The 120,140-nt window shown below is 49.2% G+C and overlaps 4 protein-coding genes across 5 annotated transcripts; 1 reads left to right on the forward strand and 3 right to left on the reverse strand.

The window, feature by feature from the left end:
- Positions 1-14,648: 14,648 nt before the first annotated feature.
- On the reverse strand, positions 14,649-25,724 carry PLIN1 (perilipin 1). The gene is made up of 8 exons (XM_047086815.1): positions 25,677-25,724; positions 22,452-22,656; positions 20,653-20,735; positions 19,075-19,339; positions 18,574-18,746; positions 16,689-16,877; positions 16,011-16,256; positions 14,649-15,008 (listed from the first exon to the last, which is right to left on the reverse strand). The coding sequence occupies exons 1-8, from the start codon at positions 25,722-25,724 to the stop codon at positions 14,649-14,651; spliced, it is 1,569 nt and encodes a 522-aa protein (XP_046942771.1).
- A 4,648-nt stretch (positions 25,725-30,372) lies between these two features.
- On the reverse strand, positions 30,373-43,990 carry PEX11A (peroxisomal biogenesis factor 11 alpha). Its single transcript, XM_047086838.1, has 3 exons — positions 43,883-43,990; positions 33,592-33,707; positions 30,373-31,639 (listed from the first exon to the last, which is right to left on the reverse strand). The coding sequence occupies exons 1-3, from the start codon at positions 43,936-43,938 to the stop codon at positions 31,068-31,070; spliced, it is 744 nt and encodes a 247-aa protein (XP_046942794.1). The 5' UTR covers positions 43,939-43,990; the 3' UTR covers positions 30,373-31,067.
- An 8,190-nt stretch (positions 43,991-52,180) lies between these two features.
- On the forward strand, positions 52,181-95,479 carry WDR93 (WD repeat domain 93). 2 transcript variants are annotated; one of them, XM_047086522.1, is made up of 16 exons: positions 52,181-52,483; positions 53,090-53,282; positions 54,899-54,963; positions 61,939-62,017; positions 63,696-63,811; positions 65,424-65,462; positions 73,708-73,792; positions 78,205-78,376; positions 79,833-79,903; positions 80,454-80,540; positions 81,814-81,933; positions 83,547-83,760; positions 85,413-85,476; positions 86,299-86,455; positions 86,778-86,976; positions 95,383-95,479. In XM_047086522.1, the coding sequence occupies exons 1-16, from the start codon at positions 52,181-52,183 to the stop codon at positions 95,477-95,479; spliced, it is 2,061 nt and encodes a 686-aa protein (XP_046942478.1). The 2 variants fall into 2 exon arrangements, with proteins under 2 accessions (XP_046942478.1, XP_046942479.1); XM_047086523.1 differs by having other exon boundaries at positions 83,622-83,760.
- A 9,537-nt stretch (positions 95,480-105,016) lies between these two features.
- MESP1 (mesoderm posterior bHLH transcription factor 1) lies at positions 105,017-106,095 on the reverse strand. Its single transcript, XM_047086591.1, has 2 exons — positions 105,391-106,095; positions 105,017-105,091 (listed from the first exon to the last, which is right to left on the reverse strand). The coding sequence occupies exons 1-2, from the start codon at positions 106,093-106,095 to the stop codon at positions 105,017-105,019; spliced, it is 780 nt and encodes a 259-aa protein (XP_046942547.1).
- Positions 106,096-120,140: the final 14,045 nt, after the last annotated feature.

Here is a 120,140-nt window from a genome sequence, read left to right on the forward strand (position 1 = left end):
ACCACCACCACATCAGGGAGCCCCTTTCCCTAATACCCACCAGGGTCTCCATCACCTCCGCCCTTGTCACCTCACTCCCCCCTGCCCCGCCTTCTTCAAAAAAGCCAGATCCTTCGAGACCAAACTCCTACCACCAAACCTGCCAATTCCATCTCCTAAACATCTCTCAAGTGCACCTGCTTCTCCCCGTCTTATTGCCAAAGCCCCGCTCCCGGCCACTGACATCTCCACAGGATGGCTGTGACCAGCTTCCTCACTGTTCTGTCTCCAACGCAGCAACCAGGAGCATCTTTCAAAACTGCAAATGCAATCATGTTACCCCCCTGCTGACACTCTCCCAAGAGAGGCTCCCCACGGCCATCCAAACTTTAACAGCCCTGCCTTGTCTGCTCCCCTCCTGCACCCCACCCCGTGTTGCCCAAGGCTCCTCATTTCTCTGGTCTCGGACTGGCCCCCTCTCCCTCAGGGAGCCAGGGAAGCGCCTCTGCTCCGTGTCCGCACCGCGGCGCACACACGACGCCCGGTGACGCTCCCACCCGCCACTGGCCACTCTGTAGCAGAGGGAGCTGGGAGGCAGGGAGCCTGCGTCTCCCTTCCTGCTGGATCTCCACCGCCCAGCACAAGGTCGGACGCTTGGTAGCTGCCCAACAGTGATGATGAAACTGCATCCAAAAAACTCTCCCCGTCCCCGTTCTCTTCTTATCACGGTCCACACCGCCTCCTACCCACGGGCCCGCAGCACTTGGTTTGTCACTACTGAACTTCTCTGAGCACACGTAACGGTTCGTCCCTTCCCTCACTCAATCCTCCAGTGCCTTGCTGGGTGCCCGGCCCTGGGGATACAGCGGTAACTATCGCGCAATACAGTGGGCGCCTCGGCTCGCCCCGCACCCTGAGCTCTTCCAGCGCTCGGGACACAGAACTCCGCGCACCCAAGGCTCCGGGACAACTCCACGGGCGCGGTCTGGCGCGGGAGGAAGCGGGCACGCGACAGGAGCTCCCGGAGTTTGGAAAAGTGATTACAAATGCGGGCCCGACTCTCCCAGCGTCGGCGCTCGCCCCTGTCGGCCAGGCCCGGGATGCTGGCCTCAGGCCCCCGATTTAGGGAAGGGGGCGCTTCCGCCCGCTCAAGGAGGGGCCTCCAGGAGGCTGGTAGGCAAGGATCGGGGCTCCTCGTGCTCGGTCCTGTGCTCCCCAAGTGCCGGCTCCCGCTGCCACCCGGCCCAGGCCTGAGCAGGGAGGGGGCGAGCGCGCACCTCCCCCGCCCCCCTCCTCGACCTCCACCCCTCCCGGGCCCAAACCCACCTGCTCGGTGGGAGCACAGTCCCCCAGGGGTGCAGTCAGACTCCGAGCCTCCGCGCGGCGCGCTCCGATGCCGTCATCGGGACCCCCGCCCCCCAAAACATCCCGCCCCTCGCCCGCAGCTCCGCCCGCCTGGGAGCTCGGGGGCGGAGGCGCGAGCCGAACGGCGCCGTGGTGTCGGTCCGCAGACAGGGCGGGGTCAGGGCTGGAGGGGCGGGGATTGGGCGGGGCCTTGTCCGGGGGCGCGGCCGGGGTGTGGGGCGGCCAATCGGGTTGCCGGAACCGCGCTCTGATTCCAGCGCAGACTTGCCGAATTCTGGGGTCGCGGCGACCACCAAGGCGGGCCTGATTCTCCGAGCGGGAGAAGCCCGCCTGCTCATGGAGCGGGGCACCTAAATCTTACAATGCAAGTTGCAACAGGTGAGAAGACGAAAACTAACCAGGAGACTTTTTCGCTCCGCGAGGGGAGAGTGGATTTTCCAACTCTCGATTCTGAGTAACAGTGGACTAAAGATAAGCTACTATTTGTTCATTAATTGGTTCGTTCAGGTGCAGACCTGCTCTCCTCCCGCCATGGCTACCCCTCGATCCCAGCACTGCCGACGCCCCCTGAAAGCTCAGCAAATCTCTCCCTTCCCCATCCTCGGGAAGCCTCCGCCCCGCTTTTCTCCCTGATTTCACGACCCCTTCTCTAAAGCTGAGAAGGATCCATCCCCCTCCCCCATGAGATTCTGGAGATTGGGCTGGGGGCCCACTCCACCCTGTGTGAACGGGCCCTGGCTGCACCTTCTGCACTCACACTGGAAAGAATCGTTGCTGGGGCCCTTCTCTGCCAAGGCCCAGAGTGACCCAGACGGGGTGGATGGGTGAAGTCCCCAGAGAGCTACTACTCAGGCCTTCTAGCATGCCAGAGAGCAGCATGGAGCTGCCTCCGGGGGGAGCCTCACCCAGGACAGGCCCTGACAAGGCCTGGCCCCACAGTGCTGGCTTGTAAGCCCCCAGTTTATAATGAGCAGGGGAACCACTGGTCCACTGGTAGACCGCACTGGCACCCAGCCTCGGGTGCTGGATGGACAGCTGCCCCTGAAAGAGGCCACTGGGAGGTGAGGTTTGCTGTGGGGTTCTTAGCCAACCTCTCCAGTTAGGGAGGTTATGCCGAGTGAACAGCTCAAGGGAACCTTGCAGAGGTGTTATTCATCCTGCATCGACCTGGGCAGGTGCTACCCGAGGGACTGCCCCCAAACAGCATTTCCAGTGTGCCCCCCCACCATCCATCCCATCACTCAAGCCGTCCTTGTCTCCTCCTCTTCTCTTGTCCAGGACTGAGCCCCTCCTTCCCCTCCTCTGTAGCTTCCAGTCCAGGCAAAACCCTTTGTCCTCTACGCCCTGGCCACCCAAGCTGCCACTATCCCTCACCTGGACCCCTGCAGACCCTCCTCCCTGGTCTCCCTCCCGTCTCTGTAATACCTGCCAGTTAAAATTATATTAACAGGGGCACTTGGGTTAAGCATCTGACTTCAGCTCAGGTCATGATCTCACGGTTTGTGAGTTCGAGCCCCGCATGGGGCTCTGTGCTGACAGCTCGAAGCCTGGAGCCTGCGTCGGATTCTGTGCCTCCCTCTCTCTGCCCTTCCCCCTGCTCGTTCTCTGTCTCTCAAAAAATAAATAAATAAATAAATAAACATTAAAAAATTTTTTTAAATACACATTTTAAAAGTTTTTAAAAACTAGTAGAGTCCAAAATATGAAGGAGGCAGGTAAGAGCGGTCGATGTCTTGGAGGGTTCCCTTGCAACTCTTATTCTCTGTGTGTCTTAGTCCATTCAGGTTAATAGAACAAAATACCCCAAACTGGGCAGCTGATAAATGACAAACATTTATTTCTCAAGCCTTGGGGGCTGGGAAGTCCAGGATCATGGCATTGGAAGATTCAGTGTCAGATGAGGGCCCATTTCCTGGATGCCCCAGAGGGCCCACATCACATGGCAGAAGAGATTGAGTTAACTCTCTGAGGTGTATCCTATAAGGACATTGACCCCATTCACGAGGGCTCCACTTTCATGACCTGATCAGCTCCCAAAGGCCCCCCCATCAATACCATCACCTGGAGGGATAGGATTTCTTTTTCTAATTTTTTTTTTAACGTTTATTTATTTTTGAGACAGAGAGAGACAGAGCATGAACGGGGGAGGGTCAGAGAGAGGGAGACACAGAATCGGAAACAGGCTCCAGGCTCTGAGCCATCAGCACAGAGCCCGACACGGGGCTGGAACTCACGGACCATGAGATCGTGACCTGAGCCGAAGTCGGACGCTCAACCGACTGAGCCCCCCAGGCGCCCCGAGGGATAGGATTTCAACGTCTGAACTTGCGGGGGGACACGCACATGCAGACTATGGCCCTACGATATACAAGCACATACGTATCCATTACACACACACACACGTATGATACACGTATTATCGCTGGTGCACTTTACCTGCGACACTGAGGTCCTTGAAAGGAGTGTGCCTTATTTACCTCTGTGTCTCTTGTCCCTGGCCCAAGGCCTGGCACCGTCACTCCGTAGAGGTTTCTGGTAACAGTTATTGAAGAAAGGAAGGAAAACCTTTTCGCGTTAGCAGAAATATGGGTCACCGTGGCTCATGGTTTCCTGCTGTGGGCACAAAGTGACAGAGCGGTGCACGGGACATACCTGGAGAATAAAGGAGCATCCTCTTTGTGGCATCTTATGCTTTAGAAGTCGAGTCCCCCATCTGCATACCGGACGATCCCGTCCTCAGCTCGGAGTCCCTTCTTTGGTCATCTCCGTTTTCCACGCTCAGTCCTGACCTCCGCCCCCCAGAAAAAGAAACCCAGTAGAAACGTCTGCCTCCTCACCTCCAACAAAAAAGATGCTTCTTCAGTTCTAAGTTTCGCATTTTTCTCACATTTTAACATTTGTGACATCGAGTTACACCTTGTAGTCATTGCCAAGGGAAACCTGGCACCAGGAGAGGTGACAGGTGTCTATGTGCCACCTCAAGGAGAGAGTGTCTTCACCTCTGTGACCTCTGATGGATAGATTGCATTGACAGCACCATGCATGGTTGACTTTTAATTAAAATCTAGAAACATATTTGTCACTTTGAATGTTGTTAGAAAAATGGAACCCTGATGCAGCAGTGACATTTAATTTATTATGCCTACAGAAGATTGCCTGTCATAGACAGGCAGTGTAATTAAAGGCTGCAGAGAGGGGCAAGTCTCTTTGGGTAGATCTATATTAGGAAGCCCTCGACCTCAAGGAACACACACCACAACTTGAAGTGGCGTGAACAATAAGGCCGTTTCTTATCTCAGCTGAGAGACGGATGAGAGGGAGGAGGGCTCCGGGGCAGGCTGAGTCAGTGGCAACGTGACAAAGGACCTAGCTTGTCCATTTCTCTGGCCATCATCACCTTCGACCATAAAACACGCAGAGGAGGAAGAGAGCACTGTATCATGAGCAGGCTCTTCGCTCTTCGGATGAAGGGAGCTTTTCCCAGGAGCCCTAAGAGCAGGGTTCACACCTCATGTACCAAACAGCTTAGGGCTGCCCCCCTGGAAGTAACCACCGGCAAAGGGGCGGACTGATCATGATGGCTTAGAATGTGCACCTGAGTCTGCATGGTGTTGGGAAGTGTGATGGTTCCCATCATTTTATGTATTGGCTTGACCGGGCCGTGGGGTGCCCAGATATTTGGCAAAACATTATTCTAGATGTTTTTGTGAGGGTGTTTTTGAGTGAGAATGACATATAAATTGGTGAACTCTGAGTAAAGCAGATTGCCCTCCCCAATGTGGGTGGGCCTTGTCCAATCAAGTGAAGGCCCGAATAGAACCAAAAGCCTGACCCCGTCCCAAATAAGAGTTTTCCTGCCTGACTTTCCTTGCACTGAGGCTTTGGCTTTTATCCCACCTTCAGACTCAAACTGAATCCTGAGCCTGCCAGCTTCTGGACTGGTCTAGAACTACACTATCGGTTCTCCCGGTTCTCGGGCCTTCAGGCTTGCGCTTGAACAAACCATTGGCTCTCTTGGGTCCCAAGCTTGCTGACTCACCCTGTAGATCTTAGGACTCGCCAGCCTCCATGACTGTGTGAGTTAATTCCTTGTAATGAATCTCTCTCTCCGTGTATATACATTTCCTATTGGTATATACTTATATATACACCAACAGACCTGTTGGATCCGTTTCTTTGGAGAGCTCTAAAGACAGGATGTCAGGGGCGCCTGGGTGGCGCAGTCGGTTAAGCGTCCGACTTCAGCCAGGTCATGATCTCGCGGTCCGTGAGTTCGAGCCCCGCGTCAGGCTCTGGGCTGATGGCTCAGAGCCTGGAGCCTGTTTCCGATTCTGTGTCTCCCTCTCTCTCTGCCCCTCCCCCGTTCATGCTCTGTCTCTCTCTGTCCCAAAAATAAATAAACGTTGGAAAAAAAAATAAATAAAAACCAAACGATTCATTCAGACTCTGAATGTGAAGAAGCTGGAGACTAAACTTGGACCTTCATGCACATAAATGTAACAAAGATTGGTAACGATTGGCGAAGCCTCATGTTTCAGAGAAGGAGGTACGGGGTTATAATTATAAGAATAGTTATTAAGCTTAAAGAAGATAAAATTAAAATTTTTACAGTAAAAATTTGAGCGAATTTTGTGATGTTAGAGTTCACTGAAACTATCGATGTAAATTCATGACTTTGGAAAGATATACCTTCTTTCCAGCTCTTACTAGTGGATATGCAATGTTGTTTTTTGTTTTTTGTTTTTGTCTGTCGCCAATATGCACAAGGAACAATTGGATATTTGTGCCCCAGCGTCCAAACTTGGGCTCTGTCATGATTTCCTATTCAAAGTAGTTGATCCCACACGTTAGGTCAAGAACTGGGATCATTTTTTTGCGGGCGGAAAACTCAGATGATTTTAAAATGTCTGTTGTACGCCTGAAAGGAAAAAGGGTCCCAACTAATGGGGCCAAATTGTGGCAATCTGAGCATCCGAGCAAAGAATAATTGTAGTCACTTGAGACAAGTCAAGTCTGTGCAAATTTCTTTTGTGGAAACTGACAACCTGGCTCTGTTATTTAAATGGAAAAACAAAGAGCCAGAAGTTGTAAAGACATTCCTACAGAAGGACCAAGGGTGGGGTGGGGGTGCCTGCCCAGCCAGATATGAAAGCATACTTTAAACTACTGTATTTCAGACGATGTGTTCATCCCACAGGAATAGACAAACGGAACGTGTTTGGAAACTTGATCTGTGGCAGGGCTAGCAGGTGGATCAGTGAACGAAAGCCCAACGAGGCTATACGTGAGCCAGAACCTGGTCTCTTAGCCCTACCTGGATACAAGAAACAAGGAAACATCATTCAAGCTCAGGCGTCAGCAGGGCAGAAGCTCCCAGCTGACTTCCGAGGGGCACTCTTTTTTTTTTTTTTTTTTAAATTTTTTTTTTTCAACGTTTATTTATTTTTGGGACAGAGAGAGACAGAGCATGAACGGGGGAGGGGCAGAGAGAGAGGGAGACACAGAATCAGAAACAGGCTCCAGGCTCTGAGCCATCAGCCCAGAGCCCGACGCGGGGCTCGAACTCCCGGACCGCGAGATCGTGACCTGGCTGAAGTCGGACGCTTAACCGACTGCGCCACCCAGGCGCCCCTCCGAGGGGCACTCTTAACCTTCTCACAGTGTGCACTTCCATTGAGGAGAAACTAAAAATTCAAGAAATTAGGAAACATATACAGGACCATCAGTTATCCGTGTGGAGGAAAGAAAATTGGATTCCTACCTCAATCATACAGCAAAATTAATTAAATGTGAAAAGCAAAACTATGGAAATATTCAAAGGAAATACAGGGGAATATCTTCATGACTTCATTGTAGGGAAGAGTTTTTAACACATAACTCCAAATCACAAAACATAAAAGAAAAGAATTATAATGTTTATCCAGAAAATATGAAAAAAAAAACCCTCTAAAAACCAGTGAGAAAAATTACTAATAGAAGGTTGTTCTGGGATACCTGAGTGGCTTGGTCTGTTAAGCATCTGACTTCGGCTCAGGTAGTGAGCTCATGGCTCATGGGTTCGAGCCCCACATCAGGCTCTATTCTGACAGCTCAGAGCCTTGAGCCTGCTTGAGACTCTCTCTCTCCCTCTCTCCTTCTCTCTCTGCCCTTTCCCTGCTTGTTCTCTCTCTCTCTCTCAGAAATAAATAAATAAACCTAGGAAAAAAAGAAGGTTGTTCAATGTATGTCCATTTCAGCTTTTTTTTTAATTAAAAAAAAAGAAAATTGCTCAAAACTTTTGACAGATACTTCACAGAAGGGACACGTCACAAATACTCAATAAACATAATAAACGATGTTCAGTATCATTGCTAATCAGGGACTTAAATCCACAATGAGATGTTATTTTACACACTACAGATTTGTAAAAGTGGTAAGAAATAGACAATATCAAATGATCGTGAGAATGTTGAGTAAGAATAAATTACAGTTGACGTTTGAACAAGGTGGGGCTTAGGGGCACCGACCCCCTGCCCAGTCAGAAATCCATGTGTAAGTTTTGGGTCCCCAGAAACATAACTATTAACAGCCTACTATTAACCGGAAGACTTACTAATCACATAATCGGTCAGTTGACCCAAATTTCGGATGTCATATGTATTATGTACTGTATTCTTATAATAAAGCAAGCTAGAGAAAAGGTTATTAAAGAAGTCATAAGGAAGAGAAAGTACATTTACAGTACTGAACTGTACTTATCAAAAATAAATCTGTGCATACATGGACCCGTGAAGTTCAAGCCCGTGTAGTTCAAGGGTCAACGTACTTGTAGTGAGAATATAAATCAGAACAAACACGTTGGAGGAAAATTTGGCAATATCTAGCAAACACACGTACCTTATGGCTTAGCAGTCCCACTCAGTCATATTCTCTAAGAAACTCATAAGAATGTTCATTGCCAAAATTATGGAATAGTAGAAATATGGAGGGCCGTCTGGCTGACTCAGTCAGTGGAGCATGTGACTCCTGGATCTCAGAGTCATGAGTTCAAGCCCCATGTTGGGCAGGGAGCCTACTTAAAAAAAAAAGAATATGGAAATAAGCCAAATGACTGTTGACAGGAGAGTGGTGAGGCAGAGATTGCATACCCCAGACACCCCCACCCCCAGGGTCCAGTTTCCATCCTTTTAAGGCCTCTGATTTAAAAAAAAAAAAAAAATTTAATGTTTATTTTTGAGAGAGAGAGAGACAGAATGTGAGCATGGGAGGGGCAGAGAGAGAGGGAGACACAAAATCTGTGCCAGGCTCTGAGCTGTCAGCACAGGGCCCAACGCGGGGCTCAAACTCATGAGCTGTGAGATAGTGACCTAAGCTGAGGTCGGACACTTAACCGACTGAGCCACTCAGGTGCCCCTAAGGCCTCTGATTTTTAATTAGATGCATAGCCACTCTGAATAAAGACTCTGAATAAAGACTCAGCCTCCTTTCCATCTAGATGTGGCCGTGTGACTATGTTTTGTTCAGTTACTTATAAGCAGAAGTCATGTGTATAATTTCTCCATCCCCCTTGTTTCTTTTCTGTGGCTGGAAAATGGAGTTGATGGCTGGGGCAGAAGCGGCCTTCTTGGCCTGTGAGACGACTTGAGGAAAGAAAATCACTGACAGAAGAACAATAAGATAGAAAGGCCTGGATTCTGGCCACTGGGGAGTGCGGTCCAGCGCTGGACCGCTCATCTCTGGGCTTTTACACGAGAGAGAAATAAACTATCGTATTTAAACCACGGTGTGCTGGGTTGTACTATTGTTCAGCAAATATTTGCTCCTCTCCCTCTTCCCCTTCCCCACTGGTGTGGACTTGGCTATGTGACATGCTTCGGCCAATGGAATATGAGTAGATATGATGCAAGCAGAAGGCAGTGATTTGTGTTGGGAGAGCATGCCCCAGATAGCCCCTGACCCTTACTTACCCAAGCTCCCTGAAATAGCACACCTAGAACAGATTTGAACCCATGCACAGCCCAAAGCCAAGTGCAGATGATCCACAGGCTGAAGCAGAGCCACTAGGAGAGCCACAGGGATGAGCTGAACCACGGTTGACCTGTTGACCCACAAACATAAGAATAAATGCACGTTGTTGTAAGCCACACTATTTAGGATAGTTTATTGTGCAGTGTGTTATGGCAAAGGCTGACTAATACACGTTGTTATTTAGGGCTTTCTGTCTCTCAAAACTGAATCAATTCTGGGGCGCCTGGGTGGCTCAGTCGGTTAAGCGTCCAACTTTAGTTCAGGTCATGATCTCACGGTTTGTGGGTTCAAGCCCCGCGGCGGGCTCTGTGCCGACAGCTTGGAGCCTGGAGCTGCTTTGAATTCTGCGTCTCCCTCTCTCTCTGCCCCTCCCCCGTTCATGCCCTGTCTCTCTCTCTCTGTCTCAAAAATAAGTAAACATTTAAAAAAAATTTTTAAATAACTGAATCAATTCTAATACAAATGACTAAATTACGGTTTATTTAAATATACTTATTAAACATAAAAATGTACTTGTCTATTTAGGCTGCTATAACAAAACACCACAGAAAACAGCCTGGGTAGCTTATAAACAACGGAATTTATTTCTTATAGTTCTGGAGGCTTGGAAGTTCAAGGCCATAGCTCCAGCATGGTCACGTTTGGGTGATGGTCCTTTCCTTGGCTCAGAGCCGGGGTGTCTTACTGGGTCCTCACACGGCAGAAGAGGCAAGGTTGCTCTCTGGGGCCTCTTTTACAAAGACACTAATCCCATGAAGCCCTCATGACCCTATCACCTCCCAAAGGCCCCACCTCCTAATATTCTCATCTTTGGGGGGTAGGGTTTCAACGTATGAATTTGGCGGGAGGGATACAATCAGACCACAGCAATAGTTGTACAAGAAAAAAATTTCTGGGGCGCCTGGGTGGCTCAGCCGGTTAAGCGTCCGACTTCGGCTCAGGTCATGATCTCGCAGTTCGTGGGTTCGAGCCCCGCGTCGGGCTCTGTGCTGACGGCTCAGAGCCTGGAGCCTGCTTCGGATTCTGTGTCTCCTTCTCTCTCTGTTCCTCCCCTGTTCACGCTCTGTCTCTCTCTCTCTCTCTCTCTCAAAAATAAATAAAGATTTAAAATTTTTTTTTCAACGTTTTTATTTTATTTTTGGGACAGAGAGAGACAGAGCATGAACGGGGGAGGGGAAGAGAGAGAGGGAGACACAGAATCAGAAACAGGCTCCAGGCTCTGAGCCATCAGCCCAGAGCCTGACGTGGGGCTCGAACTCACGGACCGTGAGATCGTGACCTGGCTGAAGTCGGATGCTTAACCGACTGCGCCACCCAGGCGCCCCCCAAAAATAAATAAAGATTTAAAAAAAATGTTTAAAAAAATTTTCTAGTGAAAATGAGTGGTTCTCAGGAACTTCACTTTGAGCGGAAAAAAAAGCAAGTCTCAGAAGAATACGTGTAATTCCACTTAAAGGTCAAAGCATGCAAAACTAAATACTGTTGGAGTGAGATATATGCACAGGAAAGGAATCTATAAAGAAAAGCAAGGGTATAGTAAACACAAAATTCCAGATTGTGGTTCCTGGGGGCAGGCCAGGGCGGGAATAGAGATGCCGCAAAGGACGTTCTAAGGGTACCGCTCGCGTTCTGTCTCCTACATTGAGAGGTGGGCAGGGGAAGGGTCCACCCTGCGCTATGTGCAGCCTCAGCGCCCCCTTCACAGACGGGGGACCCCCTGGAGGTTGCTGTCTGTAATAAGATGCCAGTGACACATGCAGACGTTCCCACTGACTCAGGCTTTCTAGGAATTTTAAAAGAACCTGACATTTTGTCTGTAACCGACATTTGGATATTGAAAATAATTTGATGTATGCATTCTATAAGTTTTGATTAAGTACAAAGTGTTTAAATGTTTAGGAAAATGATGCTCAACGCAATGAGCATTAAAGCCCAAGTTGTAGTGCTATTGGTCTCCAGACACAGAAGTCCTTTGGATATTAAGATCCTAAATAATTATGGAAGATGAGGCGCCCGGGCTCATCCAGTTAAGCATCAGTTAAGCATCTCGGAGCCTGGAGCCTGCTTTGGACTGTGTCTTCCTCTCTCTCTGCCCCTCCCCTGCTTGCGTGGGTGCTCTCTCTCGCTCTCTCTCTCTCTCTCTCTCTCCCTCTCTCTGTCAAATATAAATAAAACATTAAAAGAAAAAAAAGCATCCGACTTCAGCTTAGGTCATGACCTCAGGGTTTGTGAGTTTGAGCCCCACATGGGGCTCTGTGCTGACAGCTCGGAGCCTGGAGCCTGCTTCGGATTCTGTGTCTCCCTCTCTCTCTGCCCCTCCCCTGCTCATGCTCTGTCTCTCTCTCAAGAATAAAAACATTAAAAAAAATTTTTTTTTAATTATGAAAGAAAGAAGTGGTAAATAACTGCATGGATAAATGTATTTTATGGTCTGTAATGGTCCTTTCTCCATCTCCAGATCGAGTTGGAGGTGCATTTCGTGAGCTGGAGAGAGGGGATAGGGGATAGGGCATTTCTCTGGAGAGGGGCCTTGGCATCCCAATGTGAAGTGGGGTGTTCTGAGGCCACGAGCTACTGAAGATGCGTGTGCAAGAGCCTTCGCATCCATGTGAACAAGGAGGCTCGCCAGAGTGATGTTTTTCAGAACAGCGAAAAGTCCCACACCAGCCGCTGAAGCACATTTCTTTCGTTTCGAGGAAATGTTTTGCTCTCATTTGTCTCCAAAAAGTGTTCAGGAACCCCGAGAGCCAGGCTCTGGGTGGTTTGCTACCCAATCAAGAGGTTTTTAATGATAAAAAGAGACTTTTACAACTTAAACTGTTTGTTTCCTGGGCTATCCTGCCCCATACACTGGCCCCAGCACCCTGAGGGGTGAGGGGTTGGCCTGGCCAGCAGCTGTGTTGACAGCTACTGCCTGGTCAGGGACCCAGCTCTTCTGGGTTGCTGAGAGGGCAATTTTTCTGCTACTTGGGGTATGGCCTCGAAGGAGGAGCCACAGGACTATGGAGGAGTGGACGGTCGGAGTGTGGTTTCTGAAGCTCCAGAAAGAAAGCAGCATGGGCAGGGGGGGGCCAGGACAGCTGGGGGTTCTCTCTACACATCCAGGCCTGAGGTCAGTGCTCCAGCAGCTGCCCCCAGGAGCCCTGCCAGGGCCAGGCGGGACTCTATCTTTCTAACCCCTGTCCTATCAGCCTATTTATTTATTAAAAAAATTTTAATGTTAATTTTATTTTATTTTTGAGAGACAGAGCATGAGCAGGAGAAGGGCAGAGAGAGTGGAAGACACAGAATCCGAAGCAGGTTCTATCAGCACAGAGCCTGACGCGGGGCTCAGATCCACGAACCGTGAGATCATGACCTGGGCCAGAGTGGGACACTTAACCAACTGAACCACCTAGGTGCCCCACATATCAGCTTATTTATAAGGGCCCCCCTTGCCAGATCACATTCCCTCCCCAGGGAACTGCTGGGGTGGTGTGGATTGCACAGGCGGGGTGGGTGCCAAGGCCAGCTCAGAGTCCTGGCCATGTCCACATGTGTATGTCACTGGCACTTCCATCCCCCACTCCGGGCATCCTCAGATTCCAGAACCATGGATCAAGGTCAACGACTCATTACACCAAAGCTCTGCCAGGACCCAGAGTCAGTTTCAGAAAGCTGGGCTCTCAGAGGTGCAACAGAGTGGGGGCCCGAGAGGGTGCTCACAGGCCTGAGGGGGACCTATGGGGAATGTATATATGGACATCCAAAAGGACTGACGGAGGGGCGTCGAGGTGGCTCAGTTGGTAAAGCGTCTGACTTTGATTTCGGCTCACGTCATGATCTCACAGTTCATGAGTTTGAGCCCTGCATTGGGCTTTGTGCTGACAGAGGAACCTGCTTGGGACTTTCTCTCACCCTCTCTCTCTGCCCCTCCCTTACGGGGGCACGTGCACACACACATACACACAGTTGCTCTCTCTCGCTCTCTCTCTCTCTCAAAATAAATAAATACATATTTAAAAGGACTGACAGCTGCAGATGACAATAACAAGACAAACTGAGTTTGGTTTGGAAGGTTACTTGGCATCATCTAACAATACTTAAAATGCACATACTCTTTTACCCAGCATGTCCTGGTTCCAGCTTATAAATTTCTCCTATAGATTATCTACACATCAGCATAAAGCATTTTGTATATAGACATTTATTGTAGCACTATTTGCAAGAGCAAAACAAAGGAAACAACCTAGAAGTCCATTATTAGGAAACTAGTGAAGTCAAAGATAGCACATCTATATCACGAAGCACTTACTGGATGGTCGTGAAAAAGAGCAAGGGGTATTTGTGATATGGATACAAAAAGATCTCTCAGATGTATTGTTACAGGATAACATCCCACAGCTGTGTGAACAAAGTGGGGAGTGTACAAAGTGGGCCTGCACACGCACAGCCTGTACCTGGAAGGATGCACAACAGACTGACAGCACAGGGCTTTTTGTGAAGGGGAAGTGAGGAAGACACACACCCTTTTGCAATATTTGAATTTTTAAATTGCACGTATGCATTCCCTAGATTTACCAAATACTGCCATTTTCAAAAATAGGGCTTGAAATGAACTGTGGTCACAGAGCCCATACACACAGTCTGTCTAGGTTAGACTTCAAGGAGGTGAAAGGTCATCGTTGTCGTCCCCCAGCACCAGGGCGCCAGTGGTCAAAAGGCGACGGATGGAAGGCTAGAAGGATGCAAACGGAAAGGTGGCTGTGAGCCAGAAGGTGGCGCTACAGAGCGCAGGCCGGGGCTCAGCCTGGGAAGAGTAGCGGGTCCTCGGAAATGCGAGGCTACTCTTTATAGAAACGTACAACAGCTTTCGCACCTAATGGTTGCTCCCTTCAAAGGAGTCTGCGGAGAGCCTGGATACTCAGGGGGAGTCTCTGAGCTCAGGGCTTAAACATGGGTCACAAACTCCCGCTTACTATCGGTCTACGGATGCTGGATCTACATTTTGGAAACAAACGTCATTTGGCAACAAATTTGGTTAAAGAAGTGAGACATCAAGTCAGACAATTAATCCTTTGGAAAAACGAAAAACAAAAGGCATACAAGCAAAGCAAGCTGCTGCTCCGGTGCTTCTTAAGAATAGGTTCTGACAGCTAAGCCCAAAAAGGTGCTGGGAAGATGATGCCGCGGGAATGGGGCCCACTTGGAAGAAGTCTGCGCTCACTCGGAAGTGCGGGCTTTGTCTCTTGGCTGGAGAGCCCGCGGGGGCCTCGCCGCCGTCGGGGCCGGGGGCCGGGCGGACGGACGCGCGGGGCTCAGCTCTTCTTGCGCAGTTGGCTGTACTGCGCGCGGCCCAGGATGGGCTCCATGACGCTGGGCCGGAAGAAGCTGTCGCTGACCCTGCGCGCGGGCTTCTCGCGGGCCACCGCCGGGAAGACCGGGCGCGGCGCGGCGGGCGCGTCCGCCCTGTCCTCCTGCCCGGGGCCGGGGGGCGCCCCGGGACTACGCGCGGGCCGCAGGCTGCCGCGGGGCTGCGGGGGGCGCGGCGCGGGCTCCGGGCCCGCGGGCGGCGCCCCAGACGCCCTGCGCTCCGCCTCCCGGCGCTCGGCCTCCGCAGGCGGGTTATCGATGTCCCGGAATTCACTCTCGGGCTCCATCAGCGACAGCCTGGGGAGCTGAAGGCAGTCGTGTTAGGGCCCCGGCCTGGCCGCTATCCCTGCGCCTCCCGCCCACCGCTTCTCTGGGACCCTCGCATCCACGCCTCCCAGGAGCGACCTTCGAGGGGGAGGGCACCGCCTGGAGTGTAGGACTGAGCCTTTAGTGCCCTGGGACACAGGCGGGGGTGGGGGGGCAGGGGAGATCAGTGATGTCTTGCCCTCTCTCTCCAGTGGTCTCCACAGGCCAGACCCTTATGCAAAGCAGGCATCCCCTCCTCCCAGTTTCTGGACACCTCGAGCCTCCCTCAAGGGTCCCTCGGTGGAAAGAGAGTGGCTTTCCCACCTTTCCTTGGGGTGGAGTTGTGCACTAAGCATGGCCCACACGTTGTCCCCACCGGGGTCAGGGTGCCCAGGCCTGGCCCTGTTTGGGGCCCAAGGTGAACAGGCTGGCTGCCGGGACCCCTGGCCTGCCTGTCAGAAGCGAGCGACTCAGCGACCCCTGCCCCCCAAGCCTTGCTAGCCCCGAGGGGCCCGGCGCCTGGCTGGCAGCCACGGAGCCCACACAACCTGTAACTTGCTCTGGGAAGGGGCCCCGGGGACGCCCAAGGGGACAGTATTGGTGTCTCTTGGTTTTTCCTGTTGCTGCTAGGTGCTAGGATTGGGATGGGCCGGCCACTGTGCCCTGGAACGTAGCCCAGCCCCCAGGGTGCCCTGGAAACCTCCCTCCAGCCCCTTCCCAGGAAGCAGCACACCCTCGCTTGCTGAGGTGAGGGCTGGGCCACCAGCAACCCCAGGCTGATGGTCGGAAGGGGGCATGTGGGGAAAGGTCTCAGGCCAGCGTCATGGGCTCTATACTCTTGGGGCTGGCGAGGGCCCCCAGTCAAGGCCGTAGTTTGTCAAAACGTTTCCGGGGCGCTGAGGATCCGGAGGACCGCCAGGGAGATTGGGGACGGGAAGGCCACCGCAGCCGAGTCAAAGCTGCTGTGTCCGTCCTTTCCAGGCCCCTGGGGCGGGACTCACCGGCACGTAGTGTACCACCGTGTCCACCACGTTGTCAGTGACACCCTTCAGGGCGTCCGACAGGGACATGGCCCTCCCCTTGGCGGAGGAGACAGCGGGGGCCCCGGGGAGGTGCAGCATCCTGGCTGCCGAGCCCAGCACAGTCGCGGGCGCCCACATCACGGCCGAGATGGTGCTCTGGAGGGCCTTCTGCATGGTGTGGGCCACGCTGCCCAGGAGGCCTTGTGGGCTGGGCAGGGCTGCTACCTGCGGGCCAGAGCTAGGTCAGCACCTCCTGCAGCGGCCCCCCCGGCCCTCCCCCTCCCCACCACCCCCAGAGCTAGAAGGGAAAGAACGGGGGACACCAAACTGAAACAGCCGTAGGCTCGCCTCTGCCACCAGCTGTGTGGCCTTGGGCAGGTCACTTCCCCTCTCTGAACCCGCTTCTTCGTTTGCAAAGTGAGTCTGGTAGTCTCCCCACCTGCTGTGCGGGTCAGCTGAGGGAGGGGCACAGAGGCTGTGTGCAGGTGAGGGGAGCGGTGCAGGAGGCAGGCACTGCGTCTCTGAGCCCCTGGGGGGGGGGTTGGGGTGGGAGGGGGGCAGAGACCCTGTTTCACCCTGTGCCTCTGCTTCTCGTCCCCTCACTGGGCCGCGGGACCCGGAGGCCTCCTGGTCCCACTCAGCTTCTCGCCCCCTTACCTCACTGAGCTTGTTCTCCTCGGTGTCGGACTCCTCCTCCTCCTCCGTCTCTCCCTCTGTGTCCGTGTGGTCCTCGTGGTCCTCCTCCTGGGCGGCCGTGAGCCCGTGCAGCCAGGGCGCCCGCGCCTCACTCTCCCGCCGGGACACCACCTGCATGGCCGCGGACGCGCCCCACTGGGCCAGACTGCTCTGAGGGACGGAAGGCCGCGGGCTGCTGGATTCAGGGGCAGACCCCCTCGCCCCCAGGGTCAGGCCCCAGCAGACTGTTCCTAAAACTTGTCATTGAGGGATAACTTCCGTACCTGGAGTGCGCACATCGTTCACGTGCAGCTCTGTGAGGTTTCCTGAGCACACGCCTGTGTAACTACCACAGATCAAGACACAGACCCCTTTCAACCCCCCGGTCTCCCTGTGCCACCCACGCAGGCGGGTGGGTGGCACAGGGGGACCACATTTTGACCTCTACCACCATGCCTTGGTTTTGCCCATTTTTGAACCTCATATAAATGGACTCATCCAATGTGTTTTCTTTCACGAATGGCTTTTTATTCAACATCATGTTGTGAGATTCGTCTGTGCTCTTGCGCGTTCAAAATAGCTCCTTCTCTTCCCTGTGATAAGTCCATGTACACATGCCATAATTTACACATTCTGCTGTTGATGGACGTTCTGTGCTGTTACCAGTTCTTGGCTGAGGATAAAGCCTGATAGGAACACTTCGATGTGTCTTTTGGGGGACATAAGCTCTCGCTGCTGGTGGGTCGAATCGATGGGTCTTAGGGGGTATGTGTGTTTAGCTTTAGCAGCTACTGCTTGGAGATCTTTAAAGAGTGAAAAAATCAACAGGGCCACAGTGTCCCATGGGCGGAAACAGACTTGGGCAGGTGGGCTAGTGTCCCCTTGAGGCACAGCTTGGCTCACTCTGGACCCTAGGGAGCTCCACAAACATTTATTATTCAACTCCAGGGGACACCGGTATGTCTTACGTGAACAGGGTGCCTGAGGTTGCACGGTACGGTAGGGTCTCCCGACTACACATAAGGCTGGCACACGGGTCCGTCTCAGCCCCCACTGGGAAATGACCCCCCAGTACAGGGGACAGAAGGGAACTACCAGTCCTGTATCCCTACTGGAGCCACAGAAGCTGGCGCACAGCACGTTCTCAGCAAACATTAGCTTGAATGGATGATCCAGGGCCGATGAGCTTTTAAAAGTGTCACCCAAATGATGGCTCAGAAATGGCTCTTTTGTTTGCTGACCTTTATGCTGTAATGTTGTTTGTGTTTCCTTTATTTTCCTCTATTTGGTCTTTGTTTCTTACGAAAAAATGCAGTCTATCTCTGCTAAAATACACAGAGGTGGAGGGGGGTATGGTGGGGAGATAGCCCTACGTGCACCTAGAAAAGGAGGCTTTGCCTTAGGGGCAAGTAGAATGCAAATGAGAAGCCTCTGGAAAGGAAATTTTGAAATCTGGGGCGGTCAGGGATGCAGCCTGGCCAGGGCTCTCTCCCCAACAGAAGGAGCTTGGGGCCTGGATTATTTACAGGGGACACTCCCTAGTGTCTGGATAGCAGCCGGGGGCCTCTGCTCCCTCATAGGCAGGAGGGCCCACGGCAGGAGGCCCCCTAGGAGGATGAATTTGGAGGGGGGGACTCAGAGGGACAGGGAGAGACACCCTAGCAAGGCAGGCTTGCCCTTGGTTCATGTCCTGTCCTTTCTTTCCCCTTGCAGCCAGAGGACCGGCCCTCAACCGCCTTAAGGCCTCTTGTCCTTAGACCAAAAGTCCCAGGCCAGGCTGGAGGAGGGAATGTTCTTAGGACCAGAGGTGGAGTCGGGTGGGAGGGACCCAGGCTGGGGGGTCAGCCAGATCAGGGCAGACACTCACCAGGGGCGCCACACCTGGGATCCACATGGCCAGGGCGTGGCCCTGCTTCAGCGCACGGGCTGTGGTCTGGAAGGTGTGTCGGGACAGGGTGTTGGCCAGGGCCCCAACCCTGCTCAGGAGGCTCGGCTTGCCTTTGGGAGGCTTCTGGGCCTGCTCGTGTCCTGCGGCAGGGGCTGGGTTGGATTTGGGGGTAAAAGAGAGGAAAGCTGATCAGAGACGGGCTAGGGAAGCTGGGCCTCTGACTAGGGTTGGAAAGCGGTCACCCTTGTGGAAAGCGGTGACCTTGTGACTCGGGTCACTCACTTGCCCCACTTACAAATGGGGAGAGGAGGCTATATTAGGATGACTCCATCTAAGTATCTCGCCGGACCTTCCCTGTTCCAGAGCAGTGGCTGGGTGAGTCCTGGCTGCCTGTTGCTAATTCCCAGGCAGCATGGGTAGGCGCCTCCCTTCCCGGGGGGGGGGGTGGGGAGGTCTGCCAGCCCCCCTGACGATAGATACCTGACTCTTCCTTGGCGGAAGGGAGGAGGTACTCTACCACCTTCTCGACGCCACCCAGGGCCAGGTCGGCCCCTCCGGAGGCCAGCCGGCCGGCTCGGGTGTTGGCAGCATACTCAACAGTGTCTTTGGCCACCCCCCAGGCGAGCTCGCAGCTGGCCAGCGCGGCCCCCAGGACCTTGTCCGAAGTGCTGGCAATGGGAACGCTGATGCTATTCCTGGCACTGCGAAGGCGGGTTGAGATGGTGTCCTTCAGCTCAGAGGCGATCTGTGGGAAAGGGGGGGGGGGTCAGGCCTGTGGGTCTGGTAGCCCTGAGCCCAGCTCCCAGGAAGGCCTCAATCAAAGGCCCAAGCGAGGGGCGCCTGACTGGCTTAGTCGATAGAGCGTCTGACTCTTGATGTCAAGCTTGTGAGTTCAATCCCCACGCTGGGCGTTGAGCTTACTTAGAAAATAAAGGCCCCGGGGACTGGCACCAATATCTGGGCCTCTTGATTACGCTGGGCTTTAAAGGGGAAGAGCTCCAGTTCTCCCTGTGCATGGATCTCCTGGCTGCTTCGCACCCTACTTCCGCCTGTCAAGATCCTCACCATCCTTCCCCCACAGAGGCCACCTCCTTGATGACACCCGTCTTGAGATTCTCATGTACACAAGGCACCTCCACTCCCAAACTCCTTTAATGCCTTCTCTGTTCTTCCCCCAGAACACCGCTCACATTCCCACCTGTGTTTATATTGACTCAGAGATGCGGCTGTTCACCCTACCAGTTCTGTACCGAAATAATTGATCTTTCTCTCCTATTAGCCTGGGAGCCCTTTTGGGACAAAGGTGCCCTTTATCCGGAAAGATGTGAAGAGCACAGGCCTCCGAGCCAAGCAGACCCGCTCTCACGTGGCCTCCACTTACGGCTGTGCGGCCAGGGAAAAGTCACTAGCTTTCTCACCTGTAAAATGGGGATCCCTGCCCTGTCCCAGAGGGCTGTCAAGAGCATTAAATGGGAGGGCTCCACAAATCGCATCACGGCCCCTGGCACAGGGTAGGGCTCAGGAAATAGTTGTGGGATGAGTAGATAGTTGGTCAGTGGGAGGGAGCTTATCCCCAAAGCCCTTACCTAGCAAAGGCCCAATGCACGTGTATCTAGGTAAAGTGACCTTTTCAGTCTCATGGTCCATAAAGGGCTGGATCTTGAGGACATGGGACTGCAGTCCCGGGATCTGATGAGTGTGGCCCAGGATGTTAGGAGACTATAGTTAGCAAGTGGCCCAGTGCGGGCCCACCAGGTGACGTGGGGCAGGGCAGGGGGGGTGGTGGGATCCGAAGCAGTGAGACCCGCCCCAAGCTCCTGTTTGAGTTTGCCCCTGGGCGGGGCCTGCTTTCCAGAAAGGCTGCCTTCATTTGGCACCACAGGGAGAGGAGGAAGCCTGCTGTGTGGACTTAGGAGCCGGCAACCACCCCCAAGCTGGAAGGGCGCCTACCACAGAAATGAAAGACTGACAGTCATGGATCGTCAGCCTGTGCCCTCTCCTCCTGAGGGGCGGGACAACTGAACACGGGGCACATTCCGGAAGAGGAAAGGGGCTCACCTTTTCAGGAGGGTACTGGAGGGCTGGGATCTTTTCCTCCAGGTGGTCCAGGCCTCGGCAGGCCAGCTCGTTGGCCGCTGTGACTGGAAGTGAAGGGCCATGGTGGGGTGAGCCGTGAGAACCTAGCAGTGGCCTCCGTGCCAGGGAAGGTGCCTCAGAGCCTTCAAAACCCCCAGCCCTGCTGCCTCCAGCGCATCTGGGAACCTGGGGCTCCCCTGCAGCCCCTCCAGTCCGCGGTAACTCCTGGAGGCCAGGCCCGTGTCTTCCCTCTGTGTAGGAACTCTGGAGTCAGGCAGGTCTACACTCAAAGCCCAGAGTCTGCACCTGCAAAGTGTGGCCTCGGGGGAGTCACAACCTGCCCGAGCCTCCGGTTCGTCATTCGTAAGACGTGGGTTAATGGACCCTACCTTGCAGGAGGAACTGGCAGAAACTCTGTGAATCACCAACAAATACTGGGCTCTCCCTCCCTGCCCTCCCTCCCCTCTCTGGGTGAACTCTGGGTGGGCACGAAGGAGGAGAGTGAAGTCGTGTGAGCAGGGGCAGTAGGGCCCTCCGGGGGCCTTGGTGGGAGTAGGGCGGGCACGGCTTAGTTCTGGAGGTGACCGACTCCTAGCCACGGCCAGCCCAGGCCCCAGACGGTCCTTGCCCTTCCTTCTGACCTCTAGGAGGAAGATGATCAGCAGCGGGAAGAGGGTCACAGGGAAGAGAAAGGAATTGTCCCCAGAGAGCAGGGCAAGTCCCAGGGGACGCAAATGCTTCTAGGAGATTACTGCCCAGGGGCTGCTGAAGACGTAGCCCTGCAGTCGTGACCGTGGAGACGGGTTCTATATTCTCTCACATAATCTTTCACATATGCTTTCTCCAGATAGGTGACATTTCTTCACAAAATTCTCAAGCAGCAGAGAACCCAGATGACTTGGCCATCTTCTGATTGGGTGAAATGAGACCCAGGGAAATTGTTTGAAGAGTTTGTAGGCAGGGAGGCTGCTGGCCCAGGGCAGAATCCTCAGACACCCATAATTCTCTAATCAGGATGGTGGAAGGTCCTAGACTTCTTGGTGCTGCTGGGATTTCCCTCAGCCCTGTCAAGAGCCCTGCTTTGGATGTTGTGATGAGCAGCGGGTGATGTATGGAATTAGTGAATCACTACATTGTACACCTGAAACTAACATAACACTGTATGTTAACCATGCTGGAATAAAAAGAGAGACAGAGAGAGCAAGAGAGAGAGAGAGAGAGAGAGGGCGCCTTGCTTTGGAGACTGTATTTACAAATAAGGCAGGACAATTTGAACAGGGGGGGTCTGATAGCAGGGGCCACATGGACTGTCACCGGCTGGTCCCATCAGCTCCTGGGCCCGGAGAGCTTCCTGTAACCCCGCTCCCGAGGCCCTGCCGGGCCAGCCCTAGCACCTAGGGACCCTGCCTATGTGTCAGACTCTACAAGTTCCTGCTGCCGCCAGATTTGGGGCCAAACTGGGTGTCTGGTCTACCACAGGCTTCACTCCCACCACTGCCCACACGGCTCTGCCCATTCCCTCCCCTGCCAACTCTCTGGCCTATCATGTGATCCCAGGAATATGCCAACTTGTGATAGACGAGACATGTAAGGACGAGAAGAGATGTATGTCCATATCTGTAGCTATATCTATGTCTGCATGATCTGTGTAATGGGATGTAGGTGGTTAGAAAGGCGGTCAGACAGACAAGAAGGTGCACAGACATATCGGCAGATGGACAAGCGAGCTATCGATCGGACAGACTGACGGATGGTGGCCTGCAAGGGCCACGAAGACTCACACTGGGTGGACAGCCTGCGGACCACGGGCTCCATGCTCCAGGCCGCCAGGCTGCTGGCGCCCTGCACACCCTTCTCGTAGGCATTGCACACAGAGGCCACCAGGGGGTAGGCTTCCTTGGTGCTGGTGTAGGTCTTCTGGAAGCACTCGCAAGTGCCGCTCACCACCGGCAGCTGCAGGACCCGTTGCAGGACGTTCTCCTGCTCCTGGAAGAAGAGAAGGCAACCGAGTTGTCCCTCTGCCCTCTCGTGCCTCTCGGGAAGGCAGCCCAGGGTCACGGCGCCCACCGGTGAGGCTAGCCGGGGTCCAAGCGACCCAGGAGGAACCCGGGCCAGAGGGGGAACACAAGAGCCAGGCTGCTCCGCTCTCCTGGCCACAATCCAGGTTCTGGAGAGCTGCTGGGACGTGGCCTCCCGGCCTCCGCATGCCAGTCCCCCCCTTGGGCACTCTCCCCCTGCCCTCCCATGCCCCTTTCTGTCGGGCAAAATGCCACTCCCTCAAGACACGGCCTGAGGCTCACTGGTTCTGTGAGGCTTCTGACCCTCTTCCATCACGTCAGAAGCTTCCACTCCCTCCTGGCTTGTCTCCACACGCATCACATGGTGCTGCGATCATGTGTGTACCTGTCTCTCTCCCGGCCAACCGTCCTCTTTGCATCTCCAGTGCCTAGCCTAAAACCTGCGCGGTAATGTTGGCTGAATAAATGAATCAGCCAGGGCTATGCCTAGAAGGGGTGAGTTTAGATCGGAATCACGGAAGTTCAGATCTCCGGGAGCTTCTGCAGCAAAAATGCCTCCTTCCCATAGCCTCTCTGGCAGACTTGTATCTAGATGTCTCCTTGGATGGGTCTTGCCCCTCCTACAGTGGCCGTGGCCCTTGTTGGACAGCCAGTGCTGAGCTACAATGTGCCTTCACCCACTGCTCCACCCTCTGTCCTCTGGAACAACACTGAACAAACCTATTTCATCATTCATGGGCTGACCCTTCACATATTTGAAGGCAATATATATGTCTGCCTTTAGTGGTCCCTCCTCTGTGCTCAATAGCTCCAGATCCTAACTTAGCTTACCACCCTGGTCTGCTGGTCCCCTCTGGACCTGCTACAGTTTAGTGCTGCTTTCCTTCAATATATGCACTCACACTTGGAAGACAGCATTCCAGATGTGGTCTGAGCACATGGGGTATAGTGAAACTGTCACTTCTTGTTATCGGGGAGCCATGTTCTTACTAATGTGTTTCACCTAAGCAGCAGTCACCTACACCGAATTAAACTGGAGGTCGCCTGGGACTCTCAGTGAACAAACACAGGTGTTTGAAAGAATGTGGACTCCAGTCATGCACAAGGGAACGTCTCCTCAGTGCCATTATACCCCAGGCACAGATCAGGGTGCTTTGGTGACAAGACCTCACTGAATTCTAACAGCGACGCTCTGAGGTCTAGCACTTTGCCTGCGAGGACACAAACACTCAGAGATATGAAGTGACTTACCCGAGATCACACAGCTAGTAAGTGGCAGAGTCAGGATTGCAACTGAGGCCTGAAATGGCCTGTGATTTGCTTCAAAATATCGCAAGGCGGAGGAGTGAGTGAGCGTGTGGATGAGGCCAGACCGGCCACGGGATTGATGAGTGGCCGTGGCAGCTAGTGAGGGGTATTCTCTGCTTCTGTCCGCTCGCAGGAATGCTCAGAAACCGCCACATAGGAAGTGAAAAGAGAAAGCTCCCCCGTCTGACTCAGGCGCGGGGGGCTCTCTCTGCAGTCGGGATGTGTCCCTGTTACAGGGTTCTGCTCTGGAGGAGAGGACCTGGCCTCTCTATTTGTAGGCTGAGGTAGAAGACCCATCAAGGAGACTCAGAACAGCAGGCCATGGCATTTTAGCTTTCATTTTGCAGGCGAGTTTGAAATTTGAACTAGACAAAGATTACGACTGCAAACGAGAATATTTTAATACTTGGACAGACTCTTCGGAGGTTGTTGTAGGCAGAGCCAAAGAGGGTTGATCCCGACCCTATGCACTTGTTCATTTTATGCCTCTGTATTCTAGGATTTATTTATTTATTTATTTATTTATTTATTTTACACCCATTCGTTTTGCAGAGAGAGAGAGAGAGAGACAGGACGTGAATGGGAAAGGGGCAGAGAGAGAGGGAGACACAGAAACTGAAGCAGGCTCCAGGCTCTGGGCTGTCAGCACAGAGCCCGACGCGGGGCTCGAACTCACGAACTAAGAGACCATGACCTGAGCTCAAGTCGGAAGCTTAATGACCTGAGCCACCCAAGTGCCCCTATATTCTGTGATTGGATATAAAATTTAACATGGTGATTCTTGGGGCGCCTGGGTGGCGCAGTCGGTTAAGCGTCTGACTTCAGCCAGGTCACGATCTCGTGGTCCGTGAGTTCGAGCCCCGCGTCGGGCTCTGGGCTGATGGCTCGGAGCCTGGAGCCTGTTTCCGATTCTGTGTCTCCCTCTCTCTCTGCCCCTCCCCCGTTCATGCTCTGTCTCTCTCTGTCCCAAAAATAAATAAACGTTGAAAAAAAAATAGTTATTAAAATTTAACATGGTGATTCTAAATGCAAAGGTTAGTTTAAATTAGGTCCCCTAATTGGGGACAAGATGGGCAGTATAGGGGTGCATAATTTGTAAGCTTCATTGACTCTTTGAACTGTGCCTAAATCGGAGAGGCCCTGCACGGAGGCATCAGGTACGCCTGAAGGTGTCAATCCGCTCCGAGTCGCAGAGAAAACCAGCCTAGACACACAACTCTGGAAACACCGTTCCTCGACCCCCTTCCCATACGCAGCAACAAGCTGTGCCGTGTGTAACTCGGAGAGGTGCCATTCGCACAGAACACACACAACGCCCCAGAGTTACAGAATACAGCGGCTCAGCGCCTCAAACGACACCCCACCTGGGTGGACAAAGCAGGGGCTTTTGCATCAGGGTTTAGAACTCAGTAAGTAGCTCCCTTCCCCCTCCTTTCTTTCCCTCTCAGCCAATATTTCTGTCCTTTCCTCCGAGGTGTTTAGTTTTCATTAGGCACTCCCCCGCCCCCTCCTCTAAGAGCCCACTGCAAAAGGCAGTGAGGGCGAGAATAATGAAGACATAATGGTCAATGAAAGGTGAGTATAATCGAGACAGATCTTGTCCTAAATCCCCTGAACCTGTCCTCCCTCCCCCACTCAGTGGTCCCCTCCTCCCTTCTCATAAAGGCCCAAGTTACTTACGGGGAGGTCTCCATCCGGCAAGGCTGGGCCCTTGTTGATGGCCGTCATAGCTCTTCAAGCTGCAAAGCAGAGTGCCAGGTCCATGAGAAAGCTCTCAGCTTGACACTTGCAGGGTCAGTCCCCTACCTCTCATGACCACTGGCGAGGCCCAGGCTGCCTAGGGGCTCCAGCTCCCTCAACAGAAGGCATCTGGTTGGAGGGTGAATGTCAAGGACTAGCGGCCCCTCCCTGGAGTCCCACTGGGAGGAGCTGCCCCACAGCCTACTTGTCAAGACTGATGTTTCTTACAAGGGTTCAGGGTAAGAAATGAGAAATAAGGGTAGCTTTACGAGGTAAGAGGTTTTAGATGAAGAGGCTCCCAGATGAAGATCCAAAAGAGACTGAAAGTGGGGCGCCTGGGTGGCGCAGTCGGTTAAGCGTCCGACTTCAGCCAGGTCACGATCTCGCGGTCCGGGGGTTCGAGCCCCGCCTTGGGCTCTGGGCTGACGGCTCAGAGCCTGGAGCCTGCCTCCGATTCTGTGTCTCCCTCTCTCTCTGCCCCTCCCCCGTTCATGCTCTGTCTCTCTCTGTCCCAAAAATAAATAAACGTTGAAGAAAAAAAAAAAAACAAAAACCAAAAGAGACTGAAAGAATAAGTTTCAGGTTTAGTCTTTTTTTTTTTGGTGAAAAAGTTCGGCTTTAATTCTGTTCTTTTTAAGCAAGCGTATCTGCCGGTCCTTCCCTGAATGCTCAACTAAGAAAGCAGTCACTCTTACAACCAGCTATTTCAGCTGCGTTCTGGAAAAGCTAGGGCGCCAGGACATCTATCCTACACTCTTGGTCATTCACCTTGAGTAATCTCTCCCTCAGTGGTTTCCCTGCAGGCCTCTTCATCTTCAGTAAAATTCTCAGGACACCCTTACCCTCAGCTTCTTTCCTTTAACTCTCGGAAACAAAGCAGGTAAGGCAGATGTTCCTGGGCCCCTGCACTCACGCTAGCAGATGCTGCCTCGATCCCACAGAGCCCAGGCTTCTGAGTGTCTCCGCAGAAGAAACCCTTCCAGCTGCTCCAGAGAAGCCTTGGGCAATGCTACTAACACCTCCCAGCCGGAGGAGGGCAGAGAGGAAGAGAACGTTGGGTCAGCCGGTTGTCATGGTTATTTGAGCCAGGGCCCCCTGAACGTACCCTAACTTCTGTAAGGAGATACGGCCAACTAGGAGGTGGACTGCAGAGCTGATGGAAATCCAGGCCGAGGCGTTATTATTCCAGAGCCATGAAAAATCCATTCTGTAACACATTTCTGGCCCCCGGTTCTCAAAACAAACAACAACAAAAAAACCACCTGTCTTCCAGAAAGAAGGTGTTGGAATAGGTCATTAAACTCATGAATTCTAAAGTTCTATAGTCTTTGGTTCCTTTTTCAGAGTGTGCTGTGGGACTGTTTTCAACCCACTTCCCTCATCCCTTATTATTTACAAGAGTGAATTTTGAACAGTAAGATTTAAACCTACGCAGGAACAGCGCTCACCCAAATGTACTACTCTCTCTCTGATACATTACTCTCAAGAAGAGGACCAGAGCTGGGGGTTGACTCTTTGACAATCTAGCCCTTGAGGAAGCAGTTTCAACCTCTGTAAATTCCTAGATTTCAAGGAAGTTTATTGAACTCCACCCGGTCTAAGATGCCACCAGAATATGCCGTGGGAGAGCTAACTGGATTTTGCCGAGTCTGAAACAGTGTTGGCCAGGATCCTCTGACTTACTGAAGCATGCAAACAACCAAGAACTATCACCTCTCATCCCTTCCTTAGTACCAACCAGCCGGGGGCCCAAGTTCTAGCTCCTGGCTTCAAAGACGACAGAGTATGGTGGAAGCCAGTTTTCAGATTATCTAAGGGCCTCTTAAAATGGATATTGGTGGCGGTGGGGGGATTCCTGGCTGGCTCAGTTAGTAGAGCATGCAACTCTTGATCTCAGGATACTGGTTTCAACCCCACTGTTGGGCTTAGAGCTTACTTAAAAATAATAAGATGAATAATGGGGGTAGTACAAACTTATTTTCCTTATTGTTCGTAGAATTATCTCTGTTGAGGACTCTCGGCTAAGCTGTATGCTGTGGGCAACCAGAGAAGGGCAGGAGGTGAGGAGAAATGGAGCTTTCTCCATTGGTCATCAATTCTGTATCTGTGATATAATAAAGCAGGGAATGAGAGGTCAGGAAAGGGAGGAAAGAGTCACGCAGGGAGCCTCCAAAAGGAGTAATAAATATGTGGTATGTTCAGTACTTATTGATTTGACTGGGACTTCTATATTTAATTTTTTTACATCATGTTTTAAAACTTATTTTTGAGACAGAGAGCGAGAGAACACAGGGAAGGGGCAGAGAGGGAGGCGGAGGATCCAAAGCGAGTTCCGCGCTGACAGCAGACAGCCCAAAGTGGGGCTCGAACTCACGAACTGTGAGATCATGACCTGAGCTGAAGTCGAACGCTTAACCAAAAGGGCCACCCAGGAACCCTTATTTTTTAATGTTTATTTATTTGGGGGGGGGGAGGGGCAGAGAGAGAGGATGGGAGAGACTCCCAAGCAGGCTTTGAGCTATCAGCAGTTATCAGTGCAGAGCCTGAGGCAGGGCTCGATCTCTTGACCATGAGATCATGACCTGAGCTGAGATCAAGAGTCACTTAACCGACTGAGCCACCCAGGTGCCCCCCGACTGGGGCTTTTAAAATAGAAGACAGTGATGGAGGAAAGGAAGCATTTAAAAATGGAAGCATTTAAAAACCTCGCCTCAAGGTTCAGGGCAATTCATCCATGAGGCTGTGTCTGGAGAGCAAACTGGGCCAAAGGGCAGTTGCAGGGCTTTGGAGCGGTGGCTCTGGGCCAGAGAGTACCGGGCTCTGTGCCTGCAAGCTCTGCTGACAAAGCCGGTCCTTTGGCCGCCTCGGCCGGGAGTGCGGAATGTGGGTGAGAGGGGAGAAGTGGTGAAAGGGCCTAGGACGGTCCCCCAGGAGCAGTCCATCTTCCAGCCACAGCTTGAAGACGCAGGTTTATTTCCTTTCCTCCTCCACCCCCACCTGCCCCCTCACCCCCCGACATGAACATAGGGGCCTTGGCCCTCTTGTGCACAAGTGGATCCCCAAACTAAGCATGGTGTTCAGACATTCGTCGTTGAGCTAATTCTCAGGGAACAATGTTCAGTTGTTCTGTGCGTCTATTAGGAATGTCTCTGGTCTTCAGAATCCCTCGTGAATGTGGAGGCTTGGAGGTGGGGATGGTTAGTTAGAAGCAAGAAACATGCAGAGAGGGAGGTTCTGGGGTACCATTCGGGTTTTCACACTTTCTAGAAGAGACGGTATTTCCCAAACTCCCCATCGCTCACGCTAAAGTGCAGAGGACAAAAGCAGCAAGCAGGACGCCACTGCGACAGGCGACCGCAGATTCGAGGCCCACTTCTCCAGGCAGAAGCCAGACCACCACCCGGCAGAGCTGGTCCAGAAGACCCTCTCCCAGAGGAGATCATCCTAGTGGTCTTTCAACCCAGACGTTCCAACCTAAGTCGTTCTTCACCCTCCTCCTCAGCCTGGACCTTCCAGGCGGGAGCTCCTTGTAGCGGAGCCCTCTCTACCGTGTCCACTCTGATCGTCTCTGGATTGGCTTTCTTTTCGCTCTTCCTCATTCCCAGAACACATTCACAGAGTCAGGAGTCTGTTTTGTCTAGCAATTTATTAGACATAATTAATCTATGACAGCAAAGGATCTGGACAAAGTAGAATTGGTTACTTAAACTTTTTACTTGCCCTGACCTAGCAGCTTTCATTTCTCTTAAAATTCCCCGAGTGTCTTCTCAAATCCCGTTATCTTGATCAATCACTTTAAAAATGAGAGAGCCAAGGACCGGAGTCTAGTTTTTAAGAATCTCATTCACATTCCTGGGAGATTTAGTGCACGTTTCTTTTCTCATTTCCGTTCAGGTAAGTGAAACGGCTTTACTGGCAGGACTGACACCGGCCTCCTGCCTGATGGCATCCTATTTTGCTATCTCACTGCCCTCAAATCGGAGGATCTGCAATCACAGCTCAACACCCAAGACGGGAAGTAGGACACGAATAAACGGCCTTGTCACTGGTCCCTTATTGCTCTCTCCCACCCCCCAACCTCCCCGCACATAGGAGGTCTGATTTATCATAGAAAATTATGGCATTCCCACATTCAGAGTATTCCCCAAAAGTTCTTAACTGCATACATTTTGATGACAATTAACGTAGAAGGGCCCAAATGATTATATGGCTTTAAATACAACAATCCAGCTGATAAATCTAGCTATAGTTTTAATTTTTATGTGAACCAATGACTAACAAAGTTCGAAAAAAGGCTTTTCGCACAGGATTCTGGAGAGTCTCACACTTCCACTCACCCAGGAAGGCAATGAAATATAATGGAAAGAACCCTGGACTGGGAGTCTGAAAACTGAAGCGCGGCCTCACTTTTTTAACCTCAGTTTCCTCATCTGTCACAGGCTACTACCTCCAGGCTCCCACCGTGACCTTCCATATTAAAAAAAGAATTTTTTTTTTTTTTTTTTTTAATTTTAGAGAGAGAGTGTGAGTGGGGGAAAAGGACAGAGGGAGAGGGAGAAAATCTTAAGCAGGCTTCATCCTCAGCGTGGAGCCTGGTGCAAGGCTCGATCCCACAACCCTGGGATCATGACCTGAGCTGAAATCAAGAGTCAGATGCTCAACTGAGACACCCAGGCACCTCTCATGCACATTATTTTTTACCTCAGTCCTTTCTATGTGCTTCTGATTTTTGCTTACTCACACACTACCTGAAGTCACAGTTTATACCACGAAGGTGGCTGATGCGTTTCTGAGTCTCCTTGTGGACAGAGGAAGGACAGGAGTGCAGTGATGCAAGGCCGTAAGCCCAGCCCCCTGCACCCTGGCATGGGGATCTATGCAGAGGCGGGGGGCAGGGCTGGTAACCGATCAGAGGAACAAGAGGCTCCTACTAGATCTGAGAGACAGCTGAGCAGCAGATCTACGGAAGTGAGGTTCTCAGCCCCAAAGTCATGGTGTATTGGTGTTCAGTGGTTTGGGCCTTTTCTAATTTTTATATATTTGGTAGACAGTAAGCTCCCACTATGAGCATGAGAGAGGCTCAATAAATGTTAGATGAAAGGGAAATACTTGGAAATTCAGAAGTCACTCCAGCGCTCTAAAAAACACGTGTAAATCTTCATGCAGTCCCCTTCTCCACTCTTGGCCCCGCCCTTGCTCACATCACTGGTCACTAAACGCTCACAAGAACCCGTCTTTAAGCACAGTCTGACATGGTCTGCGCCTCACGCAGATGTCCATCCTGAGACGGTGTCTTTTAAAGCAGGTGCCAGTCTTGAGACCGAAACCGCTTCACTGCGTCTTCAGCTTCATGTGAGGATACGCCACAATGATGATGCCTGCTAGAGACGACACAAGGCCTCCGAGTCCAATGATGCCAGGATTGGACTTATAGATCCCCAACTGGTCCAAGGGGTTCAAGATATCGCAGAAGTTCTTCACCGTGTCCAGGAGCAAGGGAGGATGCTTCCTCAGAGACCGGAACAAGAGAAGGAGAAAGGACTGGAGCCACTCTGTCTCCTCGTCGGCCACGCTGTACCCCGGAGGGTCCTGAGGCAGGGATTTCTCCCTCTCTGCCCCGTCTCGTGTCGCCTGTTCCATCTGCAGGGAGATTTCGTACAGATCCCTGGCCAGGCTCAGCAGGAGAGAACAGCAGTAATGGCGGGCAGCCCACATTCGCCATTTCTCTTTGTTAACGTGAGAGGCGAGCCCTACGCTCCTCACCCAGAGGATGGTATCGCAGATGAAATAAACCACACGGTTCAAGTTGGCTAACGTTAGGCAGAGGCGGGGCACCAGGGCAGTGGCGTGAATGCTCTGCTGAGTCGCCTGTATGGCATGGACCACGTTGCCCAGCCTGAACCCTGCAAGAGGAACCCGCAACGGTTAACAAATATTTAATTGGTATGTACTATGAAGGCAGAATCCCTGCCTCAGGGTGAGGGGCCAGCACTGGTGTCTTGACAGGTGGCTGCCATGTGAGGCTCAGTCTTTGTTCAGGAATAAGGAAGGACTTTACAGTACACGAAGGACACGGAAAATGATGCTGGAAGGCACAGAAGACAGTGACTCTTTAAATTTATCACCTCCATTCCAGTGGATACCTTAACAGTGGCTTACGATATACTTTAGGCAAGGTCAATCATGAGTGTGGATTGTGACGTTTGAATATTACCAGCTATACGTCTTTAGAAGAAAAGTACTACGATCACATGAAGTCTAGATGTACCATTGCTGCTACTATTATTATTATTTTCACATACGAAGCTTTAATTCACTGTGGGCATTTCTCTGACCCAGATGCCAGTATTCGTTTGGAGAGTCTGATGCCTCAGATTTTACTTACTTTCCAGACAAAAGATTTGCTTTTTTATAAAATGCCGTTATCATCCTGCCATCTCTGTGGTTCCAACCCCCTTCAGCTCCCTACTGTCAAGAAGACAAAGTAGGATGGTAGGATGTAGTGGCTAGGGAAACTGTTCCTAGTCGAATTAAATCAACCACTGTGAGGCATATCCTTATCTGAGCATGTAATTCAATTAATCTGGGATGTATCAATCGACAAGTATTTACCGAGCACCTACTCAGAATGAGTTATAATCCTAAACGTTACGGACAATCCAAAAGAAGTACCTGTACCTTCATTAAAGGACTCTATCTTAGACTGAGCAAACGTTCAAAAGTAGCTACCCTCAAGAGAATTACCTCAGAAGAATGCCCGGGATTACTGTGTCAACAATAACACAAAACAGAATATGTAATGAATAATCCTGGGTTCCAGTTCTGGCTCTTGCACTAGCTAGCTGAATGACCTTGGGTAAGTCTTTCCTGCACTTCGGAGACTAGTGAGCTCTGACACACTAAAGAATCTGAGAACTTCTAATCCTACCCTTCAAAGCCATCCAGAAAAGCTCACCCTACCTTCCAACATCCCTCTGCTGGATAACTGAAGTCTTTTCTCTGTCAAACTCGTTTCTCATTGACCTTCCAATACAACAGTTTGCTCATGAACAGTTTTGAGCCTTCACGGAGGAAATCACCCTTCAAGAAGGCTCTCCTTCCCACTCTCTCTAGCCACACCTCAAGTTCCACCTCCTCCCAAACCTTTCTTTTCCTCTATCCTAGCCAATATATTTGGCACTAAATCTTACACCATTATTTATACCGTGTAATCTTAGTTCTTTCAGAAAGCTCAGAACTATACCTAAAGCAGGTGCTCCAAAATAACTGATCAACATCTGATTTCTATATTCCATTCTAACACCTCTGTCTACCTACTGTAGCAATATCTGATTCTCATCAAACCACTAAGATTCAGCCATGCGATTGTTATTAGAAGGATGGGTTTCCCAGTACGCTTTATTATTAAAGCAAATCAGATGAGTACAAAACACGGACTTCACTTTTGCCTTGAACATGAAACCACTCCACAGTCTGAGAACCACCTTAACCGTTTCCTCTAGTAATTCCTCCAGAGAAGAAGGGAAAAGGCAAGGAAAAGGCAAGGTATTCTGTTCTAGAGAATACAAAGGCCTTCCAAGAGCCGGAAGCTCATGTCAGGGATTGCCAAAACATTGTGTAATTCTAAGAACTACAGTTGAGCTAATACACTGCATGTCTGCAGGGTGTCTGTGAATGGTCTGCAGCAAAACTTCAATCTTCTTGGCCTGTCATTTCATGAGGGCAGCCTTACTGGTCAACCTCATCAAAAAACGTGATTGATTAGTAATGAATGATCTACAGAGTACTTTGTAAATGACAAGGTCTGACGATTCGAAACCAGGAGCCACTGTCCCTCAAGAGACAGGGTACTTACATTTACGGCCAGTGCTCACACTGGACTCCAGTTTCTTGAGCTTCATTACCACGTTCTCTTTGCCAGCTTTAGGCTCTAACAAATATCTAAGCAACATGCATGTGTACTGAGTGGCTCTGAAATGGAAAACAAAAAATGAGAATGATTTATAAACCAAATAAAATTTGATTCATGAAGCAAAGAAAGGAGAAATGTGTGTTGCTAAAAGCAAAGTTTCCAAGACAATTTCTCACGTAAGCAGTTCTTACAAGAGCATAATTCTGCAACAGTGACCCCACAGGGCCAAAGGGTAGAGCATGTGATGCAAATGTGACACAAAGGTGATGAAAGGGAACTCTGCAGTTACGGTGATCAGCCCCCCAAAACGCCTTTTGCTGGCACAGAGAAATGGATAGAGCCAAAGTGGTGAACTGCCCAAAAATCTCCCCTAGGTGAAGTCTGCAAAGATTCATATTCTTGATTTTCTCCTGTATAGTGACTTTTCAGATTCCTAAAATGAACTTTTTATCATGTAGTTAACCAAATACTTATCTAATAGGACACACACTCAAACCAGAACCAAATGAAAAGTTGTTTGCACACTGCTTAATTAAAAAAAAAATTTTCTTTTAATGTTCACTTATTTTTGAGAGAGAGACAGAGACAGAGTGCAACTGGGGAGGGACAGAGAGAGAGGTAGATACAGAATCAGAAGCAGGCTCCAGGCTCTGAGCTGTCAGCACAGAGCCCGACACGGGGTTCAAACTCACCAACCATGAGATCAGTACCTGTGCTGAAGTCAGACACTCAACAGCGTGAGCCACCCAGATGCCCCACATTGCTTAATTTTTTAGAAAAGGATCAAATACACACCAATACGTGAATAAGCCTAGATATATTTTTATGTTTGTCTTTCAAAACTAGTGTTTTATATATAGACTATTTAATACTAAATATTCAATAAAGTGATTATTGTTATGACTACAAATAATAATGCCTTCTAACACACGAGAAATTTTATATCACATAATCAAACATCTAAATGCATTTGGCAGCCTATTAACAAAGTAGGTGCCTGTTTCCTACAGTTCTGTAACTGCATTTGAATCCCTTTAGGCTACAAATATTATTTTCAATAAAAATGTGGCACATTTTCCAAAACGGTAAACTTGTTATTGAGGATGAAGTAAAAAGAATATCTTTCCCTCTCTCCTTTTTAAAGCAGCTTCCAGGGTGCCTGGGTGGCTCAGTCAGTTAAGTGTCTGACTTCAGCTCAGGTCATGACCTCACAGGTCATGGATTCGAGCCCCTGCATCGGGCTCTGTGCTGACAGCTCAGAGCCTGGAGCCTGCTTCAGACTCTGTGTCTCCCTCTCCCTCTGCCCCTTCCCCACTCGTGCTCTGTCTCAAAAATAAATAGACATTAAAAAAATTTTTTTTAAGTAGCTTCCTGGCTAGAGGGCTCAAGCCAGTCACGTCAATGGGTCCCCCTTTCTCAGACCTGGTCGAAAAACAGGAATGCATCCAAAACCAAGGTAGTATTTTGTGAATGCCAGTTTGTTTACAGGAGCCATGGATCACCAAGGGCATTGGGAAATGAATACTAGAGATCTCAGATCTTACGGAAAAGTACATCCGAACAATTATTTTATTAACCAACCTCACTGATAAACCTTGCAGGGCACATTCCAAGTGCACTGAAATTGAAGGCTTCTATTTTAATGAAGCTCGCATACAATGCGATCATTAAAAAAGCCTATCAAATTAATCACAACAGTAGTATGGGCTGGCCGTTAAAATGGTGGGCATTGGAATCAACTGTGTGGATTTAAATCTCAGCTCTGCCACTTAGGACCTATTAACCTTCTGCTTCGGTCTCCCTGTCTGTGAAAGGGGAATAATTCAGAGTATCTACCTCTCAGAGTAGTAATGAGGGTTAAATGAATGTACAGCTGTGACGCACTGAGAACAGTACCTGGCATAAAGTCAGCTTCCGAAAGTCCCAGTATTGGGGCTAGTCTTATTGGACTGTCTGTATTAGTACCTGTACACCCAGAAGAGAAGGGAATGCTGTCGAAACCTCAACCGTAACTATTCTTTTTTTTTTTTTTTTTTTTTTTATTGAGTAAGAATCAACCAAATTTCTAAAAGAAACAACATGACCTAATTAGGATTAAAGCACTATCTCTGCTTAGGATTTTCAGTAGCATGGCATGTACCTTAGAGGTGCTCTCCAGACTGTGCTCTCTTCCACAGTTCACAAAACTATTTCACACTCAGTGTCTTGCAGGGGCCAAGGGCAGGCTGCCCCAAAATGTGCCACTTTGCTATAATGATTATTTTAAACAATTCACTTAAGAAACAATGGTACAAGGACACTCAGCCCCTCCTTTGTCCCCCAGAAAGTAGGAAACACATCTCCCATGTGAAAAATACCCTCCCTCTCTGTACTAAGAAGTAAAAGACCTCCTCACTCAAAAAGAAGGCTTTTATATAAATGCTTTACATAGACTTTACAAAGGCATGAATTATGTCCTATTTTAGCTAAAAATCTCTTAAGGAAAAAAAAAATCAACCTGTATTCCTTCTCTGTCCCTCAGAGTTAAGACTCTTATCATGTCTTCAAAATGTAAACATGGCCTAAGATAGCCTGAGACCGAAGAAAAAAGCAGGGGCAACTTTTTAAAATATAAGCTGCTTTGGGGGCACCTGGGTGGTTCATAGGTTGAGTGTCTGACTTCGGCTCAGGTCATGAACTCATGGTTCATGAGTTCGAGCCCCGCATCTGGTGAGTTCGAACCTCACATCTGGCTCTCCACTGACAGCTCAGAACCTGGAGCCTACTTCAGATTCTGTGTCTTCCTCTCTCTGTCTGTCCCTCCCCTTCTTGTGTGCTCTCTCTCTCAAAAATAAACATTAATAAAATAATAATAAATAAAATATAAACTGCTTCCATAAAAAATAAAAATAAAATAAATTCTAAACAAAATTAAATTTAACTAAAAATTTAAATTTAAAAGCTTAAATAAAATAAAACTTAAACATTTAAATAAAATAAAATCTGCTAAAAAGAATATTATGCCCAGGCCTAGCAACTCTAGTAAGAGACCAGTATGTCCCAAAGAGCCCACCATAGGAGGGGCACCTGGGTGGCTCAGTTGGTTAAGCATCCGAGTCTTGATTTCGGCCCATGACCAGCCATGATCTCGTGGTACATAAGTTCGAGCCCCACGTCAGGGTCCGTGCTGACAGTGCAGAGCCTGGTTGGGATTCTGTCTCCCTCTCTCTCTACCCCTCCCCTGCTTGCTCACTCTCTAAGATAAACTTAAATTTTAAAAAAATCTTTAAAAAAGCCCACTTTAGAAAAAACTTGGATACCTTCTCTATGCCTCTATGATACAAATTTTCTATCCCCATCTGCTTTAGGACCTAAGACCCATTCTTTAACATACAAACTTTAGGGGTGCTGGGTAGCTCAGTCAAACATCTTAACTCTTGATTTCAGCTTAGGTCATGATCTCACAGCTCATGAGATCTCACAATCAAGCGCTGGTCAAGTGCTGTGTCAGCTACTGCACTGTCAACGCAGAGCCTGCCTGGGATTCTCTCTCTTCTACCCCTCCCCCCTTAGCACGCGCTCTCTCTCAAAATAAATAAACTTTAAAAAATAAAATACAGGGGCGCCTGGGTGGCTCAGTTGGTTAATCGCCCGACTTTGGCTCTGGTCATGATCTCACAGTTTGCGAGTTTGAGCCCCGTGTCGGGCTCTGTCCTGGCACCTCGGAGCCTGGAGCCTGCTTCAGATTCTGTGTCTCCCTCTTTCTCTGCCCCTCCCCTGCCTGCACTCTCTCTCTCTCTCTTTCTCAAAAATAAATAAACATTAAAAAAATGTGTTAGGGGCACCTGGGTGGCTCAGTCAGTTAAGCGTCCAACTTCGGTTCAGGTCACGATCTCACAGTCCGTGAGTTCGAGCCCTGCGTCGAGCCCCGCGTCGGGCTCTGTGCTGACAGTTCAGAGCCTGGAGCCTGCTTCGGATTCTGTGTCTCCCTCTCTCTCTGCTCCTCCCCTGCTCATGCTCTGTCTCTGTCTCAAAAATAAATAAAAACATTAAAAAAATTAAAAATAAATAAAAATTTTAAAAAATGTTTTAAATAATAAAAGAAACAACTTTCAAGGAAAGTAAAATGTATGTTTTTGGTAAGAAAAAGTATGAAGAACGGAAATACATTTTTGGGGGGCAAAAAAATTTTTTATCCTAAAGTGAGGCTAATCATTTAAAGAGGGAAAACTTACGACAAAAATCTGAATATTAAAAAAAAAAAAAAAAAAAAAGGTTGTAGAAAGTTTAGGGAAAAGGAACCTTTGAAAACGAATTTTATATGTGGTCAGTACTGGCTAAGATTAAAATAAACTTATCTAACAATGAGTTTTAAGGGGCACCTGGTGGTTCAGTTGGTTGAGCGTCCTCTGATCAGGTCATGATCTCGTTGTTTGTGAGTTCGAGCCCCAAATCGGGTTCACTGCTGTCAGTCTGTCAGCCCAGAGCCTGCTTCAGATCCTCTGTCCCCAGTCTCTCTACCCCTCTCCCACTTGCGCTCTCCCTCCAAATAAATACATATTTAAAAAAAATGAGTTTTAATATCAAAAGTATACTGGTGCAAAATTAGAATTTTTCTCTTTCAAAAGGTAGAAGTTTTCAGAAACAAGTGTTGAGGATGTGGAGAAAAAGGAACTCTTCTGCACTGTTGGTGGGAATGCAATGCAAAGTGGTACAGGCACGCACTGTGGAAAATAGTATGGAGGTTCCTCAAAAAATTAAAAATAGAATTACTATATGATGCAGTAATTCCACTACTGAGTATTTACCTGAAGAACACAAACACACTAATTTGAAAAGATATATGTACTTTTATGTTTACTGCATTATTTACAATAGCTAAATTATGGAAGCAACCCAGTGCCCATCAATAGGTTAAAGGACACACACACACACACACACACACACACACAATGGAATATCACTCAGCCATAAAAAAAAAAAAATGAAATCTTGCCATTTGCAACAACCTGGGGGGAATCTAGACAGTATGATGTTAAGTGAAATAAGCCAGAGCCAGATACCATACGATTTCACTCATATGTGGGATTTAAGAAACAAAAGAGAGAGAGAGAGAGAGAGAGAGAGAGACAGAAAAGACAAACCAAAACACAGACTCTTAACTACGGAAAACAAACAGATGGTAACCAGAGGGGAGGTGGGTGGAGGGATGGGTAAAATAGATGAAGGGGATTAAGTGCACACTTATCTTGATGAGCACTCAGTAATATATGGAACCATTGAATCACTATATTGTACACCTGAAACTAACATAACACTATATTAATTATACTGGAATTGACATGAAATGAAATAAAATGAAAGGAAGAAGTTTTCTTAGGTTATTGGTTTGCTTTTTATAAGAAACTGTAAAGAGTTTTTTACCTTTAATGTAATCTGCCTAGAAAAACGAAGATTCAATGCTTTGTCTTTATCAGATCTTTGACTATTCAAAAAAACTGAGTCTTCTTAATACTAAAAAAGCTAAGTTTTGCTTACAACTATGTAACCTTTTGTATTTGTCTTTAAAATTTTTTATTGCCTGGGTGGCTCAGTCAGTTAAGCGTCTGACTCTTGATTTCGGCTCAGGCCATGATCTCATGGTTCGTGCGATCGAGCCCCGTGTCGGGCACTTCGAGGACAGTGAGGCCTGTGTGGACTGCAGGGAGCCTGCTTGGGATTCTCTCTCTCCCTGTCTCTCTGCCCTTCCCCTGCTTGTGCACTCTCTCTCTCAAAAATAAATAAATAAACATTAAAAAAATTTTTATTGTCACTTTAGCTAAATTGATTTTGTTTCATCATGATCTGTGATCTTATTTAATCAAATGTTTTGATATTTTTTGACAAACTTCCCAACATCAAATTCTAAAATCAAGTCTACAACTTAACTGGAATGTTCCAGAGGGTCCATGGAACATTTCAAAATATTTGGTCTTCTTTTATGAAAAAGGAGCTATTACATTAATTAGGTTTGTTGTGTTAAATTACATGAGAAGCATTGTCAAGTGACACTAAATCCTCTTAAATTACATTTGTATAGATATGTTATTAAGATATGTCAGGGGCGCCTGGGTGGCGCAGTCGGTTAAGCGTCCGACTTCAGCCAGGTCACGATCTCGCGGTCCGGGAGTTCGAGCCCCGCGTCGGGCTCTGGGCTGATGGCTCGGAGCCTGGAGCCTGTTTCCGGTTCTGTGTCTCCCTCTCTCTCTGCCCCTCCCCCGTTCATGCTCTGTCTCTCTCTGTCCCAAAAATAAATAAACGTTGAAAAAAAAAAAATTTAAAAAAAAAAAAAAAAAAAAAAAAAAAAAAAAAGATATGTCTTCTAGGGGCGCCTGGGTGGCGCAGTCAGTTAAGCGTCCGACTTCAGCCAGGTCACGATCTCGCGGTCCGTGAGTTCGAGCCCCGCGTCGGGCTCTGGGCTGATGGCTCAGAGCCTGGAGCCTGTTTCCGATTCTGTATCTCCCTCTCTCTCTGCCCCTACCCTGTTCATGCTCTGTCTCTCTCTGTCCCAAAAATAAATAAACATTGAAAAAAAAAATTTTAAAGATATGTGTTCTAGAAATTATATGAAACTCCTAGAAATCTGGTATGTACTGGTATAGAACTATCTTGAAGTGTTAGATGTCACAGAAATAAATTTCCTTGTCAGTTGCACTGTAATGAACTTAAAGGGGTTCATGACAGGTCCCCCCAAAATGTACCCCTTTGGCATGTGGATTATTTTGAGCTGAAGGCACTTGAGACCCTGTGGGCTCAAGGGAAACTTCTGCCCCTTCCTTAACTACGTAGAATCTAAATTGAGGTTCTTTCCCAGAATAAGGGTGATTAGCAAAGATAAATTTTATCTGAATGACCCATCTGTACCGTAGGGCAAACGTCAAATTACCAAACATCTGTTCTTACCACACTGTAAAAGTACATTCCTTTCCTCTGAAGCCCCAGACCCCTATCCCTTCTCCTGAGTTCAGAATGACATATATACCTCATCTTGCCTGCCTTTGGAATTTCCATGTCTACGTGGATCCCCCATTATCAAATTTGATTTTTTTCCTGTTAATCTGCCTCATGTCAATTTGAGGGACAGGACCTTTGAGTGGACAGGAATTCTTGCTCCCTGACAAACTCTAAGCAGATCTGTAACCATGGCCATTTTTAATTTTTATCATTTACAGACAGTTAATACTTTACTTGGATGCTTCTCCAAAAGCTTCCTGTAAATGCGTTTCATCTTGAGAGATTCATAAAAAGGAATTTTGACAAATGCAGGATTCTGATAATTTTAAGATCATAAAACTGAACTGGGTAAGAATGTCTGGAACGAAAGGAAAAACTGAATTTGAGCAGATCAAGAATAACATAAACAGAGGAGGATAATTATAAGTTTAATGACATTTTTGTTTGAAATACTGACTTTTAATGTTTCATTTTTCCAGATTTAAGAAAAGTTTTTCTCTTAAGCTATGATTCACAACAATTTATCTTTTTCTCCCTGTCTGATCCCTCTAGAATTCAAAAACTCTCATTGAATTCTTATGTTTTTTTGACAACACACTTATTTGGGTGAGTTCAATGAGAGTTTGTTCTCCTTGCGCAGGACATGGTTAGAAACACGGGTTATATTACCAAGGCTTTGACTGGAATGTCACATTTGGGAGACGGGCATAAATTCAGATATGGCTAGAGAGTTTTAAGGCACTAATGGTGATCATATGGAGCCAGTAAAGCCTTTTGGAAGAAGAGCCTAATACCTTGCTTGCAGGGCTCCCAGCAGGAGCCTCTCACCAGGTGAGTAAAGGAGGTCACTTCCTGGCGGGTACAAGAACCTCAGGGTATTTGGGGGACCTCAAGAAGAGAGCAATGAACTTTAACTTATACGTATTACAGGTGAAGTCTGATGGCAAGTATTTGGCTTGGCTTCTGGACTCAAGAGGCTGTTTAAAGTTCAACAGCAGATTTAAGTGTTTTTCTTCTTAATATTTATTTTTAAGAGGGGGCGGGGGGGGGTGGAGAGGGAGACACAGAATCTGAAGCAGGCACCAGGCTCCAAGCTGTCAGAACACAGCCCAGGGTATGGCTCAAACTCATGAACCGTGGGATCATGACCTGAGCCCAAGTTGGATGCTCGACTGACTGAGCCACCCAGCTGGCCCTGGATTTAAAAGAGCCTGTATGATTAATCACTATTTTTGCTGTACTTATGTAAATCATCAGGCCAAGTTTATCCAAACTAGATTCATTTGGCAAAGAAATTAGTCTTAATTTGGCTATCTCTAGTAAAATGAAGGTGATTATGGGAAAAAAAAACGTTTCAGTAACACACCTCTGTGGATATTAGATTCAAATACAATTCATTATAAACGGGACTAGATCCTGATTTCCTTTTAGTTTCTTCCAATGCCTGGCTACAATTCTTCAAACTAGTATTTTTGATATTTTCTATCTGTTTGACTTGAAATCATTTGATAACTAAGACCACCCTTTTCCCCGAAGCCCTGCAAACTGAGTATGAACAACTTGATGAGCCCTTCAGAAAAAGCACAACAGCTCATACGTAAACGATCTTCGTGCCTGGTGCTCTATGGGCCACTCGAAATGATCACCAGAGACACTCAAGTTACAAACCAAGAAACTCCACCAGATTGCCACTGCCTGCCCTCACTTTATGTAAAGATGCTTTCAGCGTGACAACTAGAAACCCTCTGGGCTGGCTATATTCAGGACTCAGGAACTGGCTTTACAACTTGATCCAATCACTGGTCATTATTTTTCTTTTAATTTCCAGAGAAAGGCCTTATTTATTACCTGGATAATTGAACCACAGGCCTAACTGCGAGAACACACTTGTATCACCGCCTCCCGAAGTGAGTTTAACTAAAACGACCTATCCTCAGAACTAAGACACTGGTTCAAGCAGACGGGACAATTTATCAGCTCAACTTTTAAAGCAAGAAAACTTCCAGGGAAGTTTCAGAAAAGGGAACCGTAGAGGCCAAGGGTAGGCACCCCAAAATGTGCCACTTTGGCATACAAATTAAATAAAAATTACTTAAGAAACAGCGGTTCAGAGACTCCTCTGTCACCCAGAAAGCCGGAAACACATCTTCCATGTGCGAAATACCCTCCCTGTACTAAGGAAGTAAAAGGACATCCTTGTCGCCGGAGATAGGGACTTCAAAACAGAGAAAGCTTCAGAAACGAACCTGGTTACTTTTTTTCCTAACCCTACCAACTCAGCCTAAATTCTGTTTAGGATTCCCTCCTAACTCAAGTTTCCAAACACCTGCTTTCTTTATCCTGCCGATTCCTCATAAATGTATTGTCTCTGTGTCTCAAAAGAAGAAAAAAATCCCTGCCTTGGTCATTTCTTCAGGTCTCAATACCAGCCACTGTGCACACATCCTTGATTTTTTTGTTTTTTGATTTTTCCTCCTGTGAACCTGTTTTGTGTAAATTTAATTCTTTGGCTGGCTGAAAGACCTTGAAGGTAGAGGAAGAATTGTTCCTTCCCTACAATCTCAATGAGGTAGGCAGGACGATGAAAAAAGATAAATACAATTTCTGTGTCTCCATAAGCGTTTCATGGGGTATTTGAAACCACGGCCAAGGGGTTGGCTTCCCTGGCCACAAATGCCAACCCAAAGTTCATCTTATAAAATTCCTGGTGGGGGGTGGCGGTGGGGGATGGGGAGATGGGGGAGTGCTGAGTGGCTCAGTCGGTTAACCTCCAACTTGGGACTTGAGCTCAGGTCATGATCTCAGTTTGTGGGTTCGAGCCCTGAGTTGGGGCTTTGCGCTGGCAGCCTAGAGCCTTGCAGCCTGCTTCAGATTCTGTGTTTCTCTCTCTCTGCCCCTCCTCTGCTTGTGCTCTCTTTATCTCAAAAATAAACATTAAAAAAAAAATCCTGGCGGGGACACCTGGCTGGCTCAGGTGTAGCGGTGGAGCGTGGGGCTCTTGATCCTGGGAGGTGTGAGTTCGAACCCCATGGTGGGTGTAGGGATTACTTGAAAAAAAAAGAGGGCTGGGGGACTGGTCCACCACGGTGAGGGCCTCGGAGGCTGCCGGGAGGAGGCTCCGCCGGAGTCCCGCAGAGTGCCAGAGAGGGGCCGGAGAGCGGCTCCAGAAACGAACTCGGTCCCTCCTCCGGGGCCGAACCACACGGGACCAGCTCGGGTTGCGGCACCGGGAAGGAGTGAAGGCCGCGGGCTCCTGACTCACCTGAAGAGTCGGTCCCGGCCCTGGGTCTGGTTGGTGAAGCGGATGAAGGCATCCATGACGCCCAGCCGAGGCCACGTGCCACCCGCGGCGCAGTCTCGAGTCCTCCAGGGTGTCGCTGGGTCCCCCGCGGGACAGAGTGAGTCTCCCCGCCCCCGTGGGGGCGGACGCGCCTTCCGACCGGGGACTTCGCGGACTTCCGGTGGCGGCCGGAAGTGGCGGTTACTAAGGCGACGCCAAGCTGCCGGCGCAGGTGAGCGGAAGCTCGGCCTTTGGTCTGGGGTTCAGCGGTTCCCCGCGTGTCCCCAAACGCCCTTTGATATCTAGGGTCTCCTAGAGGGGGGCTTTGCGGGACGGGGGGCCGTCTCCCCAGCCACCGGCATTCCCGGAGACCCTGGGAACTCAGGAAAAACCCATGTGGCATCCTGAATGCAGATTCCCTTCAGGTTTTGCTTGGGGTCTTTGCGGCCGCATCATTTCCCACCTCTGTGCCTCGGTTTCCCTTGAGGAACAGCAGCTCCAGGTCTGGGGAAGGAAATGGTTAGAGCAGAGATAAGCCAGTTTGTGGCATGTGTTGCTAGCACGGAGAGCTGGGTAAAGTGAGAGAATTCTCTGCTAGGTTTATTGAGTACTGTAAGAAGATTGCTACTTAAGGAAGTCCTAGAAGGGCTAACATGAACACAGTGGAGGCAGAAGTTAATTATGATGAAACTGCACCACTGAATGGCAGTTTTCTGGGGCCTGAAGATGTGAAATCCCACCCCTTCCATAGCAGTAATTTTATAATGTACCCCCTGTAATCAAAAAGTAAGGTGAGCTATTTTCGTAATCTTTATTCCCTTTGTCAGGCCTGCCCTTAACATTTGCAGGCCCCGGGGTAGGACTACAAATAGAGACCCACATACCATATGTTAATTAATTAATTAATTAATTAATTTTAAAGATTTTATTTTTTTAATTTATTTATTTAGAGAGTGGGGGAGGGGCAGAGAGAGAGAATCCCAAGTGGACTCTGTGCTGTCAGTGCAGAGCCTGATATGGGGTTGGATTTCACAAACAGTGAGATCATGGCCTGAGCTGAAATCAGGAACCTAATGCTCAACCAACTGGGCCACCCAGGTGCCCCAAAGATTTTTTTTTTTAACTAATCTCTACGCCCAAAGTGGGGCTCAGACCCATGACCCCAAGATCAAGCCTCCTGTGCTCCACTGACTGAGCCAGCCAGGTGCCCCACACATTCCATACGTTTAAATATTTAGAAGTTTTAAGTCAAGGTAACCCAATTGTCACATTAGATATGTTCTTCTACCTTGTCTTCTACCTTCTACCAGTTTCACATTCAGAAGTCTTGGGCTCCAGCAATAGCACTATTAGGAATTTATCCAAAGGATACAGGAGTACTGATTCATAGGAGCACAGGTACCCCAATGTTTATAGCAGCACTCTCAACAATAGCCAAATTATGGAAAGAGCCCAAGTGTCCCTCAACTGATGAATGGATAAAGAAGATGTGGTGTGTATATATACACAATGGGATACTACTTGGCAATGAGAAAGGATGAAATCTTGCCATTTGCAACAACGTGGATGGAACTGGAGGGTAATTCTGCTAAGTGAAATAAGTCAGAGAAAGACAGATATCATATGTTTTCACTCATATGGAATTCGGGAAACTTAACAGAAGACCACGGGGGAAAGGAAGGGGAAAAATTGTTTCAAACAGGGAGGGAGGCAAACCATAAGAGACTCTTAAATACAGAGAAAAAACTGAGAGTTGATGGGGGGGCAGGGTAGGTGGGAATATGGGTGATGGGCATTGAAAAGGGCATTGGTTGGGATGAGCACTGGGTGTTGTATGTAAGCAATGAATCATGGGACTCTACTCCCAAAGCCAAGAGCACACTGTATACACTGTATGTGAACTAACTTGACAATAAATTATATTTAAAAAAAAGGAATTCTTGGGCTGCTTGGAATACCTGGAAACACAGCTGGAATATGGTACTGTGGGGAGAGCTGGCCCCCTGGTCCTTTCCCACACCCCTCCTCTTCTCATTCCTGGCTGCCATTCACATCACTGAGAGGGGCCTTACATGCAATGTGTGGATATTCCAAGCCACATCCAAGTTCTGCCCCTGCCCCTGCCCCTGCAAATAGCCATGCCTTGGCCATCTTTCACATCTAGGGGTGCACACATTAGCATCTGGGCCTGCCCTCAAGAGAAAGCTGGGAAAGAAGTTTGTGCAGGCCTTGGCATCATCTGGGCAGTAAATTTCAGGGGTATAGGTACCTGAACATGGTCTAGACTCCAGAAGGGTGCATCTAGGCTCTGGGTGGGTATAATCTCTTGGCCCCACAAATTACTCATCCTTTTCAGAGTGAAGTGCTTGGGAGAGAGACAGAAGTATCCTCTAAATTTATGTCCCAGGGTAGGGCAATACTGCAGGCAAATTTATTGAATGTTAGCCATGTCCCGACCACTGTGCTAAGCTCTCAGCCTAAGGTAAAAGGTTAATGGGGGACACGAGTAAATAGTAAACACAACACAATGATACGTTAGATGATAAAGATGAACACAGGGTGCTTCTAAACACAGATTTATATAGTCTGTTCTCCATACCTATAATTCTGCTTTTTCATAACATCAAATTGAATCATGTAGTATGTAGGTTTTTCTATCTGATTTTTTTCACTTAGCATAATCAGTAGTTTATAACTTTTTATTGTTAACTAGTGTTCCATTGTATGGACCTACCATAGTTCATTAACTCTTCACGCACTGAAGTGCGTGTTGTTTCTAGCTTGGGGCAATTATAAATAAAGGTGCTATAAATATAGCACAGTACAGATTTTCATATGAAATGTTAAGTTTTTCTTGTGTAATATGTAGGAATGGAATTCCTGAATCATAGGACGAGTGTATGTTCAACTTTGTGAGAAACTGCTAGACTATTTTCCAAAGTGGCTGTGCTATTTTGTATGCCCACTAAATATGGGATGTGACTGTCTGGGAGTTTATCTGTTTGCCTATTGATAAACATTTGTTGTTTCCAGTTTGGGGCTCCTACTAATAAAGCCATGATGAGCATTCATGTAGAAGCCTATGTGTGGATGTGTTTTCAGTTCCCTTATATCATACTGAGGAGTGGGATGACTGGCTATAGTGGTAGGTAGTATGTTTAACTTTTTAAGAAGTTACTAAACTATTTTCCAAACTGATTGTACCATTTTACCTTCCCAACAGTAGTTGGAGGAATTCCGGGGTCCTCCACATCCTTGACAACACTTGGTGTGATCTTTTTACCTTTAGGCATCCTAATACACATGTATTGTGCTTGTAATTTCCATTTCACTAACTAATGACAATGGAACATCTCTTCGTGTGCCCATGTCCGTCAGTTATATCTTCTTTGGTTAAGTGCGCAAACCTTTGGCCCATTTGAAAGAATTGAGTCATTTCTTATTACCGAGTTTTAAGAATGTGCAAAATATTCTGGACACAAGTAATTTATCATATATATGACCTGCAACCGTTTTCTCCCAGACTGTGGACTATCTTTCATTCTCTAAATGGTGGTTTTTGAAAAACATACACGTATTTCTGAAAGGTTTAAGTTACCCATTTCTTCTTTTATGGATTGTGCTTCAATGTCATATCTAAGAAATCTTTGTCTAACTGAAGATTGCACAGGTTTCCTCCATATTTTCTTTCAGAAGTTACATAGTTTAAAATTTTACATTTTGGTCTATGATCTACTTTGAGTGAATTTTTGTATATGCTGCAAGGTATAGATCAGAGTTCATTTTCTTTTCCATGTGGATATTGAATTGCTGCAGCATTATTTATTGGGAAAAAAAACTATCCTTTTCCCACTGAATTAGCTTTGCGCCTTTGTCAAAAATAAGCTGTCTGTTCATATGTGAGTCTAATTCTGGACTTTTTATTTGGTTTCACTGATGTATTTGTGTAGCTTGATGTCAATACCACACTGTCTTGATTACTGTAGTTTTATAATAGTCTTGAACTAGGTAGTGTTGGTCCTCCAATTCTGTCCTTTTTTTTCTAAGTTATTTTGGCTATTCTAGGTACTTTGCATATCCATATGAATTATAAAATGAGCTTCTTAATTTCTTAAAAGAAAAAAAAAAGGCCAGCTGGGACTCTCATAGGGATTGTGTTGAATTTTAGATTTGGGAAGAATTGACATCTTAACAAAACTGAGTCTTCTAACCCGCAAAGTATCTCAACCCATTTACTTAGGTCTCCTTTAATTTCTCTCAGCAATATTTTACAGCTTTAAGTGTACAGTTTATACAACTTTTGCCAGGTTTATCCCTATATAATACTTTTGATACTATTATAGTATTTTTTAATTTCAATTTTTGATTTTTGTTGCCAGTATATAGAAATACAGTAGGTTTTTGTATATTGAACTTATATCCTGCAACCTTGCCAACATCATTTATTAGTTTTAGTAGATTTTTTGGTAGATTTCATCAGATTTCCTATGTAGATAATCATATTGAATAGGAATAAAGACAGCTTTATATTTTCCTTTCCAATCTGGGTAAAACAGCTTCGTCGCCCCCCCCCAAGCCCCCCTCATGCTATCCTTTTTTTAAATAATATTCTTCCTCCACCCATAACTCCTGGCAACTACTGATCTGTCCCCCATTACTCATTTTGTCTTTCCTAGAATGCCATATAAATAGAATCACTGCACATAAATTTTGAGACTGGTTTCTTTCACTGAGCATAATGTCTTTGAGATTCACCCATATTTTTGTGTATATCAGTAGTTTTTTACTTTTTATTACCAAGGAGTATTCCATTATGTGGATACACCACTGTTGATTTATCCACTTACCCAGTGAAGGCTATTTGGATTGTTTTTTTATTTTTGGCAGTTGTAAGTAGAGCCACTATAAACATTTGTGTACAGGTTTGTGTGTGAGTGTAAGTATTCATACTCCTGGAGTAGATACCCAGGAGCGCACTTGCTGGGTCATAGAGTAAAATATATGTTTAACTTCATAAGAAACTGCCAAATCCTTTTCCAGGGTGGTATCATTTTGTATTCCTGCCCACTTACTCTGCATCTTTATTAGTATTGTCAATACTTTTTTTTATTTTAGCCATTCTAATAGGTATGTTATTATACCTATTAGTTATAACCTATAACTATAGGTTATATAATTAGTTATAACCTATAAGTTATTAAGAAGTATGCTATTTTTGAGGTTTTGCATCTTTCTAAATATCTGTTATTGACTTCTAAAATAATTCTGAGTGGTCAGAAAACATAGTTTGTATGACTTGAGTACTTTTTAATTTATTAAGACTTGGCTTACAGACCAGGATATGATGTGTCTTGGTAAATGTTTCATACGTACTTAAAAAAGAAGCTGAACACTGCTGTCGTTGGCTAGAGTCTTCTAGAACACTGCTTCACTGCTCTCTCACTGGTGCTTTCCTTCAGGAAATCTGCTGCTCTCCTGTATTTTGTTCCTTTATTTACGTCTTTTTTTTTTTCCCCCCTCTGGCTGCTTTTCAAAATTTGTCTTTATCGCGTCTTTAGTTTTGATCACAATGTGCCTTGGTATAGATTTCTTCATGTTTCATTTCCTTAGGACTTGTTTTTCTTCTTGGATCTGTGAGTTTATAGTTTTTATCATATTTAGAAATATTTTGTCTATTTCTACAGATTTTTTTTGTTTCTTCCCTCCTTTGGGGATTTCAATCATACATATTAGGGAACTTCAGGTAACTCCCACACCTCACTTCATTTTTTCTGGTTGTTTCTATTGCTGTATCTTCAAATTCACTAATCTTCTAATTTATTTTGCTCTGAAAGTTTGTGATTAATCAAACCTGTTCTTCATCTCAGACACTGTAGTTTTCATCTCTAGAAGTTCAGTTGGGTTGGGGCACCTGGGTGGCTCAGTCAGTTGAGGGTCCAACTTCGGCTCAGGTCATGATCTCGCAGCTTGTGAGTTCGAGCCCCGTGTGGGGCCCTGTGTTGACAGCTCAGAGCCTGGAGCCTGCTTCAGATTCTGTGTCTCTGTCCCTTCCCCACTCATGCCCTGTCTGTCTCTCTCAAAAATAAATAAACATTGGGGCGCCTGGGTGGTTCAGTCGGCTGAGCATCCGACTTCGGCTCAGGTCATGATCTCACAGTTCGTGTGTTCGAGCCCCGCGTCAGGCTTTGTGCTGACAGCTCGGAGCCTGGAGCCTGCTTCAGATTCTGTGTCTCCCTCTCTCTCTGCCCCTCCCCCGCTCATGCTCTGTCTCTCTCTGTCAAAAATAAATAAAAATTAAAAAATAAATAAATATAAACATTAAAAAGTTTAAAACTAAATAAATAAAAGTTCAGTTTGGGTTACTTTGTACCTTCCACATCTCTACTTGACTTTTCCTCTTCGTTTTTGAACATGTGGAATATATATATATATATGGGTATTTTATATATATATATATATATGGATATTTTGTATATATATATGGGTGTATATATATATATATATAATGGGTATTCTGGTTAGTTGAAGACTATACAGAAAGTCTTTTATATTCTGTTGTTATTTAATATATATATAAATAACTTTTTTCTCTGCTACTTCTAATAGCTGTGTTGACTATGAGTCAGCTTCAATTAATCGACTTTTCTCTTCATTATGGGCGTGTTTTCTTGCCTCTGAATGCCAGGTAGTTTTTTTATTGGATCCCAGACATTTCCTTCATTAGATGCTGGATATTTCTGTATTCCTCTAAGTATTCTTAAGCTTTGTTTTGGTATGCAGTTATTTATCAGTCGTTTGATCTCGTAACTTCTAAGACTGGATTGGCGATACCAGAGCGGCATTTATTTGAGGGCTAATTTTCCCTGCTACTTGGCAAGACTCTTCTGAGCACTCCACCCAAAGCTTGTGAATTACGAGGCTTTCCATTCTCCCTGGTGGATACAGGCATTACTCCTGGCCCTGTGGGAGCTCGGTTTACTGTCCCTACCAATTCTTTCAGGTGGTTCTTTTCTCTCATATTCAGACACCTGGCTCCTCTACCCATGCGCCGGAAACATCACAGGTGTACCCTAGCAGGTGAGGAAAGATGACGGCCGTGGGTTTTTTGGGTTTTTTTGTTTTTTTTTGTTTTTAATTTTTTTTTCAACGTTTTTATTTATTTTTGGGACAGAGAGAGACAGAGCATGAACGGGGGAGGGGCAGAGAGAGAGGGAGACACAGAATCGGAAACAGGCTCCAGGCTCTGAGCCATCAGCCCAGAGCCCGACGCGGGGCTCGAACTCACGGACCGCGAGATCGTGACCTGGCTGAAATCGGACGCTTAACCGATTGCGCCACCCAGGCGCCCCAACGGCCGTGGGTTTTTACAAGACTTGCACGGCCCCCAGTGCTGACAGTGCAGGACCCCACTCTGCTACATGTTATTCATCTTAAAACAGACCCCATGTGCCACATTAAATGCCTTTATTTAACTATAATATTTGAAAGGCTTTTTTATAATTTGTACAGGTTTGAGTCTTATAAAGTACAGAAACATGATGCCCACATGCAGGCTGGAGCCAGAAAGTTGCAATATTTTTGTGAATGATGAACAGTTTTGATTTTGTGGGGGTTTTGTTTCCTTTTAGTCAATTTTCAAGTCTCAACATTTCTGTAGCCCCTAGAAAAATCTCACAGGCCCTGGGCACTGTGCCTACAGAACTCCTGGTTGGTAGCTGTGGGCTTAGAGAGAAAGGAGCAAATGAGACAGCAAGGATTAGAAGTGCTTAACAGCATCTGGTCGGAGGTGAAGGAAACGAAGGAGAGCAGACGTGGCTCGCTACCCAGCTGGCCTGGGCACAGCCGTTTGCGGAGATGGAAGAAGCAGGAGAACGTAGGGGGTAGGCTGGCTTCTAGTTGGGACTGAGATGAACGCTCTCTTAGCAGAAGGAGAAGGGCAACAAGAATACCTAATTCCTCTCCCTGCACCATAGTGCACATGCATCATCTTGGGCTAGCCTGGAAGATGCGACTTGTCAATACCTGTTTCTGCTGCTCTCCTTACTAATATGAAAAGCATATATCCATACTGACATGATATCCATACTAATATGAAGGGCCCTGTGGTAAATAAGGAAAGTGCCGGTCTCTAGAATAAACAGTCCCCATGGGCCTGTTTTTGTGCTAGAAGGCATGACGTGCTGTCTTCTGGTAACTTGCCCTGTTTCTCAAAGTACCTTCGCTTGCTTCCTTTATCAGCTTTTCAGAGTTTCATAGAAGTTTCCAGGGCCAGCTTCTGTGATGTCATCCCCCGGAGGAAGTCAAGTCCGTAAGATGAGGTTCTCCAGCTTTGTACGAAAGGTGCTGCTGGAGGTGCCGTCCCCAACAGAGCAGGACTGGCCTCAGGACGATGAAAAGGATTTTGCCTTCAAAGATTCAGAACAGGAGCTGGAATCCCTGCCCCAGCCTTACCGAATGATCAACAAGATGGTGAACCTTCTGTTTGACCAGGCTTGGGAAGTGATCATGAAGAGGGATGCGCTGAGGGAAGCGGAGCACAGCCGGGTCCAGCCCACCATCTACCTTCCGCTTGTAGAAAGCAAGGTATGGAGCCGCGACCAGGAGTCCCTGTTTCCCAGCTGAGTACTAATAAATGAAAATGCCTGATCCGGGGAAGGAATTCCTCCAAGGATCCTTCATTCGATAAGACAGGGGCATTTCTGAAAGATTATAAGCATGCTGTCGTTGATTAAAATGGGTCTCGTAATTGCCCCGGAGAAATGGGTATTCTGGTTAGTTGAAGACTATACAGAAAGTCTTTTATATTCTGTTGTTATTTAAAAATACTTCTGAATATATTAATCACCCTCTTGCTTGATGGTTGAGAATCTGCCAGTGCCTCAGCTATAGCTCTTTCCGCAGTGTTCTAGATGAAAAAAGTACAGGGAATGGGACCACTTGTCCACTCCTCAGAGGGCTCGTGGTCAGGGTCAGTGTTGTGAATGTGTACTTGTTTTCTCTGGCTCCTTTCCCCTAAAAGTAGAATGCTATGACTGTCTTGATGCTTGGGCAAGATATTTAGATGAGCTCTATTTGGGGTGATACTATATCCAGGAAGGACCCACATGCCTCTCTGAAAAGTCAGCTCATATTTTTGCAGATGGGGGCAGCTGAAAAGCATTCCTTTTTTCTTTGTTTTTGTTTTCCCAGCTCAACAAAATGCCAAATTGTATGGCTGTTTCCCAAGACTATGTGTTCATTGGAGGAGCCAAAGGGTTCTCCATCTATAATCTGTACGATGCTAAACGACTGTATATTTGGGAGAAACTTAAGGTTGATGTCACTTCCATCTGGGCTGCAGATTTGGGGAGTGAAATACTTATTGCTCCTGTGGATGAAACGGGTACTCGTTCTTTTTATTTGTTTTTTAGCCTAATTTATAAGTGTCTATAGACCGTTCAACTAAATCTCCCTTCCAGGTATGGGTGAGGCCAGACATGGAGAATTCTCCCTGACCACGTAGCATTAACTAACGTCTACAGAACAGGATGATGTGCCAAGCACTATTCTAACATTATACATAGGTTGGCCCATTTAACCCTCACAACAGCCCTAGGAAATAAGTACAATTTATTATCCCTGTTTTTCAGAAGAGGCATCTGAGGCACTGAGGTTAAATAACTCACTTGAGGTAACATAGAAGGTAAGGGGTACAGGCAGGATTTGAACCAGCCAACGTGGACCCAGAGTCCCCACCCTTTGGGTACTCAGAAGTCTTGCTGCTCATAGAAACCAGGGATTGGTTCTTTTCCCTCAGCTTGAGGATGAATCAGGCCTTCATGAAGACTATTGTATATGGAACCATAGAGAGTCTTGGAGGGCCCTGTTTCTACAGGAGAGTGACCTGACCAGATTGGCATTTTAGGAAGGACACCATGGTAGCAGTCTGAAAAGTCAAAATGAGAGGCAGAGATGCGGTTTTGCAGTAGTTTGCTGGTCCAGGGTTGCAATTCTCTACTATTCCCAAATAAACCCATCTTTTGCTGCTTAAAAAAAAAAAAGAAACAGAAAAAAAGGGCAGGGAGGGAAACCAAGAAGAAGTGTTGCATTCATCGAAGAGAGAAACTATGAAGTTCTGAACCAAGGCACAGGCTGGTAAAATGAAAAGAAAAATGGTGCCGTGTTCATGTAAGATGTTATCACGGGGGAAGTGATGTGAGTGATATATGGGAACTCAACTATTTTTGCAACTTTTCTACAAGCCTAATATTAGTTCAAAATAAAAAGTTTAAAAAACAAAAAGGTAAACATAATGGCAAAACTCGGCCAGCAGTGGAATATGCGTATGGGGTAGGTAAGCAGGGATGTGAGTGGGGAGGTGAGAAAAATGGTCCTCCTCTCTGCCTTAGATAATGGGGTGGACGATGATGCCATTCCTTGACATCAGTCATAGGGGAATAAGGCCTCAGCGGTCTGAGCTGACCACACGCAGCCCTGGGGCAGCAGGAAGGGGAATGTTGATACTCAGGAGGAGTGGGGCCTAAAGATGGGATCGCATCTATCATGCTGCATTATGTCTACTTGCTTTCACGTCCGTGTGACCCTCAGTGCAGCGCGCTTGAGGGAAGAGAGTGCCTTGGCTGTCCCTGGGACATTTGTGGTCACGGAGCAGATATCCCTCAGATGTTTAGTGGGTTGAGTTAGACCTGCTTACAGGGTGGGCCCTTTGCCTTTGCCCTTCTGGATTATGGGTATTGGGGCAAGTTATGAGTGTTTTCCAGAGGCTTCCAGGACAAGAGGACGGGCCAGCGTCGGTAGGGAGGATCCAGGAGGGAGAACAGCCTGAACACGTCATGAGAGGGGTGGAGGAAAGCAGGGAGACTGAGATCAGCAGGGGCTGTGGAGGGGCCAGGAGAAGGCCTAAGGACCCATGAGCACACAATGAGAATTCAGAAAGTCAGATATAAAATTCCAGTTCTTCTCTGACTCAATGGTCTGTCACTGATTTTTCCATTTCAGGTATCGCCAGACTGTTTTATTTTTGTAAGGATGGTCTTTTCCTAATCAAAGCCATCAATGAAGTGGTAAGTTCCTGTTCTGTTCCCTGTGGCTGGGCTAAGAGCTGTAGCAGATGAAGTTTACTTTTAATATGGAGGTGACGACAGCTGTCCTAGAGTAGAAAGATAGCGACTCTCTGGACAGAGCACCTCCTCTAAGAGATCCGATTAAAAGATGCCCGCCATCCAAGGGCACATGCTGGATGCCTTGGATTCACTTGCCATGTTGTCCAGAGAAGACGCTTACTAAGGAACTCCAGTCCAGATTGAGCACCAGACCAACACATTCAACAACTACTTACAAGTCCCTGAATTTTCCAGGCTGCTTCACATCCTGTTCCCTCTGCTGGGAGTATTCTCCTTGCCTCCCTGCCTACCATGTGTGCCTGTTAAATCTCCCTCCTTCCTTACATTTCCCTTAAGACCAGCTCAAATATATCCTCTGAGATACTTTCCCTCTTATGCCCCAAGGACCCGGTCTCTCCCTCCTCTGTCTACCCCCATACGGCACGACTTTCTGTCACAGTGTTTTCTCCACCCTCCATCCTATTTGTTTGTATGACCACTTCTTCTCTTGGACATAACCTTCTTGAGGGCAGGGGACACTATTCACCCATGCCTCCCTTGCTCCTAGCACACTACCTGTATTCAGTGGGTTCTCAGAAAGTGTTTTGTGACTCAATGAACCCACCGTAAAATTTTTAATTGCCTTATAAAAAATACCATTGTCTTATAAAGAATACCATTGATGGGCATCAAAGGAAGTCAGTGGGGAAGAGAAAGTATTTTCAACAAATGATGCTGGAATGCTAGAATAATACGTGGGAGGGATGGGGCACCTGGGTGGCTCAATCGGTTGAGCGTCCGACTTTGGTTCAGGTCATGATCTCATGGTTTGTGAGTTCAAGCCCCGCATCAGGCTTGCTGCTGTCAGCACAGAGCTCGCTTTTGATCCTCTGTCCCTGCCTCTTTCTCTCTGCCCCTTCCCCACTCACGCTCTCTCTCAAAAATAAAAATAAACATCAAAAAAAAAAGTGGGAGGGAAAATGAACCTCAGCCCTACTTTATACCATATATAAGAATTAATTCGAGGTGTGCCTGGGTGGTTCAGTTGGTTGAGCGTCTGACTTCAACTCTGGTCATGATCTGTGTTTCATGGGTTCAAGCCCCGCATCGGGCTCGGCACTGACAGCTCAGAGCCTGGAGCCCGCTTCTGATTCTCTGTCTCCTTCTCTCTCTCTCTGCCCCTTCCCCACTTGTGCGCCCGGGCTCGCTCGCTCATAAACATTTTAAAAAGAATTAATTTGAGATGGATTATAGGTCTAAATGTAAAGGTTTCTTGAAGAAAACACAAGAAAATATATTTGCTACAATATTTCTTAGGACATGAAGAGCACTGAATATAAAAGAAAAAATTGGTATTGGACTTCATCAAAGTTAAAAACTTCTTATTCTCACAACAAACACAAAAATTAACTTGAAGTGGGTCATATGTCTATATGTAAAATCTAAAATCATAAAACCTCTAGAAGAAAACATAAGAGAAAGTCTCGTGACCTGGGGTTAGGCCAGAAGGTTTTAGCTACAACATCAAAAGCACAACATACAGGAAAAAACTGACAAGTTGTACTTCATCTAAATTTAAAACTTCTTCTGTAGATGACACTGGTAAAAGAATAAAAAGACAAGCAATAGACTGGGAGAAAATAATTGTAAATCACAGACCTGAGAAACGACTTGAATCCCAAACACGTGATGAACTCTCAAAACACAAACTCGAAAATGAAGGATTAAAAAGACCCAGCTTTTAAAATGGGCAAAGGATTTGAAAAGAAAAGACAGCTGACCAAAGAAGCTATTTGGAAAGAGAGTAAGATGCTCCACATCCTTAGTCATTGGTGAAATGCAAGTCAAGATCATGATGACCTACCACTGTGCATGTATTAGCCTGGCTAAAATTAAAAAGACCGACCATACCAAGTGCTGACAGGGACACAGACACAGAACAGCTGGAACTCTCGTGCACTGCTGGTGGTCAAGTATAACGGTACAATCGTTGTGGTAGGTTTTATTTTTTTAACTAATTAATTAATTTAATCTCTACGCCCAGCACTGGGCTGAAACTCACAACCCCGAGATCAAGGGATGCTCACTGTACTGCCGGAGCCATTCAGGCGTCCCTTTGGCAGTTTTTTTTGAAAAGTTAAACGTACGCCTACCATACAATCCAGGCATTCCACGCCTTGATATTTACACAGGAGAAATAAGAGCATGTCTCCATATAGATACATGCACATGACTGTTTGTAAGCAGCTCTACGCGTAAGAGCCAAAACCCAGAAACACCCAAAAGTCCATCAGCACGTGAGTGGATAAGCCAATTGCGGTATGCCCACACGATGGAACGAACTATTAATATTCAGGCACATGGCGATGTGGATGCATCTTAAAATAATTACGCCGAGTGAAAGAAATCAGAAACAAAAAGAGTACATACTGAATGATTCCATTTATATAAATTTCTAGAAAATGCAAACTAAGGTAGCGACGGAGAGCATCAGTTTTTGCCTGGGGTGCGGTGGGAGGAAGGTGGAAGGAATGATTACCAAGGGCAGGATGGAACTTTTGGGGGTGATGGATATGTTCACGGTCTTGTGATGGTTTTAAGGGATATACATATGTCGAAACGTCAAATTGTACACTTTCAACATGTAGTTCGGGGGGTGTCTGGGTGGCTCAGTCGGTTAAGCCTCATGATCTCACAGCCCCGCGTCGGTCTCTGTGTTGACGGCTCAGAGCCTGGAGCCCGCTGCGGATTCTGTGTCTCCCTCTCTCTCTGCCCCTCCACCTCTTGCTCTTTCTCTCTCACTCAAAAATAAATAAACATGAAACGTGTAGTTAGTATATGTTATTATATTTCTAATAAAGCTGTTTAAAAAGAATTAAAACTCCTCATCAAAAGATGTTATTAGAGTTCACTCTGTAGCAGGAACTAACTGGAGCCCCGAGAGCCTTGAGCAGACCCCCTCCCCCACCACTGCCGGCACCAGCCCAGTGACCCTCACACCCCAGGAGGAGCCACCGCTGTCACAGCTGGCCCCAGACAGCATGAGCACAATCCCGAGCAGTGAGGCGGAGGCCCCTGCCCACACCACCTGCCGTGTTGCAAGGAGCACTGGCACCTGCTGGCGGGGACAAGGAGGTCATGGCAACGATGGTTAGGGAACAGTCAGATGGCTCCATATGGAGAACAGACAGGGTTTCATCAGCAGGAAAGACACCAAGGAGGATGTATTTGGACGGCAGATTGCCATAGAGAGTAATCCCAGGAAGGGTCCTTTCGGTGTAGGAGATGGTGAGACGGTGAAGTTTGGTACTGTTGGAGGAGAAAGTGTGTGAGGCAGCAGGTGTTAAGGCCCTGGTGGAGTTCAGCACAAGACAGTACATCTGTAGGGGAACACAGCCACTGTGAATGCTGTCCCCGTCTACGGCTAGACCTCCATGCAATCACCAGCAGGATCCCACCTAGTGAGAGTGGGGGAAGGAATGAGGGGTCAGAAGGTGCCCCTGAAGGTCAGGCCCCACAGCATTGGGCCCGGTGCAGGCAACAGTCCCTACCTGTGTACAGGCAGAGACCCGCCATACCACACCAACCCTCCTGCGCAGGGAGAATGGATGGAGGGGGTTGACAAGCAGGGCGCAGAACCAGGTACGCCAGTGAGAGAATCTGTATTGGGGGAAAATCAAGATGAGAGCCAAAGTCAGCAGCCACCTCAACCCCGCAACTTCTGTTACTAATGCAAACGCCCAGAAAACCTAAGCCATAAGATGGCAGAGGGACAAAAGCAGCCAAGAATTCGGGTGAGACTTCCTGGTTCCCAAGGCGGAGCAGGGCGGGGCTGAGTAAATGCAGGCTTACCAACTGTTCCACCGCCCGCTTCAGTCCTCTGACAAGACGTGATCAGGAAAAATAAACCACCTGGACTACACCAAGATAAGAGGTGCACGGTGAAGGAATGTTTCGACAAAATGACAAGGCAGCCTAGGGAATGGGAGAAGGTATCTGCAAATGATACACCTGACAAAGAGTTTGGATCCAAAATAACGGACTGATACAACTCAACACCCCAAACCAAATAATCCAATGACAAACTGGGCAGAAGACATGAACAGACATTTCCCTAAAGAAGACATCTAGACGGTCAATGGACACATGCAGAGATGCTCAACATGACTCATCATCAGGGAAATGCAAATCGAAACCACAATGAGATATTGCCTCGTACCTCTCAGAATGGCTAGACTCAAAAAGACAGTAATAACAAGTATTGGCAAGGACGTGGAAAAAAAGGAACCCTCGTGCACTGTCGGTGGGAATGCAAACTGGTGCAGCCACTCTGGAAAACAGTATGGAGGTTCCTCAGAAAATTAAAAATAGAACTACCCTATGACCCAGCAATTGTACTAGTGGGGATTTAACCAAGGAAAATGAAAACACTAATTCAAAAAGATATACGTACCTCTCTGTGTCTACTGCAGCATTATTTACAGTAGACAAATTATGGAAGCAACCCAAGTGTCCATCGACTGATGAATGGATACAGAAGATGTGGTATATATATATATATATATATATATATATATATATATATATACACACACACACACACACACACACACAATGGAATATTACTCAGCCATAAAAAGAGAATGAAATCCTGTCATTTGCAACAACATGGATGGAACTAGAGAGTATTATGCAAAGTGAAATAAGTTAGAGAAGGACAAACACCATATGATTTTGCTCATATGTGGATTTTAAGAAACAAAAACAAACAAAGAAAAAAGAGAAACAAACAGACTCTTAAATACAGAAAACTGATTGGTGGTTGCTGGAGGGGAGGGAATTGGGGGACAGGGGAAATAGAAATGATTATGAAATCCCAGCAGTAAGGGGCAAACGAAAGATCGGAGCTGAAGACCTTGTTTTTCTACTGTTGACCAGACAACTGGAACTAGTGTCACTATTTATGCCAGCATCTGTTTTTTTTTAATGTTTATTTATTTTAAAAAAATTTAAATGTTTATTGAGAGAGAGAGAGAGAGAGAGAGAGAGAGAGAGAATGAATAGGGGAGGAACAGAGAGAGAGGGAGACACAGAATCAGAAGCAGGCTCCAGGCTCCGAGCTGTCAGCACAGAGCCCGACGCAGGGCTCTAACTCACAAATCCAGAGATCATGACCTGAGCCGAAGCCGGACGCTTAACCAGCTGAGCCACCCAGACACCCCTGTTTGTTTGTTTATTTTGAGACAGAGTGCAGAAGCAGGAGTGGGGCAGAGAGAGGGGGGAAGGGGGAATCCCTAGCAGGTTCTGCACTGTCAGGGCAGAGCCCCATGTGGGGCTCAATCTCATCAAATGCAAGATCATGACCTAAGCAGAAATCAAGAGTTAGATGCTCAACCGACTGAGCCACCCAGGTACCCCTGATTTTTATTTTTACCTGAAGATGTCTCTTTTTGGTAATACCAAATGGGTTTTTCAAAAAGCCTTTTTTTTTCAATATACTTTTTTAATGGTTTTAAAATTGTTTTGTATCTAGCCAAGTTGAGATTTTTAAGCACCTCATTTTTAATTTGCAATAAAACATTACAACTTGATTTTTTTCAAAAAGTCAACAAAATGCAAGCACCTGTTAATAAAGTTCTTTTTTTTTTTTTTAATGTTTATTCATTTTTGAGAGAGAGAGCGAAGGCAGGGGCAGAGAGAGAGAGGGAGGCACAGAATCTGAAGCAGGCTCCAGGCTCCAGGCTCCAAGCTGTCAGCACAGAGCCTGAATAACGCCCTTAAAAATAATAATACTTATCTTTGGGGCGCCCGAGTGGCTCAGTCAGTTAAGCATCCAACGTCAGCTCAGATCATGATCTCACGGTTTGTGAGTTCGAGCCCCACATCAGGCTCTCTGCTGTCAGCACAGAGCCCACTTTGGATCCTCTGTCCCCTCTCTGCCCCTCCCCTGCTCATCCTCTCTCTCTCAAAATAAATAAACTTAAAATATTACTACTACTACTAATTGTCTTTGTTATTATAAAGATACAATTAAGAAAATTAAAAAGCAAGTCATAGACAACCATAAACATGGAGTCTCTCACCTGGCCTGAAATTCGAGTAGATTTCATACTAGGGTTACAGTCAGTCTCTACTTGCTATGGACTGAATGTTTGTGTCCCCACAAAATCCGGGTTGAAATCCTAATCCCCATTGTGATGATAGTGGGAGGTGGGACCTTTGGGAGGTGTTTAGGTCATGAAGACGGAGCCTTCATCAAGGACAAGGGCAAGGGATTAGTGCCCTTATATGAGGCCTAGGAGAGCTCCCTCAACCCTTCTGCCATGTAAGGACACACCGGGAAGGTGGCAGGCAGGAAATCTGTGAACCAGGAAACGGGCCCTTAGCAGGCACTGCATCGGCCAGGTTCTTGAAGTCCTTGGAAATCTTAGATTTCCAGCCTCCAGGACTGTGAGAGATAAAGGTTCATCGTTTGTGAGCCATCCAGTCTATGGTATTTTGTTATAGCAGCCGGAACAGACAGAGGCACTGCTAAGGTCCAGATGGAGCTTTTCTTCAAGTGGCTGACCAGAGTTTTCAGTAGAACTTTCTTCATCTCATTTTGAATAACTGAGTGCTGGCACATGTCTTTAGAGTTTGCAGATATGACCAGGAGAACAGATAGTATGCGATCACCACAACCATCTGGAGTATTTAAAAAACCAGGAAATAAGTCCAAAAACGTTTAGGCAGAAAATCGAGTTCTGCTTCTTTACATATGATCTTGACCAACTCCTGTACAAAAATGGGAAGTATGAAGCATATCGAGATATCTTTTTTGTGTCATGAGCTTTAAAAGGACTCATGTTTCCTGGTATGAACCCCAAGAGACCCCGAAACACACTCCCGTCCGTCCTCAGGCTGAGCTCCCTCTTTCCGCCCCTCTCTTCTTCCCAGGACGATACCAGCAAGCAAACCACCTGTCTGAAGACGGAGATCTCCCACGGAGGGGACTTCGCAGCCTTCCTCCTACAAGGCAAGATTAACGAAAGGTGGTTGAGAAGGTTCAGATGTGTAGTCTCTTCCAGACGACCACCTTTTTTCCAAATGTTTTATTTAGAAATAATTTACAGAAACGTTGCAAAGATTTACAGAAGAGCTACAAAGATAGGTACAGAGTTCCCCTGCACCCTTCGCCCAGCTTCCCCAATACCGACATTTAATGTGACCATTTGTCAAAATTAAGCAATGACATTGGTACAATACTATTAACTAAAGGTTTTTTTTTTCCCCCAGATTTCGCCAGTTTTTCCACTAATAGTTCTGTTCCAAGGCTCAGTTCAGGATATCATATTATATTTACTCATCGTGTCTTCTTAGTCTACTCCCATCTATGACAATTTCTTGGTCTTTGTTTTTCTTGACCTTGACGCTTTTTTGAAGAATACCGATTAGATATTTTGCACTATGTCTCTCAATTTCAATTTGCCTGATATTTTTCTCAGGATTCAACTGGGGTTAAGGATTTGGGAGAGATGCCACAGGGGTGAAGTGCTCTCGTCACTGTATATCAGGGTGTATGTGCTAGGGACATCACCTGCCTAACAGGTGTCTGCCAGATTCCTCCATTGATAAAACACTTCCCTTCCCATACGCTGTTAGAAGCAAGTCACTATAGCTGGACCACACTCTGGGGCAGAGGATTTAAGCCTCTCTACCTCTTTGAGGTAGGAGGATCAAAGAATTTGGAGGCATATATTGAAACCACCACAGTAATGATAAACACGAGGCAACGCACGTATCCTGGGTCCCCTTAAAGGATGGCCACCAGTTGTAATCATTACTATGGTGATAGGACATATTTTATTCAAGTGACTGTTTGCTTGATTTTTAACTTTGGGCCTCTATTTATATTCTTGCCCCGGGCCCCTCAAATGTGAAGTGCTTGAAAGAAAGCGTATACTTCATCATGTTTTATGCATCAAAGGAAGCTTTTATACTCTTTAGTAGTTCCTGGGGCTGCCCCCACCAAGCACCACAAACCGGGTGGCTCAAAACCAAAGATATTTATTCTCTCACAGGACTGGGGGGCGGAAGTCTGAAATCCAGGTGTCCAGATGATTACTTTCTAGAGGAGACACTGGGCCAGATGCCCACACCATGGGAAAGCAAGCCTTCCCAGGTTGACGGGAATTCCGGATAGGAGCTGAGTGCGTTTCTATGATGAGTTAAAGCCCCACAGCCACTTCTGTGGGTTGTGACTTCCTCTAATATCAGCCAGGAGAATGCTCTTGAGCGATCTCTCCCAATTCTAGCCCTTAGCCATGCCCCTCTCAGTTACTGAGGCTGTTTATACCACCGTCCTCCCCAGACGGGAAAAGCTGTAAGACAGAATGTCATTGGAATTTACCATTTGGAGCCTAGAAAACATGGGGACCGGCCAGAGCAGGCAGCTTGGTTAAAAAACAGTCATATCAGCGCTGTGAGTGGGAGGAGCCCTGTTTCCTTCAGGTGGCAGAGGCCCGTCGGTCGGGGCTCACCAGCTCTCCAGGAGCAAGGACTTGCAATGACATCTCCTTCCGTTTGTCAAAGTTGCCGTTCCGAGGGCGCCAGCAGGTCTCTGGGCCAGGGGTTCTGAGAAGACAGGCCATCCCTCACAGGAGACTTCTCGCCTGCTCGTGATTGCTCAACGGGTCCGTGGTTTCCCAATGCAGGAGCCGGAGAGATTTGGCTGGATGTGTACAGATTGCCCAAGGAGTCTTGGCTCAAAGAAGTGGAGCACCCCCAACTTGCTATAAATCCAAAGAAGAAAGTCAGACAGTTGCAACTGGTAGGAGACATCTCCCTTTCCCACGGATAGGTTTCTCCCTACCCTTGACCCACATCCAAACTAAATCCTCCTTGGAATTTCAAGATGAAGGGGGCCCTACAGAGGCTGTAGGAGAGGACAGCAGGTGCTCCGGCCCACGACTCCAAAGTCGATTTGCTTTGGTTAAAATGAGATATTAAAAAATAGAGGTGTCTTCAGCAGTGGGAGCCCCACTCTGTCTCTGGTCTGAGAGTCGCCTCTGCACCAAAGCCGCTCCCAGGCATTTCGGGGGGTGGGGGGGTCATCTTTTATCCTGACTCCTGCCTCATTGGTAATTTTTTTCCCCATCTGGGCTGAAATAATCCTTTCATGCCTTGCATTCCACTGAATTTCCCAGATTATGGTATAAACAGGTTGTTCTTGATATATGGGAATACAGTATATATATTTTTCACATTCTTAGAAATCAGGAGTTCTACCATTTCAGTTTATTTATTTTTATTTTTTGTTTTTTTAAAGTAATCTCTACGTCCAGCATAGGGCTCGAACTCACAACCCCGAGACCTCGAGTTGCATGCTCTACCAACTGAGCCAGCACAGGCCCCCACCTCAGTTTAATTATATGTGGACCTTGTGCTGTGTCTTTAAAATATAGTTCCTCAGTAAATATTATTCTGAGACCTGATCTGCTCATCCATCCAATATGCACTTACTAGTTTTTAACCAGCAACATTAATTGGGTGAGCTTTTAAAACACACTGTATCAGGTGCAAAAGACTTATGAACTTATTAATATAGGAGAGTGAATTTGAGACTCACATTCACCACTGAGTTCACTGAGTGGCTTCAAACAAATGCCTTTTCTCCCCAGTGAATGTCTTCAAAGAGGGGTGTAGTCCTGATCACTGGAAGAGTTACCAGCCCAGAGATCTTCCTCCTCTAAACTCTTACAGAATTTATTCCTTATACCTCTTTTTTGGCATTTCCCCATATACTACCTTGAATTTTAGTTATCCTTTTGTGCATGAAAGGTTTTTTTTTTTTTTTAATTAACTAGATGATAATTTTCTGGACTGTTAAGAACACACCTTCTACTCCTTATTAACCAACTACACAGTATCATACTCCGTATCCAAAAGATACGTTTTGAGGGCTTAATTTATTATCCAACTGGGAAAACTACCTTGGAAAGGAGATGTTTCTCACCATAATTCACTCAGTTTCCATAACTGAGAACCAACCAAATAACACCAGTCCCAGGGATAGTCCTGGTACTGTGACTTACATGTAGAGTTGGTTAAATAAAATTGCCAACATCGTCAATATATTTTGCCAATCAGGAATATTCACTTCGACTTAGATTTTTATAATGGCTTCCTGACTGATCTCCTTACCTCTGTTCATTCATTTTTGCTCGTATCATTATTTCCAGTTTCCCCTACTACATTTTAAGATCTTAGACAGTACGGATCGTGTGTTAAAAATCCTGCAGGCCAGAGGACCACACAAATATCGGTCCTCTGTTTCTACAGGTCACTACCGCCAACAGTAACAGGGGAAGAAAGAGAGTCAGAGGAGGTGGGGGGACGTACATCAAGCCTATTATGAATTAATTTCTCACTTTTTTCCTCAGAATACTCCTGACTCTGTGACTTCAGATAATTTGGAAATGGTAAGGAACTTTATGTATTTTTTTAATGTTTATTTTTGAGAGAGGGAATGAGGCAGAGCGTGAGCAGGGGAGGGCCAGAGAGAGGGAGACACAGCATCTGAAGCAGGCTCCAGGCTCCAAGCTGTCAGCACAGAGCCCAACGCAGGGCTCGAACCGTGAACCGTGAGAACGTGACCTGAGCCGAAGTCGGACGCCCAACCGACTGAACCACCCAGGCGCCCCAATGGTAAGGAACTTCAAAGAAAATCTCCAGGGAGACAGATTCAAGTCGCATGCTATAGATTTTTATTTTGACTTGAAATTTACTTTAAATATCAAGTATACTAGTGAAATGTTCCAACAGGGCACTCTTTTCAGATACTCTGTGACTTAATCTCATGCCTCATCCATGGAGAATTGTCCCCTATCCTTGAGGATAATTGACCCAAGTCAGTTGTCCAGAGATAGATTTCCAAGAAGACACAGGGGGTTAAATTTCAGGGCCCCTCACTTGTATGGCCCCTTCCAAGGCCCTGTGAGGGGTCTGACCGCTGTGTTCACATTTTTTTGTAAAATTAGCAAAAGTAATATTTTAACCAGTCACTTAGGAACACTGTCTGTTTTCACTCAAACTTCCCCTGTCACATTTCCCCCCATATTGGGTGGTATTAGGGTGGCCATGGGCATTTTGTGTTGAAAATTTTGTGTTCTTTCTTTTACAGAGGCCCCTAAAATGTATATACTCAGGTCCCATGAAACCCAATTTGCCCCTGTCAAAATAACAGCCCATTCCACCAAGCCAAGTTTCTTGGGGGGCTTCATCTCTGTATTGGGATACCTTAGAGAATAGAGTGGCTTCCCCGGGGCGGGGGGCTTCCCAGCTCTCCCTTTGAGGCCGAGAGCACACCATGCTTTCCAGTGTGTGTGTGTGGGGGGGGGGTGCAAACTAATGGAATACAATGGCATCTCATGTAATTTTCACTGATCTCTTCATATTTTTTATTGGCCACTGAGGTTTTCTTTGAATTGCCTGCCTGTATTACTTGCTCGTTATATATTTTCTTCCAGTTTGTTTCCCTTTTTCCTTGGTTTATGTGCTTTTCTGTTGTAAAGAAGTTATAAGTTTTGATGCAGTTGGAGTTTTCTTTTTTTTTTTTATACCCATCGCACGTAAGTAGGCTTTCCCTACCTCAAGGTTATAAATAAATTCTCCTGTGGTTTCTTCTAATAATCTCAGAGTTTCATTTTTGACATTTCCCTCTTTAATTCATAGGGGAGTGTCTTTTGTGAACAGAGTGAGGAAGGAGCCAACTTTCATCTGTTTTTTTTAAGTAGCCAATTGTCACACAAATATTTTTGAGTCATCTTTTCCCATTTGTTTTGAAATGTGACCTTTTATCATTCCTATTTTATTTCTATGTTCTTTATCCTATTCCATTAAAATACTCATCTGCCTGCACCAAGACCTTAATGAACTTTGGAGCAAAACTGCCAGGATTCTAATCTTGTCAATGCCACGTGCTAGCGGGGTGACCTTATTGTGTATTTTCTGTTCTATTTTCCATATTTTTGTTGTTGTTCTACCTTTGGGGAGAGCTCATCTGCTCAGTGTCTCCACTCTCTGAGTTTTTCATTTTTGCTATCATATTTTCATTTACAAGAGCCTCCCCCTTTTTTCTTTCTTTTCTTTTCTTTCTTTCATAAATGTTAGTGACTTTCCTAAAAACATTTATGATAATTTTTGATGTTTCTTCTCCATGTTTGGTCTATTTCCCCAAAGTTGCTTTTTTCCCTACTATTTGTTTTGGTCTCTGTCTTTCCAAACAGATACTTTCTTCACTTGGCTCTCTACTCCTATCAAAAGGTAGGGGTCACTGAGAAACTGACAGGAAGCCAGCCCTGTGGGCATGGGTGGGGCTTGTTAACCGGTTTTGCTAAAGGGTACCCCAGCTGGGCTGCAGTGTTGGGACAGGCTCCTGTCTGTTTCCTCAGCTATCCTTAAGTAGAGAGTGCCTATGAAACACCTTTCTAAGCCAACATGGGGTAAAGTGAAGAAGCAATTACCACTAACTTACGGGGGACAACGTTTGAGCATTCCCAGACCCCCAAAATAACCTCTCTTAGGCTTGCTAATGTATGTACAAGATAAATCGACAGGAAGCACAGATGCTCACAGACACCGGGGAAAGCTATGGCGCGTGGCGCCCACAGGCTGGGTGCAGCTCCCCGGGAAGGACGTGGGCGAGGCCCCGCTTACCTCGCAGCGCAGGTGCTGCCTTTACTCTAACAACCCAGCTCTCACCTGAGTTGCAGAGGCGGTTGGGGAACATGCCTTGGGGTGTGGGAGGGGTGACCTCAACATTCAGTATGTAAACTTTAACTGCATTCTGTTGGCTACTTGCAGTTAGGGAGTCTTAAGAGTTTAAAAGCGTCTTAAAGAGATTTTCACCCAATCCTGTTGAACCCAGAGACACCTGGAGCTGCCATTTTCTTGAGTCTTTAGGGCCTTTGTGATGTGAATCAAGTGACTCCCAGGCTTTCTCCCTTACTGGTTCAGATCTTTCTTGGGTCTGCTAAATCTTTTTGCCACCTGCTTCCCAAGTCCAAAATTTTCTTGCTTTTGTTTCCTTTTTATTCTCTTATTCCTTATGAGTTTATTTTTTGAATGTTTATTTTTATTTTTGAGAGGGAGAGACAGAGCACAAGGAGGGGAGGGTAGAGAGTGAGGGAGACAGAAGCAGACTCCAGGCTCTGAGCTGTATGCACAGAGCCCAACGCAGGGCTCGAACCCACGAACCGTGAGATCATGACCTGAGCTGAAGTCGGACGCTTAACCGAGTGAGCCACCCAGGCACCCCTATTCCTTTTTTAAAAAGCACCTTCCTGTCATTTTCATGGGGTTTCAGGAAGGAGAGGCGTTAAATGTTACCTGTTCACACTACCATCTATATTTTCTAGTTAGTTATTGCTGATCCGATGCTGTATCAGTATTCATCAACTCATTTGCGCAAAGAAGTTGTAAGGATATCAAGTTTCAGAGAACTGGAAGGCACAAGGGAGGGTAGGCAGTAAAAACATTGTAGCCAGGACTCCACTACCACTACTCCTGACCATCACCACCCCCCCAAGAGACACAGCCACCAAAGGTGATGCTGGGCTTTCCATGACGGCTCTGTCACTGGGCCCTTGACATGGCCACCTCCACTGTGAATAATTTCTCTCCTGCTTCCGGATCTCTGTGTCACTTCCTCAAGAGTCACAGTCCCAGGCAGGAGCACACAGCTGGTTGAGCCTTGGTCATGTGCCAACACCCTAACCTCCAAGGGACAGAAAGAAGAATCTGGTCCCTTCAGTTCCTTAGAGGGAGACAGATTCTCCCAGACTCACACCATAGGTGAGTCCCCTCAAGGTAGAAAAGATGTTGAGGGCTGGATAGCCAAAATGATGACAATGGCCTCTACACTAGTACATAGGGAAGCTATCGATTTTTGTATGTTGATCTTATATTTGGCCAAGATTACGGTGAGGTCAGCAAAACATAGACACTGTTGGGGTCATGCAAGTGTGGGGGTGGGCACCTAAGAGTGAGTGCCTCCTGAAAGTGCCTCACTTCCTTTATTTACCCTAGTCTCAGGACTGTTGGCCTTTCTACTGAAGTTCTAATGGTTTGCCAGCTGACACTGATGGATTTTCCAGCTAGACAACCATAACTATAAATACTGACAACTTTTCCTCTCTCAAGTATTTATTTCTCCTATTTATTGTTCTTGCCTTGTTCTATGTTCTAGGATCTCTAGAAAATGCTGAATAGTCATGATGTGATAGACTATCCAGGATATAACAGGGGTCCTCCAACTGTTTGACTATTATGCCCAAAGCTTACTCTAGGTGTTTGAAATAAATATCCTTTATCAAGATAAGCATGTGTTCTTCTAGCCTCCGTTTGCTAGGAGTTTGTTGTTTGTTTGTTTTTTAATTAGGAATGGACATTGACCAAATACTTTCTCCTCATCTTTTGAGAAGAGCTTTCTTCCTTCATCTGCTTCATCTGCTTTCTTCCTTCATCTGCTAATGTAGTAGGTTGCATTAATAGATTTTCTAATGTTGAAACATTCTTTGTAAAATATGTTTTAATGTTTATTTTGAGAGGGGGGGAGGGGCAGAGAGAGAGCGGGACAGAGAGAAACCCAAGCACCCCCCATGCTGTTAGCACAATGCCCAGAGCGGGACTTGATCTCAAGAACCGTGAGATCATGATCTGAGCTGACATCAAAGGTTGGACACTTAACCGATTGAGCTACTCAGGTACTCTAAAACTTTCTTACTTCCATTCTTGGGTAATCCATGCTTGATAATAATTCATTTAATTATACTTCAGTGTGTTTTGCTAATATTAAAGTCCTAAATAAAATACCAGCAAAGCAAACTGATAGTTCTATATTCATAGATAGTATCTAAATTCAAACATGATATTGGCCTATAGTGGTGTTTTTTTTTTTCTTGTGGATTTCTTAACACAATTTTGTATTAGTGTTATGCTAGCCTTGTAAAGAAAGTTGGATGTCGTTTTTTGTTTTTTGTTTTTTTACCTCTAGGTCTATAAAAATCTTATGTTTTCAATTTCTTCTATGGTTATTAGTCCGTTTCAAAAACTTTTGAGCCAATTTCAGTCAGAAGTCATTTATTAGTGTAGATATATAACTATAGATATATGTAAATATGTTTCTCCTATAATATGAAAATTAAAATCTGTCTCTTACATTATTCCCCTTCCTTGTTCATAATGGATCTAGCTCACTGATTTTTGTTTTCTTTTGTTTTGATGTTATCTATTTTAAGAGCGAGAGAGAGCATGAGCAAGGGAGAGGCAGACAGAGAGGGAGACACAGAATCCAAAGCAGGCTCCAAGCTCTGAGCTGTCAGCACAGAGCCAACGCGGTGCTCGAACTCAGGGAATGTGAAATCATGACCTGAGCTCAAGTCGGACGCTTAACCGACTGAACAACCCAGGCGCCCCCTAACTCACTGATTTTAACTTGCCAATATTTTGTTAATTTTACATCTGTGTTCATGAAGGATATTTTTTGTTTTCTTTCCTTCCTTCCTTCCTTCCTTCCTTCCTTCCTTCCTTCCTTCCTCCCTCCCTCCCTCCCTCCCTTCCTCCCTCCCTCCTCCTCCTTCCTTCCTTCCTTCCTTCTGTCCTTCCTTCCTCCCTCCCTCCCTTCCTTCCTTCTTTCCTTCCTTCCTTCCTCCCTCCCTCTTCCTCCCTCCCTCCCTCTTCCTTCCTCCCTCCCTCCTCCTCCTTCCTTCCTCCCTTCCTTCCTTCCTTCCTCCTTTCCTTCCTTCCTTCCTTCCTCCCTCCCTCCCTCCCTCCCTCCTCCTCCTTCTTTCCTTCCTTCCTTCTGTCCTTCCTCCCTCCCTCCCTCCCTTCCTTCCTTCCTTCCTCCCTCCCTCCCTCCCTCCCTCCCTATTTTAAGTAATCTCTACACCCAGTGTGGGGCTCAAACTCAAAACCATGAGATTAAGAGTTGCACACTCTACTGACTGAGTCAGCCAGGTGCCCCAATTTTATTTTCTTCTAACATCTTTTGCTTGTGGTATCAGGATGTGGCTGACCTCATATAATAAGTAGAGTGTTCCTGTTTTATTTTCTGGAAGAGTTTGTGTAGAATTGGTATTATTTCTTCCTAAAGTGTTTGATAGAATTTACCAGTAAAGCCATCTAGCCATGGAGTTTTCCTTGTGGAACTATAAATTCAGTGTCTTTAGTGACAAAGGGTCATCTCTTTCTCCTTAAGTTTTTGTTTTTGTTTTTTTTTTTACATTTTTATTTATTATCAAGAGACAAAGAGAGACAGAGCATGAGCATGGGAGGGGCAGAGAAAGGAGGAGACACAGAATCCAAAGCAGACTCCAGGCTCTGAGTGGTCAGCACAGAGCCAGACGCGGGGCTTGAACTCATAAACCGTGAGATCATGACCTGAGCCAAAGTGGGCCGTTTAATGGACTGAGCCGCCCAGGCGCCCCACCTTCTTTAAGTTTTTATTTAAGTAATTGCTACCCCCAACATGGGGCTGCAACTCAAACCTCGAGATTAAGAGTCACACACTCTTCTGACTGAGCCAGATAGGCGCCCTGGTTAGGTCTTTCTTTTTTTAAAAAAAAAAATTCTTTTTTCAACGTTTATTTATTTTTTTTGGGACAGAGAGAGACAGAGCATGAACGGGGGAGGGGCAGAGAGAGAGGGAGACACAGAATCGGAAACAGGCTCCAGGCTCCGAGCCATCAGCCCAGAGCCTGACGCGGGGCTCGAACTCACGGACCGCGAGATCGTGACCTGGCTGAAGTCGGACGCTTAACCGAATGCGCCACCCAGGCGCCCCAAGTCTTTCTTTTTAAGCAAACTTTTGTATTTTGTGTCATTGAAGGAACTTGTCCATTTTTACCTAAGTTATCAAATGTATTGACTTAAAGTGGTTAATATTCTCTTATTATCTTTTTATTATCTGTAAAATCTGTTTTGATGTCCTTTTCTTCATTTCTGATGGTGGTAATTTGTGTTTTCTCTCTTTTTTTTTTTTTTTTCTTAATTAGCTTGGCTAGAGTTTTGTCAATTTTATTAATCTTCTCAAAGAGCCAGTTTTTTATTTCTTTGTCTCCACATTTTTGTTTTGTTTTCTATCTGACCAGTTTCCAATTTGATTTTTATTATTTCCTTTCTTCTGCTTACTTTTGGTTTAAGCTTTTCCTTGCCTTCTAGTTTCTTAAGGCAGAAAGCTAGGTCATGTATTTGAGATCTTCTTTTCTGCTATAGGCATTTAGTGCTATAAACTTACATCTAAGCACTGTTTTAGCTGCATTCTTTATATTTTGATGGGATGTTCCCTTTTTTTTTTTTAAATTTTTTTTTCAAGGTTTTTTATTTATTTTTGGGACAGAGAGAGACAGAGCATGAACGGGGGAGGGGCAGAGAGAGAGGGAGACACAGAATCGGAAACAGGCTCCAGGCTCTGAGCCATCAGCCCAGAGCCTGACGCGGGGCTCGAACTCACAGACCGCGAGATCGTGACCTGGCTGAAGTCGGACGCTTAACCGACTGCGCCACCCAGGCGCCCCAAGGGATGTTCCCATTTTTAAAAATACTTCAAAATATTTCCTATTTGCTTTTTTTAAAATTTCTTGTTTGACCAGTGAATTATTTAGAAGTATATTAGTGTCTAAATACTGCAGATGTTCCAGATATTTTTCTTTTTTTGGTTTCTAATTTAATTCCATTGTGACTAGACAAAATACTTCATATAATTTGAAACCTTTTAAATTTCTTAAGATTTTATGCCCAAATTATGGTTTATGTTGTTGGTAATTGTTCTGCATGCACTTGAAAAAATGTGTATTTTGCTGCTGTTAGTCAAGTTATTTATGTCTGCTTTTCCTTCTATAGCCTTACTATATTCTTCCTGATTATCTGTCTGTCCTATCAGTTATTGCGAGAGGAGTATTCAAATATCTAAGATTACAGATTTATCTATTTCTGCTTTCACTTCAATGAATCTTTGCTTTGTGTATTTTGAAGCTCTGTTATTAGGGGCATAAACATTTGGAATGTTATGTCTGCTTGATGAATTGACCATTTTATCATTATTCAGTGAATTTTTATCCCTGTTAATATTCTTTTCTCTGAAATCTATTATGTCAGATATTAATATAGTCACTCCAACTTTCTTTGATTAGTTTTACAAGATGGATTTTTACTATGCTTTTAATAGATTGGTGTCTTTGTGTTTAAAATGAGTTTCTTTTTGACAACATATAACAGGGTCTTACTTTTTTTTTTAAGTTTATTTTTGAGAGAGAGAGAGCAGGGGAGGGGCAGGGGGGGGAGGGGGGGCGGGGAAACCGAGGATCTGAAGCAGGCTCTGTCCTGACAGCAGAGAGCCCAATACAGGGCTGGAATCCATAAACCATGAGATCATGACCTGAGCTGAAGTCGGAAGCTTAACCGACTGAGCCACCCAGGCACCCTGGGTCTTACCTTTTTAGACAGTCTGACAGTCTCTACCTTTTAATTGGGTAGTTAGGCCATTTATATTTAATGTGATTGTTGATACATTTGGATTGAAATAAATCACTTTGCTATTTACTTCCTATTTGTCACATCTGTTTTTCTTCCTTTCCCTCTGTTTCTGTCTTCTTTTGGGATGTGTTTTTAATGATTCTGTTATATCTCCTTTGTTGGCTTATTAGCTGTGCCTTTTCCTTCTTGTAGGATATAAACATTTGTTTTAGAGGAGACATTAAGTTGAGTCTGCCAGTTCACATAATGAAGATCAAACCACCCAAACCAGTTACAGGTTAGTATAATTCAACTAATACTCTTTTTATTTCTGATATTAATTTCTGTTTTTTTCTTTCTTTGCTTTCCTCCAAATTTCCCATCTTTTCTAGATATTAGCAGCAATATCTAAATTACAAATATAGTTCTGAGAAGGGAATTTTTTTAAAAGTCATAAGCTCTGGGATCTAAGGACAAAAATATAAATATTACAAGGACATAGTTAACTAACAGAATTGGAAAATCAGGAAAAACAGGCATCTAGCTGGAGTTCATCCATTTCTATATTCCTGTGTTAATGCACTCATCAGGATTTGCTGAGTGCCAATGAAGCACCAAGCACACAGATGAGTAAGACACCTTTTCCATACCAAAAGCTGCTGTTCTACCAAGGGAGAATAAGAGGAAAGTGGCATTGTAGGATATGGTAAGTGCAGCAATGGGGAACATTTAGGACCATGAAAACATAGAGGAAAGAGTGACCAACTCTTCCTATGGAGGAGGCAGAGGGTTTATCAAAGGAAGGGACATTTGGGAAGGTCTTTTTTTTGCCGGGGGGGGGGGGTGGGGGCGGAGGGAGAAGGACTTGAAGGACAAGTGGGAGTAGGTCAAGAGGAGCAGAGGAGAAGTCCATTGTAGGCAGAGGATACAGTATATCCTCTCAATACCTGCCCAGAACCTCAAAGATATATCTATAGGAATGTTCACTGCAGCATTATTTATAGAGGCAAAAGACTAATTAAATAAAATCTGGTACACTCATCCAAAGGAATACTTTACAACTATCAAAAACAAAGAAGGAAATTCAAAAGGCCAAGAATAGCCAATTCACTCTTGTAAAAGAACACGATGACATGATTTGCTCCATCAAGACTTACTATAAGGGGTGCCTGGGTGGCTCAGTCGGTTAAGTGTCCGACTTCGGCTCAGGTCATGATCTCGCGGTCCGTGAGTTCAAGCCCCCCGTCGGGCTCTGTGCTAACAGCTCAGAGCCTGGAGCCTGCTTCAGATTCTGTGTCTCCCTCTCTCTCTGACCCTCCCCCATTCATGCTCTGTCTCTCTCTGTCCCAAAAATAAATGAACGTTAAAAAAAAAAAAAGGCTTACTATAAAGCTATAGTAATTAAGACACAATAGAAAAATAGATAAGTGGGGCGCCTGGGTGGCACAGTCGGTTAAGCGTCCGACTTCAGCCAGGTCACGATCTCGCGGTCCGTGAGTTCGAGCCCCGCGTCAGGCTCTGGGCTGATGGCTCAGAGCCTGGAGCCTGTTTCCGATTCTGTGTCTCCCTCTCTCTCTGCCCCTCCCCCATTCATGCTCTGTCTCTCTCTGTCCCAAAAATAAATAAACGTTGAAAAAAAAATTAAAAAAAAAAAGAAAAAAGAAAAATAGATAAGTGAATAGTAGATAGAAATATATAGAGAATATAGAAATATAGATAGAAATAGTATACAGAATATAGTAGAAAAATAGGTAAATGAAACATGATAGGCCAGAACAGACCAAGACATAAATGGACACTTGATAACTGACAGAGGTTGACATTACAGAGGAGGCGAGAAAGGATGGTCATTTCAATAAATGGTGCTGGCTGTCCATACGGAAACAAAAGTGAGACTCGACTCCTGCCTCCCACCATACACAAAAATAAATTCCAGACGACCCATAGAAGCAAATATGAAAGAGAAAACAGTAAAGCTTTTAGAAAATAATATAAGACAGTATCTTTATGATTTCATAGGGAAAGACTTTTTAAACAAAACACAAAAAGCACTTACAATAAAAGAAAAATTTGACAAATTTGGCTACTAAAATTAAGGACTTCTAGTAATCCCAAGACATCATTAAAAGCATGAAGGAGCAGCCCCATAGGAGAAGATAGTTGCAAAACACATAAAACTTAGGAATGGTCCCTACTGAGAATATATAAAGAATTCCTACAACTTATTAAGAAAAAGAGATAATCCAGTATAAAACAGGCAAGAGCTTATTCAAATGGCCAATAAACAGATGAATGTGTGTACTCAACATCATTAGTTATCATGGAAATGCAAATTAAAACCATAATGAGCTACCACTCCACACCCACCAGGAGGGCAACATTTAAAAGAGACGGGCCATACCAAGTTGGTGAGGATGTATCATAAGCAGGCCTCCCGTACACTACAGTTAGCAATGAAAATCGGCACAACCACTTTGGAAAATAGTTTGGTTTGATCCAGTGATGTGGGTAATTTATACCCTGAGACCCAGCACTTACACTCGGAGGCAGTGTGACCGACCGTACCAGCTTGCCCGGGACTGAGGGGTTGGTCTACTGGGATGTGGGGCTTTCAGAGCTAAACCTAGGGAACTCCTGAGCAAACCAGGGTGAAGTGGTCACCCTCCTCCTAGGTATATACCTGACAGGTGTGCAAGCAAATGCGAGACATGTACAAGAATGGTAACAGTGACATGATTCTCCATAGCCCCAATCATGAAACAACCAAAATGTCCATCAACAAGAGAACATGTATTCACTTGATGGAATACTATCAATAAAAAGGAACAAATTGCAGCCGTCCACAACCAAATGGACAAATCTCACAATATTAAGAAAAAGAGGGCAGACACAGAGTTAACTTCATAATTCCATCCGTGTGTAACGCTCAGAAGCAGGCCAAGCAGAGCTTTTTCGTTTAGATGCACATTTAGACAGCAAAGGTAAAACAAACTTACTGCAGTGCTTATGGAAAAGCCAAGAGAATGGGTGCTGCTCTCGCCAGGAGGTTGTGACTGGAGACGGGCCCCTGCGAAGCTTCCAGGGAGCAGGTGATGTTTTGTCTCTGGACCTGAGTGGAGACAGACATTTGCTTTGTAATAATTTATTAAGATATATATATATATAGGGGCGCCTGGGTGGCGCAGTCGGTTAAGCGTCCGACTTCAGCCAGGTCACGATCTCGCGGTCCGTGAGTTCGAGCCCCGCGTCGGGCTCTGGGCTGATGGCTCAGAGCCTGGAGCCTGTTTCCGATTCTGTGTCTCCCTCTCTCTCTGCCCCTCCCCCGTTCATGCTCTGTCTCTCTCTGTCCCAAAAATAAATAAATGTTGAAAAAAAAATTTTTTTTAAATAATAAAAAAAAAGATATATATATATATATTTTTTAAATTTTTTTTAACATTTATTTATTTTTGAGACAGAGAGAGAGCATGAACAGGGGAGGGTCAGAGAGAGGGAGACACAGAATCTGAAACAGGCTCCAGGCTCTGAGCTGTCAGCACAGAGCCTGACGCGGGGCTCGAACCCACGGGCCGCGAGATCATGACCTGAGCCGAAGTCGGACGCTTAACCAACTGAGCCACCCAGGTGCCCCAAGATATATATTTTTTAATGCTCTTTGCTGAGCGTGTTCTATTTCACAGTAAGAAAAAGGTTTAGTAAATGAAAATAAGCAACAATAAGGAAGGTCTGTGGCACTGAAAGGAAGCGATCTCCAAGCTTTTTGTGAGTGGAAAATGCAAGGGGGCTGGTGTAAAAGAGCAATTCTCAAACTTCAGCTGGATCGGACTCAGCCGGAGAACTTGTTAAAACCCAAAATGCTGCGCCCCAGCCACACAGTTTGTGTTTCTGCAGGCTGGGGTTGGGGCCTGAGAATCTGCATTTCTAACAAGTTCCGGTTGAGCCCCTCAGATCCCTGCTCATCTTGGAACCACACTTGGGGGGGGGGGGTACTAGTGTGTCCTGTGCTACCATTTGTTGATACAAAGGTGGTCTCCCTATAGGAACTTATGTGAGAAATGAGTAACAATGATTGCTTCTGGCCAAGGAGACCTGGGCACCGGGGGCCTCCTGGGCACCCTCCATCTGAAAGCTGGGGTGGGAACCTAGAAAATAAATGACCCAGTTTTACTGTGGATTTAGGAACAGTTGAAAAAAGAAGGAAATGAAAGGTTTTGGGGGGGAAGGGGAATGGTAAGAAAAGTCACTGGCAGAGAAGGGAGATGGTTGAAGGAAGGTAGTTGGATAGACGTCAACATAGGTAGAGGCCGGGACCGTCTGTTTCTGTGGGCCCTGCAGCAGCGGCTCAGTAGTGATGGCAACTGGCACATTTGGGGCCTTGCTGGGCTGGGAAGACGGCAACGGTGATCTAAGGTCTCTAGTGACCTCGTGAACTTTTCTTTGGCCTCGTTTGGGGATCCGGGCATCTGGAAACAGGAAGTGATGGTGAGGATGGAGGAGGAGGAGGAGGGGGGAGGGCGGTTGCCCTCAGCCTGTGTTCGCTGAGCCGCCTGGCGAGGAAAGAGGCGGGGAGAAGACTGAACGCTGGCTTCCCAGATGGATTTTTGAGGACTAGAGATTCTGCAGGAAACTGGAAAGTGTGGAGGAAGGAAGGGAAAATCAGGAAGGGGGAAGTCCCATGGTTTGACCAATTCTGGGATCTTTTCAACCTAGGTACCACATTTAAAAGCCCCCTGGAAGTCTTTGCAAAGATTGAGGACTGCTATGGGCTGGGCTCAGGGCAGAACCACTTCATCAAGGACACTCAGTGGGAGCAGCAGGAAGCCATCTTCAAAGCCTTGTTCAAGAAGTACCTGGACGGAGAGTGGGGGGAGGAGCGGCTCAGGTGAGCAGGAAGGAGGCCCGGCTCCCTCTTCCTCCCTCCCCTCGAGCCGGGGTGGGGGGTGGGGGGTGGGGGTTGGGCAGAGTGTCTCCTCTCAGGGCACACACAGGAATCAACCCAAGCACTTGAATTAAAAGCTGTTTCTGGTTTGGGAGATTTTCCCAAGAATTTTGGATTTTTTGAAAAGATATGTGGAGATTGTTCAAAGAGAGTTAGAACAAAGGCTGATCATGTGGATTTCAAAGAGGGAACAGACATCTATGGAGAGGAGAAGAAGTCGAGTTCGTTTTACAATCTTATGTATATCTTCTCTTTAAAAACTTTTTTCCTGATGGGGCACCTGGGTGGCTCAGTCGGTTAAGCGGCTGACTTCGGCTCCAGTCACGATCTCACAGTTTGTGAGTTCGAGTCCCACATCAGGGCCCTGTACTGGCAGCTAAGAGCCTGGAGCCTGCTTTGGATTCTGTGTCTCCCTCTCTCCCTGCCCCTCCCCCGCTCACGCTCTGTGTCTCTCTCTCTCAAAAATAAACATTAAAAAAATTTTTTTTAAGCTCTTTCCTGATTATCTAGACAACACAGAAGATCCTAAAGACAGAAATAAAAGTCGCCACTATTCACATTTTCCTCCATTCCCATCCAGTCTTTCTCAGTGTAATATATTAACGCAGAATTACCAAAATACCTTACTTTGTAACCTCAGGCAGCAGATGGGCTCAGGAATCCCCTGCTGTGGCTGTAAAAACCGAGCCCAAGGCTTTGAAGGATCTGGTGGAGCTGGTTTTAGGAACTAGCTCTCTTCACAGCTACCGTGGAGCTCAGGAACCAGGAACATTCTTGCTTCACAGAGGAAGAAAAACCCCTCATCTTGCTGCCAAGTGCACCTTGAATTTTCTCACGTCAGGACACAAACTCCTAGGGCTACGCCCTCCTAGCAGCTACCTGAGCCCTGAACTGGGCCCCAGCGAGGTTCAGGGGCATGCTGCCTGGCTGGTTGTTAACCTGCGGGTAATGTCTGTCTGTAGTGGGAGTCTATACCACAAGAAGCTACAAACTCTATATAGACATCAGGAAATTGGTTTGTTCTTTTCTTAAGGACAGACGTATCAGCACACCCTGGTTGGATTGCCCCCAGCATAAGGGAGCATTTGTTCACGGCAGCCAAGTCTGGTCACTAGGGGATCTTCCCCAAGGACAGAGAAGGTTCTTCTGGGTGCCGGGTGCCGTTCCCAGCCCGGGAGTGACTCCCGCGCCTCTGCCTGCCCTGGCCTGCCCTCACCAACTTCCCAGGTCTGCGGCCACCAGGGCCGGCACATCCCATGTGACTTAGCTCATGGCCCTGTATCCCTGGGAAGGTCCATCCTAACTACCCATTTCTGGTTTTAGTACCATGGCTCTGCCAGGGTGTCTCCTTGCCAAGGAGCCTGCCATGGCTGACTCGTGTCTCTTTTTCTTCCCCCAGTATGGCCACGTTCCACTTCCTCCTTCCTGGCCGCGTCACCACCATGCCAGCGGACGTCAAGAGCCCCTCGGGTAAATGAACACGATGCAGGTGGCTGTCCTGGGCAGGTGGTCCACTCGGGGAGCACCCCAGCAACCCCTGCACGGTGGGAGGCAATGAGGCGGAGAGTAGGTCGCCGCTTAACGGTGTCTGGACGCATGGTGCCCCAGCCCAGACTCCCTGATAACGGAGGCCGTGCTGTCTTCAGGCAGTGACTGGCCACAGAGGAGGGTCTGAGCACATATCCTGCCAGGCTGCTTCTGAACATGAACTCACTGTGTAGAACATGCTATTTCAAACACTGACAGCCAAGAGGACATGAATTATCTAGACGACGTGAAAGCCGCTGAGGAGCAGTGTGACCGTCCTCCTCACCGGGGAAGGCGAGCTGGCCGTGGGAACAGCCCTCCCGGGGATGCTCAGCCCTCCTCCCCGGGAGGCTCACCCCTCTGCTGGGCGCTGCCCCTTAGAACGCACCACTTTTGACTGCAAACCGACTTCTGCTTGGGCAAACACCTTCCGTACAAACCGGGGGGTACCCAGCTGCCTCATGTGACGCCCCTTTGCTCTCTTCTTTCCCAGGGGTAGCCTGTGTCCTTGGCATACACTGGACCGGAAACCACAACTTCTTCCTCTATTCACTTAACCGAACTCTGAAGGATAAAGCCGGTACTTGGCTGCTGAGATGGGAGTTGCCTGAGAACGTGTCCTTCTCCAGCTTAGCTGAGAGCACGTGACTGACACGTCACTTTAGGGGACCAGAGCTGTGCAGGCAGAAGCAGGTGGCTCAGGGCCTGTGGTGTGAGCGCAAGGCTCTGTCTCTGGGCGGTCCCGTTTCACCAAGAGAATAGGTCGATAGGGACAAAGCCTGGTCAGGTCCACAGGGCTCCGTTGGCAGCTGAGGCAAAAAGAGGCTTGGCATCAGGGGCCGGATCCGGCCCCGGCCCAACGAAGGCCCGCAAGCTGTGTAGCCCCAGGCCAGTCACCGCGTGCCCCCAACCCTGTTTTCTCATCTGAAACACAGAGCTCATTCATCACACCATCCATCCCTGCTGACTGCACGTGCTTGCCGTGGATCGCAAAATCCAGAGGGTTTCTGTATGTGAAAGCTTTTTGAAATTGAAAGGCACTTAGGACCACCACTTACGTGGTCTTTGTTTGGTTTTTACAAATTCTTGGAGGCAGTTATGTGAGCAGGTTCACTTTGTGGTAATTCCTTGAGCTGTACACGGATATTATTCTTTAGAATTGTACTTTAATGTTTGGGGCCCCTGGGTGGCTCAGTCGGTTAAGTGTCTGACTTCGGCTCAGGTGACGATCTCATGGTTCATGAGTCCGAGCCGTGCATCGGGCTCTGTGCTGACAGCTCGGAGCTTGGAGCCTGCTCCGGATTCTGTGTCGCCCTCTCTTTCCTGCTCCCTCACTCACGGTCTCTCTCTCTCTCTCTCTCAAAAATAAACATTGTTAAAAAATTTTAAAAAGGGATTATACTTTAATGTTTAAAAGTGTACAAAGGAAGAATTTTCTCTCCTCCCAACACCCTCTCAGGCAGTGTGGCTTCTAATCTCAACCTCTGTACTGACTGGCTCTGACCTTGGGCAGGTGACTTCTCTGCCTCGGTCTCCTCATCTGTGAAATAGGGGTGCCAACAGGACTCATCTCACCAGACCCTTGCGAGAATTAACCGAAAGGGTGCACATACAGTGCTTACCACGGTGCTTAGCGCCTGGCAAGTACTCATTCAGTGTGAGCGTCAGTGCAAGAGGACTGGGACGTGCTCTTCTGTCCTAAGGAGGTAGCATTGCAGAGAGCCCAGCAGGTACCCCTGCCCGTGTCCCAGCCGGGCAGACTAGTCTGGGCCGTGAGCTGTGTGCATGAAGGTGGTGGGCGGGTGCAGCGGCTGGGGCAGGGGCGGCCGAGTGAGTGCCGTCCTCCCCTCTAGACCCAGAGGGCGTGTGGCCCTGTGCTGCACCCATTGCTGTCTCTCAGCTCAGCTGCTGCTGTTCCTACCTGGTGCTGGCCTGCGAGGATGGCGTGCTCACACTGTGGGACCTGGCAGAAGGTGAGCAACCCCCGCCGCCCCCGCCTCTGTCTAACCCCTGGATTATGAGACCCCTGGATTATGAGACCCCGGGGAGCTCTGGAGTTTCCTGCAGGCTCTGGGCCTTCTGGTAGTTACTCTGTGTTCTTAAGTCAATGTGGGGAGCCGGTCCCGCCTTCCCCTCATTCATTCAGTCACTTACTGAAAACGATAAGTGCTGACACTTCCCAATCCCCGTGTACTGGTTGAGCGCTCGCCCCGTGCCCGTGCCCCGCACTGGAGCGGGTCCTGGAAGTAAGACTGTTAGTTACCTCATTATCACACTCCAGGGAGGTGACGTGGAGCACAGGATGTGACGGTAGGGCAGCCCTGGCCCTCCCCCACCCGCCCCCAAGTTCTCAAACTAAGTAAGTCTTCCTGCTCTCCCACCCCCACCTCGGTCAGCAGGAAGCCCACTGCTATTGAAGCTAAGAAACCTGTACGGTGGCCAGTGCAAGACCAGTAGCCATGCTGGGTGGGTGGCACCTTGCTAGAGTCCTGGAGTCCCAGGATCCCGGGTCCAGCTCTGCAGGTGCAGAAAATCAGTGGTGTCTAGTTTCCCTAAGTCGATCGGTCAGCCTCTGAGGGAAAGGCTCCCTCTTACCTAACTTTTTTAGAAGTGATTTGGGGCGCCTGGGTGGCGCAGTCGGTTAAGTGTCCGACTTCAGCCAGGTCACGATCTCGCGGTCCGTGAGTTCGAGCCCCGCGTCGGGCTCTGGGCTGATGGCTCAGAGCCTGGAGCCTGCTTCCGATTCTCTCTCTGCCCCTCCCCCGTTCATGCTCTGTCTCTCTCTGTCCCAAAAATAAATAAACGTGGAAAAAAAAAAAAAGAAAGAAGTGATGACTGAATCGCTGGGTTTGTCATTGTACAATTGGATGGGTGTTTCCTCTGAGAGTAGAGGTGGGCAGCCTTCCCAGCCAGCGCGCTGGTGAGAACCAGAGAGAGCTCCCTGTCTACTGGCCATCTCAGGGAGCCTTCTGTCAGGTCAGTGAGGTGCCTTCCTCCCTTGGCTATTTCCATCTGAAGGATTCGGTGGTGGTTTCCGTTTAGCCGGCACTCGGCCCACATGGTGGGGAGATAAACATCCCTACGCGCCCTCTTGAATTTTGGTTCCTCACCCAGTCTCCTTACAAGAGTGAAAGATACTTAAAGGGCTGAAGAATGCTCATAATTTCACATTCACTTGCTCAATAGGTTGTTTTCATTTGTCTGGATACTGATACATCCTGGATATCGTTTGACTACACACATATACACCCTTCTCATAAAAAAGCCCTTTTCTCAGAGAACCACCTTCTCTCTGGTATACCTTGACCCACCACGGTCAGCTGTGGTTCCGTACCTGGCTTCTGTCCCAGCACTGACTCTGGCCGCCTCCCCGGGGCTCTTCCCCATCCCCCACCCCCCTCCATACTTAGAAGGGGGGCTCTTCTCTCCCACTGGGCACTGGGGTTTTCTGGCTTCACTTCCAGAAGGCTCTCATTGCCGGATCTTGCCTTCACACCCCTCATGTGCCTGTTGGTCACAGACCCTGTACCCAGGCTGCATCAGCCCTCCCCCTTTCACTGACCTGCCTGTGCCATTGTTTTTCCAGGTTTCCCTCTTGGGGTCGTCGCTCTTCCCAAGGGATGTTCCTGCCAGAGTGTTCACTTCCTCAAATACTACTTAGTCCACCAGGGACAGAACGTGTATCCTGAGGGGCCCTTGAAATCCCACATGAAATGTGTGGTGCTGTGCACAGATTCTTCTGTCCATCTGGTGACAGCCAGGGGGACCCAGGAACCCACCATCAGTGTGCTGGTTGAGAGGTCAGTGGCTTGAGCGCAGGACGGGGCAAACGACCGGCCAGCCGAAAGTGACCAGCTCCCCAGCTGGAGTCCCCTGGCTCTGTAGTCAGCACCCTCCCTGTGAGCTCCCAAGTCCCCACCGTCTTTTTTATGTGCACGTGTAAAACTTGTCTCACAAAATTGCGCGACAGCACCAATGACAGCTTTCACGTCATTTGTCATTTCTGCCAAAATCGCCTTTTATCAGTTTCCTCGAGGCTTTCTTTCTTTTTTAAATTGTCTCAAGAGTCTCTTTCTGAAGTTGTGAAAATACTTTATGCATGCAAATGAGCTATACGATATATACGTGTGTATGTTTAGGATATAGCTATATATACACTATGTATAGTATATATGTAGGTGTATATGTATTTGGGTGTTTATATATATACACAGAGAGAGAGAGAGAGACAGAGAGTGGGCAGTAGGAGAGAGGGAGGGAGGGAGAAACTCCCCTGTACCCATCATGAACCTTCAGAAATAGATCATCTCCGGGGCGCCTGGGTGGCTCAGTTGGTTAAGCATCCAACTCTTGGTTTCGGCTCGGGTCATGATCTCAAGTTCATGGGTTCGAGCCCTGCATTGGGCTCTGCTTTGACAGTGCAAAGCCTGCTTGGGATTCTCTCTTCCCCCCTCTCTGCCTCTCTCTCTCTCTCTCTCTCTCTCTTTCTCACTCTCTCCCTCTCTCAAAAATAAACAAACATTAAAAAAAAGAAATAGATTACCCCCTTAGTAATCGTCACTGTATATAACAAACCATTCCACAACTTAATGGCTCCAGAAAACAAGTCAATGTGCGGCCCCTGATCTCGCAGACCAGCAATTTGGGCCAGTCCTTCCACTGGCTTTGCTCAGGCTCTGGCAGCTGGGCCGGGGGCCGGACGGTCTGGCACAGCCTCCCTTGCACAGGTGGCAGTTGGGTGGCCGTCGGCCAGGACACTTGGTTCTCTTCCCTGTGGTGGCTCCTGCAGGCCGTCTCAGCCTCCATCACCCCACAGCCTAAGGGGTCCCCTCAGCAAGCGAGGGCAACCGCAACGTACACTCTCCAAGCTTCTGCTCACGTCACAGTGGACGAAGCATGTCACGTGGCCACACCCGCAGTCAGGCAGTGGAGAAACTGACTCCACCGTTTGATGGGAGTCACTGCCAAATATCACGGCCGATTTCTTTTTCAATCGACTGTGTCGTTTTCCAAAATTCATCATCCATTCCTTCGCTTTCCCGTAAGAATCAGCCACACACATCTCCAAGTAACGCGTTGTTTAGCTGTGCCTATTTGGGAAATTCGTAAAGGGACTCCCATGCTGTGTATCCTCCAGCTTGTTTCTCGGGGCTGTTTATTCCGTAACTTGCTCTGCAGCCTTGTTCAGGAGAGTCGCACACGTTGGTGAATGCAGCGCCGGGTCTGTATCTTCCCGGCTCTACCGCATCCCATCGTATAATAAATATATCACAACAAGGCATTCTCCTACCAGTGGGTAATGCGACTGTTCCCCGCGTCTGCTACTATGAACCATCTCTGACAGGTCTCCCGATGCTTATTTACAAGAGTGTCTCCTAGATGCGTGCCAGGAGAGGATAGCACAGCCTTAACTCCTTCCAGGACGAATGTGTATGTGTCTGGTTCCCCACAGGCCGGTAAAGTACCTGGACGAAGCCATCTGTGCAGTGGCCCCAGTCCCAGCCTTACCTGGCATGGTAGGTTCCTCACGCCCCTCACTCCTCTTCAGCAAGCGTGTTCGTTTTCCCTTCAAAGACTGTTTGTTGGAGGCCTGTCAAGTGCGAGGCACTAGACTAGCTTTGGGGCGCACAGGGACGAAAGAGCAAGCCGCCGCCCTCGCAGATCGCACGGTTCAGCTGGGAAGACAGACGAATCACCGCGCAGCTGCCCTGGAAGACGAGAGAGGCTGTGATGCGCTGGGCCCTGGATGCCACAGAACAGAGACAGGGGTCACCACCTCAGCCTGCAGAAGTCAGTGGGGGCGGGGGGCTGCTTTCGGGAGGAAGCGACAGGACGGGGCAGAGAAGGCGAGGACGCGCTCTCAGGTGTTGGAGTGTGAGGGGCGGGGAGGTGGCGTGGCAGCTGGAGGACCATTCGATCAGGCGCATCTAGCAGGTTCACCTACAGGGAGGAAGGAGCCAGGCAGGAGAGAGGCCGGTCTCCGAACCCGGGCCAGGAAGGGCCGTGGGATGGAGCGGGGTCTCCGAGGATGGGGAGGAAAGCATACGTGTGCCGACGGCGGCACTGCGTCCGGCCACGTGGAGGGCCAGCTCCTGGACAGGGACGCTGGTGAGCCAGAAGAGAAGCCTGGGCAGGAGTGGGGAGCGCCACCCAGCATCAGACACAGCACCTGGAAAAGGGCCTGTTGCTGCTGGGGACACCGGAGAAGTAAACACACACGTTTCTCTGCTCCCCGAGCAAATCCGTTCTCTCTGTTGCTGGCCTGGATGTCCAGCTGCCTCTCTTATTCCAAACGGGGGTGACAGAGAAGTCCCCGTTGCCATCCCTTTGCTTCCCAGGTGCTGACCTTTTCCAGGAACGGCTCTGTGCAGCTCATGGACGTGGCCAAGCCCCAGATCATCTGTGCCTTTGCTCCACCCAGAACCTACCATCTGGCAGTGCCCTGGACGCCTGTGTTTGTCGTGTCTTTGCACCGCCCGTGTTTCCTGCTCCGAGGTATGGGAGGGGGGCTCTGGGGGATGCTATTTGCCTGACCTTCTCCCTCCCTTCCCAAAGCACGGGGTGATGCCCCCAATCTCTTCCCTGCTCTTCAACCCTGCGCCACAGGCCAAAAGGACACTGCTGCTTAGCCCCTCACGAGGCACTTAGCTAAAACACAGGATTCCAGAGAGACTCCTGCGGCCCCCCTTCAAGGGAGCCCCTCACAGCTCAGCCCCGACGGCCCAGCCTTTACCAGCAGAGAGCTGCCCCCAGCTGCCCACCCAGCCCACAGAAAAGGTCAACCCTCTGCAGAACGCTGTGTTTTGTTTCATCTCAGGAGACCATCCTGACGAAATTGAATCCGACGACGCCAAGGACATCCAGAATTCTATTTTCTGTTTTAATCTCGAGGCCTACCCGCTCCTGGAAAACATCTGCAACCTTTGCACCGTTCCTCAAACGGACATGACCGATAGCATGGCCTTCGCCCAGGTGTTGCCCTTGGAGAAAAGATGCGAGAATTTCCTCCAGGAGAGGTAGAGTCCTGGGTCTGCTTCCCATCCCTGCTCCTGGGGTTGTCTCTGGGTTGAGGACTAGCGGAGTGTGTTCGATGCTCAGATCCGTCCGGCATTTCGACTGCCCCTTCCGTGGGGGACACCGCCATATCGTAGCCCGTGAGCCACACTCCAATTTCCCGTTTGGGTTGGCAGGAAAGGGAGCCCCAGATTCAGGCTGGTAAAGAAGAAGGACTGCCTGCCAGTCGCTATTTTCTCCTCGTCAAGACTGTCTCGTCCTCCTGCTTTCTGGATTCTTTGGTTTTGTAAAACTGTATTTGGATGATCAGACACCAGTCATGGGAGACAGGGGCTTAAGTCATGGGCCAGGTTTGGCCCATTTGCTGTGTCTCATCATGGCTGCTTGTGTGCTACAACAGCAGACTTGAACGGTGGTGACAGAGACCACACGACCCATAAAGCCCGCCTCATTTACTATCTGGCCCTTTATACAAACTGGTCGCCAGCCCCTGGTCCAAGCCCCCTTGGCTTTAACCATTTGTCTGGACAAATGGTTCGGCCACGCGTCTCTCCCCTTTCTGTGACCCCCAGGCCCGTGGGGACTCTGCCTGTGGCCCTTTCTGCTGTAAAAGCATAAAGAGCTGTGCTCTGTCTGCTCTGGAGAAGCAGGTGTCTCTTCTAATCCATCCGCCACTCATCTCGGCGGTTTGCAAATTCTTGCTGATGGTTTCTGGCATGATTGCACTATTGGCAGGAGGAGGTTACCAGCGGAGCCCTGGATTCTCCTGGGGCGGGGGGGGGGGACTTCGGTGGCCCCTTACTTCCAGGGTCTTCAGAGACTCTGTGATCTCTCCAGTCCCCACGATATCCCTTTACGACCATTTCCCCTTTTTCTATTTACTCTTGCCTCAAGAGGAAGGAAGTGGAATGGCCAGGATACTCAGGTTTGAAATCCAGTGCCACGCCTTCCTAACTGAGAGACCTCGGGTGAGTGCCTTCACCTCCGAGAGCCTCAGTTTCCTCCTTTGTTCAAAACCGGTGTGTTGAACACCTGCAGTGTGCCAGGCTGGACACTTTGATGGTGCCCAGCCCTCAGGTTTTGTGGGTATTCCAGAGATAATACACGTCTAGTGCTGGGCATTGGGTGGTCGCTCAGTAAATGGTAGGTTCCAGAAGGATGCTGGGTTACTTCCAGTTCGTGCCTGGGGAAATTCTAAACACCACCGCAAGGTGGCGCCGTGAATCCCCAAGGCTGCATTTCCCTGCTGCTTGTGGTTCTCCGGTTGTGGGGGTGCCTGGGGGGCTTTCAGTATCTCCTGGAAGGAGGCAGCCCATTCATCCGGACAGGCAGATGGTCTGTGGGTCTCGGGGGAGGACGGTGAAGGAGGGGTCATTGGGCATTTTCCCCTGATTAGAGATTCACCAAGAGCGTTTGGCTGTTCTTTACATGGCAGTTTCTTGCTTTGACCCTTGACGGCTTGACTTATTCTGAGGAGACACAGCTGAAGAATTGAAGGGTGAGGCATCGTGATGTCTGCAGCTTACTTTGAAGCACAGACCAGGAAAACATTTAGAGAGAGGAAGAGAAAATGTCAACAACCAGTGAAACCCAGGAAAATACTCACAGAAAGAGACAGACAGACAGCCAGGCAAAATGTTCACCATCGGTGACCACAGGTGCAGGTTCACTGTACTACTTGCAACTTTTATGTAGGTTGAAATTTTTCTTTTAAAAAAAAAAATTTTTTTAAACGTTTAAATTCATTTTTGAGAGACAGAGTGCAAGTGAGGGAGGGGCAGAGAGAGAGGGGGACACAGAATCCGAAACAGGCACCAGGCTCCGAGCCATCAGCACAGAGCCCAACGCGGGGCTCGAACCCATGAACTGTGAGATCATGACCTGAGCTGAAGTCGGACGCCTGACCGACTGAGCCACCCAGGCGCCCCAGGTTTGAAATTTTTCCAAACAAAAGATGGAGAGAGGTTATGAAATATCGTTTACAGTATAATCCTGATTTTGAGAGAAGTCTGGAAATGTGTATACCAATGTAACAGGAGTTCTATTTGGGTGATGATGTATGTGATTTTTTTTTTTTTTTGTATTTTCCCTATTTGCAGCTTTCCTACCAAAACAAAACAAAACAAAACGAAACATTCTCTTGGAAAATTTTAAAAACTGGTTAAAAAAAAAGTCAAGAGTACGAGTTTAGGTCATAGCTATGGTGAGGCTGTACTCCTGGGTCATGGTGTGGAGTTTCTGGAGCTCTTTCCTGATGAGGCCTAGAGAACTCCGTGTTTAAGTAGACTGTTCCCATTTCTGCCTTGCAGTTTATTTTTTTTTCAACTTTTTTTTTTTTATTTATTTTTGGGACAGAGAGAGACAGAGCATGAACGGGGCAGGGGCAGAGAGGGAGGGAGACACAGAATCGGAAACAGGCTCCAGGCTCTGAGCCATCAGCCCAGAGCCCGACACGGGGCTCGAACCCACGGACCGCGAGATTGTGACCCAGCTGAAGTCGGACGCTTAACCGACTGCGCCACCCAGGCGCCCCATCTGCCTCGCAGTTTAACGCCCTCTTTTACTGGCCTGGAAAGGGTGAGGCTGGACCGACATGTCCAGCGCTGGGCGGCTCACCTCCTGCCTGGCAGCAAGGGGCCCGGCCAACTCAGGCCGCCCTCAGTCCCTGACTGACATTTCCAACCCTCAACCAACATATGAGTGGAGATCGGTACTCGGACACCTGCAGAGCCCCACTCAGCCCCTGAAATCTGCTTCAAGCACACTACGACCATAATGGAGCACTTCCCCGTTGTAAAAAAAAAAAAAAAAAGTGATTCATTATTTCTGATAGAAGTTATACATGCACTTGTAGAAATCTGGAAAACAGGACAGCGCAGAAAAGAAAATGTAAACCACCCACGACCATCACCAAACCCTAGCCCTGCTGTTAATATGTCAGTGCATTTCCTTCTGGTTTTCCCTTTGGTGTTTTGACTAAGTTGAGGTCACGTTCCGAGTTCAACTTTTAAATCTGGCTTTCTGTCACTCCAGAATATCACTTAATTCTTTTTTTTTTTTAATTTTTTTTTTTCAACGTTTATTCATTTTTGGGACAGAGAGAGACAGAGCATGAACGGGGGAGGGGCAGAGAGAGAGGGAGACACAGAATCGGAAACAGGCTCCAGGCTCCGAGCCATCAGCCCAGAGCCCGACGCGGGGCTCGAACTCACGGACCGCGAGATCGTGACCTGGCTGAAGTCGGACGCTTAACCGACTGCGCCACCCAGGCGCCCCTCACTTAATTCTTTTTTTTTTTTTTTTTTTTTAATTTTTTTTTTTTTTCAACGTTTATTTATTTTTGGGACAGAGAGAGACAGAGCATGAACGGGGGAGGGGCAGAGAGAGAGGGAGACACAGAATCGGAAACAGGCTCCAGGCTCTGAGCCATCGGCCCAGAGCCCGACGCGGGGCTCGAACTCACGGACCGCGAGATCGTGACCTGGCTGAAGTCGGACGCTTAACCGACTGCGCCACCCAGGCGCCCCCACTTAATTCTTTTTTAAGAAAACCTTCCTTGTAAATATGCCAATGTCATTTTCTGTGGAAAGGATGTGTCTGCAGGGCATTTCCCCACTCCCCAGTGGTCGGGCCTGCTCTGTAAAGATGGTCCTTTCCACCCTGCCCCCTCCAGTCTGTGTTCCTGTAGGAATGGGACTCACTCTACTACTTTCCCAAAGTCTTTCCTCCCTGTTGGCAGAGCTTAGCTCTCAGGTGTCATGCCTGAGCAACCCCCCCTGGGGTGGCCCCCATAGCCAGGAGGGTGTGGAGAGGACTGCCCTCCCAGGGAAGCTTGTCAGGGAAGAGTGCTGGAGTCCTTGGGGCTGACCAGGTGGGGCAGGGGGGCTGGGAGCGGGGGTGACCAGGGGCAGGGCTTGGGGCTGACCCAAACCATGGGAGCTTGGGAACAGAAAAGGTCAGGGAAGTTGTCACTGGGTTCTGGGACACAGCAGGAGCTGGGAGGGGTCGCATTGTATGGTTGGGGCCAGCCCAGCTTGAAGGAACTTTTACTTCGGCCTGATCACAGTGTTCGAATTATATCCCTTATGGCAACCCATTTTCCGGATTGGGTCCCAGCAATAAATTGGGAAAAACTGTTTTAAAGAAGGCTTTTCCTGTTCTACTTGCTCTGAGGTCTGCTATCTGGGACTTTCCCAAAAAAGTAGCCCTCCACCCCCCCCCGACCCCCGCTCCAACATTTTATTTTGAAAATTTTCAAACATACAGCAGTTTTGAAAAAAAAAAAAGTCACTGAACATCCATATACCCACAAACCTAGATTCTGCCATTAACATTTTCCTATTGTTGTTTATCCCACATATCCACACATGTCCCAAAGGTTTTAATCTCATCTTGTTTTTCCCTATTTACTCCTCGTGTCTGAAACCGCTTCCATTGGCCCTAAAACTAGGTGAAACTTCAAGGCAGTGGGTTATGTGGCAATCGATTCAGAGTTTCAAGCTTGCAATCATCTGTCCAAAATATTTTTGCAAAACCTGCCCCTGGGACTTTTATAAATAGCCAGTGTGAAAGGGAACCTGCCTTTGGGGCTTTAAAAGGAGGCCAGCTAGCCGCAAATATGCATCCCCACCCCCCACCCAAGGCCTGGCTTCTGCTCCCGTGCAACTTGGGGCTCCAGGCACCGTTTCCACTTTCGAGTTCTGCCATCCCTGGCTAGGTCAAACTTGATCACAAGACAGAAATTTCTGGACACCAGGAAGCAGACAGAGTGCCCCTTCCTCTCTCTGTCTCTCTCTCTCCCTTTATTCCTTATGGAATACAAAGCCAAGCAAGATTCGGGTTCAACCACCCACCTGTCTGCCAGAAGGCGGGCTTCTGGGTCCACAGGGCACCTGGCCCTCTGGGCCAGGGGCTGGGCAGGCAGGAACTGACGGCTCATGGCTATTTTAATTAGGGAACGAAGGACACTGAGCATCTTTCTGTTATATATACTGTACGTTTCCCTCACTCCTTCCCTGGCTTGCCCTGGATCTGTTTCTTATGCGTGAGTTCATTTTCTTTTGATTTTAAGAGTTGTCAATGTGCTGTGAATAATCTTTCCCGGTTTGTCTTTGGAGAGGAGTATTTGGAGTTGCTCACCCAGCCAGACAGAAGTTTCAAGTGTCCAGTAGTTGGACTTTTCCGCCTTCTCCCTTAGGCTTCGCTGAGGGGCAGGTGCAAAGGGCCTCAAATTTGGGGTGCAAGCTCTACAGTATGACTAGGGCACAGACAGGGGGCTCTAGCTGTGCGACAGGGCGGTCCCCAGCATCTCCGTGTGTAAAATGGGTGACAGCTGCATCTCCGCATAGGATGTGGCCTGGCACACGCTGGAAGTGTTAACCAGGCTAACCATCTTTACCACGAGATCATCGAGAAAGGCCTTCTCCCCGCCAGCATTATATTTTGAACGTCATCCATGTTGTCTTGAACACACGAATGACTTTATTTTCAGGCTTCCTTTTAAAACTTGCCCTAGTTCCATCTATCCAGCTGCCTCTTGGACGGTTGCTCTTTTTTTTTTTTTTAAAGCAATCTCTATACTCAACGTGGGGCTCAAACTCACAGACCCTAGATCGAGAAGTTACAGTCTCCAGGGCACCTGGGTGGCTCAGTCGGTTGAGCATCCAACTCTTGGTTTCCGGCTCGGATCATGATCTCACAGTTCATGGGTTCGAGCCCCGTGTTGGGGTCCAACCTGACAGTGCAGGGTCTGCTTGGGATTCTCTATCCCTCTCTCTCTTGCCTCTCATTTGCTTGTGGTCTCCCCCTCTCTCTGTCAAAACAAATAAATAAACTTAAAAAAAGAGTCACACGCTCCACCACCTGAGCCAGCTAAGCGCTCCTGGACGGTCCCTTATTGAATCCATGTTGTTTTGACCTCCTGACCCAAAAATTTCACACCCACTTATTTATCAGCAGCAGCAGTATTATTATAATTAACTTTAATGAGCACCTACTGTGTGCCAGGGCTATGCTAAGTACTTTGCAGGCATCATCTTATTTTTTACTATTATTTCCCCACTGCACAGCGAGAAAGCTGAGGCTGATGAGGTCGTGCCACCCGCCCTGAGTCACCAACTTGTAAGCAAAGGAGTTGGGTTTGAGCACAAGCAGTGTGGGTTCAAAGCCCGAGTTTGTAACATGCACATGCTTTTCCTCCTCCCTGCCCATCACTCTCACACGCAGGCAAAGACTTCATTGCAGCCTGGACAGCATTAGCAAAAGAGTGGAAACCCCAAGTGTCACCAATAGGGGAAAAAGACTGTGGCAGATCTGGGAGTGCCTCCTGGAAGCAATTTCTGGGATACGGTTTCAGTGCAAACAGCAGGGTGCACAATAGTGCATGGCACACTTCCGTTAAAAAAAAAAAAGATTATACACATGTCTACACTTGTATGTGTATACGCAATTTCCAAGGATTTACAAGGAGCCGTTAATTACCGTTGCTTTGAGAACAGAAAATAAGGATCTGAGGAGAGAAGGAAATTGCTTCTAATTGTATACCCACTTGTATTCTTCCATTTTTTTTTTAAAGCAAAGTATAGAGTACTTTTTCAAGTTAAATATTTTAGGGGCGTCTGGTGTCTCAGTGAGTTGAGCGTCCAACTTCAGCTCAGGTCACGATCTCACAGCCCATGGGTTTGAGCCCCACGTGGGGCTCTGTGCTGACAGCTCGGAGCCTGGAGCCTGCTTCGCATTCTGTGTCCTCCCTCTCTCTCTGCCCCTTCCCCACCTATGCTGTCTCTCTCTCTCTCTCAAAATAAACATTAAGAAATTTTTTTAATAAAATAAAATACAAATGTTTTCGTGCATTGAGTATCAGATACATCTCCACATGGATGTTCCTTGGCAGGTAGAGCCTCAAAAATCCAAAGCTGCAACCATGGTCTTTCTCCCCGGAAGTAGCCCTCCTCCTGCTTGCCCTAAGCGGTTTAACATCCTTTGTGCCCTCAGGCACCCAAGGCAGAAACCCAGACAGCAGGGGCACCTCTTCCCCAGAAGGAAGGCTTCCTTCCTCCCCCACCCCCCGCCCCCCCCCCCCCCCCCCCCCCCCCCCCCCCCCGCTCACAGCGGCCATCTCTGCACAGGCAGAATGAGGTGTGAATCCTGGGCTGCCCTGCTTTTCCTGTACTGAATGTGCATTTATTTGTTACTTAAAAAAAAAATTAACATAAGACCCAACTCGAAGGTCTTCTCTTCCAGGAGCTCCCCAGGCAAGGTGGATGGATCCCTCCCGCCTCCCTCCATTCGACCTCTGTGGCACTTAAAACGCCTCAAATTACAAATGTCCTTCCCCCCCCCCCCCCCCCCCCCCCCCCCCGTCACCCTGATGGAGCTGGGGTGGGGGGAAGCAAGGGCTGTTTCAGCCCACATGGATCTTTCCCGCACTTGCACCCTTGCCTGTCACCAGCGTAACCAAACCAGTGGGAGTTCACCCCGTGGTGATGGTCACACAGACAAACTACAGCAGGTGAACTGTGCACAAGGGAAACTTTATTCGTAGTGGATAAGGACATCACCGGGAATAACTTTCAAAAGCCGTGACTCTCAGAGCAGGGGTGGGTGGGTTCCTGAAACTGAGGGTTAGAGAAGCCTTGTCACTGTACGCAGAGGTGGGCATGCGGTCCTGCACACGCCCTAAGGAAACACGTCTACACATATGCTTTGTATGTCATGTAAATGAGACGAGCCCCCCCTCGGTGCAGATTTTAGTATTATGATGAAGTAAAGGTAACCGCTGGTCCCTCCCTGGGTCACCGCACGGTCCCGTGTGCGCAGGCGTGAGCCGGGGGTTAAGTTCAGACTGGTCTGGTGGGCCGGGCCTCCAGAACTCTGTCTGGGCTGTCAGTCGTTATTGCCGGCGGGGCGGTTCTGGTTTCCTTCTCGGGATGTTATGCCCTTTGGGTCTTTTGCCTGAGTTAAGAGAGAAGCTGGAAAGAATTTAAGGAAGAATGTGGGACAAAGGTCGGTAAGTTTGAGCAGGTGGGCAGTCAAGGTCGGGTCTTGGGAGTCCAGCCGGTGACACTCGATGCTCTAGCGGCGTCTGCTCCCTGGAGGTGTGGGCATCCTGACGTGGCTAACGGTGGTCCACGCGCACAGACCGTGAGTCCCCCGTGGTACCGCGCCTTCCGTGGGGCGCCTCCCGCAGCACGCAGGCCCCGTCGTCACGCAGTAAAGGTGTTTCGAGTACTGGCCCTGCACCGGGTGGAGCCCCGAGGACACAGTCGTGCCGCAGATGAGCCACTCGGAGAGGCTCTTAGATTAGCACAGGGCGGTCAAGGTCTGCCCCGGGGACCTTGGAGCCGGGCGGCAGGGGGGTGACGAGGCACAAAGCGGCTTCCTCTCATCTCCACCTGTGTGGCCCACAGGTTCCAGAAGCTGGAGAAGAAGGTGAAAGAGCAGGAGCACTGGACCCGGCTTCACAGGTACTCCCTGCTTCTCCAGAGAGAGACCTCCAGGAAGTGACTGGGCTCTCTGCAAGGTTGGCGGCAGGCAGGCTTCGCCCCGGGATGCTCCGAGGCCAAGAGACAAGGTGACAGAGGCCTCCAGGGGCCTAGACGGGCAGTCTGGGACCTCAGCAAGGGGAGAGGGATGATCTGGGGAGCCTCCAACCCTAAGCCGCTTGTCAGAGCCCTCGGGTGGGCAGATGTCACCCCAATAAACAGTGCTATTGTTTCCAGACTCCAAAGTCACTGTGGTGTGTGTCCTTTTGTTCCCACCCAGTCCAGACCCCAGCAAGACCCAGTCCTAGGCCGTGTGAGGGACACTCGCCTTCTAAGCCCAGGAGAGCCACTTTGCTCAAATGACCAAGACCCCAGGCCACCCCAGCTGCTATGTGGCCCTCTTTCTCCCCACCCACTTCCTCTCCCTCTCTGAGCTGGCTCATACACAACCTTCCTGGAATTGCTTCGGAGAGGCTGTGGAGGATCAGAGGTTGGGTGACCGCCTGAGGTCACACGGGTCTGAGAGGCGAGGTGGCAGGCAGGAACTGTGGCCTGGGACCCTGGGTGGGTGGGGTGGCTGGGGGACAGGATGGGGTCAGAGAGGTGCCTCTCTTTTCTGGAAACTGCCCTTCCCAGGAAAACCAGCTGGAGGGGTCCCCGCAGCTCAAGGCCTATGCCTGCCTCTCCGAGGACACTGTGTGGTGTCTCTGAGAACTGCAGGTGGTTGACACGTCCAGGCCTCCCCGTGGTCAACTGCACGCGGGGTTGGTGACAGGCATCTCCTTTTGTGTCCCCATCCATCTCCTCCCTTGGGACACACATGCTCCTCACTGTCCTGATCCCTCCTTCACGGTGCTGGTGCTGACCGGCAGCACGTCCCCGGATGAAGAGGTTCCCACCTGAGGCGCTCCGCCCCTCATTCTCCTGCCCGTGGAAACAAAAAACAGCAGCAAAAATAACCTTTACACCAACGGGTCCTGTTCCTCTAAACAGGAGGCACTGACTTCCTTTTGAGATGAGGGAGGAAAACTCAGGATGATGGCCTTGGCCTCGCACACCCCCTAAATGTAACAGAGGACTAACAGTGATGGGGCACCTGCTGTGATGTGTCTGCTTTACAAGTACACCTTGTGAGATGTACAGATGATCATTATCCCCATTGTACAGAAGGAAAATGGAGGCTCAGGTCACTGCTCGGAACAGCCCGTATCAAGTCCTAATGGGCTTTTCCAACATCAAGTGTCAGAGACCCAGCTCTCAAACGAACTTTAGGGTTGGCTCACGTAATGTAGCACGTAATGCTTTCTGGGGAGCCGGGTCCAGGTGCTGAGTAACAACAGGAATCTCTCTCCATCTCTGTTTTGATGCCCTTTGCTTGGGTGGCAACATGACTGCCGACAGCACCCACAGGAAGTGTCCCTTTCTTTTATTTATTTTTTACTTTTTTAAAGTTTATTTTAATTTTTAAAAATGTTTTTTTTTTTTTAATTTTTTTTTTCAACGTTTATTTATTTTTGGGACAGAGAGAGACAGAGCATGAACGGGGGAGGGGCAGAGAGAGGGAGACACAGAATCGGAAGCAGGCTCCAGGCTCTGAGCCATCAGCCCAGAGCCTGACGCGGGGCTCGAACTCACGGACCGCGAGATCGTGACCTGGCTGAAGTCGGACGCTTAACCGACTGCGCCACCCAGGCGCCCCTAAAAATGTTTTATTGTATTTATTTTTTAAATTTACATCCAAGTTAGTTAGCATATAATGCAACAATAATTTCAGGAATAGATTCCTTTACCCATTTAGCCCATCCCCCCTCCCACACCCCCTCCAGTAACCCTCTGTTTGTTGTCCATATTTAAGTCTCTTATGTGTTGTCCCCCTCCCTGTTTTTATATTATTTTTGCTCCCCTTACGTTCATCTGTTCTGTGTCTTAAAGTCCTCATATGAGTGAAGTCCTATGATATTTGTCCTTCTCTAATTTCGCTTACCATGATACCTTCTAGTTCCATCCATGTAGTTGCAAATGGCAAGATTTCATTCTTTTTGATTGCTAAGTAATACTCCATTACATACATACATATATATATTATATGTATATAATACCAAAATCTTCTTTATCCATTCATCCATCGATGGACATTTGGGCTCTTTCCATACTTTGGCTATTGTCGATAGTGCTGCTATAAACATTGGGTGCATGTGCTCCTTCAAAACAGCACACCTGTATACCTTGGATAAATGCCTAGTAGTGCAATTGCCGGGTAGTAGGGTAGTCCTATTTTTAATTTTTTGCAGAACCTCCATACCGTTTTCCAGAGTAGCTGCACCAGCTTGCATTCCCACCAACAATGCAAAAGAGATCCTCTTTCTCCGCATCCTCGCCAACATCTGTTGTTGCCTGAGTTGTTCATGTTAGCCATTCTGACAGGTGTCAGGTGGTATCTCATTGTGGTTTTGATTTCTATTTCCCTGATGATGAGTGATGTTGGGCATTTTTTCATGTGTCGGTTGACCATCTGGATGTCTTCTTTGGAGAAGTATCTATTCATGTCTTTTGCCCATTTCTTCCCTGGATTACTTGTTTTTTGGGTGTGGAGTTTGATAGGTTCTTTATACATTTTGGATACTAACCCTTTATCTGATATGTCATTTGCAAATATCTTCTCCCATTCTGTCGGTTGCCTTTTAGTTTTGCTGATTGTTTCCTTCACTGTGTAGAAGCTTTTTATCTTGATAAAAAGTTCCAATAGTTCATTTTTGCTTTTGTTTCCCTTGCCTCCAGAGATGTGTTGAGTAAGAAGTTGCCGCGGCTGAGGTCAAAGAGGTTTTTGCCTGCTTTCTCCTCAAGGATTTTGATGGCTTCCCGTCTTACATTGAGGTCTTTCATCTATTTTGAGTTTATTTTTGTGTATGGTATAAGAAAGTGGTCCAGGTTCATTCTTCTGCATGTCACTGCCCAGTTTTCCCAGCACCACTTGAAAAGACTGTCTTTACTCCATTGGATATTCTTTCCTGCTTTGTCAAAGATTAGTTGGCAATACGTTTGCGGGTCCATTTCTGTGTTCTCTATTCTGTTCCATTGATCTGAGTTTCTGTTTTTGTGCCAGTACCATACTGTCTTGATGATTACAGCTTTGCAATACAGTTTGAGGGGCGCCTGGGTGGCTCAGTCGGTTAAGCGTCTACTTTGGCTCAGGTCATTATCTCCCGGTTCATGAGTTCAAGCCCCACATCAGGCTCTGTGCTGACAGCTCAGAGCCTGGAGCCTGATTCAGATTCTCTCTCTCCCTCTCTCTCTCTTTCTGCCTCTACCCTGCTCACACTCTGTCAAAAATAAATAAACAAAAAAAAAAGTGTCATACAGCTTGAAGTCTGGGATTGTGATGCCTCCTTTTTTGGTTTTCTTTTTCCAGATTGCTTTGGCTATTCAGGGTCTTTTCTGGTTCCACACAAATTTCAGGATTGTTCTAGCTCTGTGAAGAATGCTGGTATTATTTTGATAGGGATTGCATTGAATATGTAGATTGCTTTGGGTAGTATTGACATTTTAACAATATTTGTTCTTCTTATCCAGGAGCATGGAATATTTTTTCCTTTGTGTGTGTGTGTGTGTTCTTCAATTGCTTTCATAAGCTTTCTATAGTTTTCAGTGTATAGATTTTTCACCTGTTTGATTTATTCTTAGGTATTTTACAGGTGTTGGTGCAATTATAAATGGGATTGATTCCTTGATTTCTCTTTCAGTTGCTTCATTGTTGGTGTATAGGAATGCAACTGATTTCTGTGCATTGGTTTTATATCCTGCAACTTTGCTGAATTCAATGGATCAGTTCTAGCAGTTTTTTGGTGGAATCTTTAGGGTTTTCCATATAGAGTATCATGTCATCTGCCAAGAGTGAAAGTTTGACTTCCTCCTGACTGATTTGGATGCCTTTTATTCCTTTGTGTTGTCTGATTGTTGAGGCTAAGACTTCCAATACTACGTAGAATAACAGTGGTGAGAGTGGACATCCCTGTGTTGTTCCTGACCTGAGAGGGAAAGCTCTCAGTTTTTCCCCATTGAGGATGATATTAGCATTGGGTCATTCATATATGGCTTTTGTGATCTTGGGGTATGATCCTTCTCTCCCTACTTTCTTGAGGGTTTTTATCAAGAAAGGATGCTGTATTTTGTCAAATGCTTTCTCTGCATCTATTGAGAGGATCATGTGGTTCTTGTCCTTTCTTTTATTGATGTGATGAATCACGTTGTTTTGCAGATATTGAACCAGCCCTGCATCCCAGGTATAAGTCCCACCTGGTCGTGGTAATTTTTTTAATGTATTGTTTGATCTGGTTGGCTAATACCTTGTTGAAGATTTTTGCATCCATGTTCATCAGGGAAATTGGTCTATAGTTCTCCTTTTTCATGGGGTCTTTGTCTGGTTTTGGAATCAAGATAATGCTGATTTTATAGAAAGAGTTTGGAAGTTTTCCCTCCATTTCTATTTTTTGGAACAGCTTCAAGAGAATAGGTGTTAACTCTTTCTTAAATGCTTGGTAGAATTCCCTTGGAAAGCCATCTGGTCCTGGACTCTTGTTTTTTGGGAAATTTTTGATTACTAATTCAATTTCTTTACTGGTTATGGGTCTGTCCAAATTTTCTATCCCTGTTTCAGTTTTGGTAGTGTATATGTTTCTAGGAATTTGTCCATTTCTTCCAGATTGCCCGTTTTATTGGCATATAATTGCTCACCATATTCTCTTATTATTGTTTGTATTTCTGCAGCGTTGGTTGTGATCTCTCCTCTTTCATTCTTCATTTTATTTATTTGGGTCCCTTCCTTTTTCTTTTTGATCAATCTGGCTAGGGGGTGATTTTTTGTTAATTCTTTCAAAGAACCAGCTTCTGGTTTCATTGATCTGTTCTACTGGGTTTTTTGGTTTCAATAGCATTGATTTCTGCTCTAATCTTTATTATTTACTGTCTTCTGCTGGTTTGGGGTTTATTTGCTGTTCTTTTTCCAGCTCTTTAAGGTGTAAGGTTAGGTTGTATATCTGAGACCTTTCTTCCTTCTTTAGGAAGGCCTGGATTGCTATATAGTTCCCTCTTATGACTGCCTTTGCTGTGTCCCAGAGGTTTTGGGCTGTGGTGTTGTCATTCTCATTGGTTTCCATGTACTTTTTAATTTCCTCTTTAACTTCTGGATTAGCCCATTTGTTCTTTAGTAGGATGTTCTTTAGTCTCCAAGTATTTGTTATCTTTCCAAATTTTTTCTTGTGGTTGATTTCGAGTTTCACAGCGTTGTGGTCTGAAAATATGCACGGTATGATCTCGATCTTTTTGTACTTGTTGAGGGCTGATTTGTGTCCCAGTATGTGATCTATTCTGGAGAACGTTCCATATGAACTGGAGAAGAATGTATATTCGCAAATGTCCCTTTCTTGATGGTTCCAGCAAAGTCCGGAGCCTGCTTCTCACTGGCCCAAATGTGGTCTCATGCCTGAACCACTCGGTGCTGACCGTGCAGGCCTGTGTCACGTGCCCATCCCTGGAGCAATGCAGAGGGGGTGCCCACTGAAGCTAAGGAGGGGAGAGCACTGTCTGAAGAAAGAAAAATGCCAGACCTCAGGGGAAGAAGGCAGGAGGGGTGCTAAGCTTGGCCAAGACCTCAGAGGTGGCCCTGTCCACTCTCCAAAGTCACGTGTTGCCAACACCAGGCCACCTCCCCATCTCCTAGTGTGTGTGGGGAGGGCAGGAAGGGGAGAGGGGAGCTGGGGCATTCGAAAGAAGCCTCACAGGCCAGGTCCAAGGGAGGGAGGAGGGGGAAGAGAGGAGGGTGGAGGGCAGAGGGCCTGGCAAGGCTCCGGGGAATGGGTGGAAGGGGCCTGAGCCACGCTGAGCTGGGGACCCACGGCTCTAGCCCCACTCGGGGCTGGTGCACCAGCGGTCCCCAAAGAGGAGCTTGCCCACTGGGCAAAGGGACCCCTCAGAAGCACCAAGAACCCTGGGTCTCCTCAGGGGAGGCTGGAACCAGTGTGAGTGGAAGGAGCACCCAAGGCACAACATTTGGGAGGTAGGGCCCTTAGGGTTGTGCAAATGCAGGGATGACATGTGGGGGGTCAGGGTGGGCTCCTGGCCTCACTCCGGGGTAAGTGGGGCTTAGCGGTTAAGGCTAGCTTCCCTCCCCAGCCCGGGGCCACCTGGTTCTCCAGATCCAGGCCCTTGCAAAATCCTGGCGCATCCACATGCCCTTTGGACGGACCTGCTTATTTGGTACCGTGTGGCCAGAGGGACACCGGGCTGGCCCTCCTCCAGACGCACCAGCCACCCACCCAAGGCAGGGGACCCCCCCCCCTCAGTCCTACGCCTAGGACCTTAGGACGGGCCCATGCAGACAACTCATGACCACCTCCCCCATCCCCGCCCGGCGGGAGGGGGGGGGTCCACACTGTGACCCCTGCAGCCTGTCCTTGAATCAATGTCTTGAATACAGAGCCGTCAGCTTAGCTGCCCTGCCTTAGAACCTGGCCCAACCAGCACCTACACAGTACAGTTTCCCCAGCGGGAGCAACATCTAGGCTCAGTAGGCAGAATGTTCGCTGCCGGCAATGACCTGGTGGCCACGGTGCAGTGGGGCCTTATTTTACACCCCCAGCCTCCCCCCCCCCCCAACACACACGCTTGCCCGCCAGGACTGTTCCAAACACCTGACTGGTCAACTGCCGCCCACCGTTGTCCCCGTCCCAACGGCCGGGTACTAACTTTGTGAAAAATGCCCTGTTTTCTGTGCTTTAGTGTCCCGATCTGTTAAATAGGTATAAGCGCACACACCTGCCCGCCTCACCTGCGGCGACTTGAGGTTAGACGGTGAATTGAAAGCCTTTAACACAGAGCCCGGCTCGGGTAACCAACCGCTCTGCCCATCCGACCCGGCCGGCCGGGACAGCAGCTCTTCCGAAGGACGCAGCGCCGCGGGCCAGCGGCCCCGTGGGGCACCCAGTGCCCACGCCACGCTCCGGCTCCCGCCTTCCAGCAGGCACGCGCCCTCGCCGCGCCAGGCCAGGGCACCCTGGCAGGGCCCCGGGTGAGGTGCCACCACCTAGCCTCCGTCCCAGAGACAGGCCGGCGTTCAGCTGTCGCCTAAACCGTGCGCCCCGGGGGAGGCACACAGGCGCCGCACTCACATCCGGGTCCCCAGCCAAAGCGGCCACCCACCCTCCGCTCCGGCGCGTCGGCTAGCCTCTTCCTTCCTTAACTCTCCCACCAACTGGCCACTCGTCACAGGTGCTGAGAACCGAGCGAGCGCACGCTGTCACCTACCTGGACGGTGCTCACTGACGTAGGCCTTGGGACGCGTACACAGGGTCTCCTCCCGGGGGGCGGGCGGCGCCGGCCCAGCGAGGGGGCGCGGGCGCAGGCGCAGGAGAGGTGGGAGGAGCCCCCTTCCCATCCGCCGTCCTCCGTCTTATTAGCAGAGACGTGTTAATGAAAATTCACACCGAGGTGCTGATAAACAGTGGGCCTCGCCGGCTCCGAGAAGGAGGAGAATGCTCTCCGCAGGGGAGGGCGCTGGCCGATGAGCCCCACTTATCTGTGAAAAGACTTGCTAATAACTTTAATTCCCCATCCGAAACCGCAGGGCCTTTGCCATGCAAACAGATTTTCTAACTTGGGTAGGGCCCCTGGAAAAGACTTCTCGCTCTGCTCCAGTTAGGGTCCTGGGAGGGGAGAGCAAGATGAGGGGCGAGGTGTGGGAAAGGGGGTGATCAGCGGAGGTGTGAGGTCAGCCCCCCTGCAGGGCCTCTGCCTTTGGATCCCGCTCTGTGCGGCCAAACGCCGGCCAGGGTGCGTGCGCCTGGACGCCTGAACGTCACAGCGGTGCCCCCGGCCACGCCGAATTCCTGCCCCTCCCGGCCTGGGCCCGAGCACTGGAACTGATCTCTGAGGTGGTTTCAAAACAAACCTACCCGTACCGACGGATAAACAGATAAACCGTGGTATATCCGTGCAATGGAGTTATCACTGGCCAATAAAAAGAAATGAAATACTGATGCACCTAGGCCACACGGATAAACCCGGAAAACGTTAAATGAAAGAAGCAGGGCACAAAAGGCCTCGATTGTGTGATTCCAGTTACACAAAATGTCCGGAACCGGCCAATCTATGGAGACAGAAGGTAGATGCCTGGGCTGGAGAGGGGTGGGGGTGGGGGGTGGGGTCATGGGGAGCACCTGCTAATGGGCACAGGGTTTCTTTCCCCCGTGATGAAAATGTTCTCGATTTAGACAGTGGTGATGGTTGCATTACTACGAATATACTAAAGTCACTGAATTATAAGGTTGAATTTCATGGTATGTAAACTATATCTCAATAAAGCTACTATAAAAAACAAATGCTAAGGCCTGTGTTTCAAAGTTGCTTGGCAGGGAGGGGAGAACTTGGTATCCATAGAGGGCTGGGGGACCCTTGGGCAGAGGCTACATCCCCTAGCCTCACCTCAACTCCCCCACAAGGCTTGACTGCTTACCAGACCCCTTGAGCCAAGCCAGGCCCCTTCTGGGTCAAGGCTTCCTTCTTCCCCATACACTGCATCCCTGATCTGAACCCAGCAATGCAGACACGAGTGTGGTTCCAGGTCAGCTATGTGGATTTGGAGGCAACCCCATGAGCCTCTCCACTCTAGCTAGGCCTCTGGGAGGTCACAGTTAACTCGGGACTGACTCATAAAATGTTAATGTCCCTAGCCCACCTGGAAGAGAAAGCAGAGTGAAGGGAGATAAGAAAATCCCAAGGTCCAGGCCACAAAGCTCCAGCACAAGGGGAATAAGGACTTGGGATGCATGGAATGAGTCCTTGGAGCTGGTGTCCTCTCAGACCCCAGAGCTGGCAAAACCTGACCAGGGAGGAGAACTTGGGATTCTGAATTCATACCGACCCTGAGTGCTGACCCTCAGTAAAATCGTTATTTGGGCATAAAATGTGTACAGGACCTGATGATGCACAGTAAGTACTAAGAAAACGTATTTTCTACACAGATACTTTGCTTTTAATGCACCTCCCACCAGGTTCAAGGAAAAGGGGGACAGGCTCCACGGCTACCACTTTCTCACATACAGCATCTTCCCCCTCCAGGCTGGCCTTCCTGGAATAGGACAGGCTAAGCCAGGGCAAAGGGGAAAGGGTCTGGGCCTTTGTGCTTTGAGGGCTGAAGACTGCCAGAAACTCTCTTAATTCTCCTAGGTTCTTCTTTGGAGAAGGGGAGGGAGCTTTGTGTCCATGCGAAGGAAGAAGAAACGGTCAACTGACACCAGCACAGTTTATTCACAAATAAATAAATACATAGTAGGCAGGCGCCCCCTGCCTGCCTCCAAGGGTCAACCTATGGGTTCCTCCATTGCCGGAGGGGCTGGGGAGAGTTGTCTTGGGTGGGGACGGGCTCTCGCTCTCAGGAATGCCCATGCCAGTATCGCAGGTGCCCTCTCCTAGGAAAGGGAGTCTGGAGAGGGACCGTTCTGAAGGTGCTGAAAGCCAAAAGGGCCTCGATGCTCACAGGGCGCCAATTGTACGTCGTCACTTCGACTCAGGCCGGTGGCCACTCCAGGGGCGAGAGGGGCATCCAGGTCTCCAGCAGGGACAGCACGTCGCCGGGAAAGAGCTGGGGGGAGAGGGTATAGAGTTACCTTCAGCGCTGGCCGCCACGCGTGGGTGTCCGCGCTCGTAGGTTCCCCTCGGGCACAAGAGCCTGTCCCCTGCGTGTCCTCTCCCTCCCCTCGCCGCTTGAGCGCCCCAGGCACACTAGCTACGCTGCTCGGGACAGCAAGCAAACAAGGCCAGGCTGCCGGCGGGGATGCCGCAGGAGGCCTGTGAGCGGCGGACGCGGACGACAGGTAGCAGCACCCACGATGGCCCCGTGGGTGGGGGGAGAGAGTCCCGCGCGGGGAAGGAAGTACTAACCGGAGACGAGGGGCTCGGCTCCATTGCCTGCGATTCCGAACACGCCGCCTCGTCATAAAGCACCGGCGGGTCGCGCGGCTGCGGCGCCGCTAGTTCTCCGAGACAGGCCGGCGGGGACCCCCAGGACGCGGAGGGGCTGGCGGCTGAGCCCAGAAGCTGGGCGCGCGCCTCCACCCGCACCTGCGTCTGCGCGGGGCCGCCGTCGGGGCAGAGCGGGCAGCCCCGAGGCACCGCCGCGTCGCTGCGCCGCCGGCGCCGGCGCTGCAGGCTCTCCTCGCTGAGGCCCAGCACCGCCGACAGGTGGCCGATGTAGCGGATGGCCAGGCGCAGCGTCTCGATCTTGGTGAGGCTCTGGCCGGCGGGCGCCACGGACGGCGGCAGAAAGCGGCGCAGCTCGTGCAGGGCGCGGGCGAGCGTGCGCATGCGCAGCTTCTCGCGCTCGCTGGCGCTCTGCCGCTGCCCGGAGCCCAGGCGGCTGCTGCGCGCGCCGCGCCTCCCTGCGCCCCGGGCTCCGGCGGCCGCGTGGGTGCCGGGCCGTCCGGGGCTCAGCTCGGGGCTGCCGGCCGGGACGCTGCCCCAGGAGTCCGGGGACGAGGCGGGGGAGCAGCCGCAGTCCCTGTCGGAGGGCGGCGGAGGCCGAGGCGGGCCCCAACCCGGGAAGAGGAGCCAGGACTCGGAGAGCGGCGGGCACAGGGACTGGGCCATGGCGGCGGCGGCGCATCTGCGGACCGGCGCCCGGCGACCGCTTTATCCCGAGCCCGAGGTGTGAAGTGGCCCTTTCCAGGCCGCATCAGCACTTCAAAGCGGGCTCGGGGCCTGGAGGGGGCGGGGCCATACCCTTTGAACCAACGGGGGGTGCTGAAGGTGCGGGCCCCTTGGCCGCCCCAGGTCGGCCCCACCTGGGCCCTCGCATGGGCACCGGAGCCAGCCACTGGGGCCTCTTGCCCGCGCTGCCTGGCGTGTTGGGCCAGCCCAGCAGGTCAGAGGAAGCGCGGTCCGGGGAACTGGAAGTACAGTACCTGGGCTTGGGGCTGCCTTCACCTGTTGGGACCTTATGCAGATTCTTACGCTTTCTTGCAAATTCGTTCCCAGTTTGTATAACGGGAGCCTTGAGGCATACTGCAGCCAGGTCTGCAGAATGAATAGGATGGGGACCCGGAGTGGGGCCCTGATCCCTGCTAGAGGTGAAAGGAGCAGTAATCCATTTCTCCTCTGAGGCAGACCGGTCCTGGACGTGGCCTTACCTGGTGGTGGTGATCGGGGGTGGGGGGACGGAGGGAGCACTATGAGGAAACTATCCCAGGCAAATGCAACAAGCTGGCCAAGTATGGCCACGTTGCTGGACCGTGTGAGCTGAGGGAGGGGAAGCCTCAGGCCCTCTAGGGCACCTTCTCCCTGGCAGGATCAAGGGCTTGGCAAGCTGCCACCACTGGCCACCAGTTGGCGTCCTACCATTTGGGGGCAGGTATATCAGGTTTTGCCATCGAAATGTGAGTGGACACGACATGGAAAAATGCACATAACAAAATTCATACCCCTCCGTAATAAAACTTCTCAGCCAACTAGCAATAGAGGGGAACCGTCTCAACCTGATAAAAGGCATCCACAAAGAGCCCACAGCTAATATCACAGTAAATAGTGGAAGAGTGAATGCTTGCTTTCCCATAATGTTGAGAACCAGGAGGGGATGCCTGCTCCTCCCCAGGCCTATTCGACAGTGCGCCGGAGGGCCTGGCTTGTGCAAAAAAAGAAAAGCATACAGATTGGAAAGGAAGAGACTGAACCGTCTCCACTCGCAACAAGACTGTCTACGTAGGAAATCTCAAGGAACCGATGCTGCCTGCCTGATCCCTCAGGAGTTTGAGTTTATACACCTTGTCATGATAGCTACTTCATGCACAGATGTCTGTTGTCCACCTAGACTGAAGTACCTGGTGTGTAGCACGTCTTCAAGAGAAGCGGTATGTAGGGTCTCTTCCAGTGTGAGGGGTCTAACATTTTGCATCCCCAATGCCTTCTAGCCCTGTGACTGCCGGGTGAGCTGGTCTGTAGCAAAGAAGGCCAAGTGGTTTAGCAGCTTCTCCCTGGGCATCTCTGCCCCCCACCGTCCCCCGCCCTCGCCTCTTTTATCTTCTCCTGCCCTCGGCTTCTTCCAGCACCTTCCTCTGCAGTCTGTCCCAGCGGGCCCAGAATGCTTACGCCCACGGTCACATCCAGGAGAGGCAGTCCCAACCCACCCCTGGGGAGAAGGGGAGCTGCCGTAGGACCCATTCCCAAGGAGAGTCTGGTCCAGGAGAGCCCTCCCAGCTTGAAGCTGTCAGTAGGGTCTCCTTTTGGACCCTGCTCGATGGATGCCCTCCTGGGGCTCCAGATCCAAGCTAAGAAGCTGGTATTGCAGCCCCGTGGCTGGGCTCTTTTGATCCCACCGGACCCAAGGGGACAAACAGTTGGGACTTGGTAGAGTATGTTGTGCACTCAGGCAAGGGGTGGGGGTGGGGGGGTGGGGTGCAGAATAAAGACCCATCAAGCAGGAGGGATGGCATCTGAGAGGGCTCAGAGCCTCTGCTGCCAACCTTCTGAATGTCAAAAAAAGAAAAAAATCCCTCCAATCCCCACAGATTTCTGATTTCCACTTTGTAGCTAATTAAGGAAACTCAGCACAACCCAAAACTCCTAGGCAATCAGCCACCCTTTTGCTTTACTCTCATCTCTGAAAATACAGCATGTGCGTGTGACCGGAAAGTCAAAAGCTCAATAAGTAATGAAGGGTGTAACAAAGTTCATTACTATCCCCGCCTCTGAGGCCTGCCATTCTGTGTCCAGAGGAAACCACCGGTGCCGGTTTGTTATCGTAAAAGCACAAAATCAACCAGACATGTTTTGGACAACAGGCCGTGTGTGTGGGAGGCAGACTGTTTATCCTGAAAAAACGCAGCTCTGTCTCCTGAGGATTCTCACATCTGGGACCTGAGGTTTGACATCCCTCGGGCACCTGCCCGGGAACCACCAAGAGGTCTGGAGCAGGGGAGGACACCGTGAGCGGTGCATGGCAGGCTGAAGGAGGGCTAAAAAGGTCCCGGGGCCAGTGTGGAGTCAAAGAGCCCACAAAAAGGGCATGAGAGAGGTGGGGCAGATGGCAGGGTTCCACCCCCGACCCCAACCTTGGCGTCTTCAGCCCTAAAGGCTGCCACCTGGGAGTCCCTCCCTCTCCTGCTGCCCTTGGGGTGTCCAGGCCCAGTTTGTACAAGGGCCACGGCCAGTGGGCCCGATGGAGCTAAGCTGGGGAAGAGGAGGGACCCCCCCCCCCAACCTGGGGCCTGGGCTCCACCACCTCCTGTCAGTCGCCTCCCTTTTTCCTCTCCCCCCATCACCTTTGATCTCCTTATCGCCAGCCTCTCCTGTGGGTTCATTTGGGAGCTGCCCCCGTTAATGAGTTCTCCGGGCTGCAGGGCCCACACGCCCTCCCGCTGGGGTGAGGACTTCACACCTCTGGGGCCTGTGTTTTGACAAGTGCCGGTGCCAGTGGCTCCCGCTCCCCTGGCCCGAGCCTGCCTTCGCCTGCCAACGTGTAAGGCTGGGAAATGAGGCCTCGGGGCAGCCCCACTGAGCAGAGGTGAGAGTTCAGTTGCGGTCCTTGGCCGGGGTGGGGGCGGGCAGAGCAGGGCGGCATCCTCCCTGGTGGGGGGCCGGGGTCTCTCAGCCTTCCCGCTAGGAACCAGCCCGCTCCTCGGCCCGGCCTGGGTCCTGGACACCGCCCCCCCCCCCAGCCTCAATGCCCTCATTTCCCGGCCAGCCCTTCTGACACAGGAGTGCTAATCAAAGGTGCTATGTCAATAGCCCCTTGGAGCCCCTAATCCCTGGCCCGCCGGAGCCAGAGGCCCCAGGAGAAGGAAGCAGCCCCCTGTACCGCCAGCCTGCTTAGCATCAGCAGGCGCATCTCCTGGGAAGCTCCTAATTCAGGTGCCCCTGCTTGCTGAGATCTTCCCACCACACCCCAGCACCCACCCGAGGCAGCCCCTTCATTGTTGTTTAAGGAGCTGCCACCTCCAGGCAGCCTAGAACACCCCTCTGGAGTGTGGCCAGCGTGGGTCAGAATAGAGTCCCCGTCCTGCCAGGTAGCACCTGTGTCATGTGGGTAACTCACTCTCCATCTCGGGGCCCACACAGCTTCTGCCTCTGGGCCAGGGGGTAATGCCTGCTGTGCTGACATATTGTAAGGATCGGATCAGATTATACGGACGGGGCTTTGGGCAACACCCACGGGCACGCTTGCTGCCGTCGCTGGGGCCTGGCTGGGTCACAGCTGACAACCACGTGGCGATGTGGGCGTCTCTGCCTCCCTTTGTATGTGAGGGATGTAGGGAGGTTGTTCTAGGTCACGTGGCTAGCAGGGGCAGAGCTGGGGCCCGTTTGCCTGTGTGTGGGGCCAAAGCCCGGGTTCTCTCCTCCCCACCACCTCTCCTGTCTCTTCTGGAAGACGTGGGGGCCCCCTACCTCCCAGAGGCAGCCCCAAGAGTGAGGGTGCTGGCGTGGGAGGAGATTTCCCCAGAGACCTCAAGTGCCCACAACATCTTGTCACAAGTCACAGGGACCATGGGAGACGTAAGAATAAAAAGGTTTCCACACCCACCCTGGTCCTGCTGCACCAGAGCTGGAGAATCTGGGTATGAAAAGTACCATGTCCGGGGCGCCTGGGGGGCTCTGTCGGTTAAGCGTCCGACGGGCTCAGGTCATGATCTCACAGTTCGTGAGTTCTAGCCCCGTGTCAGGCTCCGTGCTGACCGCTCAGAGCCTGGAGCCTGCTTCGGATTCTGTGTCTCCCTCTCTCTCTCTGGCCCTCTCCTGCTCGTGCTCTATCTCCCTCTGTCAAAAATAAACATTAAAAAGGAAAGAAAGAAAAGTACCGCCTCCCCCAGAATTATGAAGCTCGGCCACTTTTGAGAAGCAGTGCCCTATAGTGGCGTGGCCACCCCCACCCCAATCCAGAGAGTGGAGAAAGCACTGGGAGCGTCCAGCCCCCCATCATGGTTCCTAAGCCCCCGTGGGTCACGGGTGGATGTGGCTGCGGCCACCTGGAGCCCCAAAGCAGTCAGGGGGCTCAGCAGGAAGGCCCCCGACTTCTCTGCCACCTCCCTCCTTCCCCAGCAGCCTCCCAGCTGAGGCCCCAAGGCTCCCAGGGAGACCCTTCCAACTAAGATCGCCCCCTGTCCTCACACCTTTAGCTCCCGGAGCCTCTGAGTTGGCGAGCCATATGGAATAGATTATTCCGGACCTGAGATAATCTGATTATCTTGGTCATGGATCAGCCGGGTGCTCAGCCAGTGGAAGTCACAGGAGGCAGAGGGGTGATGAGGAGGGAGGGGGTGGCAAGAAAGGAGAGAGATTTGGCGGATTCCAGGAGAGACTCAAGGGCAAGTGGCAGAATCCGCAGTTCTGGGAGCGGGGCTGAGGGCGCAGGGGGAGCAGACAGTGCCTCTCTCGTAGGGGAGTCACATTTATGCTTCTTTGCTTCCTCTGCGTAAGCGGAGGAAGATGGCAGCTTTCTAGGGTAACGTGGGGAAACCAAGGCAGAAAGGGGTTAAGGAGGGGAACCGGCCCAAAGCAGAGATGCAGACATGTGGGTGTGGGGAAGCCTGTCACGTGGCACCTTGGTTTCCCCAACTGTAAAATGGAGCCAGGACTCTCCACTGCCTGCCCTGGTTGGAAGGTTCCCTTCCCAGGCCAGAGAGTTGACGTCTGTCTGGGTGGACAGCTGTGGACCAGTGTCCTCAAATTCCCAGCCACCGCCAGCAGAGGGCACTGCCCAGCCGCCTGGGATTTGGGGATCCGAGCAGGGCGGACCTGCCTGTAACAAGCCTTTGTTCTAGGGCCAGGGTCAGGCGCCAGGAACCAGAGATGCAGGGGCTGACTTAAGAAGTGGGTGACGCCAGCTCAATGCCAGTGTGATGGGCTGTGGGACTCCCAGATACGCCACTTGCCCTCTCTGGAGCCCTGCCTGCTCATCTGTTCACTGGGAAAAACATACAAGTGTGCAGAGAAGCAGAGGGACAGAGCCCAGAGGAGTGAGGAGAAGGGGGACGGGCCAGGAGGGGAGGGCCCAAGCAGGGCTCAGGTCCCCCGACCTTCCCTCTACGCTCCTGGGAGCAAAGGCTGAAAAAAGACCACAAGCCGCTGGAAACTCTAAGCAGCGGATGCCTTGGGCTCAGTGCCCTTGCCGAGTCCCTGCTAAGGATTTGCAGGTCTAGCTCAGCTGCTGACCGAGGCCATGTCCAACACCAGCCCCTCCAGGAAGCACAAGGTAGACCTCCCTCCAGGCAGGATGGACAGTTCTGGGGTTCCTTGTAACCCCACCCCTACCCTTGCTGACCACTCACAACAGCGTGGTGAGGTGTCAGGACTGCGATGAGCCCCCCACCAGGTCACCGGGCGGCTCGGGCCCTCGGCCAACTCAGCAGGAGAAGGAGGGTACCCCCCGAGGCATCTGACATGAGGCCCAATAAAAAGCAGAGGGGAGGGGGGTGCCTGGGCTGTTCAGCCAGCTAAGCCTCCGGCTCTTGATTCTGGCTCAGGTCACGATCTCACGGTTTGTGAGTTGGAGCCCCATGTCGGGCTCCGCGCGGACGTTGAGGAACCTGCTTGGGATTCTCTCTCCCGCTTTTTCTGCCCCTCCCCGTTGCAGGCACGTTCCCTCTTGCTCTCAAAATAAACTTAAAAAAAAAAAAAAAAGCAGAGTGGGGGCTCCTAGGACTGAACTGAACACCTGGCCAGCACCTGGGGGAGTGAGCCGACTCCGGGCAGAGGATTCTTTGCCAGAGGCGGGGGGGACAGGGACGTCCCTGGACAGAATGGAGAACATCTAGGGGGAGGGGACAGAACTTAAAGCGACCAGATAACTAAATCACACAGAAGGGTCTTACCTGGTCAGTACAGATGACGTGCTAAAGACTGAGGGAAAGGATGAACTCAGTCCTCTGTTCTCGAGGCTCCCTCAGCAAGAGAAATCCAAGATCAGCCCCTGGCCTGAGCCAAGGGAACCTCCTTCCCCCTTGGAGATGGTGCCCCAGCCCGAGGACGCACTCGCAATGCCCGGCACGGCATGGCACAGGTGGCCGGGCTAGCTGGGGCCCCCAGCCGGGCTGGCTGCCCAAAACCAGGTTAGCCTCGACAGCCCACCTCCGGGGCTTCTCCGAGGCCAGCCTACAACTTCAGAACAGCCTCAGCACGCCCTCTGCCCGGCGGTTTCCCTGGCGGGAATTCATTCTGGTTAGAAAAGACTGAAAGGCGCCCATGAAGACATGCCGCTGGGTGGCAGAACCAAGTTCTAGAAAAATCCATCCAGTAGGACGCCACCACCGATCCGCGCAAAAACAAGAGAGAACACAGATCTAAAAAACAACCCCCGCACAGAAAGTCATCGAACGATACCGTGCGTGTTCGAAGGGTCTACTGTGCGCACGTGTGTACGAGCACAGACAAGTCTCACACAGTAGGAGTCTCAGCCAATCTGTGGGTGACTACGGGACTTACTCGGTGGGTGGGCGGGGACAGGTCTGGGTTCTGGAAGGTGGTCAAGGGAGACTTTCATCTCATCTGGAATGCTTAATTTTTTCACAAGGAGTTTGCATTCGTTTATTACACGTGCAACTTATCTTTTTTTAAAAAAATTTTAAAATGTTTTTATTTATTTTTGAGAGAGAGCCAGAGTGCAAGTAGGGGAGGGGCAGAGAGAGAGGGAGACACAGAATCCAAAGCAGGCTCCAGGCTCTGAGCCGTCAGCATGGAGCCCGACACGGGGCTCAAAGCCACGAACCGCGAGATCATGACCTGAGCCGAAGGTGGACACTTAACTGACAGAGCCGCCCAGGCGCCCCTTACACGTGCAACCTAAAAATAATTTTTAAAATCTAGGTATCAGGATGTCCCTGTGTGGAAAACTGTAAGGCATCTCAGTGTGCACCAGGGAACTTCTCGGCTAACCTGCTACCACCACATCATGGGAGCACTAGGCGTGCCCTAAACATCTCATCGCAGAAATACATCTACTGACGATACGGAGAATGTGGATACGTTAGTGAGAAGAGTCGGTCACAAAACCACAGGCTCTCTTCATACCCAAAGAACTTGGAAGCAGGCACTAGAACAGGGATTTGGACACCAACTTTTGTAGGAGCATTAAGGCACAAGAGCCAAAAGGTGGAAACGACCCAAATGTCCAGCAATGGATGAATGGAGAAACAGAATGTGGTCTGTATGTGCAATGGAGTATTTTTCAACCACAAACAGGAATGAAGTTCAGGCACACGCTAACCCATGGACAAATCCTGAAGGCATGAAAGGAAGCCATATGCGGGGCACCTGGGTGGCTCAGTCGGCTAAGTGTCCAATTCTTGGTTTCGGCTTAGGTCATGATCTCGTGGTTCGTGAGTTCGAGCCCCGTGTCGGGCTCCTCGCTGACAGTGTGGAACCTGTTTGGGATTCTCTCTCTCTCTCTCTCTCTCTCAAAATAAATTAACTTTTAAAAAGTAAAGTAAGCCAGACACAAAGAAAAAGTACTGTATGATTCCACTTCTGCGAGGCACCTAGAACAGACAGATTCATAGAGACAGAAAGTGGTTGAGAGGTTACCAGGGACTGGGGGTAAAGAGAGTTCTTCCTTGATGGGTCCAGAGCTTCTACGTGAGGTGATGAAAACTTGTGGAAAGTGATGGCTGCCTAACACTATGACTATAATGAATGGCACTGAATTGCACACTTAAAAATGATTAAGATGGCAAATTTTATGGTAAATATATTTTACCCCAATTAAAACAATTTTAAGTACTATACACACAGAACTGTTGAATTATACACTTTACACAGGTCAACGTATGATGTGTGAATCAAATCCCAATAAAGCTGGTATGAAAAATAAAACATACCAGAAGCTTCAAAAAATGGAAAAACTAAAACAGAAAAAACCCCGACACGCTTTCTCTTGATGCGTCTATCTCTATGTTCACGTACTTGCAGGGAAGCCTGGAAAATGACAGGATGCAGGGGCAGGGTCCGTGCTAACCTGGGGCCAACCCAGTGCACCACTCACTCTCCCACACTGTCCTTCCCCAGAGCTGCGGGACCCCAGGTGACCGCTTCCCCCCAGCAGGGCAGGCAGGCGAGACTTCTCCAGTCCCACATGCTGAGTGCATGTCCCAGCAAGGACACCCATTTCACAGATGAGGAGACTGAGGCTCAGGTGGGGCCCGGAGCCCAGGCACGGCGGGAACCTAGGCCTGAGCTGCCTCCGGGACCGAACCGGGCAGTTCTGGGGCTGCCGCAGGCCCTTCCACACCAGCCTCCGTGGCCTGGCCTTCTTGTTGGAGGAAGAGTGGCAGGCCCACCCCTGTGCCCCTGGCCCACTGGGCAGCCCTCCAGCCCTCCCGTGCTTCCCCTAGCCAACGGGGCCGCGTCCTCCCCGCCAACCTCCACATTCTCTGCCACGGGCTCCTGGGCCCAAAGGCCGAGGCTCCGGTCAGCCCTCACCCCGCCTGACTGCTGTCGCCCGACTGGCCTCCCGCCTCCGCCTCTTCACCCTCCCCCTCCTCAGGACTTCTGTCCAAACTCCCCACTCGGGAGGCCTTTCCGACCCCGGCCAGCTCCTCCCACCGCTCCCCTTGGGGCTCCAGCCCGCTTTCACGGTCCACACCAGTGCTGCCTTTCCCCTCCCAGGCCTGGGCTCACACCTGGTCCCCCGGTTAGGAACCCGGCACCTCCACCTGGAGAAAACCCACGACTTCAGGTCCCTCCCTTCCTCCTGGGACCTGCCCTGATCACCTGGCCACATAGTGCCTCTCCGTGGCCCCGGGGTACCCGCACCCAGGCCACCACAGACTCAGAATTTGCCTTTCGCCTCCTCCAACCTCTGAATCCCGGAGGGCACGTCCCTCCCTGGAGCCTCGCTGATGGCACGGTGTGTGCCCTCTGCTGGTCCGAATCCTGACTCTGGGGACTGAGGCAAAGGAACTGATCTCTCCGGTCCGGCCCGGCCCATCTAAGCAAGGGGAGAACAGCAGGCTGATAAAATTATGGGGTTTAAGCCCTGAACGGGTCCCTCGCTGCAGGCACAGTGTTGGGCACTGGACAGTGTGGTGCTCAGAAGACCAGGCGGTTCTAAGGTCCGGTCAGGGTGCCCTTGCCCTGGTGGCTTCAGTCGTGGGCCTCCTGGTGACACCGATGGCACTCTGCCTGGCAGGCCGTGTCAGGCACCAGCCCCTGGAGCCAGGGGAGAGGACTATCTGGGCAGGTGGACTCAGGGCTCATGTCCTCTCCCCTCCCTCTCTCCCCCTCTCAGGGACCTAGGCCCCGCCTTTCCCTGGGCCTCCCAGGGTGGGGACCTGCAGCCCCCGCCCCCAGCCCACAAGGGGTTTCGGGGTTGCCGAGAGGACCGCTGCCGGGCTGTTTTGGAGGCCCCTGAACACCCTCGTTCCCAAGTCGACACCTTCTGCCCTGGGGGAGGCGGCCTTGTGTCAACAGGCAGAGAGGAGGTGTGAAGGCAGCCACAGTGGCCGAGGGAGAGGCCGGGCTGGTAATGAGAATACCACACTGTGGCTACAGGCCCCACGAGCCCTGCCTGCATCCTTCCCTCCCACGTTCCCACAGCCCGGACACCCCCAGGGCCCGGAAAGGTCTCAAGGGGGAGGAAGGGAAAGGAGACCCATAGAGGCCAGGCCTTCCCTGGGCTCCGCTCTGGGTCCCTGGGTCTGCTCCTGGGGGCCCTGCACTGCCTGTCCGGGGAGAAAGAGCAGGTGCAGAGCTTCCAGGAGCAGGGCCGGGGGTGAACAAACGGCGAGGCCCGTGCGAGGCCACCAACAGCAGGCTGGACCACAGTCACTGCCCCCGCCCCAAGGCCGTGAGCAGGGCCAGAGCTGAGTGAGCACGTTTGGTCGGGCCTGGGCCGCGGCCCTCCTCATCTGACAGGTGGCCTGGGGCAAAGCCCTGGGAAGTCCACGGGGGAGGATGGGACGGAGGCCTCAGTTTCCTCACCTGCGTAATAAGATCATTGACACGGACACCGCCTGCCTCAGAGCGTCAACCTGGCTGGGGCCATGCTGGCCTTGTGGTGCCAGCCCAAGACTGGGGCCCGGCTGAGCCAAGGCTTCAGGCACAGAGAACAGGGGTGAGAGCATCTGGACTACCGAGGCACCTGGGAGGCCTCGTTCTGTGCCTGAAGGGGCCCCTACGGCTGCCCTCACACAGCCCAGAGTCCTGAGGCAGCGGCCCCATCTCCTCCCTGATTCCTGGCCCCAGCTCCTAAAGTACCTCAGGGATTATCCCGTCGAACCCCGTTTAGTGGGGCTTGTCAGTGTCGGCAGAGGCGAGAACAGCCATCCACTCCAGCTCCCGCTTGCGCCCGGCACGTACTCGGCTGGCTTCTCCTTGATCACCTCCACCAACCGGCCGCTCACTGCCTCATAAGACAGCAGCTCTGATCTTAGGAAGTTCTTCAGTCTCCCTGGAGTATTCCCCCTGCAGGCACCTGGGGACAACCATCACGTCCCTGAGTGTTTTTTTTTTTTCTTTTTGGACAAAACATCGCTGAGTCCTTCAACCCCCCCAACCCCGCCTTTAATCCCCCTCACGAATCTTGGCCCAATTACTCTGGCTAGGGCCCATCCTGCACAGAAAATAGGAGGCCGTCACCTCCTTGGTTGAAGACCTCTGTTTCTTGCAAATGCAAATGGGATCACATTTGCTTCTGGTGCCCTTGATGCCTGGAAGGCACTGACTACGATGCCCTTTCCACGTGTGCCGCTGGTTACACGATGCCGCCTGGCCCTGAACGGGGACGGAGGACACGTGGAGCCCTGTGGAGCCCTCATTAGATCCAGCCTGTCAGCGTCTCTTCATTACCCGGTTCGCTTGCCGCACTTGCCCCAAATGAGATCAGTTCGTATCTTCATTCAAGATCATAGCGCTGCCCTTGACGAGGCTGGGAACAGAGTCAGTGGCACGTCGCTGGAGACCTTCCTCCAGGTGGTCACCCATCCTTCATCGGTGGGAACACTGAATCTGTTGTGAATTCGCTTCACTCTCATCCAGCTCGCATGGCCCCATTTGTTGTTGACAAGGATATCCTAGGCACTTCTTTGTCATGTGCACAGGAATTATGTGTGGCTGTTCTTACACAGCCAAATGTGAACAGCTTAAGACAGGCTGGTGATTTGTTTTCTCTCACAGTAAAGAAAGTTAGGGATAGACAGTTCTGGGCCAGTACAGTGTTTCTGTGTTATCATCAATGCCTCAGGCTTCTTTCTGCTCCATCATCCTTACGGTACGACTTCTGTCCCTGGGATTGCTTCAGTGTCACGAAATGGTTGCTGAACCTCCAGTCATCACATTTTCCAGGAAGAAAATATAAGCGGGCAGAAATGTAGGAGTGTACCTCTCTACTTTAAAGAGCTTTCCTAGAAGCCCCATTTAATATTTCTACTAACATCTCGTTGGCCGTTCCATGAATACGGGAGGCTGGGAAATGTAGTTTCTTACTGGGCATACTGCCACCCCCAACAATACACAGTCCTCTTATTAAAAATATATATAAGGGGGGCGCCTGGGTGGCTCAGTCGGTTAAGCATCCGACTTCAGCTCAGGTCATGATCTTACAGTCTGTGAGTTCAAGCCCCACATCAGGCTCTGTGCTGACAGCTCAGAGCCTGGAGCTTGCTTCAGATTCTGTGTCTCCCTCTCTCTCTCTGCCCCTCCCCTACTCATGCTCTGTCTCTCTCTGTCTCAAAAATAAATAAAAACTTTAAAAAAAATATATTAAAAAAAAAAAAATATATATAAGGATGCACCTGGGGGGCTCAGTTGGCTAAGCATCCGACTCTTGGTTTCAGCTCAGGTCGTGATCTTACGGTTCATGAGATCAAGCCCCACATTGGGTTCTGTGCTGACAGCATGGAGCCTACTTCAGATTCTCTCTCTCCCTCTCTCTCTGCCCCTCCCCCCACCCTCTCTTCTAAGTAAATAAACATTTTAAAAAAGATATAAGAATAGAGGCTGTACCAGACGTTGTGTGTACAACTAGAAGTGTCTGCAATACTAGGGAAACTACTGACCATGTTTCCCTGATCTAGCCGCCACCTCCTCCTATCAGGAGGGGCTGAACCCGGGGCCAGTAGCCCACTGAGGCCCAGAAGGTAATCGCCTTATGTAAGAGCGTACAGCTTTAGACGTCCCTCCTTTTAACACGAGAGTCAGATGAGGAAGACAGAAACAGAGCTGGCTCAATTGGAGGACGCCGTGGGGCACGGCCCAGACCCAGCTTGTTCGCCGAGCACCTGGGGCAGGTTCCTGCACAGAGCGGGGATGCTCGAGGGTCCCAGAGGCAAGCTGGACAGGCACCTGGGCCAGGACCCAGCCACCAGGAGGAACAGGTTCAGATGCTCCGTTCCTAGCTTTAGCGGGGCTGGTTGGCTCCAGCCCCAGGCATCTGAGCTCTCCTGTTCCCTCTGTACTACAGCTGTGGTGACCCCTGCCACAGGCCAGGAGCTGGAGTGCCCTGCTGAGGATGACCCCCACGCTAGGTCCACGGAGAAGGGCTGGAGGGGGAGGAGGGGGACGGGGTGGGGTGCACTGGGCCTGGTGCAGGAGAGAGTCTCAGGAATGGAAGGAATCACCTTCTTCTAGGGCTAAGACTAAAAGATATCCTTACCCACACCCCGACCTAGTCCTTTGCCTACTTCCTTCTGTTGCCCCTGAACTTGCTATAAGCAAGATTTATAAACGTAGGCTCTGTGATAAGCTCTATGACACGCATTATGTTTATTTATCTCAACAATCGCTCTGGAGATCAGAATCCCCACTTCACAGATGAGAAAACTGAGGCTGAGTAAATCACCCAAGTTCTCCCGGCTTATAAGGGGTGAAGCTGGGACTCTAAGCCAGGTCAGTCTGATTCCACAGCCTGGCATCCTAACTATTAGGCTACATTGCCTCCCTGTGCTTAGGTGGAGAACCAGTGCAGGAGGTGGTGGGGATCCACTTTGGCTTCCCCCCCTGGGAGTGGGGCTGGCACACAGTGTGTCCCTGTGCTTCCAGAGCCTGGCTGAGGGGCCTGGTGAAGAGCCAGGGCCCCGTCTTCTAGAACTTACGCTCTGACATCCCAGTAAGTCTGAAGCCTGGGCTCTGGGGCTAGCTCAAACCAAGACAGGAGGCCAGGCTATCCTACAGAGGAAAGGATAGTAAGCAGGGCTCTGTGCTGGCGGTGGATTCTCATTATTCACCAAATCCTTTCATAGGAAATGCCCCCGGGCTGGCTCTAAGGGGGTGGGGGGAGGAGGACTCTGGATATCCAGAACCTTCCAGGAGCTCACAAGGCTAATCCACCTCTCCACATCTACCTCCACATCTACCTCCAGCAAAAGGGCAGTGCTGTTTGGCAAAAAATAAAAACACTTAACTAAAGGGGCACCTGGGTGGCTCAGTCGGTTAAGCATCAGGCTCTTGATTTCAGCTCAGGTTATGATTTTCACAGTTTGTGAGTTTAAGCCCGCACAGGCCTCTACGCTGATGGTGTAGAGCCTGCTAGGGATTCTCTCTCTCTCTCTCTCTCTCTCTCTCTCTGCCTGGTCTCTCAAAGTAAATAAATAAATATAAAAATAAAAATAGGGGCGCCTGGGTGGCGCAGTCGGTTAAGCGTCCGACTTCAGCCAGGTCACGATCTTGCGGTCCGTGAGTTCGAGCCCCGCGTCAGGCTCTGGGCTGATGGCTCA

Source organism: Lynx rufus, unplaced genomic scaffold (genome assembly GCF_022079265.1).
Source record: "Lynx rufus isolate CCGP_SWC_20201006 ecotype Redwood Valley unplaced genomic scaffold, mLynRuf1.p SCAF_21, whole genome shotgun sequence".
NCBI lineage: Eukaryota > Metazoa > Chordata > Mammalia > Carnivora > Felidae > Lynx > Lynx rufus.

Bases quoted from the DNA above. Each gene is read 5' to 3' on its own strand.
- PLIN1 (XM_047086815.1), bottom strand. From the start codon at position 25,724: ATGACGGCCATCAACAAGGGCCCAGCCTTGCCGGATGGAGACCTCCCC. The intron at 18,747-19,074 runs GTATCTATCGTC...AATCCAACCCAG, and splicing joins TTCCGCCAAGGAAGAGTCAG to CCCCTGCCGCAGGACACGAG. The intron at 16,257-16,688 runs GTAAGGGGGCGA...TCTGGCCCGCAG, and splicing joins AGGAGAACAAGCTCAGTGAG to GTAGCAGCCCTGCCCAGCCC.
- PEX11A (XM_047086838.1), bottom strand. From the start codon at position 43,938: ATGGATGCCTTCATCCGCTTCACCAACCAGACCCAGGGCCGGGACCGA. The intron at 33,708-43,882 runs GTGAGTCAGGAG...TTTCCATTTCAG, and splicing joins GGCCGGGACCGACTCTTCAG to AGCCACTCAGTACACATGCA. The intron at 31,640-33,591 runs GTAAGTACCCTG...TTCCTCTTGCAG, and splicing joins TGTGAGCACTGGCCGTAAAT to GGTTCAGGCTGGGCAACGTG.
- WDR93 (XM_047086522.1), top strand. From the start codon at position 52,181: ATGTCATCCCCCGGAGGAAGTCAAGTCCGTAAGATGAGGTTCTCCAGC. The intron at 65,463-73,707 runs GTAAGGAACTTT...TCCTTCTTGTAG, and splicing joins CTTCAGATAATTTGGAAATG to GATATAAACATTTGTTTTAG. The intron at 79,904-80,453 runs GTAAATGAACAC...CTTCTTTCCCAG, and splicing joins GGACGTCAAGAGCCCCTCGG to GGGTAGCCTGTGTCCTTGGC.
- MESP1 (XM_047086591.1), bottom strand. From the start codon at position 106,095: ATGGCCCAGTCCCTGTGCCCGCCGCTCTCCGAGTCCTGGCTCCTCTTC. The intron at 105,092-105,390 runs GTTAGTACTTCC...CTCTCCCCCCAG, and splicing joins AGCCGAGCCCCTCGTCTCCG to CTCTTTCCCGGCGACGTGCT.